The 118,840-nt window shown below is 42.8% G+C and overlaps 9 protein-coding genes across 9 annotated transcripts; 6 read left to right on the top strand and 3 right to left on the bottom strand.

Moving 5' to 3' along the window:
• Window positions 1-7,924: 7,924 nt before the first annotated feature.
• On the top strand, window positions 7,925-9,051 carry LOC131272071 (coiled-coil domain-containing protein 134-like). Its single transcript, XM_058273689.1, has 3 exons — window positions 7,925-8,212; window positions 8,362-8,483; window positions 8,549-9,051. Exons 1-3 carry the CDS (start codon window positions 8,053-8,055, stop codon window positions 8,975-8,977), a joined length of 711 nt encoding a protein of 236 aa, XP_058129672.1. The 5' UTR covers window positions 7,925-8,052; the 3' UTR covers window positions 8,978-9,051.
• LOC131272072 (nuclear cap-binding protein subunit 2) lies at window positions 9,001-9,767 on the bottom strand. The gene is made up of 2 exons (XM_058273690.1): window positions 9,611-9,767; window positions 9,001-9,514 (listed from the first exon to the last, which is right to left on the bottom strand). Exons 1-2 carry the CDS (start codon window positions 9,680-9,682, stop codon window positions 9,095-9,097), a joined length of 492 nt encoding a protein of 163 aa, XP_058129673.1. The 5' UTR covers window positions 9,683-9,767; the 3' UTR covers window positions 9,001-9,094.
• Window positions 9,768-10,069: 302 nt separating this feature from the next.
• Window positions 10,070-15,544, bottom strand: LOC131262307 (meckelin). Its single transcript, XM_058264284.1, has 8 exons — window positions 15,331-15,544; window positions 14,027-14,817; window positions 11,956-12,585; window positions 11,604-11,885; window positions 11,387-11,533; window positions 10,549-11,313; window positions 10,389-10,476; window positions 10,070-10,314 (listed from the first exon to the last, which is right to left on the bottom strand). The coding sequence occupies exons 1-8, from the start codon at window positions 15,542-15,544 to the stop codon at window positions 10,070-10,072; spliced, it is 3,162 nt and encodes a 1,053-aa protein (XP_058120267.1).
• Window positions 15,545-16,817: 1,273 nt separating this feature from the next.
• Window positions 16,818-19,541, top strand: LOC131271346 (BOS complex subunit ncln). The gene is made up of 4 exons (XM_058272748.1): window positions 16,818-17,175; window positions 17,324-17,511; window positions 17,686-18,492; window positions 18,566-19,541. The coding sequence occupies exons 1-4, from the start codon at window positions 17,007-17,009 to the stop codon at window positions 19,055-19,057; spliced, it is 1,656 nt and encodes a 551-aa protein (XP_058128731.1). The 5' UTR covers window positions 16,818-17,006; the 3' UTR covers window positions 19,058-19,541.
• A 587-nt stretch (window positions 19,542-20,128) lies between these two features.
• Window positions 20,129-24,590, top strand: LOC131271347 (uncharacterized). Its single transcript, XM_058272749.1, has 5 exons — window positions 20,129-20,243; window positions 20,312-23,660; window positions 23,748-24,146; window positions 24,242-24,332; window positions 24,415-24,590. Exons 1-5 carry the CDS (start codon window positions 20,224-20,226, stop codon window positions 24,492-24,494), a joined length of 3,939 nt encoding a protein of 1,312 aa, XP_058128732.1. The 5' UTR covers window positions 20,129-20,223; the 3' UTR covers window positions 24,495-24,590.
• Window positions 24,591-31,492: 6,902 nt separating this feature from the next.
• Window positions 31,493-39,682, top strand: LOC131272262 (uncharacterized). Its single transcript, XM_058273932.1, has 3 exons — window positions 31,493-31,579; window positions 37,305-37,674; window positions 37,759-39,682. Exons 1-3 carry the CDS (start codon window positions 31,504-31,506, stop codon window positions 38,123-38,125), a joined length of 813 nt encoding a protein of 270 aa, XP_058129915.1. The 5' UTR covers window positions 31,493-31,503; the 3' UTR covers window positions 38,126-39,682.
• Window positions 39,683-40,276: 594 nt separating this feature from the next.
• On the bottom strand, window positions 40,277-42,156 carry LOC131262298 (glucose dehydrogenase [FAD, quinone]-like). Its single transcript, XM_058264272.1, has 2 exons — window positions 41,853-42,156; window positions 40,277-41,796 (listed from the first exon to the last, which is right to left on the bottom strand). The coding sequence occupies exons 1-2, from the start codon at window positions 42,154-42,156 to the stop codon at window positions 40,277-40,279; spliced, it is 1,824 nt and encodes a 607-aa protein (XP_058120255.1).
• A 16,089-nt stretch (window positions 42,157-58,245) lies between these two features.
• On the top strand, window positions 58,246-67,926 carry LOC131262288 (glucose dehydrogenase [FAD, quinone]-like). The gene is made up of 5 exons (XM_058264261.1): window positions 58,246-58,290; window positions 60,956-61,271; window positions 66,253-67,152; window positions 67,219-67,655; window positions 67,720-67,926. Exons 1-5 carry the CDS (start codon window positions 58,246-58,248, stop codon window positions 67,924-67,926), a joined length of 1,905 nt encoding a protein of 634 aa, XP_058120244.1.
• A 2,051-nt stretch (window positions 67,927-69,977) lies between these two features.
• On the top strand, window positions 69,978-88,106 carry LOC131262279 (uncharacterized). The gene is made up of 3 exons (XM_058264249.1): window positions 69,978-70,651; window positions 73,226-73,670; window positions 87,771-88,106. Exons 1-3 carry the CDS (start codon window positions 69,978-69,980, stop codon window positions 88,104-88,106), a joined length of 1,455 nt encoding a protein of 484 aa, XP_058120232.1.
• Window positions 88,107-118,840: the final 30,734 nt, after the last annotated feature.

Here is a 118,840-nt window from a genome sequence, read left to right as displayed (position 1 = left end):
TTGTAGATACTCGTTATTTCACTTTCGTATTTACAAACAATTAGTAAATCATCTACATATACCACCAAATATGTTATTCCGGCCTTGTTTTCACGTATGAAAAGACATGGATCTGCTTCACTTGCAATAAACCCTAGTTTTTCAACTACATTACAAAGAGCTATATTCCAACATCTTGCCGACTGCTTCAGACCATAGATGCTTTTTCTTAGACGGCAAACTTTTCCTTCTTGACCAACTATTTCATAACCAGCTGGTTGACGCATATATATTTCCTCATCTATATTACCGTGTAGATACGCTGTAGCTACATCAAGATGTTTTGCGTACAATTTATCTCTTCCTGCAATTGCTAGCAGTGTACGCACCGTATTGTATCGCGTCACAGGGGCAAAAGTTTCATCATAGTCGGTACCGTGAACCTGGCTAAAACCCTGCGCTACTAACCGCGCTTTGAAACGAATTACTTCTCCTTTTTCATTTATTTTCCGCTTAAAAACCCAGCGACTTCCAATGACTTTCTTACCAACCGGTAGTTCCACCAAATCCCATGTGCCATTCTTTTTATGCGACTTCAGTTCGTCGTCCATAGCAGCCTTCCAAGAAACAGCATTCGATGAGTCCATCGCCGCACGCCATGATTTTGGTTCTTCTTCGACGATCACCTTCGCCATACCAAGCACGTACCCGTCCAAGTGACCCGGCAGCTTTCCCCTGTTGCGCCGAACTGGTATCACCGCTTCCTTTTCGTTGTCGTGTTCGTCCACTTGTTCTGGGAAGTCAGCAACGGTGTCGAGGAACATTGAGTCGTCGGAACTAGTGGATCGTACGGAAAGATCCACATTGTTCGACACTACACACTTCTCAGTGTTTCCCTTTTCGTTAACTTCGTCGAAAACTACTGCGACATTAGGCTCGACACACTCACTTGCACTGACCGATTGTTTGTTCCTTATTTCTTTTTCTAAGAACTTCACATCACGACTTATTGTAATTCGATCGTCTGCCAAGTCCACAAAACGGTAACCTTTTTGTTGTTCACAATATCCTACGAACGTTAGCTTTTTCGCTTTGCTAACGAACTTTTCCCGTTTTTGTTTTGGGATGTGTACCCATGCATCACAACCAAACACACGAAGATGATCCACCTGCGGTTTTCTGCCGAACCATTTTTCAAACGGAGTACTGTTAACAGCAGTTGAAGGCAATCTATTCTGCAAATAAGTAGCACACAGCACCGCTTCACCCCAGAATTTTGTGTCCAACTTGGCACCCAACAACATCACTGTCGCCATTTCCTGCAGGTAACGATTCTTTCTTTCTGCGACACCATTTTGTTGTGGCGTGTATGGAGTGGATGTTTGCATTAGAATGCCGTGCTTCCGATAAAAAGCTCTTAGTTTATCGTTCACATACTCCCCACCTCCATCCGACCGTATTATTTTCGGAATCTTGCCAAACTGGTTACGCATAAGAATAACGAAATCGATCAATTTATCCGGTACCTCGGCTTTAGACTTAACCAAATATACTTTTGTATATCGGCTAAAATCGTCTATCAGGGTAACAAAGTATCTGTTTCCACTTGGCGTTTTAACTGGCATTGGACCGCAGACATCACTATGCACCAAATCTAATATGCCTTTAGTTTGACGTTCTGACGCCTTTGGAAACTTAGTGCGTGAAAGCTTACCTTCCAAACACGTTTCGCAACTAAAGTTTTCGGGACACGAACGCACTTTCGCACCTTTCACTAAATTACTGTCAAACAGCAATTTCACAGCAGAATCTTCTCTGTGTCCGAAACGCTTATGCCACAAATGCCAGCAATTGTCCACATGCTGCCCCGTACGCACTACATAAGCCGAGAGTTGATGTTGCACATATATGTTCCCATTCAAAAAGCCTTGAATTACAACTCGGTCACTTTTAATGATGTTACAAAGGTTGTTCGTAAACCTTACGTCGTAACCCTCAGCACACAAACCGGACACTGACAATAGATTAGTGTTTAAATTAGGAACATATAAAATGTCTTTTAACACAATCTCACTAGCAATTCCTTTGTCATTTACGCCGCGAATCACGCCATGTCCAATTCCTGCTGATTTGATGATTTTTCCATCCGCCAAAGTTATGGCAACTGCATCATTCGCCCGATGCTTCACAACACTTTTAATTAGTTTTAGATCACTACACATATGCCTACTGGCACCGCTATCGATGATCCACCCATCGCACTTAGCCGATGAAAAATTGGCAAACGCTCTTTGCCCGACTTTATGTTTCTTCAATAAGAAACAGTTCTTTCGAACATGTCCTGGTTTCCGGCAGTGATAGCAAACCTTACCTTGTGGTTTGGACGATTCCGTATGAAGGGCTTTATCTTCCGATGCACTGCCATCTTCATTTTCCGTTCTTCTTCGGTACTCTTCGCGTAACTTGTTCATCGCGAAGTCCGAGGTCAATTCGACCTCCGGACGATTTTCTAACGCCACTATTAAATTACCGTACGAAGGCGGCAGGCTTGACAAGATCATCGCCATGAACACACGATCTTTAAGCCCTTCGTCCATCATTTGCAGACGCGTGTGTAATTTGATCATTTCACTTAGGTGATCCGGAAGATTCCCACCTTCACATAACCTCAATGTGCATAATTTCCGTAATACGCACAGCACCGACGGGAGTCCACTACTCTTATGAACCGAACAAAGAGTATCCCAAATCTGCTTTGCCGTGGTTTTATTTAAAATATAAACCACTTGGCTGTCCTCGACAGTCGAACTTATAACTGCACGAGCCTTCGCATCTCCGGCTATCCACTGTGCATTCGCCTCTTCCGGTTTGGCCTCAGAAATGTAAGACAATAAATTCTGGCGGATTAATTCCATCTCCAAGCGGAATTTCCAGATTTCGAAATTGTCATTTCCCAAACGAGGTAGCACTACTTGATAAGCCATTTTTCAACAGAAGCCTTTTTAGACTGGGCCCATAACCTGTTAATGTGAGAATACGAAATACAGTTTTGAGCTTTATTCCACGGTTTGCTACGACTACAAATAATACTTCACGCGCATCGGTTTATATACCGTTCTGGTCGTCACAACAGTGATGCCAGATCCTTAACTCTCCAAGCAGAGAAATGTCTACACAAGGTAGTTATAACTAAGGTGTGCTAAACGGTGCTTATTTCTAACACTCCTCCTCAACGTTTACACACATTACCAAAGATTCAAATTTTTACTAAATTTTGAATGTTTCACCGTTCCTAACGGCTTGGTAAAGATATCCGCAGTCATATCTTCAGTGGGACAATACCGCAGGGTCACTACATTCCTGTCTATCAAATCCTTTACATAATTTTGTTTTGTTTCAATATGTTTCGACCTTCTAGTAGTCTTTCCTGTTCCTGCAAAACTTATACATGATTGATTGTCTTCATGTATTATTGTCGGTCCACTTATATTTTCTCGCATATCTTCTAGGAGACGCCTTTGCCATACTATTTCCTGACATGCCTCAGTAAGTGCGCAATATTCAGCCTCCATAGATGATAGACTTATACAACTCTGACGTCTACTTGTCCATGAGATTACTCCTCCTGCGTAAAGGATCATAAACCCTGTAGTAGATTTCCTACTATTAACATCTCCTGCCCAATCTGCATCCGAAAATCCTTCAAGTGTTTGATGCGATTTGCCTCCGAGATGTAAAAGCCAATTCCTTGTACCTTTCAAGTACCTTACCACTCGCTTTGCCGCTACATAATCCTTTTCGGTTGGTTCGCTGAACTTTCTTCCGAGTATTCCAACACATGCCGCAATATCAGGTCTAGCGCAATTTGCAATGTACATCAGGCTGCCTACAATGCTCCTATACTGCGTACCTTCTTTCAAGGTCGCACTTGGTTCTTCATCTCGGAAATAACCTTCATCCATTGGTGTCTTCGCCACTTTAGCGTCTGTTAGTCCAAGTTTTACAATCAATCCATCGATATGATTTTGAGCGCCAAGACTAAAAATACCTTCACTATTTCGTGATACCTGAAGCCCTAGAAAGTTTTTAACTTCACCTAACATATTGATATCAAAATGGTCTTTCAATTTCTTGTAGATACTCGTTATTTCACTTTCGTATTTACAAACAATTAGTAAATCATCTACATATACCACCAAATATGTTATTCCGGCCTTGTTTTCACGTATGAAAAGACATGGATCTGCTTCACTTGCAATAAACCCTAGTTTTTCAACTACATTACAAAGAGCTATATTCCAACATCTTGCCGACTGCTTCAGACCATAGATGCTTTTTCTTAGACGGCAAACTTTTCCTTCTTGACCAACTATTTCATAACCAGCTGGTTGACGCATATATATTTCCTCATCTATATTACCGTGTAGATACGCTGTAGCTACATCAAGATGTTTTGCGTACAATTTATCTCTTCCTGCAATTGCTAGCAGTGTACGCACCGTATTGTATCGCGTCACAGGGGCAAAAGTTTCATCATAGTCGGTACCGTGAACCTGGCTAAAACCCTGCGCTACTAACCGCGCTTTGAAACGAATTACTTCTCCTTTTTCATTTATTTTCCGCTTAAAAACCCAGCGACTTCCAATGACTTTCTTACCAACCGGTAGTTCCACCAAATCCCATGTGCCATTCTTTTTATGCGACTTCAGTTCGTCGTCCATAGCAGCCTTCCAAGAAACAGCATTCGATGAGTCCATCGCCGCACGCCATGATTTTGGTTCTTCTTCGACGATCACCTTCGCCATACCAAGCACGTACCCGTCCAAGTGACCCGGCAGCTTTCCCCTGTTGCGCCGAACTGGTATCACCGCTTCCTTTTCGTTGTCGTGTTCGTCCACTTGTTCTGGGAAGTCAGCAACGGTGTCGAGGAACATTGAGTCGTCGGAACTAGTGGATCGTACGGAAAGATCCACATTGTTCGACACTACACACTTCTCAGTGTTTCCCTTTTCGTTAACTTCGTCGAAAACTACTGCGACATTAGGCTCGACACACTCACTTGCACTGACCGATTGTTTGTTCCTTATTTCTTTTTCTAAGAACTTCACATCACGACTTATTGTAATTCGATCGTCTGCCAAGTCCACAAAACGGTAACCTTTTTGTTGTTCACAATATCCTACGAACGTTAGCTTTTTCGCTTTGCTAACGAACTTTTCCCGTTTTTGTTTTGGGATGTGTACCCATGCATCACAACCAAACACACGAAGATGATCCACCTGCGGTTTTCTGCCGAACCATTTTTCAAACGGAGTACTGTTAACAGCAGTTGAAGGCAATCTATTCTGCAAATAAGTAGCACACAGCACCGCTTCACCCCAGAATTTTGTGTCCAACTTGGCACCCAACAACATCACTGTCGCCATTTCCTGCAGGTAACGATTCTTTCTTTCTGCGACACCATTTTGTTGTGGCGTGTATGGAGTGGATGTTTGCATTAGAATGCCGTGCTTCCGATAAAAAGCTCTTAGTTTATCGTTCACATACTCCCCACCTCCATCCGACCGTATTATTTTCGGAATCTTGCCAAACTGGTTACGCATAAGAATAACGAAATCGATCAATTTATCCGGTACCTCGGCTTTAGACTTAACCAAATATACTTTTGTATATCGGCTAAAATCGTCTATCAGGGTAACAAAGTATCTGTTTCCACTTGGCGTTTTAACTGGCATTGGACCGCAGACATCACTATGCACCAAATCTAATATGCCTTTAGTTTGACGTTCTGACGCCTTTGGAAACTTAGTGCGTGAAAGCTTACCTTCCAAACACGTTTCGCAACTAAAGTTTTCGGGACACGAACGCACTTTCGCACCTTTCACTAAATTACTGTCAAACAGCAATTTCACAGCAGAATCTTCTCTGTGTCCGAAACGCTTATGCCACAAATGCCAGCAATTGTCCACATGCTGCCCCGTACGCACTACATAAGCCGAGAGTTGATGTTGCACATATATGTTCCCATTCAAAAAGCCTTGAATTACAACTCGGTCACTTTTAATGATGTTACAAAGGTTGTTCGTAAACCTTACGTCGTAACCCTCAGCACACAAACCGGACACTGACAATAGATTAGTGTTTAAATTAGGAACATATAAAATGTCTTTTAACACAATCTCACTAGCAATTCCTTTGTCATTTACGCCGCGAATCACGCCATGTCCAATTCCTGCTGATTTGATGATTTTTCCATCCGCCAAAGTTATGGCAACTGCATCATTCGCCCGATGCTTCACAACACTTTTAATTAGTTTTAGATCACTACACATATGCCTACTGGCACCGCTATCGATGATCCACCCATCGCACTTAGCCGATGAAAAATTGGCAAACGCTCTTTGCCCGACTTTATGTTTCTTCAATAAGAAACAGTTCTTTCGAACATGTCCTGGTTTCCGGCAGTGATAGCAAACCTTACCTTGTGGTTTGGACGATTCCGTATGAAGGGCTTTATCTTCCGATGCACTGCCATCTTCATTTTCCGTTCTTCTTCGGTACTCTTCGCGTAACTTGTTCATCGCGAAGTCCGAGGTCAATTCGACCTCCGGACGATTTTCTAACGCCACTATTAAATTACCGTACGAAGGCGGCAGGCTTGACAAGATCATCGCCATGAACACACGATCTTTAAGCCCTTCGTCCATCATTTGCAGACGCGTGTGTAATTTGATCATTTCACTTAGGTGATCCGGAAGATTCCCACCTTCACATAACCTCAATGTGCATAATTTCCGTAATACGCACAGCACCGACGGGAGTCCACTACTCTTATGAACCGAACAAAGAGTATCCCAAATCTGCTTTGCCGTGGTTTTATTTAAAATATAAACCACTTGGCTGTCCTCGACAGTCGAACTTATAACTGCACGAGCCTTCGCATCTCCGGCTATCCACTGTGCATTCGCCTCTTCCGGTTTGGCCTCAGAAATGTAAGACAATAAATTCTGGCGGATTAATTCCATCTCCAAGCGGAATTTCCAGATTTCGAAATTGTCATTTCCCAAACGAGGTAGCACTACTTGATAAGCCATTTTTCAACAGAAGCCTTTTTAGACTGGGCCCATAACCTGTTAATGTGAGAATACGAAATACAGTTTTGAGCTTTATTCCACGGTTTGCTACGACTACAAATAATACTTCACGCGCATCGGTTTATATACCGTTCTGGTCGTCACAACAGTGATGCCAGATCCTTAACTCTCCAAGCAGAGAAATGTCTACACAAGGTAGTTATAACTAAGGTGTGCTAAACGGTGCTTATTTCTAACAACCCAGACTCTACAATTACAAGAAAAGGTTAACCTCGACGCCATACCTGCACTATCCCTAATATTGATCGTATATGAGGGCTATTTGGGACTATAATTTAGTCATCAATTAAATCGATTCCATTTCAAAATAGTGTGAAAAATCTGACCAGCATTTCATACGGTACCGTAAACTATGCGACTTCAGATATTACGATTGATTGCAGTAAATTAGTAACTACCCGCAGGAAGCTGTAGCAAATACAGTTTTTGAACCCAATTTAGTGTTCGCAGAATTTTTACTAATGCAGGAAGCTTGTTCTACGAATTAACGAGTTAACTTCAATATGCGTACAACAACAAATGTATATGCTTAATTGGTAGGTTGTATTACATAAATGTTTATTAATTTTTCTTTTGCAATTTTTGAATACACGTGTTTTCCGTTGGATTAAGGTATGTTCAATAAAGATGGCCGCCACTCAAGATTCCTACAATGCTCGAAGGTGGCCAGCGCTCAAGATGCAGAAATTTCAGGTCGTTTAAGTAAATATTTGACATAATGAATGTAAACAATTTTACAATTGACAAGCCGCTCAGAAAGGTCTGACCTGTGTCAAGCGGAAAATCTGATATTTTGAACAGTTTCACACCAAATCTTTTACCAGCTAGATGCTGCTGTTAGTTTGTCTCAATTCTGGAATCTTAAATTAATCAGTAAGTTACACTACAAGAAATTGTGGTTCTACTTGTCTTCCTAAAGATGGGTAGAATTCCATCGTCAGTACTATCAAGTGTGTTTATTTGGACCATAATCTTAACTTTTGCCGGTGAATCGAAAACATCATGTTTAGCCGACTCGGCAAAAGATGTTGAAAAAGTTCCCGAGCTGGATTTGACCAAAATGATCAACGAGAAAGTGTGTATCCTTTTCAATTGGTAAATCGAATCGTATAGACGGGTATCTGTCGATCATCAAAACGACACGTCAATGATCTCTTATCGAACAGATTGACCCTTTTTCTTATCACCCGGCAAACGACACGTTTTCCTTAATGCTCTACTTATCTAGATTCGAAAATATTTGTCCGCAAACGGGAGGAGCATAAATTGTTGGTAAACCACCTACAATCTATCGACGATTACGCGAAGCGGTATAAATTATTGAAGCTTGGTATCGACGAGGTACTGAGGGTAAGCATGTTTGTGATTGGCGTTTGGAGCCAGTTTTTTAAATGAATCATTCAACATGTTTCTAGTTAATCCGTGAGGAAGGAGCAAAACTACGTGGGAATAACATTACGGCTGAATCGGAGTTTCCCAAAATACAGGAGCTGATCAACGCATTGGCACAGTACCTGGAGAACACATGTCTTTTCGCGGAGTTGGTATTACACTTCCCAGACATGTCTTACCGTATTCTGAAGCCTGTTTCAGATTGGCGAGAACTGATGACCCAGGCACTAAATTACTCAAAATCATTTGACCACATCTTGGACGACAAGTCGGTCGAGTTGCTTGGGTTATTGAATCAGGAAATTAACGAAGACCAGCGGACCGACAGCTACGTGAATCCCTACCGAGAAGCAGCACAGTCTACCAGTGGGGAAAACGTAAAAGCGAAAAAGAAAAGCAAAACGAAAACGAAAAAAGGACCTTCAATAACGCCTCCGAAGACTGAACTATGACCATACACAAACACACACACCTGTTCGCGGTTGTTAAAAAGGACTTCATGTTCTTAAATATACTTATGGAAAATTTACAAAGTAGTTTCATTTATGTTAGAGTTAGCGCTGAACGCTTCAGTCCCGCATCGTCGGTGCACCGAGCTGTCCCATTTGCACCATCTTTCCGTAGCCTCCACGTCCCAGATCGTGATCCTGTCGATATTCGTCACGCACCTGGCCGCCGGTTTTGCCACGACCGTACTGTCGACCTTCCACGAACCCTGCATCCCAATCGACACGCACGATACGATCGTCTAACCGCGTACCGTTAATATAACGCATTGCGCTTTCCGCATCCATCCGCGCGTAATATTCTACGAAGCAGAAACCGCACGGAGTCTTCTTGAACTTGTCCAATCCCATGATGATGCGCCGGACGTCGCCACAACGTGAAAATAGTTCGTGTATCTGTTCCTCGGTCGTATAGAATGATAAATTGCCTATGTACAACGTTGAGGAAAGACGAAGCAGTTTTTCCTGCTCGTGACGAGAACCCTAAAAGAACATGGAAAGCGCATTTAGTCCAAGATCAATGTAAACACTACACACACAGCTTCTTTGACGCGGCAAAGCTTTCCCTATAGTTTTTACCTTGAAGTGTTGATCGCGATATTTACTAAGTGCAACGGATGGTGTATGCACGGATGAAATCTGGGAAGCCATCTCGTATGGTTTCAAACTGTTGCAAATGTTGCAAATTTCACGATGCCGAACACTCGACTGAATCTGTTCGTCAATGGCAGGCCAATTGCTATCAAAACAAACTTGAGACTGACAGTTAACAGGCATCACCAACCGCCACGACCTCTGTGAGTAAAAATAGCAACTAAAATGCTTCACAAGGTTTATATGAAAAGACAGGTCGATAAAATAAGGCGCGAAAAAGGAACCACGTGAACGATTTCAAAATTTTCTGATAGATCTTATTTACAGTAGATTGACACTAAAATGTAAAAACACAATAACACGATCACATAAATGGTTCAAAATCGAATTATTGCTGTATCACTCTTACTTTATTTCAAAAACCAAACGCGTCAGCTAACACAATCATATTAAAAATCGTTTATCAATAAGCGTCTTCTTGGCAAGATTATTTTTGAGTACGTAATTCATCACCACTTCGAAACACTTGAATACGATTCCGATGACGATGATTGCTGACAGATAGTTTCCAGACAACAGCACCACGCAACAGAACAACAACAGCTCAACCTGGAAGAATATACCCTCATTTCCGTAGAACAAAATTTGATCGAACGAGTGGCCGTTGTCGATATAGAAAACGCCTTTATCTGCCAAAAATAAAAGCACATTAGTTACACCATTTGGAGCAGGTCGAGGCAAATTTCCGTTCAGTTCAACTTACTCTCTGTCACATAGCTTTGAAATTCACAGTTCAATATGTTTTCCAAAATGCTCCTTTCTTGAATAATATAATCAACATCTTTTAGTGCCTGAAAAATAAAAATCAAGGTAGAAGATCATATTGCCAACATTAACCGATAGAATAATAAAACAAAACCTACGTGATCTACAAAAGCCGCAAAGAATCGATTTACGTTATAATATGTCAGTATGGTGCGCTCGAAGTTGTACTCCATACGACCTCCACCAGGACTGGTAAATACCTCGCTCGTGCTCATTTTAGCACTTCCAATCAACTGCGGCTGGTTCAGATGCTGGTGCGGCCCGAGCGACGAAGAGTTTCGCAGCGGCGTTATGAGTTTGTCGTAGAACATTCGCAGGTTTTTTGGCACCAAAATGGAGTACGTTTGCTGCTCGGATCCTGGCAGCAGCCCTCGATTTCCACAGAGATTTTCCTCCTCGCGCTTGAACTGCATAATCATCGAGCACATGTCCGTGTCGGAGAATCCGTGCGGCGAACGTCCGTGAATATAGTACCCGTACGACTCCATACTCAGTATGAACACGGATATATTCGCGATCGATGCAACGTCGATAAACTGCTGGATGGCGTTTTCGATGAACCGATCGTGTATGAGGAAACTATACAGCCGCTGCACCACGTACACCGTAGCATATATCAAAACACCTACGGCTACGAGAAGCACCTTGTCAGGCTTTCCCAGTGCTTCTTCGTTGCGGTACAGATGCAGCTGGAACGCATTGGAAGACCAGTTTTCGAACCCAAATATAACAAACACAAGCGCCAGCAGTACGATGTGGGCGAACATGGAAATTTTTCGCCTGGTCGCCAGTTCCTGCCACTCGTTGGCAATGAAGTAATTCCGCCAAGCCGAAACACTATCGTGAGAAGAAGTCGGTTTGGTCTGTAAATAAAAGCAGCATGAATAGTATATTGGGTCAACATCAGACGTGGTTTACCCGAGTAGATCAACTCACATTCGTACTGGATGCAATGGAAGGTGTATCCAATTGGTGGACTCTTTGACTCATGGTGCCTATATCGAATATTTTCGGTCGTTCCCAGTCGATGAAGAAAATGTCCACATTCGCCATGTAGAAAAAAACTCGTATGAGTTTTATCAACTAGAAGCAGGAAGATGATTTGGCATTAAAAAGTGTTATTCGTTTTGTAATTTTTTTATTTCTGTCCTACCTTCAGACTAAATCCGACGTAAATAAACACCTCCACTACATTCTGGACTTCCAACGGTAGCAACAGGTGAATGGTGCTTTGTGTTTTGTAAATGAAAAGCACATGAAGGACTATGATAGCCGTAACTACTAGGAAAGCCGTTCCCAGGTACGAGCCAAGGTAGATAAGAAAGTTCCAGAAAATTTCCATATCATAGTATTCCTTGCTTTGGCGTAATTTGTAGCAGTACGATTGAAAAACTGTCATAGAAAAGGCGAGTAGTATGAAGATTGGAAGTAGGATCTGGGAAAAAGAACGCAACGAATTTATTAAAAAAAAACGTCAGAAGGAAACATTTGGATGCTTTACTCACTTCGAGCAAAGAGGTGTAGCTGTAAGTCTTCGTAAAAGAAACGCTGAATTGAAACTCGACCGTACTTCCATAGAACGGAACCCGTGCGTTTGTTGTGTTGAGAAGTGCGTACTCCATTCGTACCAACGGTACCGAAATCTGGTTCGGATGCTTTCCATGATCCGGATGTAGCTTAAACTCGATGTCGATCTTCGTCACGTAGCGTAGAAAGAAGAACTGATTCTTCACATCGACCTCCCCGTACAGTGGCGGTTTGTGTAATTCGTTCAGCCCCGACAGGGTGTCCACCAGGAGAAACCTCTTAACCAGCTGCCACCGTTCCGGTTCATCACCATCGTTCTGAGCGAAGGCGTCCTTTATCAGCACCGGCACCGGGCGCATGAGTCGAACTTTCTGTTCGTAAAAATTCACATACAACGACAGAAACTCCACCTCCCGAAAGTCCTCCACGAGCCGGTCCACCGTTAGCCGACATTTGCGCCGATAGTTCTGGCCGAAGCGTATCCGCTGCTCCTGACTGACGTCGTACCGTTCGCAGAGGTTTACGTCGGCAAAGTGCATTTCGCGAAATTGTCGCAAATTACCGTACAAATCGTAGCTCACCAGGGTAAGGTTGAGGGTGTTGTTTATCTGGAACGATAATCGATTCGGGCGGAAGGGTTAGAAAAGTAGTGCGCTCCACTTTACCCGTACTGGACGACCCGCTTGTGTGCATGTGCAATGATTCGTGAGCTTTTACCGGCGACATTTGCATGTCGCGTGTTCAATGATATTAGGCTTTAGCTACTCCACTGGAATAGAGTGTACAAGTGCACTCGCAAATGAACTATCTTGAAAAAAAGTAAATGGCAAGCAAGTGAAAGCCCAACGCAAAGATTAGAGGACGGCGATAAGAAAACCCTAGAGCACTTAAAACCTTTAAGTACAATATGTTCATTTTCTGTACTTTTATTTTGTTAGGACATTTTTCTTTTTTACTTGCATTATCTTCAACCAACATGGCCGTACTAGAGGATGCTGAATTAAAGTTCAATTGATTTAACAATGTTTACTTGATTGATGGACGTATCCGGACCACGTCGAAAACAAAAATGAATCCATCGAATCGGAAGTTACCAAGGGAACTAACCTTGTTCAATAGTTTCCCTTTCTGCAAAACTAGATCCCAGCTCAACCGTGTTCTCTATTTTATACATTCAAGCCCAACCAACAATATAGGCTCGACGGGGTTGGTTTAATTTTCCCGATAAATGGTTTGGCGTGGTGCGGCTGTTGGGCGCCTCCTGCACCATGATTGCATTATGAATGGGGTATGTGATTTGCTCAAATATTCAGGAGGATCAGCTAGCATTGACCTTCAACTCGGTGAAAACATTTACCATGCGAGGCGGATTGATTACTGTCCACCAAGGACCTCGCGGAGCACACAGGGCATTAATTATTAGGCACCGCTTTTACTCTCTATCCACTCTACGGATGGGCTATGATAGGATCACACATCAACGCCCTGAAGACGGTATCAGGAATGAAAAATGATTTGTTAATGTTGACGATTCCTTCGCGCTTTCAGGTCGAAGTGGACAATTCTAATAAGTTCTCAATTTTGGGGATGTGGGTCAAAGCGTGTTACCGCACCAAACGAAGGTCCCTAACCTTTGTGTCATGTTTAGAATCTTCTTAACGTGCTACTAGGGAGCTCTCGACCTGGTTTTACACCCCAGATTGTACTGCCCGCCGCATGAGTTCAAATTTGACCCACAATTAAGCCATGTCAACGGTGGAAGGAAACATAAGAAAAACAGTTTTATCGTTAAAATTAATTGCAGCGCATACATTACCGTACCGCTTTCTGTCCTAGGCCAAATGAGTGGCTAGTTTCCTTTATTAATGAAGGTTTATATAGCACCAAAACAAATGAGGGGGATTCGCATATTTAACAGGCACGAGTTAACTGGCACATTTGGTGCAGAGAAGGAGGACTTGCCCTCAGCCCTTAGGAACTTTCCGTTTTCAACGCGAGGATGTAACATTTGGTGCCCTATTTTCGTCACCATTGACCCTACCAACATACCTGCTTCGCAACATCGTTGTCATAACTGTAGTCCAAATACTTTTCCAGCAGCTCGCCAACGTACTTTCCGCGACGATAGAACAATCCAGGCTGCACGACTTCGGGCCCCAGCTTGGACGCCGTACCACCGCCACCGCCCTCCCCGGCCAGATAGCTCTGGCTAGCGCTGACCACACTGGGGACACTGGCACCGCTACCGGCAGCCCCTAGCGCGGTCAGGTCGTACGTTTGGTACGTGTAGAAAATGGCACACGGCGAGTACCAGTCCAGGCTGTAGAAACTGAGGACGCACAGATTCGCCAACTGCTGGCAATGTCGCATGCTCCGGATCACATGACAAAACACTATTAAGAATTTGATATTTTTGTACACGTTGACGTTCTGCCGGTTCTGGTGCAGGAACCGATTCAAGCTGAACGCCGGAAAGTGCTGCACGTCGCGGAGCAGCGACTGGGGGAGGCAGAAGTTATGGGCAGCGCGCGATTCGCCCGGTCCCAGCGGGCGCACAACATCCGGCTCGATGTAGAGCGCGTTGGCCTTTAGGTCGCACTCGCAAACCGACCGCTCGGTGCCGGGTGGGAACGTCCGGCGCCGCTGGTACACCGTGCGGGACGACTTGGTCGTGTTGATGACGCCGATTTGGATGGTTTTGCAAAAGTTGACCGTGTCGATCCGCTCGCCCGCACCGAACTGGGCGAAGAATTCACTCACATTTTGACAAACCGGCCGCTGAAGGACACTGTCATGGTCGCGTGTGGCCACGGACTGATCGTTGCACGTGCAGGATAGCTCTGTAAAGACCGGAATGGTTTGTGACCTTTCTGCATCTTATTGGTTTGGTAAAATACTATGTTTTATGAGGTCAAAGGCAATTTAACAGTGTCTTAGTATATAAATATAATGATGAACAATGTTGAATAATATGTAACCAGACCAAAATGTGTGTAGAAGATAAAAATAAAAATTGTTAAACTGCAAAAACTACATACTTTTCTATTTATTATTCGTAATATACGCAACGTACACCTCATTTGCAACTAACAAAATACTTTGCGTCTCAAACCAGATCCATAAGTTCAAGATTTAAACGATGTCTCTGAATAAGTGACGTGCAAGTATCATTTCGATGAATATTGAATCATCATCTCCAAAACAGTTCCCATGGGGGCATGGGGCTCAAAATATTGACCATATAATTTTATTCTTATTTTTAAACACAACTGCAACAGTTCAAGCTTGTTTAATCGATAAGGCCAACGATCGAAAAGTTTTGAACTCGGAATGCAAATCTCTCTTATACTCACTGTCCTTTCCCGGTATCAGGTGCAATCCGTCGTCGCACACCACACACTTCATGGCAAATAAATCGAAGTACTCGTTGGTGCGACACCCGTCGGGCGTGGCGTACAGCTGCACGTCGTTCGAGTTGTAAAAGTCCGCCTTTGCTATGAAGAACAATTCACTACACGCGAGCACAAGCAATATAAATATTCTCCACCTAGACAACATCTGAGGCATCGGCCTTAGAATCGAATTGAAATTGCCTTGGCTAAGCTCCATCATGCATCGGCCACACTAGGGTCCTTTTTGAAAAATGTCCATCTTAGGCGAATAAATAATGGTGCTTTCACTTTCACTTGACTCCCGTGTGAGTCGTGTGCCCGGAAGGATTCGTATTGACTCGACAACTATCTGCAGCCGACTGCATTGCCTTACCGAGGGAAAACCTAAGGAAAGCTGGACTTGACCCATGTAAACAAGGGGGCACGTTTGTTTAGTTTCCGTTACTATGGTTACTAACTTGTGCAAATACAATCCAATCCTCCCCAATGCCATGTTGAATCAAACACCCGGCAGAAAGGGGCTGGTGCTCGTGTACATTTCAATTCAGACTTTGTTGTTGTACCGAATAATACTATTCCAAAAGTAACACCTGTAACACGTGTTCCATGATTGTCCCATAAGGAGATAAATAGACTCTTCTCAAAATAGCGTAATAAACAATAGTCAACCAAGTTAGTCTAGTGATCATATGAACTTACTACACTTTATTCTGCAAAAAGTTTGACTAAAAACTGCATCCTACATTTATAATTCGCATTCAGATTCAAAATAATTCAAATTATTTGTTTGTTTTGTATAAATTTTCCAGTCCAGTTGTTTCCCTATTGTACGTGGATATTCAGTCCTCTCGTACAGGGGAGGGTCCGGTCTCGGTTGGGATTCGAACTCACGCCGTCGAGGTGGTGAGCCTCGGTGCTCATGGGCCGATTTTCTAACCGGCCCTACCACTCGGCTGTCGCGGACCGCCCCGACAGATCCTTCACTAGCCCAATAAACAATCTCGATGTGGCATTATCAATAAATATCATTTCTCAATTTAAAACAGGCATTCTCAATAAACAAAATAAGAATAAATATTCGCTGAACTGTTGCTGAATTCACTGAACTATCAAGACAGATTAAAATCCGAACGAAAAGGGATTCGTCATTGTGTGAGATATCTTGACTATGGAAACTACTATGTTACACTAAACACAGAATTTGGACAGTCCGTAGAATTTGCCATGTTGCCATTAACACCACAATATAGAATAAATATTTATCGTCAAAAGCGATTGTCATAGCCCCATTTCAATATGGTTGCCACGAGGATGTTAGAAGCATCACCTTCTACATTGCATTCACCTTGTTTCGTGGCTTCTTGGGCCGTCTCGGCCATATGTCAACTGTCATTGTTGACATTTTCGTTCCCCGTCTCGTTCGATCCAATTTCTCGTCGGACGACGAATAAATTTTTCCCACGGAAAGTTTTCCGCTGTACTTTCATCACATAAAACGGTGCCATTCGGCATTCAATCGTATCCGCGATAGCAGGTGTCCGCTCGTGCCAACCATAACCAACGCGGGGGGTGATCATAAATCTGTGAATTTATTCCCTACACTACGAACCGGGGGTACAAAAGTTACGACACTGAGGATGTTTGAAGAAGCAGATAACTTTGCCGACTTGTTCCGCGGTGGGCTGCCGTACTATCTGCTGATAACGCTACCGATCCTGATCATATGCTCCTCCAATCCGGTTCTTGCGGCCAGCGAGTTTGGCGTACAGCGGATGTCACAGTACGACGTTCACGGGGTCCCCTACGGTAGGTATTTTGCCGTGCAGTTTAGGTTGAGGTTAGGGGAGTGTTCCGGCCTCTAGTACGGTCGCCGTCCCAACGACGTCGCTTAATTAACTTTTGATTAACGTGTGCATTAACATGGTTCGTTTTGTCTTTCCCTGCCTGGCGTTAGGTTGCCGTGCATCGGCGTTGAATTTGGAAGCCAAATCTCTGTACACCTGGCAAACGTCGCGACACTGTGTGCTGACCCGTTTGCAGGATATGACCATCGATCACTTTCGAGAAATTCGTGCCAAAGCAGGCGGTCTGGTAGTGCTCCTACCGGAAGATACAACCGCTCTTAGTTTGGAGGACAAACAGGTAAGTTGTGACCACGGGTTTACATTTGCCATCCACTGGGTCACTGTTCTCAATTCGTGTGAGATTCCATAATCGAATTAGTCATATGAAGTAACCCGGCGCAAGGGAACTAATAGGATTAAAATTGATCCAAGGTAGCTGCGTACTGATCGGGATTTTTTTTTCTCACAATAGCACATTCACCTACTTGAGCAGGCGATGATGATGCAGGATGTTCCGATACCGGTGTACTTTTCTAAGTTCAATCCGAAGCTGAATGTAATCATCGATGAAGTAACGCGTACCGCCGTACGCAGCCATAAGCAGAACGCACCGAAACGGGAATCCGCCCTGAGCGAAATGTTCGGTTCGATATCGGCCAACGGCTACCAGGTCGTCGTATCCGGTGCATCCCATGCCATCAACAAGCAATCGAAGATACCGATCATTCAAGGCGAACTGGCCCCGACCAAGCCGAGCAAAACGCTCGATGGTGAAGGCAAGCTGCCATTAATCATCGTGACCGCCCATCTCGACACGTTCGGGCTTACCAATACACGACAAAGTAACGCGGATGTGGCCGTCCTGCTGACGCTGGTGGAGCTCTTCAGCAAACTGCACGCCACCATCCCCAAATATCGGCTCATGTTTCTCGTTTCGGAATCCGGTGTGCTGCTCAACTTCCAAGGCATGAAGAAATGGCTCGACTCGAACCTGGACGAGAACGTGCAAATACAGCATGCTGAGTTCGTCATTTGTCTTGACACGATCGGCAAACTGCTGGCGAATGATAACATCTACATGCACGTTTCCAAGCCCCCGAAAGAGGGTACCTCGATGAACAGTTTCTACAAGACGCTACGAACGGTTGCCCAGCGCTATGGAAATGTGACCGTGGAAGGAGTGCACAAAAAGATCAACCTTGCAGACACTCTACTGGCCTGGGAACACGAGCGATTCAGCATGAAACGCATGCCGGCATTCACGATTTCCAACGTAAAGGTAAGTCACATGCCGTGGGTCGTATATCCTACGGTACGTCAATCTTCGTTTCGTTTTTCCATTTCTCGTGCAGAGCCACAAAGATCCGCTTCGGAACACAATCTTCGAAGACGATACGACCGAGGAGCAGCTGGAGGCGCTGGAACGTAACGTGAAGATCATCGCGGAAGCGCTGGCCAGCCACATCTACAACGTACCTGCTGACGATGGTTCCGCCGGGGAGATATTCACCGGGTCGATGGCCATCACCCGGGAACACATTTTGCCTTGGTTGCACATCCGTTCGACGCATCAGAACAACGATCTCAAATACGCTTTCGAAAAGTACCTCCGGAATGTGAAGTTAACCTACGAAAAACCGGACGCCCGCGAACCAGATTTTATGCTGTACGATGACCGCGACGCGCTACTCAACATCTACAACGTCAAGCCGGCTATCTTTGACCTTTTCCTGACGTTCATGATTTGCCTGTATCTGACGTCGATCTACTTTGCGATCTTCCACTTTCACAAGCTGTACGGTTTCGTGTGTCGCATGACGGTAGTGAAAACCAAAGTGAACTGAGCCGGACAGACAGTTATATCAATCATCTGTAGGTGCGGGTAGTTTAGCTTAAAGAATATGTTTTTATTTTCCTTGTGTTGCATTAGGCGTTCATGTTCGGAACCATCTTTGAGACTATAGCGGAAAGTTCTTCACACCAATGCAATACACACATCATTCATCGAGACGGATATCGGTTCCATTTTGTAGCGTTGTGCAAAACCTTTCCCAAATGTTACACGGTGCAACACCTAGTCCCCTTCTCCCCTAGCCAAGTTGTTGTGTGGTCCAGTTTTCTCATTTGGTTTTCCACATTTTCACAGTTAGCATTACTCTCTCATCTCCTTTGTTCTATTTATTAGCTCCGTTCGAACGTGTCTCGACGGCTTCTAAAGGAAATTCGCTTTTCTCTCAGCGTATCGACGAGTGCAAACGAACCGAACAAAACCAAATAAAACGAATTTGCCAATCGAAGCTGGGTCGACGACGATTTGTGCAAAGTAAACAGACATGTTTTCTCTGATTGATGGTGACCTTGTACAACAGCTTGTAAAGTTCATCTACGTCTTTCTCAATCCGTAATCCGGGCATAGGGTATAGCACTCAACCGAGTTAGCATATTTTACTATAACCGGTACTAATGTAGCCAGTATTTTTTATTTTGACCATATTGGGCACATCGACAATGGTTGAAAGCTTCCAGATCTTCTCTGATTTGTTATCTTTGCTGCTTCAAAGAGATGCATGAGTATCTAAGTCCAAGTTGATAATATAATTTTTATTCTCATTTAAATGTTCCAACACATTTTACTTTTAATTTCTCGCCTAACAGTTTTACTGCACATTTAAAATTATTACCAAGGTAGGTATACCATCATACAAGTAACCTTGGTGTTTTTTCAAAAATAACTGTCAAAATTGTCAATTGGATTGTGAAGCGCTGCATATAGAAAACACGACGCGCAAGAAATCGAGTGTTCATCGTCCGTTGGAAACAGGCTGCAAGCAAAACTATCTAACAAGTAAAAATAAGAATTCCAATAGTAGTTTAAACGCGTGTTATAGCGAATACGATCTATGTGAATACGTTTAATAGTCTGCAGTGGAACTTTTCTTCGCAGTATAGTGAAAATTTAGTCCAAGTGTTGTTGTTGCAGAACAAAACATCTCTCCCAAGCTAATGGAAAATGGCGTTCTCACAGCAAAAGTACCATACAACGAATGTTCATGCAATGTTTCCCTTTACCTTATTTGTGTTTTGTTTTTCTATTTAAGGTTCCCGGCCATAAGATTGTCTGACATTGACGATCTGATGCGCGAGAATGCGTTGGACTCTTCCGACGGTCAAATGTTGATTGATTATATCCGACGCAAGCAAGGTGCTGGCAGACCCCGCTTAAATCTCCTTCTCGATGGGGCAGAAAATCCAATCAACTTTAGGCTTGACCATCTTCAGCCACTGGCGGCTAGTCTATCGCCGAGCAAAACAAACGATGCTACAGATGCGCCAGCATTGGAAACAGCATCCGATACGGCATCTACCAACGCTTCACCCGGGATCGCTCTGGTTCAGCCACATTCAGTCAATAATAGAATTGCTTCATTTATCACTCCTTCGAAGAATGGGACCTCTTCTACGCCAACCGCCGGCAGCCGGGATTGCAATCCAAAATCTCCTCCCTCGCAAAGGGCTTCCCCAGTGCATCGTCTGCTGAGTCCAAGTAGGATTCCGGTGCAACGGGCCAGCTCCGGCACGAACCTCAGTCGGAAAACGCTGATCAAAGAGTGCCAGCGAGCTAATCAGATGAAGTGCGAAATTATTCGCCAAATTGTATCGAGCACGCCGAAGCCGGGCGAAAAGCAAGAGAGAAGTAACGACAACTTCATGAGCATCAGGGAAACCATATCACCCATCTTTGAGGAACGTGTAGCGCCCATGGTCGCTCGAGTCGACGCTGTTCAGGCGCAATTGAATGGCACCGTTCCGGCCACCCAGGATCAGCCGGATGCCATCGATCGAGACGCCCGCGAAAGCACACCACCACGGGGGGACGGAGCGATGGTAGTCATTCCGGAAACGCCAAGTCCGGTTCACAAGTCACCGATGCGAACGGCTTCTCCGTTTAGTGCGCTTAAGTTGCATCGGTCACCATCGATGCGGAAACTCACAGATCAACAGCAAAGAACCAGCATGGCGGCAAGTCAACAGCAACCGAAACGATCCATGGCCGTGGAAGCACTGCGTATAGACGAAAGCGTAGAATATACGCCGCAAAAGAGTATTCTGAAGAAACGCACCACCAAGATATCGGTTGAACCAATGGTTGTTTCGCCGTCTCCTCGGAATCGCGTTAGTTTTTCCGAGCAGCTAATAAGTGTACGCGAATTGTCTCCAGCTTATGTCCGTTCACCAAGGCATTCCGACGTGACATCGGATGAAAGCAGTGAGGAAGCAGAAGAAGAAAATTTCAAAGTGAAGCAGAGAAAGGATATGCATCGAACATCGCACGGACAATTAGTGTGTACCGTTTGGAGCCCCACTAAGCCTACCGTACAGTTGAGAAAATCATCGTTGAACAGTTCCGCCACTATGCCAACCGGGCAGACGAGAAAATCACAACTAACACGATCTGAGGCGTTCGACGAGCAGGTCGAGTCCTTGCCAGCAAATCGTACTAACGAAGAATCGGAACGCACAGGGCCGACCATAGAGGAACAAATGGAAGCAATGCATCAAGAGGATCGATCACCGTGCCGGCCGCAAAGTTTGACCAGACGTTCGCTTTCATTTGACGATATCATTCGGCGCGGTGCAGTACCACGGGGGGATGATCCACCGTCGAAAAATGGAGAGCAGAACGAGTTAGAAACGGACAGGTTGGAGCGAAACAGAGAACAACCGCTCCCGCAGCCCGTACCTTCTCCCGTTTCTAGTCCGAAGGACAAAAGAAAAAATAAGACAATTAGTGACGCCGTCAATATGGTAATGGAAGACTCGACTAGAAATGGTTCCAACGACGTTAGTAGCCAACAGGAGCAGGGGCAGGATGATGGGCGATTGGAAACGAACTTGGATGCAATAGCATCACCGGGACACCGTACCATCAGCAGCCCGATGGCCATCACAAACATTGACACACCACGCACCGTGTTGATGGACATTTACGACCCACCGTCCGCATTTTGTGATGACGACAACGACGACAGCGATGACGACAACGACGACTCGTCTCTCTCGAATAATACTCCGAATGAGGTGGAGGTTCCGACACAGGCCACGGAAGAGACTGATCCGCAGCGACAGAGTGACAAGCTAAGCAAATCAAGGAAACGTCGAAGTGTTTCACCTTGTCCGAAGGAATCAGAACCTGGTGTGCAATCGGCTTGCGAAATGCGGCAAAACGTGTTGAAAACGCATGAACGTATTGTGAGCGTTAGTTCTCCGCAAGATCACGTGTCGTTCAAATTGACCTCATTTGTCGATCGGTTGGTTAGCCAGGAGGAACCGGTATTACCCCAACAACGACCGGCCGACGGTGACGATCAAGCACGGCGTGAGACGATCGTGGTGCCCTCGAAACGACGTCGTGCTAAACCGAGTATTGATAACGATACGGAGAGCTACTTCCAAGCCGTTGAGCAGCCACAAAAGACGAAGGACGCAAAATCGAAACGGGGTAGCCAACGTCGGAAGCTGTTCCCACGAGAGAAATCCGGGTTGGTGGATGAATTGGACGAGAATATTCCCTCGCCCGAACCGCTACCGATGACTCAAGAGGACGAAGCGGTCCCTGAAACGCAGCCGGCAGTTGAGCCGAAGTGCGTTCCTGTCAGCCGTCCCATGACAAAGCAACTGGCTGTGATCATCGAACGCTTATCGATGGCAACCCTGAAACGGTTACAGGAGGGTCAAGGAGCCAAAAATAAAAACGATGCTATCGAAATGAGCGTGAATAAGGAGGAGAAAAGAGCCGGTACCAGCCAACCTAAATCTCCCGTCGAAGAAAAGCAAAATACGGAGCCATCGGAAAAGGACAGGGAAGTATCATCATCAACCGGGTCGGATGGAATCGATAGTGGTACGAGCGGCAAACGTCCACCAGTGCCACGGCAAGGGCGAGGGCGAGGGCGCCCAAAAAAGGATCCTAAAAATGTCGAACAAGGGCAGAAGTATTGGAAGGACATATCGAATGAGCTGCGCCAGCACGTCGAAAGCGATGGCATTCGGAAGAGCAACCGAAAACGGTGCCTGTCGAAGCAGGTACTGATGCGCAATCCACTTTTGAGTAGGAACGACGAACCAAAGTATGTCATGCCGACGTTTGATGAGTTACTGGTCCTGTACGGAGAGCAAGAGAAAAAAAGACAAAACTCGAAGAAAAACGTGAAGGATAAGAAAAAGGCCACCAAGAAGCCGATCTCGACCGAGACAAGAATTGATGACGATGGGTTCCGGATTCCTCCCGTGCCCATAACCGATGGCTCTACCCAGACGTCAGCTGGTAAAAAGCGTACGATCGCATGGTCCGAAAAGCAGCCGGAAGCTGCTACCGCAAACGGCAACGGTCACTGTCCGGCCAATGGTGAATCGCTCGATTCTGGACTCTCTTCTGCGGTGATGACGGTAAGGAAGGACAATCCCTCTAGCACAACACGAATGAGCATACCGTTGAGATAGTTACTATGTATTTTCTTCCCCGTTTTCTCCCAGAGCGATGATGTAACGGAAACGATACCTCCGCCAGTCAGGCAAAAGCCTAGTTCTAGTGCGACCGTCTCTTCAACAGCGGACGGTGACCCCGGAGGCCAAAAAGGGGGAGAATCCGCCGTAAGTGCGTCCGTTGGCTCCACCGAAGATATACTGACGGCCAAACGGCAAGCCATGGACTGGATGTACATGTTGATGGAAAACCAGCAGCAACAGCAAGCGAAACTGATGCCCATTGATATCCAGGGCTTCACGCACTGTTCGATCGACCATCTGTCGTTCCAGCGGCGGGGTGACATTGAGTACTCGTTTTACATCTATTCCAAGTACGACAACTTCGGATTCGTTCGGTTTCTACCCAATGCCAAAAAGAAGATGACGCGGCTGAACAATTTCCATCTGGTAGGCGTAGTCTTTGATTAACTTCTATTGTATGCTCCATTGGTTCCTATGTCGTCTGCTTTTTAACGTTGCGAATTGTATGCTTCTTGTTTCAGAAATTCCTTGTCCTAAATGGATCGTTAACGTTCGTCATCAATGAGCTTGAAGTGAAGGCAGTTGGAGGAGATTTTTTGTTACTTCCAATCGGTAGGTATTTTGACTGTGACATTATGTGCTTCACAGCGTCGAACTCAAACGGTTTCATGTGACAATCTTTTCATCAATACAGGCTGCTCGTATAAGGTTTTGAACGGTCCAGACGTGTCACTGATGTTTATGATTAAAACAATCGAAGGACTGCGCCAATGAGCCGACTTGTGATGATATGGATGTAATGTTTGTCTGTTTTGAAGCATGTTTTATAGTAAAAGGTTAGATATTATTAATAAATGTTTTAATTTGTAATCGGTTGCGATAGCTTCGTTTCGCGTGTAGTCTTTTGTTCTAGTAATTTTTACCGACAATATAAAAAAATGCGCAACATTTGCTCTCAAAAACGCTTTTCGGCTGCTAAGAGATACTAAATCGGTACGAAACGGAGAAAAACACCAATGAGAACCTTTTCCCTGGTGCCCTCCATTTGTTTGATTAACACACTCTCCTCTCCGTCGGTATTTCTTTTGGAGCTGTGGCACGTGTTGCCGTTGAATAATATAGGTCACCGAACGTTTCTCCCCCGCCTCAATCCGCAAGAAAAGTTTCAGCGATTACATAAACGTCCGTATGGACCGGTAGACACGTGTGACACGATGCTTTAGCTGCTATTCACCACACCGCGGTGTGACACACTTTTCCGACAGATGATCTTGGCGGCTACTTGCGGTGTTGTTCTTTTTTTTTGGTTTGTTACTACCGCACACTCACCCTTACCATGCGGCCCACGTGGTTGGGATTAAGAATATTAACCGAATAGAACGCTTGTTAAGACTTTCGCGAAATTGAATAGTAGTTTGTTCGAATTTTTATTTAATTTAGAATCGAAATCCAAGCCCAGGCAGTGCTGTGTGTAGAGTCAATTTTTTTTTTACAAACATTCAATTAAGCATTGTTAGTGTAAATTTTTGCCCTTGGAGATTTTGAGGCCGGAAGCAATTTTTTTTACTTTTTCCATTTATATTGATCCAGAATAGCAGTGGATAGCTATAAACTAGCTTGAAAGACTATGTCCCTTCGAATAGTGAAACAAACATCCCTCGGTTAACATGTTCAACTTCAAACTTTTTTAAACCATCTGCCGACTATACTGGATCGCCCTAGCAAACGTTAAATAGTGGGTTTTCTATTTTAAAATGAAGTACCTTCATAACTATACCATCAATAAAATGCAAGCATTTAATATATAAAAGCTCGAAGTTAGATATTTATTTGCATGATATTTTTTCATATTACGAACAGACATTTTGTAACAGAAGAGAACTAAATATAAGCAAAAGCTCTGATTAAATCGCTTTAGTTACACCGAAATGTAAAGAAGAGGAACAAGCAGAACCAAACATAATGAGTTATCCTTTATTTTAACTTTCCATAAATCCACCAAACTCCGGCATCAAAATTGGTCTGGCTTCCACATGAGTGCAGAGAAGCGAAAAGTTTAATCATTCCTTTATTTTCTCTCTGTTGACGACGCGAGACTGGGACATTCACCATCTACCCACGTTTCTCTGCGTGCTAACCGCGAGGCAAAAACGCGACCACCTGCCACTCAATGGCCATACACGTGTTAAACCATTGCGAAGTAACATTATGGAACAGGCATTTGCCCTACGGAATATCTACTGCCTCGAATCCATCACCGTTACCGCCCGGGTGGTTCGGTCCCAGCGCGCGCCAAAGTAAACTCCAGTCCCAAAACCGAAAATCCATCCATCCCCATGTTGGCCCCCGGCCCGGGCCGGAAGTTTCTACCTTCAGTTTGGTCCCACCGGGGAAAAGGGAGCAACCGTGTGAAGCCGTGTCCGCACGGCGCATGATTTGTCACGAGCCACTAAATCATTACCACGTGGTTGGTGTTCGCTTCCAGCTTGGACATGCCGGTAACATGGGACCCATCCGGCCGCCATGGACCATGCGAGTCTTTGACCCAGGGCTTAATGGAAGGGTGTGAGTTGTTTTTTTTTTGCTTGGCGTTGCGTTTCGAGTATCCCCGCTATTTGGAGTAGAGGGTGGCCACCACACGGAGGATCATTAGTGTCGGGTGTCCGAACGGGTAGCTGCTGAACCGACGGAAATACGACGCACAAACGTACCCGCCAGTCGCGTGTCAATAACGGTGCAGAAAGGATGCAGAAGATGAAGCCTGGGGGGGCAGTTGGGTTGGCATGCCTTCGCTTGACGCAGTCAGCACTCCTTAAAAAGTGTTTCCCGACGTGTGTCTGTGTGTGTCTGTCGATGGTCAAAACCTGCCGGTCCACGTGCGACCAATGTTCGAACCTTTTTTTTTCCCCCCATTCCAACTTTCCCGTCGTTCGCTTGAACCATTTGTTCGTTCCATTTTGTCTTACCGGTTGACGATTACCGAGTGTCTCACGTTACATGCCGCTTGGTGAATGCCCGGCTTGAGGAGAAGTTCCGAACGAGATGCTCAGCTCGGTGTCGGTTTTTTTACAACGCAGCTTAAGCCAACAACTCTGCATAAATATCCCACTGCCTAAAGGTGCTAAAAATTCACTGCTGGTCGTACGTATTTTGGTTTGTGGTCCACCAACACGTTCCGTGCCCGTTTTCGTATAATAAAATCTCCAACCAACAATGCGATGCAGTTTTGTTTAAATAATCATGGGCCATACACTATCCACGTTTTACAGTTTTAACGTGAGAGTTTAATGATTCATGCAACAGATAGACGTTAACCACCTTCTTCCCTATAACTATTCTAAATTTAGCCTCACGCAGAGACAAACGTTGCACATTTCCATTTTCCTGCTTCTATGCTGAACGGGTGCCCGCGGCGACCTTCGCTGGGAGTGTCCTGGAATGGCCGAGCGCAACGTGATCGAACGGAGAAAGAGAGATAAAAATAACTCAAAATGTTGCACATTAAAATTAAAGTTGCTCCATGAGGTAGCATGAGATGGGAAAAGAAGTATTTCATAAAGAGTTTAAACAACCAATAAGAACGGGGCGGATAAATGAATTTCGAATCGCGTGCACCGTCCTTCCTTAGAACAATTAACTAACACTCCAGCACATAATGAATTTTATAACGTTCTTTTTCTTTCACTGCTTGTAAAACCCAACTTTAAGCGTTTTGGTTGACTTCAACCTGCTTAACGATTCTAGCGATTTTTCGTTTTTCGTATCCATTGCTAGCCCTTGAATAAGTAAAAAGCTTTGAAGTAGAAGCCGAAGCGACCAGGCTCATCTTTGGCGTTTCCGAGAAAGCACGTGCAGCCAATATCTGCTAGGGGGAGCCATGGGACGGCGGACTTTTTCAAATTTTCATTCCCCAATGTAACAGTATTGGTTTAAAAAACAAAAAATCGTTCGTTCGTTTCAACGCTCTGAATTAATTGCAATTTGGTAAATACACAAAAAGTTATGAAGCAAAGAAAATTATTCGGTAGTTGACCTCTGAGCATTCAAAGTGGTATCAAGTATGACCACTACCGGTCATGAGATATAAAGACAATTCATTTATTAAAAGGGTGGATATTCAGCATAGCATTTGTAAGCTATATGACCCTACAAAACAGTATGTCTGAAATTGCTGAAACGGACATTCAATTAAAGTTTAAGCGCTTCCTTTAGCTCGCCAGGGGGGGATAATTTCTTTTTTAGGTAATTTTTCAAACTTCTTTTGGGAGTCTGAAGCCGACTCATCGAGGATAGACGTATACAAATCTTTGGAGCAAAAAGTAAACACATAATTAAAGTCGTTGTCAAATTTATTAAAACTCAAAGAAAGTTCATATAGAATTACGCGAAGAACTGTGAACCATTTTTGCCTTTTGTCGGGGGGTAGCTGATATGGGGTGATTAGCACAGGCCGCATAAGTCACGTGTACTTGCAGCCTTCCCCGTGACTCAGAACGCGATATGCTGCGACCGTAATGGTGGTGGTGTTGGGATCAAATGGACCCTTGTATTGTGTTTTTCCCAATGCAGTGGTCAACGGGATCATCTGACGAAGGGTCTTGTCTCTCCTTGTCGGCAGTGCAGCGTTTGCAAAACTTTTGCTCAGGTTCTTCTTTACGTTTGGTGTAACGATCGTCTTCGGTCTTAGCAACCAATAAAGGGCTCCCAATGGGATTTGAACCAACGCCGCGAAATAGATGCCTCAGCACTCGTAGGGCGTGTTCTAACTGGTAGTCTCAGGTCGCATGTTATGAAACCCGTTATATGAATGGCTATAGTAATGGAAATACAAATCTAAACATTCTTCAGAAAATTGATGCTTTTTGCTCGTTTTGTCATGCATTGTAAATAGAGAAGAAAACTCGCGCGTTTGAGAGCGGGAGAGAAAACCCATCGATTGCTTTTTCTATTGTTGATAGAAAGGCGGGGTAAAAGTGGGCGGGAACCAAGATTATACCCTTTCCTCCATGGAATTAAAAATACGAGATTTCTAAGAACGATGATGTTCGATAGGTACTAGAGCGCAAATTGAATGTTATTTAGAAAATAATCTTTTCTAGTCATACAATAATTAGTTTGTTCGGCTCATTTGATTCATTTTGTAAATGTTTGCAGTATACTGAACTAGTACAAGGAGATATTTTTATAGGTCTATTTTTATTGAAATTTAAGTTTCTTACAAGTTACTAAAATAGAAATGAAAATGTGTTCTAGTCGTAATCTTTTTTTTTTTGTTATCTTTAACTTAGTTCCTTGAATTTCTAGAGCTACTTCTCGTAGCAAGCATTTCAAAACTGGTGCACTCAAAAAAATACTATCATGCCACATTTTTTACCCTTTTCCAAGCATCAAGCGCGCATTTTTACCCCACCTTACCCTACAACGTAACGTTGTCCCGCGAAGGAGAGAAAATTCCGCGTGCGCTTTGTTCAGTCATCGAAGAGAAGCGGACCGCGTTGCACGCATTTTGTCGGGCGCTTGTTATTTCAATCCCTTCACTTCGGTTTCAGCGTTCAGGTCTTGAGTTAACGTTTCATGGATAGCAAAAAAAGAGGGTCTTGAACGCGTTCCTCTTATTTCGACCCGCGTTGTGAGTGAAGCAATCCCAGTGTATTTTCCAGTGTGCTTGCTGTGATGAAAATTTTCTGCCCGACTGTTGTGTACGGCAAAAGTAATTAGCGTTCTTGCAGCTGCCCAAGTTTGGCCTCTTGCATCGAAAAGTATCCGCGACTTTGCAGACATATCGTTTGCTAGCAGAAGAAGACGAAGTAGAAAAGTGCGCACGTCGCATCTGTGCTTCTCTCGCGCCCTCCCCATACTCTTCAGGGCAATCTGCGATTCGTTCCACCCGATTGTAAAGTGTGTTGTTTTTCCTCCCCAAACACGGATCTTGCCGACAAAAAAGGTGGTGTCCGGGAGTTCGAGCAGTCGCACGCGCGTCTCAAAGTGTGTACGAGAAGAAGAAAAAACAAAACTACAACCCTCTGCCCAAGAGTTTCTTTGTCAGTCCAGACGGAGACCGTGCGGCGGGTATATATTCGGCAACAGTGAAGTGTTTGCACGAGCGAGATAAAACAAAAACACATCGCGCGCCGAAGAAAGCAGCAAAAACACGCGAAACAGTGTGCTGCGGCCATCTTTGATGCCCGCGGGAAGTGTTGGCAGTTCCACGAAATAATTCGCGCAAGCATCCCGTGCCGAACCTCGGAAGGATTGTGTTGTTTGCGTTCTGTTGTGGTGGCTTCAATCAGCGATAAAAGGACGTCTGACCTGGTGTGTGTTTTGTCATAGCTATCATCGATTAGAGAGGAGCTTAAGTGGAGGACACTTGCACGGCAACAGGAGACGTAGGTTAACCACCCTTTCCTAGCACCGGAAGTGGCCACTTACGAAGACGGCAAACATACTTGCGTCTGGGAATCGCGAACTGTCAGGTGTACCCGGAGATTGGCGTGACAAGAGGGTAAGTGTCGTTGAACTGGATGGGTGCTAATGCTCCGCGTCCTACATCTGTTGTCGAAGAGGCTTCCTCTTCATAGTATTCAAAGTATTAAAGATTGTACTTATTTAATTCGTTCGTTTATTCGTATGTATGAAAAATATAAAGTTTTCGCGTAGATGTTTTTATTAGGGATTTCCTAATTACTGTTGAGATTTACAGCGTCCTATAATACGTGCTAATAATACAATTTTAAACCAAAATTTTCACTTACTCAAAATGTTCCATTCGAAAATTTCTTCATGCTGTTTAAAAAAAAAATTCCTATTGAAGATTGGATCCTTATAAAATGATGCAAAAACTTAACTTATTATCCACATTATTGAACTCTTAATGCTACCAAATTTGATTTGTAGCTGTAAGCGCATTCTGTTATATCCTGTCATGTTTGTTTGGTAGGTATTTAAAACAGGGAATGTAGGTTCCTTGGCATTATTTGACCTTTCTTTTTCTTAACTAAACCGTATTTTAATTAGAGAACACCACGCTCTTTCCTTGATTGTGAACACGTTTCAACTGTAACTTTACCCTCGCAAGGTCAATATAAATAATTGAGTTTTGATTTCGTCTCGCACACTGCCAACAATTGATGTTTTGATATTTTCGGCGGAACAAACGGCGGAACAAAAGGGTTTCCGACGTCCCCATCTTGCTTGTTATGTACAGTACAAGTGTACTACTACTAGACCTCGATAGTCAAAGGTGATTAAATCGTTCGATTTTTTAGTGCCATGCAATGGTGCCAGTTAAATCGTTCGCTGTTTTTCGCAGACGAGAAATTAAATCATCTTTGTGTTTGTGGGATAGTTTCCGTAGGACTATTTCGCAACCAGAACAGGCTGTGACCGACCTCATGATGTTTTTACTGCCTGCTGGATCGTAAGGTTACTTTATTTGTGTAATAAAATTGAAATCAATTTCCAATTTGACCATTTGCAATACGGATCAGACTGGTTGCCATGGTTTCGCTGCTGTGAACACGGACCAGCTACTTTTAAAACAATCTAACAATCTAACTCAATTATTTGATTTACATTTTAAAAATACAAGAAAATAATGAAAACCCCTCTTTCACAGGTTCGGCTAAAAAATCGACTACACGAGTCATCTTAAATCTGCAAAATCACAATGCCTACTTCAACAAAAGTGCATCCAGAACCCACGGCAATCGTTGGGGAAGATAAGCCGTTCAGCGGCGAACACTACCGGCCACAGACCGCATCACCGGCCCGAAGTGAATCCCCGATGGTGGCGAGTCCAGCTGCACAGCCCGGAGGCCACGTCACACCGGCGGGGGCAAACTTTTCCGTGATAAACTACGGTAAGTTCGGGGAAGCGTTCAGAGCGGAAGTAGTGACGGTTCCAGTTCGGTTCCTTCGATGTTCTCGTGGTCGGCGGTCACTGGGATGAGAACTACGACGGCCGATTTTATATGGCGATCAAACACCACTGCACCGTACCGGAAACAACCTACTCGCAAGTTAGGGTAGGTCGCGTGCAGGAAGGTGAGAGTTACCGGAAAGACCGGTTCGATGGATGATGTGTGAAATCGATCAGCCCGACTTGAAGCGGCGAAGGCGGTGGGAACAAGATTACTTAAACGAGGTCGAAACTAACTATGAAGCGTGAACACTACAGAAATTGAGATAGTCTCCGCGAAACAGCGTCATGTACTCACACGTTCCTGGAAGCGGTTCCCGGGTGAGGGAGGGCAAAGATGCTGGAGCTGACGGTCGCGCACCGCTGAATGTGTTTCGTAAGCCGCATCGATGTGGTCTCCGTTTCATGGCGCGTCCATCACGTGTAGGCGGCAAGTGTGTGGAAGTGCAATCAACGTGCCACCCTCTCGTGGTCGGGAGTGTTGTTTGTTGTTTCGGTATTTTTTTTTGCACACCCCACCGAAGCAAATCGCTGTCGTGCGGAGGTGGCCGCAGCAACATGTGAGGTTTGGTGGCGGGAACCCTTCCACCAGTTAGTAACCGGGAGGGTTTGCATTTCACCGCGGCTTGAGTGGATGAATTGTTGATCGACTGTCGTGGGGGGGTTGTTGAGGCGAGGAGAAATGAAAGTAAAAGCTTCCCTCCTCGGCCTGCTGCGCATCGTGCAATGTAACTAACGTCTAGCCATGACGATGTTGTCAACGGAGAAACTATTGCCTAAGTGTGAATTTAGTTTCCGTTGGACGCTGTATTGTTTTCTTTTAGTATACAATAAATTCCACTGATTCTTCGCTGGAGACATTAATGTGTCTGCGTCTCGAGTGGTTCGTAAATTGCACCCAACCATTACTGAACCGTACACTTCACAACTGAGCTTCATGTACATTCCGATTTTAAATGGATTTTTTTTCCCTCCGATAAGATACAAATCTGCAGTGGTTGCCCTTTCGAGAGCCATTTTTTTATGTTACCCTACTTTCCTATTCCTTGCGCTACAATCCACCCTTGTGTCCGTGCAGCGGGGCGAACCCCACTGTCAAGCTCCGACATCACTTGCCGGCACACGTGAGATGGCGTGGAATTTAAAGTGTTTGCAAGGATTTTGCGTGGTTGACGTTCGTCCGGTTGGCGACGATGACGAAGGGTGGTCTGTCCAGTCATTGATACGCTTCCGGATGGGGCCCATCACACATGGGACATGACACATATATTTTTATGTCGTATTCGTAGTTAACTGTCTCCAGTTTATGAATGCCAATTTTATTTTTAATTTTTTAATTTTTTTTTACTTTTTTACAAATTTTAAATTTGTGTCATTTCATTTTAAATTAAAAAGCGCTTTAAGTTTATGTGATTGAAATAACATGTGCACTTTTTGTCTGAGTGTTGATGCACTGAAAATAGAAAATGACATTTTTTAGATGAACTGACAGAAAAGAAACTCAAATAGTTGTTTCGAGATGGTAGGGGTCGGCAAAGTCCGGCCCGTAAGAAAATTTTAGTGTCTCATACAAAAAACCCATCTCAATTTTTATTGGATTTATCCCCGATGTCAGATTTGTTTTCTTGCCAAGAATAAAGATTAAAATTGTTCAACGAGGTGTTGCTATGATATGTTGGGAAACAAAATCAAAATCCAACAAAAACAAGTATGAACATATTTTAAAAAGTTTAATGCTAAAATTTCAAATATTTTATCTTTTACCACTTTTTATGTAACTTTACTATTTAGAAAGATGATATTCCATTAAAAAGGTTACTACTTTGAAAATATTCAGTCATCATTTAAGGTATCCGGCCCGCGGTTTCAGTTTCCTTTTAATCATCTGGCCCTTTTAGGGAAATGTATACGGACCCCTGTTCTAGACACAGCTGGTGTTTATTAGTTCTAACCTCATTGACTCAGAAAGACAGTATAGACTTCACGTCAACATTGTAACCCTTCAGTCGATCTTGGATTTAGTCGAAGTGCGACCATTTCGTTCGACATCCTGTTTTCAAGATTACAAGCAATTTCCTCCACCCGGCCAATACACCCCCATCCCCCTTCCGCACGGATCGCTAGCGGATTCACCGTGGAACGATGCAGACTGTAAACAAAGAAACACGTGACACGGGAGCGGCTCTCGAGCGCGGCCGCGTGAATAATGGGCCGGGCAAACCCCACCTGGAGGGGGCCACTGATGGCGAGGTTTGCAGAGGTGTGCAAATAATGTATGCTGCCGCTCCATTTGGGCCACGCCGGTCCCACAAACCGGGCGAGACGATGAGTTGTTGATCTTCGGAGCGAAACCCGATAGAGATCTCTTCTTTCTCCGATCGCGAACAGTTTTCCGATCGCGCAGCTTCCCGGGCGAATAATGGGAAGAATCGTGTCGAATGGTTTTCCATTGGACGTTGTCATCCCACGTGTTGTAGTTGTAGTCAAGGGCTCGGGTTGGCCTGCGTTGCGTCCATGTTACTCTCAGGCGCAATGACGCACCTCACGCGTGAATGCGGTCTAACGCCACGTGGCTTAGTTTTTTAAAGCTAGGTGTGTGGTATGAGTATGTCCAGTACATATGACTTTTATGTTTTTTTTTTCATGCTGACTCTTTTTAGCGTAAAATTCTTCATTCTTTGCCATTGCAACTATGTGTATATGTGGTGATTTATTTTTTAATCACGACTCCGACCTGCAAATCCTATTGGAAACGGTTCTAAATCGAATGGATATTTACTTACATTGAGGTTGTAAATAGAACATACATCATGTCGTTGTTTGATATAGTCATACTAAAATCGATTCGGTTTAAATTTAAATTTTAATTCATTTGTTGGCGTTTAAAAACGATCACGAAAACTGTCACAGAAAAAGTGCTGACAGGATACATTAGTATTTGGAACAAAACTTCAAATAAAATTGCACATATATTTTCCAACAGTTTGCATTCGTTGTACAACGCCAGTTGAATTAGTTAATCGAAAAATTAAAATTCCTTTACGACCCCGTCTACGTCGCTCTCTGAGTCGAACCGAAGCCAAACCCCATTATGTACTTGGCGTTGCTGGCGTTGCTGTGGCTGCGTGTGTGTGTTGTGTGCAAGCGATAGCGACCGGGACCGGTCACGGCGTCACATTTTACGGCTTCGGCCCGGTCCCGACAACGGTTGCATCCACGTGGCCCGGGCTCGATTGCGGCGGCGAGTGTGAAAACGTGCTGCAACGCGACCGAGACGAGACGCGGCCAGAAGACGTGCGCCAGACCACGGCCACACCATGACACACAATGTGCTTCCTGGCCGCGCGCTCTATGCTGCCGCACGTTGTGTGCCGGATGGGTTTTCAATGAGAGAGGCCATTTTAGATGACGGCTGGAAAAAAACGTGCGGCCGCCGGCCGGAGTGTTGTAAGCTGAGCGGTTTGCTGTTTGTAGCATCTCCGCGGGTTCGTTAGATTGGACGCGACGCTTTCGGCCGCCCTCGGTATCTGTTGTGTTGTACCGTTACGGTACGAAAGTGGCCCTTTGGACGCACACAGACACACGCACACAAACACCCACCCTTTGCTCTTCCCGGAAGCGGCCACATTCGGTAAAGATGGTGATAAATCGATGGGTTGTTCGTGAGAAAAGGCCGGTGGTAGGCAACGAATGGCTTCAGTCTTCTTCTCTGAAATGTTGACGATTTTAATGGTAACCCTTTCAAAGTATACGGGAGTTGATGGAGAAAAAAACACAGAGAAGAACAGGTCGGAGGGGGGGGGGGGGATGAGTTGTAGGAAGGGATGAAACTTTGTAGTGCGTGAATCAGAAAGGTGAATAAACCCATCACGATGGGGGTGAGTCTACGATGGTCCGATCGAAAGCTCCGTTGTCAGGTACGGATCATTACTAATTAGCGCCGGTGTTGTTGCACATACCTTCGGAGCACGTTGCATCGGCTTTCAAGCCGACAAACGGTAGTTGTCGACTGCAAATTGTGTAAAGATAGTTTCTAGGCTGGCAACAGTTCTATAAAAAAAGGAAGAAATTCATTGTTGGTCAGTTATTTTTAGTTATTAGCTTTTGGAAAGATTAATGTCGTTGTTTGTGAAAAATATTTGAATTCTGTTTTTGTCCGCGATCAACGAAAATATCATTATAATATTTTTATTTTTCTTCCAAATATAGTCAACAGTTTCAGCTCAAATTGACCTTATAAATTATACAAACTATGAGATGCACAATTTTTCTCATTAATGCTCCTTGAATAAATGTTAAAAGGTTCCAGAGCATCTTTTCCAGGTGTTCATTGCCTATTTTCATTCTTGCATATTTTCTTTCCTTGTTAATTTCTAACCTAAATGGATGTTGGTTTGATAGATTACTTAAGGATACACGAGCTTTATTTCATCCTTTTTTGATTTTTTTTAAATGAAAGTTACTGATAAATTTCATTAGTACTAAAAAGTAAATAGGTATAATACAAAGCTAAGCTTAAAATATAACTGCTGTTTATCATTAAAATTTAAATATTACGTAAATGTTTTTTTTATTGGCTTGTTTTATATATTCTTGTTGTGTATTCTGGCGGTACATTTTGCTCATAATGCACACAAATTAGCAAACTAACGTCAACGTGAGCTGGAGAGAAAGTGCATAATTTCCACTGCGGGCAGAACTGTTGCCAGGCAAACGTTGGCACTATGAGCCTGATGGTGGCGGACTAGGTTTAACCCATTACGAACGAATGCCCGGTACCCGCTTTCCCCGTTGGCACGATAGATTTGCCGGCGCAGTCTGTAGTCAACAGTTCTCCACTGAGAGGCGCTCCTCCTGCTCTCGAAGTCGGGTGGTAGGTGATTATCTTGTCCGCGAGTGGCTCAGAACGTGATCTTGCGATAATGTTTGTCGGGGGTTTGTTCCTGCGTGCGGTTTCTTGTTTCACTCGTGGCTCACTTTTGTTATTGTCCGCCGGTTTGGATACTCTCTCCAGAACGGTTGGCCACGAGGAGGTACTATTTTAAATTGGAAATTGACCGATCGACCGGTAAGGGTTTTTCTTTCGGTCACGGGCTTATCCCGACCGTAGGGGGTTTTTTTATCGGAATCTACACCACGGAATTTATTTTTCGGTGGGATTAATCGGCTCGAACATGTGGCATCGGTTTTGTAACGGTAACGGCTGGCAGACGACATGTGACTGGCGGGTTAAACATGTGATTTGGCAAATCACCATGGAAGCCCTGCTTATGTATCACCGAAAGCAGTTGTGGTGGTTTATTTATTTAAATACCCTTTTGCTGGTTAACGATGCGGTTCAACGTGCAAGGGTAAGGAAGACATTCTAGTGTTTTTCGTTTGAATGTTTAACTCTTCATTCACTCTTTGGAAATGTAATCTTCCGGCTGTTTTACAGTAAAACATTTGCATGTATATTTGTTGTCATTTAAAATAGCTTCAAAAGGAAAAAGGAACATAAATTTCTTTTTTATACAACGTGAATTTCGGGGGACAAAGATTTTTCAATATATTTCCACCTTGATATTGCTTGTTTAACTGTGGAATAGTTTGAGTACTATATTTTAAATTTAAATGGCAAGATTGACAAAAAAAACTAACGGATTTAAATTCTTTCTACTCCCCAGTTGGTAAAATGCAAAAGCAATCATCCTACAAATCATCCACACGGTGCCGGACACCGTACGAAAGGGCAGGTGTCCGCTCTGGAACAACGGGTCGACTGCTGGAGCCCCTGATGGACGACACGACGAACTCTTCGACTTCCTCGTCGACGGAGTTTGGTTGCAGCAGCAATAGCAGCAGTACCGGCATTAGCTGCGAAACGATCCCGGATGGTAGCGACCAACCGGAGGGTCTCGACACCGAAGACAGCAGTGCGTCTGGGCAGCGGCTACGGAGCCGCAGATCGATGAGCGTTTCGTCGAGCGGTTGCTCTAGCTCGATGGACGATCGGAACTGTGATTTTTCTCCTCTGGGAAGCATCATCAGCTGTCGGTGAGTTGCGCGAACTGCTGGCCCTTTGCGTCATTGCGGAGGGAATTACTCACGAGATTGACGGGTTCTTTTTTTCCATTGCAGCTGCAACTCCTACAGTATGTCCGACTTCGATGACGATGGGTTCCGCGAGGACAGTAGCGTTTCGTCGGCGGGATATGCAGTGTTCTCAACCGCCCGCTCGTATCAAGCGCACCATCCGCTGCACCACCACCATCAGAACGTTTCGCACCATCCGAACAACCACAAGGGTCTGTTCGATATTGCACTGAAGACGGTCAAACTTATCCGGCGCAATCAGGAGCTCCAGCTACGCCTTTCGCAGCTGCAGGAGGAAACAAATGCGTTCATCGAATCGGTGATGGCCAATCCGGAGAACGAGTCGTTACGCTCGCGCTTTTACGGCACGCAGATCAAGCGGATACCGACGCCGGTAACGGTGCAAAAGTAAGCACGATCCGCGGGGAAGTGTCGTGACGCACACGAACAAACACAAACTCCCAACCAAGCGCTTGGCCGGAAAGTCCCGGGGAAGGAGCTTCGATCGGAGCGGTGGTGATCCGTTTGAAACGCTACAATCGACTGCATCCACCCATTCTCAGTGCAACAGCTCGAGGACACTTGCACATCATCATCATCATCAACATACCCAGGCAAGATCGTGTGATCAATCGGCGATCCTTGAGTGCTTGTGTTGGTTCTAGTGAGACTTGCGTTCTAAGATAGATTAGATTGTAGATCAGATTTTTCCATCGGTCGCCATTCTGTAAGATGAGGTTAATTTTTAATTTAATTTATTACTAACAATCGGATTGATGGTTGCTTAATAATAAAACTTATAGCATGTAGTAAAGTAGTTTCGAGCGTTATAGCATTAAAACATATTGTTCTAGCATATTGCTTACGCAGTCGTATGATGAGGACGTTAACAAACAGTCGACATAACAATCTCTAAAGCATTATCCAAGAATCTAATTGACTTCAAATCAATGGAATAAACTACGTAACGGCTGTCGATCGGAACGCAGTTAGGTTATCATTAGATGGAACCGATTATCGATAGTGCGAAGGCACTGTTTCAATAAGCAATCAATATGTCGTTAGCTATGAAGGTAGAGGAAAGCTTTTGCTGACTTTTTATGAATCCATTTAGGGTCAAAATTTTCTGTGAATGTGAAGAATTGGAAGCGAAAGGTCGCAACTGTGTAGGATAAATTATTCTACGATTTATGATCTTGCTTTTCCTTCAGTTGTATTAAAACCAATCAAAAGGTGATATCCTCTCAGTCGATAATAGCGCGGATAAGATCTGTGAGATCGAGCAGAATAATTACGGAAAATTATACATTTCTATTGGGTATTTAGAAAAACCCTACATCACTTCTGTGACCCTACGTTAATTATGTGACAGGAATTCGGAAACAATTTTGCTTAACTTAAAAACTTTTTCAGTTTATTTTACTCTGTAAGATTTCTGTATAATTTTCTGTAAAGCATAAATTCAATTGAACAACTCGTTTTAATTGCGCACACGTCATTGCTGCCAAATACATCCTTATGTTTTTGTTAGAAAGACATTCGACCATATGACCAGTTATCCGACACGACAAATGCAACACGGATTAAAAGAATGTTTTCGGTGTGTTTTGGTGTTGATGATAGTAGACTTAGGAAGGTACTGTTGAATCAAAACATTAATTTAAAATCCTTCAAAAGGCCGTAAGATACATACGCTTCTCTGCTGCTTCAGTGTACGTTAGTGGGACGGAAAAATCTCAATCATATATATAAACATATATGTAGGCATTAAGGAAAACTTATAACAAAATACACGTTCTTTGCAAGGGCAACATCGGCATGGCGAGTTTGAATGAAATTCACAACTATAAAAGAACGGCTAGTTTAAGAACTAGCGAACTCCAAGTGGTATTTATATTTAACTAACGGTAGTGAGTCCGACGAAAAGTGATCATATAAAAGCAAAAATGAGTGAAACACTTTATTCATTCTTTACTGAGAAATGTGTGTTTCTTTGGGTGTTTGGAAAGAAATTTATTGAGCTAGAACAATGGGCAATCCTAAGCCGAATTGACTTGTATTAGGGAGGACAAATTTGAAACATTATCTAATATTAGACAAAGTAACTTAATTTAATGTTTGAGATAAAAGTGCTATGAAAAAAGACTACTTGCAAAATCGGGTATCGAACTTGCAACCGTTGGGTCGACGGGAACACCGTCTTACCATTGGATTGGATTGGCATCAGCTGTGACATTTGTAGGGTTCCGTAAAAGCTCTCGGCCGAAGCAATTAACCCTTGAGTGACATTGCTGACTTGTGTTGTTTTATAATTAGTTTTTTTTTCTTTCCTTTCATTATTGTTTCATATGCGAACTAACAAATAAACATATGTACATAAAAGTTTTATTTAAAGTAAAAAAAATGTACGCAGTGGCGAATGTAGACATTCTAAAATTTGCGTTAAAATTGTTGACAAAAAATCACCCCAGTTGTTTGTTTTTGAAATTCAAAATTCTAGATAAGTAAATCCTATCTTTCTGACTAGTTTTAGGTGCGCAATGGTTTCCCGTACGCCGATCCATCAACGAATCTGATTATGCCAATAGTCTTTCACCATGTCGGCGGCCTTTTCGCCGACCATTATCACAACCCCGTTCGTGTGCGCCGCAGGGATAGTTGGGAAGATGGAGGCATCGACCACCCGTAGGCCGCTGACGCCGTGCACCCGCAGTTCCGGATCGACCACGGCGTCCCGATCGCTGGCCGGGCCCATCTTGCACGTCCCCGATTGATGCTGAATGCTTGCTCCAACCTGCCGCAGACAGCACCGCCAGTATTCGTCCGACCGGAACGGAACATCCTCGCAGCCAAGGAACGGTGTGTCGAGAAGGCGCGCCCCGTACGAGGCGAAGCTCTTCGACTCGCCGATACGCACCGCCATCTTGATGCCCTCCACCATCGTGGCCAGATCGTACGGGTCGTCGTAGTAGTTGCCGGTCATGTGGGGCCACCGGTACGGATTGCGGCTCTTGAGCCACACCCGGCCACGACTCTTCGGGCGCATCAGGACGGGCGCGATCCCGAACGCGTGGTGTCCCCGGGCCGCCCCGAACGTCTCGTCGTAGAACCGGCGCGTCATGCCGAACGTGTGGCGTAGCGAACCCGATTCGTCGTTGTTGACCGCACCCGTCCCGAGCACCAGCTCCACGTCGGGATAGTCATCCGGGGCGAGCGAGTTGTTGGTCTTCACGAACGCGATCCCTTCGGCTCCGCCCGGTACTGTGAAGGGTCCTTGGCGTGCGAACAGGTAGCTGAGCAGTGGCCCCGGCCGACGCATGTCCCGCTCGCGGATGCTTACCGGCTGGTTGATGGTGAACACCAGTCCCGACAGCGTCGGATGGTCCTGCAGGTTGTAGCCTACGCGCAGGTCCTTCACCACCGGGATGCCCAGCTCCTGCAGGTGCTCCCGCGGTCCTACACCGGACAGCATCAGCAGCTGGGGAGAGGCGATCGCCCCGGCCGCCAGGATCACCTCCTTGCGTACCCGCACCGTGTGGACTCGCTTGTTCTTCGAGAACTCCACCCCGAACGCGGTCTTTGTGACCGGATCGATCAGGATGCGCGTGGCCCACGAGCGGGTCGAGATGTCCAGGTTGGGTCGACCAGCGACGGGTTTCAGGTACGCCCGGGCCGCACTGCACCGCTCCCCGTTCACCATGGTCGCCTGTGCCTTGTAGAACCCGAGCTGAACCGGATCGTTCGGATCGATGCGTCGGTAACCGAGCCGCTTGCCGGCGTCAAGGTACCGCGACAGCATCGGCGTCTCAAACGAACTCTCCTCGATGTGTAGCGGGCCCGAGGGATTCGAACCCTTGGCGTTTTCCGCCCGCTCGAAGTACCGCCTCACGTCCCGGTAGCCCCAGCCGTAGTTGCCAGCCTGCTCCCAATCGTCGTAGTCCCGCCGGTGACCCCGACCGTACAGCAGGAAGTTGATCAAGCTCGTCCCGCCCAGTCCGCGCCCCTTCGGCCAGTAACAGACGCCCTGGTCGAGCCCCTTGCACGCGTTCCGTGTCGGATCCGAACGGTAGCCCCAGCTGTAGCCTAGTCAGGGGAGGAGAGTTAGTGCGCTACTAGCTTACCCACTGAAGAGAACTCACCCGTGGCCGTCGTGAGTCCCGCCGTCAGCGGGACGTTCGAGACAAGATTCTCCTCCTTGCCCACCTCGAGCAGCAGCACGCTCCAGTCGGGCATCTCGCTCAACCGGTTGGCCATCACCGAACCACCGGAGCCGGCGCCGATGACCACGAAATCGTACTCCTCGCGGATACGCTCGACCTCCGGAATTGGGACGGACGCGTTGGGCCCGGTGCGCATCAGCAGGCTCAGCTCGTCGAACAGACTCTCGAAGAAGATCGATGGGGCGCGCTGACTGATCGCTTGCGGCGCTAGCAACGTCGCCATGAGGAGGGCAATCGGCCAGGGTTGCCATTTTCTTCTGCCTGTTCTCGTGCCCATCGTCGTCTTCTTCGGTGTCGTCGTCGTGAAGGTGGCCAGCTGCAGGCGAATCATAACCAACCGGACTTAGATAGAGATGGAAGGGAGCAATAGCACTCTCGAGATGTACATTAGGAAAAATAAAACGATGAATAAAAAAACCCGAATCGAAGCATCCGACATCCTTCCACCATCATGGCGAAGGTTGTGGGTTGAAAATGATTGATCTTTTTGTTTGGCTCGTAATTGTAGACTTCTGGCAGCACTCCACCAGACTCATGTCCAGTGGAGAAGATCGAATCGATTTGAGTCCTAACGTACGATGTTTATGCCTGATGGACAGTTTATTCGGCAGGTAGGAAATATCTACCTGCATCATTCGAAGTCATTCGATCGACGGCAATGGCCAGGAAGACATTTGCCAAACGACCGATCGGCAAAGGTTCGTTCAGATCCGCTTGTGTTTTTGAAAAAAGGCGTAGCAAATTATGAATCGTGCGCGATACCGTTTTTTCCATGCCATCGAAAAAGGTGCAACCGAAATTCGAGCGCTTCAAGATTGGTGTTTTTGCTTTTGCAACATCCAATAGAGAACGCAAAACAGTTCACGAGGTTCGCTGATCGTACACACCGTAGGTTTTGTTTGCTTGATTTTAATGCTTTTTTCCAACGAATGATGAATTCAAATCGCTTCAGGACAGAATTTTAATGAGCTGCTGACGTGCATCAGTTTTTGAGTTGCCGATTAAATCACGAATCAGTTTGCAAACTGACCTTTACGGACGGCACGAAATAAATCTATTTAAGACAGATTATTTGAGATGGTGTTGTGATTTACGGTAATTCGAATCGCAGCTGGGAAACCGACAGATTTGAAAATCATATTTTTTGTGAGAATTTTAACGAACTACGTTTGCCAAACATCGAAACCAAAGCGACACAATTCGAATGATCAATAATAACTGGTGGGATATGTTCAAATACCACAATACCGTTTTCACTAACCAAAATTATTATTAGCGAATTAAGGTAATTTAAATAGCGTCGATAGATTTAAAAATTATATTTACTGCTACGATTTCAACGGAAAATGCTTTCTGATAAACATAGAAACGAAGAGACACACATCGGAGATCAAAGAACCTCGAGCGGGATTTTCACAAATATATTACAAAACTGTGTCCATTGACGAAGATAATTTTGTGATCCTCCCCCAAATTTTACACTTGGCTTATCGTAATTAGAACAGCGTTTCACGTGCTATTGTAATCAACTAATTTCAAAATTCAATATCGTTTGAGAAATGTAACGGCCATCTTGTTCTGGGAAACAAAGAAACGAAAAGACACACTTCGAAAGCACGTAGAATATCGGACGGGATTTGTTCAAATATTAAAAGATCGTATTTGTCTACAAGAATCATTTTTGATTCTTCTACATTTCACCTTTTTCAAATTTCCACTGTATAAGGGTTCTATCTGTTATAGTTAATATTTTAATTTATGTTATCATTTTTTAACAGAAAAAAATCAAGTCTTCGAATCTTTAACCAATTTAATTAATACAATCGATGATTCTACTAAGTATTCAATAAAAACTTTGGCTTATCAACTTGTGAAATTATGAAGATCTTTGTTTTATTTTCACAGCACGATGCCAGTGTATACACCTGAACTTATCCATCGAACCCTCAGAGACTCGTTTAAGTTTGCACTGGTAGCAACATTAAAAGATCGTTGCACTTCATCGCCAATTTTCACATTCAAAATTCGAACTGTCAATTTATAATTTGAATCCTTCCAGACAATCTTTGTGCGACAGTCACTGACCTCAAGGTTAAACTTTTCAGCCAAAGCACCACACCAAACCTAATCCTGCGCCCAACAGCACATCGATTCACGAAGTGGTTTCTTTTGGACTTCAGACGGAGCTTCGCTTCGCAAGACCACCGTTTGACACGCGACTCGGAATGCAACTGAACGTCGAGTGCACGGTCGACGTTCGCGTCTATCGGCGGATTCGATCGGAGCATTTTGTGGCCACGATCGGAGGAAAACCGGGCGTCCAATATCATCCAATCTCGCACGGTCGGGCTGGTGGGGCGGCAATGTCGAGGTAGCACGGCAAGAAAAAGAAACAACAGGCGAATTAAGTCGCGAGGCTGCGTTAGAGACAGCAAACGTGCTTTTCAAGTGTCCGCGTGTGTTTGTGGACTCGTTGCTTTGACGCCGAACCTGTCTGACATTTGGCGGGAACTGCAAATCCACACGGACCAGATGGGGCCGGCGAGAGGTTTTTGGGCCGCGAACGGTGGAAAGCATTCTTCGTCTTGGGCAAGAGTGCGATGGCGGAGGAGAGGACGTGCAGATTGTGCGCATCCAATTCGTGCTGCAATCGGCGATGGCCGTTTACGCGCGGTTCATTCGCGTGGTCGGTGGATTCCGGTGGATTGACGGTGGAAAACATCCACCATGCAATCTCATCCGATGATTTTGAGAACCGTGCGACACTGCGATTGTGTCCGGCCGGGCCCCTGGCTATCTTCGGTTTCATCAACCTATCGTTCCATCTGCCTGGCTAGCCGTTTTGCACACAATTCCCAACCCTCTGTCCCTGCACGCCCCACCCGTCCACCTGGCCAACGACTCCAGCTCGGCGTCAGTGTCGGTACTTGAAGGTGAAGTTCATACACCGCTGTCACGCCAGAGTTGGCGCCATTGGCGTAAAAATAGTCAATCGTAGTAGGCGAGTGTTCACGCTTCGATCGGCCGTTCGGAGGGTTTGTTTGGGTTCACACTCGGCTTTCCGGTGGTGTGCGACGTCACCGTGGCGACTTCCGATTTCCAGCATGGCCAACCACTACCCTCTAAAGCGTGGGGTGTGTTCTTTGTGTCCGCAATTGCGTGCGCGATCGATAGACTTTAACCGTCGCTAATTCGGTGACCTACATCGACGCAAGTTCTCAGCCTTAAACCCCTCCCCAGACTTCTCGACCGGGCCGTAGAATGCGTGCGTTGCGAGGTGGAAAGGAAGGAAGGAAGGAAAGGGGCTCGCTGGTCGTGCCGAACACTCCCCGTTGGTGCACGTGTTTTAACCGCTTCTTTTAATGTTTCTCTATGCTCGCCTTCCCTTAAGCTTCCTTCCATGGAGCCCCACCGGACCGGAGAACCGGCGGATCGCGATCGGTGGATCCGGTTTTTCGACTTTCCGTTTCGGTCGAGTGTTGCTGGACTGTGTGTGTGTCGCTCGCGACGGTTCGCCACCATTGCGCCACACGGTAATAAGCTTTAACCCTTCTCGTAATCATGGCTATCGTTCTCCGGTGATGGTTCTTAATGGCAACATGTAGGGGAAAGTGTGGCAAGATGTCCGATGGAACAAAATGCCTTTGCACATTTTTTAATTGAATAAATCCTTTTATAGAATATTTTCATTGACGTGTCTTATACATTTTATGTGAATTTCAATATAAGATTTAATAGAGAAAAAAGGATAATCATGTAGGGTTTCCCTACGATAGTTGAAGTTGTAACAAGTATGTCATTTAACGATAACTGAAAAGAATTGAATTCATAATTTTTTCATTCTGATTGTGATGAGACAAACATAAGAACATTCTCATCCGGGTTCAATACGCACCGGCTTATATGGTGTAGATTGGGTTGTTGTAAATGTTAAGTAATATACTAAAGATATCCAAATGTATTAAGTATGTATTTTTAATCCGTTCGAAGTTCGTGCTTCCGAGTGTTGAAATTTTTAAAAAAACATTGAGTCTCGGTAAATAGCTCTAATTAAATAACGTTTCACGGCGTAACGCTAAATTGATAGAAAAAAATCGTTTTTATAACAATTTGTGAGTTTCAATATCTTTTTTGATTTTTGGTAGTAGAAGGAAGGTTAGAAAATCTATCTCTAATGTTTTGAATAATTATTAATAAGTATATTCAAGAAATAAAAGTTTTCCGCTTAAGGGGGGCTCAATGCCTCCTATTACCTTACGAGGTATCTTTAGCTCGTCTAGGACATTAAATACCTCAGGGTTATCAACCTTTGACGGATATTTTGGAAGAACTTTGCCTGTCTCTTTATGCTTAAAGATCGCAGCAAAAGTCAATAAACTCTGGCTTGTTGTTTACTAGCAAGTTTCTCATCAAGCTGGAATTCTTCTTGAAGCGGAATAAAGTTTCTATCAGCTTTTGGTTGGCGAGTAGAATTTTAATCCCCATCATTCTTCATTTGCATATTCGCTTGCTTTACTATCTTTCTTCCCTAGAAACACTTTCGTGGTTCGGTTCGGTGAACTTTTCGGTAAAATCTGGGTTTTGGGACGGTCCAATAACATGGCGAAATTGAGAACACATTCGGCATATTGAGCACGGTGTTAATGATACACTTTTTCTGATCTCTTTGGTCATCGATCGACACATGTGTGAAGCAATTTCTGGCCTATTCCCCGCGCCACCTGCCTCGGGATATTGGTGACAAAAAAAAACCCTGCCCGTTGGACATTTTCAACCGGGTCGTCCTTTCGGATTGAAGAGGCGCATCTGCGAACCGGTCCGACGGTGTGGGTCGAAAAACGCAACAATCCTCGCAGCGTCTTAGTTGGATGCGATTTCGATCCATGCGGTTTATTGGGACTAGCCTTGACACAATGCGGTCCGATACCAGCGACGGGGCATTGGGTCAATTTGGTTGGGTTTTGTTTTTGCCGATTCTCGTTTCGAGCCAGGCGAAATGGCGAAGTAAATTTATGATCGAATGTGAAATGTGTGCGTGTGTGTGTGGCGCTTATAAAATCTGTTTAGTATGCATAATTATTGGGACATAAGAGATGGCCGAGCCCGAAGCGCACCAATGGCAACGAACGAAAGTAAACCACTCAAGTTCCCTTTCGATCATTAAAAAACTTAAAAGCCCTCGGGAAATGAGACATGGATATGAGTTTCGACCTTGAAATCGCTTAAAACAGGCCCAATGCTATCAAACTACATTGGAATGTGAAAAGGACAGTGTTTGACACTTTTCGGTTAAAAAACTGTCAACCCACGACCACCAATGGAGGTCAGTTGATCGATCTTTGGAACCTTAAAGTGACACTAAGCGAGGAAAAATGAACGAGTTTGCCGTTAGTTTCCATTTCCCACTTCAGATTAGTTGGGCGTCTTAATCAGTTAAATTTTGAGAAAAAGTTTCTTTTTTCCCTCGACTGATTCTCCCCATCTTATACGCAAAACGGAAGCACAATGTGGACGCTTTCGAACCTTAGAAAACCTTTAACCACGCTCGATGGGTTGCAACATGCTGTAAATAGGTAAAAAGATATGCAAAGTTATGCTCACCGAGGGCTACGTGCGGAGGCTCACGACGGTTATCGCGAAGGCTTTTAATGCGAGATGTTTTTTGCATAAACACTAACACAAAATGACCATTGAGGTTCGGTATTTCCGTCCAGACGAAGAATGACCACGACATTATAAACTTTCCACTGAATATGCTTTTGCTTGATTCTAGCCATGTTGAACTTTAAAACTTATATTACTGGAATGAAATTCTTTGTGGTGTTTATAATGCTTTAACAAGTTTTACTTTGTGTTTAATCAATAAACATTTGTTGCATAAATATTTAACTTATAAAATAAAAAAAAAGATATGATAACTGTAAATATTGTTAAGCAGGACGATAAAAATATTTTCAGACTTTTAGTTTAATTTGACGTCGATTTTTCTATTGTTAATCATAACATTTATAACTAGTCTTAAAACTAATATGAAATCAGGTCACCATAAATATCTGATGCACAAAAAATACGTAATTTTTTTCACTTTTTTGCTGTTACTAATTGAGTTATTTTGTAAACATCTAGTGTTTACTTGATCACTATCGTAGATATTAAAATTTATCAATAATCATCAATATAGTATCCATTTGGTGCAATTTTTCAAGACTACTCGTTAGCCTTTCCAATGCACTTGTAGCCTACATTTGGTTGCAGTTCTTTCAACAGTTCCCTCCATCGATCACTGCATCCGCTTGTGACAGGGTGACAATGAATGTAAAATTACAGTTACGATGCAGATACGCACCCCAACTGAAAGGCCACCGAAGGCGACCAGGTTATCCTTGAGCATGCGAGCAGCAAACTGGTAGGAGCTATGGCTCGGTGCACACCATCAAGGGACCGTCACTATCATCAAGGGGGGGTAAGTGATGTAGGGCCACCTTCTAGGGACGCCTTGGCCTACGTGACGACCCGCGAAGCGCTCGGTTTCACGCCGAACCGATGCCGGTGAATGTGATCGTTTCGCCGTTTTGTTTTCCTTCTTGTCTCCCACAAGTGCCTGCTGTCAATGAACCCTTAAAAAACGGTTGCCCATTTGTAAGATGACTCGCGCTGTCAGGACAACTGTAAGTAAAAAGAGTAAATAAAAAAAAGGAACGAATCGAAGAAGACGGATCACTGCCAAGCCCTTCCGAGGAGAGGTTGTTGAGGAAAATGAAAGGCCGGTAAATGATGTTATCACAAAGGATTTGACCGAATCATCACCGTGTCGCCACTGTTGGTCGGCCGCGTCGGAATTATAGTGAAAATTATGTCATTTCCCGTGCAAAATAAACATTATTACGCATGTGTCCAATTTTTGCACAGTGCACAGTGACAAATTATCGGTAAGTGGGACACGGGCACGAAATGTCATTACATATTTATTTACATGTTTCCCTTTAACGGGAAGAATCAATCCGGAGGATGGCGCTCGGCCAACCGGGTTACGTAAGGTTTGCTTTACAATAGTGATTTATATTTTAATTTTATTTTTAGTAGCTAGACGCGAAGTAGCGGATAAATTGATTGGTCTATAACCCAATCCATGCTAAACATTTACGATCTACCGACAGAACAAGAAAAGTCAGGAGTAAATAAATGAAGTAATAAGCACACCGGTAAATTATCCTTCGATCAAAACCGTTTAAATTTACCACAAAAATCAGAGGCGTTACAAGTTTTTTTTTAAACGAAGACGAGGTAAGCGTCACCCCCCACACCCCTCCACCCAGCGCGGCTGCTTTTTGCCACCGAAGAAGCGCCGATTCGTGACGCATGGCCGTTAATTTGACCGCAGCGAGCAATCTGTCACAAAAATCAGCCCGATTGCATAATGTTTCTGCAACCGGTGGATCCCGCGCTGTGCGGGGGTGAGTCAAGCTTATTATTGACAAACCTTTTTTTTATTTATTTTTCTCTTCCACCTCTCCGTTCCCTTCCTGATCGTCGCGTCGAAGGCCTTGTGCCTGTATACTAATGATCGATGCTGATGGCTTCCCATGAATGGCGGTCGGCGGTTTAATTGCATTAGCTCGTGATCTACTTTTGACCGTTTTTTGATACGCCGATTACAATACGAACCAGCATGAGATAAAGGGAAGGGAGATGGAGGTGTTTGAGTTCAAAGGCCCCAGAAGGAGTTTACTTACTATGTTCAGCAAACCCGACGTAGTATAACTTTGTCGATAGATTTGCAGCAATTACGTTTGACATTGGAAATACATTTTGCTCTACTTATCGGCTAAAACACTCTGTTGGAGTATTGCAGATGAGTTTTTGTTGCCCTCTTTCCACTGTACAGCATTTTTGTAGTTGTTAATTTGATGATCGTTTTGATCTTGAGCGAACAAATGGCGTAAAATTGTTCATTTTTCGTTTCCATCTGCTCCAATTACTTAATTATCTCAACAACAAACACCCTATTACGGGCTTCAGTATTTTTCTCCGCCCATACCCCTCACTTAGCCGTCACCCAGTAGACAAAAATAATTTTCCGGCTCGTTTGGCAGCCCTTTGGCGGCTAGTCTGTTCGGGTGGGCTTGGCGAGCCACCCCGTTTGGGTCATATTAAAAAAAAAAAAACAGAAAAGAGGAACAATTGGACGTGATTCACCGACGGCTTGGATGGTGTAATCGATGGCGATATTGCAGAAAGATATCACAGCTGACCCTGCGTGTGTCCACGAGCAAGCCCGCTCGATAAAAACAACTATCGCGCCATCGAACACGGGGCCCACAACCTTGGCGGTCTAATTGAAGTGCCGCACTATAACAATTATTCACGAAACGCGCACGGAACACCCCAACAGCTTTATCTTTCTTTCTCTGTTCGACGCATCTTTTCTTGGTCACATGTCGAGGTCCTGATCGTGGGTCAAGCAAAAAGGATCACGTCGTTTGCTAGATACCCGAGAAGTTCCATTGACCAAACGTGTGATGATCTTTTCGCTTCTTTGGCGCGTGTATAATTTTTTTTTCAAAAATAGAAATCCATTAACCGGTTTGTTCAAGACTGGTTTCGTTATCAGTGAAGCGACACGCGCCCAGCGGGTCATCGTGAAGCTGCGATCACTGCTCTTCTCGCGTTGTAGCGTAGCCGGTGCTAGTCGATCGCTCGAGGCGCGATATCGCTGCGAACTGCGATGTAGCAGTCCGCGAAAAACCGCCAGCTCGGGCTGCACGTGCGTGCTTTACCTGTGCGTGGGAATCCGCGGGGCGTCAGTTATCGATAGCGACGCGGCGCGAACAGGACCCCTCGAGTGTCAGTCTTCGGAGAGCGCTGGTTGGGACTGGAAGCTGACAGTGACACCGTGGTGTCAAGTGTGTAGTGAAGTGAAACTGATCCTAGCAACCCGTTCGGTTAATTGTTAACGATTGTTGTGATCGTTTTAATGTAACTGAATTCTGAAGCCTTGCGTTCTTCATTGTTCAAGTGATTTGAATGCAGCGTGCTGCAGTCTTCCTTTGAAGATCATCGTGTCCTGTGCTAGGCTTGTCCTGAAATGATTGGCCATATATTCAGTGTCAGCTGATAAGTGACAGTGCAATAGTGCAACAGTGCCAGTTAAAACAACTTTAAGCTTGTTACTTTCATTTAACACATTATCTAGAAGTGCGTTTCACTACTCAACCAAATGGCGTTGGACGTCTTTAACCGTACGGTAGGTGTAGATTATTTTTGTGTTCAAAATTAATGACAACTGGAATAAAATATTTAAAAAATTCAAATCTTGTTGAACAGAACATTTAAGAAAAAATAACCCCTTACTCAAAACGTTAACGATCATGATGGACATGCCGTGCAACTGAAGGGTACACTTCAATGTGCAACATGCCGAACAGGGTGTACTTATTCCGCGTGGAACCTTAGTATTTTTTCCAAGTGTAAAGCACCTGACAACCAATGCCTCGCGATAGGGTTTTCAATGGTGAGCAAACTCCAGACGGCGGTAGACGGATTGCGACGATCCAAACATATTGATGTTGTAAAATTGATACATGGTGAATGTAAAACGTTTTGATTGTTTGGTAAAGGTTTGATTTGCGTTTGTGGTGCATTTCATGCGGTGCTCGGTGTTCATCATTCTGCACGCGGTTGCAGTAACACTTTGCAGTGCCCAGTGCACCGATTGCGGAAGATGTTAGTGTGTTCTTAGTTTATATTTTTAATTCCCACTCAATCAAAGTGGAGATAATGTGGGGGGAAAAAAAGGTAGTGTAAATTTGGATGGTCGTTGTGTTCCGCATTACACCGCACGTGATGATCGAATGCTGATCGCGTCATGGTGGCGGGAAAAAAAGGTTCTAGGTTCTTGGTTTCTCCCACCCAAAGTCCACACGAATGTGCTAATCGTGTGCTAATTCCTGCTGGTCTTCCCGATTGTGTAACAAACGCGGGAGTGTCCTCTTCCGGGCGCGTGTTCGAGCTTAAAAATAAAATGAACGAAAAATAACAGAAAATGCAATGATCAAAACTTTTGCTTTTACACACCGTAATGTTACTTTATGTGCCGCTTCCCAAAGGCACAACCGGTCAAAGAATGTGGCTCTTTGAGCAATGGTTTGTTTCCCTCGCGCACGTTGAGGGTGGATTTGTTTTAGCCGGATACCATTTTTCCATTACAATTCTTTCGGTGATTGCGAGGACAACGAACGACGACCGTATGCATATTTGGACGAACCACACCGCGTTGTCTATGCAAATTACATGCTCTCTCAAGACCGGCGACGTCTGTTTACCTTTCTTTTGTGGACTCATCCGTCGTCGTTCGCGAGGTTGCCCGGCTCGGCAATGCCAAAGTCGAACAAGTGCGTGGTTTGGATGGTCGTAATAAGGCTCCGGTTAGGTGAAACAACACGCCGCGGTTTCTCGGTGCAGTTTGACAGGTGGAGCCACGGGCCGCGACCTTGAACGTGATTGCAGGTTGAAAAGGTTCGAGTAAAGAAATTAACACACCCGCGTTTCTCGGTAGGAAATTTATGCTGTGACATCTTTTGATTGTGTGACACATTGTTCTCAAAGTCGTTTGAAAAAACAAAAAATATATATATGAGAAAAAAACCCTTACCACTAAATGGAAGCCTAAGCCTTCTGACGGTGGCACGCAAGTGTTTGATCACTTTACTTTGGGCGGTGGGTTCAAATACTCCACACTTTTCGCGGAGTATTTGAAGCGTGGCGCTCGAAAGAATCAACTGTGTTTGTGAAGAGGGTGGCGGGTAAACAATTCGGTGGTGGCGCGTGGTGAAACCCTTCTTCAGACGAGTGTTTACTTTGTAACAGTGAAAAACCGAGCGTGCCGTCGTGGGTCGACTGGTCCCCAGGTTAACATAACAAGTAGATCGGATCCATCACTCTTGACAGAATTGGATGCTTGTAATGTAACCTTGTTAATCGATCAAAAAAATGCTACGAAGTGGCAATCATGGTCTACGCGGACTTGAATCGAATATGACACGTCGTTTGACTGGAACTGGATTTCGTAATGCCGATCGATTAGGTTAGGGGTCTATAAAGTCCACTCGCCAGCTAATTTTATCCGATTCGTAAGAAAATGGTAGTACAATGAACAAAAACGAAAAATATTTTGTCTGATTTGTTGACGGTTTGACAATTGGTTTTTCCTAAAAACATGCGTTGAAACTAAAAAACGAGGTATTCAATGGGCATTCGTGGGACATTCTCATCTCCTTAAAATATACTTGTTCTTTTGATACTGATTGTTGTAAAATACAGTTTGGTAAAACTGGTCTAGAATGCAGTTGCAAAATAATAAAATTCATCAACAATTCGAGCAATACAATCTTCGACACCATTACAAACAAAATATGGAATAGAAATGATCATTTTAAATTACAGTTTTAAGTTGAAAAAGTACAAAACTCTACGAAAGTAAGTATCAAAATGAATTATTAAGTGCAACACTTTGTAATAGCCGGACCAATTGATAAACCGCTTAGAAGGGGTTCAATACCACTTTCAAACGATTAAATCGACCATCGTTAAAGGTGTCGGGCCCTCGTTTCGGGTTCTTTTTAAACGCCTGGATCCAGTAATTTTATACCGTCTCCTGGATTAGGTCATTTGGAATGAAACACGCAAAACCGAATAAAAATGAAATCGAACTGTACATCCAAATCGTTCAAGGACATTCCGGCGAAAAAATTTGCTCGTGAAATTCAGCGATCGGGTTTTATTGTCCATTACTTCTGTCCTTGCCCGTCAAACAATGATAATTTGTCCCGCTCTCAGGGTGGTTCCGGCACGAAACGGCCCGGAAATCATTGAAATCATCGAAACCATCGAGTGCTGGAAACAAACAGGTGAGGATGCGCCATTTTGCTCCGAAGGTAAACTTCCAAAGTGGACATGCGAAGCCGGCGAACTGGCCACAGTGTGAATGTGGTTGACAGAAGGAAGCGAAAGAGAGAAAACAAATTATACATCCTTCACACAATGTTTCAAGTCATTAGAAATGATCACTTTTTTCGTCTCGTAGGTAATGGTGGACTGGTTGTCTTACCGATCGAACGAAGCAAACAAGTGAAACCCACATGCCAGTGTTCATTTCCATATCGAAACTACGTCTGAAACTCATTGTTATTTTAATTCATTTCAAATGAGGATTCATTTGCATATAATAAGTTGGTTGACTGATTTGTACAGACATGTCGTAAGTCAAGAGTAAATCATTAATCCACTTTTTGCAATGTTTTTACATTGTCGTTATGACCAGCTTGTTAAATCAGTTGATGCAACACATGACACTCTCCGCTGGTTGATTTACTTCGGGACACATTCTCCCGTAAGCAACTGGTACCAGTTGTTTTTCCCCTTAAGAAGCCACCAAGGTCGATGCATCGAATGCACTTTCGTGGTCGAATACGGTGTGCTCTCCTCGCATAACCTTGAGCTTGTTTCGGCTCAAAATTCCGAAAGGCAACGATGCACTTTGGGTTTCTTTTTTTTCCCACGGGTGGGCTTTTACTTTCATCTTACAACTTTTTTCTCCCCGTCTGGCGAGTTCGCTTTTCTCCTACCATTTCTTCCCCGCAGCCTAGAACGTGTTCAGATGCCGCGCGCTGACACGGTGCTACTGCGAGGATTATAATTTGGACCAATATGGCGCAAGGGGATGCTGGGGTGCCGTGTCGCTCACCTTGAATCCGGCGGCGACCCGACCCCTGTTCCGTGGGCCGAACTGGTTTTGTAGTTTTCGAGCCAGCAGACCGATAAGGGTGCCGCTTCATTGTCTATAGCTTTGTCCCCTGCCCGGCGGTGCCCCATTTCCTTCTTCGTAGACGCTGGAAGCCTGCTTTAAGGTAATGTGAGGCAAAATGATTCTCTTATTAATTTCTGTCAGAACGTTCATGGAAAATACCCCAAATTTTTATATGTCGATTCTCTAACCTGTCTTCTACTGCAAAAAAAAAAAATGGTATTTTATTGATTATCTGTAACTCCATCTCACAGTACACTATGTTAAAACATTTAGTTTTGCTTCCAACTCTAAATTCAAAATTTGTGTTGATGAAATGAAAATAAATGCTTAACATTTATAACGGTGCATTCTGCCTCACATAAACCGGTTCATCCACAACCAGAATTATGCATCCAATTCTATTCAGTATTCGTTAAGTAACATATTAAGATAGTTGGTAAAAGAATATTTCATTTTACCACTTGTTGTAGCTTTAAGTATCGTAGAGAAATCTTACATAATTTCATTCGTTAATTGTTTTATCCTGTTTTCTCTGTCAGATCTTATTGTAGAGCCTTTCAAGTTCATATAGGATGTATAAGATACGCTAATGAACATATTCTATTGCTTAGCTTTTTGTTTAATAGCATTTTTCAGTTAAAAAATTGCGGTGCGTCTCACCCCACCGGGGCATCTTGCCACACTTTCCCTTACTTTTAGACTCGGAACAGGCTTCGGGTTTGCAAACGCAAAACGGAGGTCTATTTGTCTCGTGATGAATGAACGTGGCTGAGGTCTATTCCGCGTGGTCGCGTACCGTTTTATCTGTTAACCCAAACCCAAAAGACCGGCGCGATAGAAACGGAGGCGACAACCGTCGATGCGCCAATAAGATTTATGTTCCCAACGATCACCGTCAAATCTTGGGGCGCTTGGGAGGCAACCGATCCGCCTAGCAGGTCACAACTACCGTCGGTGACCTCAGCTGACATTGGAAGACGGTCGGACTAATGGTCGAGCGTGCTGGAGATTGATCATCCAATCATCCAGCTTTGACAGATTTTAATGTGTTTTCTCCAGTTCGTGTGTGTGGGACGAAACTCGGTTCGATTTTTGCACAAAGTCTCGAAATGCATGTCACAATCCTCGTCGACGAATTGATGCCATTGCCAATGGTTGCGTTTGAAGATGTTTTGCATAGAAACTGCATTAGAAACGAAGCGAACCCCATGCGGAATGCTTATGCAGGGGATGTTTTTCATCGAAAGAGGAAATATGTATGCATCCCCCGTCGTTACTTCGAGCACGAGCTGGGCGTTCTTGAAGCGACCTACTGTCGAGAAGTTTTTTCCCCTCCGACTCCGCCAAACCTACTAAACTACCTGCAGACCTCTGGCAACTTGTGGCGAACAGGTTTCTGTTTTTCCGTACCGTCATTCCATGACGGCGTGCGTGCAAGCGTGGTGCTTAGTGTACTGCAAACAGTGACAAATGGACATCGATTAGTTTAGTATGCATCATTTTCTGTTGTTGTTGTCGTTGTCGTTGCCGTTGTCACCGTCCAGTATGTTCGGTTGTTTGCTCTTGTCCGTGCCTGCGCCTCTGCCGGCTATACAAGAGTGAGCCAGAAAAATGGAAGAGGAGTTGTCCTACGAAGGTCGGTATCCGTGGGCTTCAGACTACGTGACAAAGCCAAGGCGAAGGTCTTTAGGGCCGTTTGGTCCATCAAGGGTTGATAATGACCAGCCGAAGATCGGAAGAATGCTTTTAAGCAATCGTGGCTCAGAATCGTTGGTCATTGGATAAAATATTGGGGCAGAGGATTGATCTTGAATGTAGCGACACTGGAAATTCACGAAGGGCATCACCGCCATTGGTTTAATCTGCTTCAGAAACCGGTTGCTATGGTTTTAAGATTGGTTCCATCGCAATGAAAGTAGGTCAAGGTACGCTTGTGGTTGGTTTATCAAGCTACAATATGGATTTTTAAATGTTATTATTGTAAAGGCATGATCATGTTTGAAGAAATTATATACTAATTGCTACAAACATTTATTAACATAAACTTAAACACAACAATGATTTTTGATTTTGACAACAGAGAAAGTATGTAGGTCATTATTTTCGCCATTTCCACTTCAACGCATTAGCTTATGTAACATAAGCTAGGATTGCTAGGACTCTAGCCCTGACTTTGTTTGGAAGACGATGTCCGAAGGCTCATAAAAATTCAATGCCACCAAAGATTATTCAATATGTTTTCTTTTTTCCATTTTCGCGACATACCTCAGTGACGTATTTGTTTCCCTCACTTAGTCCGGTGTCGTAATTCGCACCTAAACGTATGACTGACGATGTTCGAAGAGTCGACCCAGGGCAGCGTTGTCGACCATGAGTATGGACGGGTTCTGGGCTCAATGGGGTACGTTCACAATGATCTTGATTTCGTTAGGTTGACGTGACTAACCTAAGGCCGTGGTAGGAGTTTTAGGTTTCCTCGAAAGTCACTGAGGGCAAGTTATGCGGTACAGCTTCACGCGATTCCACTAGGATATGTTTTTGTTGCTGGATATTTGGCACACAATACGACATGATTTGGTAAACTTTAGTCGTTATGTAGAATTAAACTAAAGCAATAGAAGATGACCCATCAAGTCTTTGGAAATGTATTATGGTCTACATGTGTTGGGTGGGGCACTATCGGAGTATGACAACAGGTTCTTCCTGTCTACGATCAACTATCCAGATAGTGATGGATTTTTCCGCACATGGAACCGGAAACGCCAGACAAAAGGCCTCTGTAGCAGTAATCATAGAATGAATGCTACCCCAGGACCAGTTTCACGATCTGAAGCTGGTTTCTCACAACAATTCGGATCGTTTAACATTTGTGGCTGTTAAACACGAGGTTCCCTGAATTTTAAGAAGATGCGAAACATTATGAAGAAGGGAGCTTTTTTCATTGGAAAGTGAATCAAAGTCCTGCCAAATGGCATTTGATCGAACCGACGTTGTTCCCGAACAGGTTTTCGTGAATTCCATTGGGAAGAAGGGCGAGAATATTGCCTGACGTCAAACGGATTTGGGAATTCTTTGGTCTTTTAGTTGTCTGACGTCTTTGGGAATTGTACGCCAAATTGAAATGGTTTTTCCAATGAATTCAGAATGACGCAAAAGATTTGGTTGAGGATAAATGGAATAAATGACTTTGAAGGACTGGTTAGAATTAATTCTCTAAAACAAATTTAGAAAGTATTCCCCGCCGCCTTTCTTAAGATATGATCAATACAAAACTAATTTATAAAACGCTGGGACTACACGCATAAGCTAGGGCCGCGCTCGGGAAGCGAACAATTATTTCAAGCTAAATTAGTTCTAATCCCACTCCTCCGATATGGTTCGCTAACATCCGACTTAAAGCGAGGGAACGTATACCACGTTTGGGTCGGTTATTTGGTTTTGTAATCGACACCAACCGGCCACCGGATAGATTGGGACAATCTCGAAGCCCGTTGGATTTAGGTCGGCATGGGCGAGGATAGTAATGAATTCCGAGCGGAATTGGTTGCCAGCGTAAGGACGATTGATTTCAAGCCAGCGCCATAGTGCATCAAACGATACTCCATATCGATCCATTTCTCCGGCCCGACGTGTTGGCCGTTCTCCGTAGTGGTGGACAGAAATAATTGATCGCCTGGTAGCTGCATTTTCCTTTCGTCCGACTCGTGCCGATCGTGGCTCAGGAACTGCCTTGCGCGAGCAGTGTAATTTATGCGACGGTTTTGCATAGTTGTACGGCGAGAGAAATAATCTGCGAACGAGACGCTGGTGATGCTGGTTATGACGAAATGTGGTCGCACGGGAAAGGGGAGTTATCTTTTCTGGCCAGTGCAGAAACAGCGTTCAGAGATTGTAGGTTATTAGATTGTGACGTAAAGCTAGTTATTCTGAGCAGTTATCTAAGCGCTGGGGGTAATTTTGTTTTGTTTATTTTGAGAAAATACGGATAAACAAATTTCAACTCAACCTATATTTTAGTGATTAAACGAACCGTCAAAACACATTGAGCAGAATGCTATAGATATTAAATCAAAATATTTCTTATCTAGTTAATATTAAATACTTATTTGACGTAATAGTTTTAATTTTTCGGTGGCTAAATTTCTACGCTAAGTCCAAACAGTAAAAATAAACCCGGGTTGAAATAAAAAAAGGTGCATATTTAAATCAAACAGGTATCAGCTCGCGGTCCGCGCAGTGCAACGATCTATTCCTCATGCTCTACTTTTTGCTCGCGGCATATAAAAACTGACGCGACTCGCGGCAAAGCCCACCGAATCGTCACGTCATCCTACCCTCCATTCCGTTCCGCAACCGGCGGCTACTGTATGGCTGAAAAGCAGCTAGCGCCGACGGTTGACGGTCAAGGCCTGCTCTGTCAAACCGCGCGGTCGTTAATGATTCACTTCCCTTCGAAATGGAGTTCGGGTGCAGGCGGTCGCCGGGTGCTGATGCTGCCGGCGTAACGATTCCGTTGGTTCTACCAATTAGCGGCCGTTAGCAAATTTAACCACTAACGGATCAATTAGAAACCATCGAAGGTAGAGTGTGGGACGGTGTACAGATTGTTTCTTGTGGCTTTGTTTTATGGATTGATTTTTGAATGTTTTTTTTTGTATGTTTGTCATTTATATTTTTTTGTTTCTTTTATCTCATGCATTGTCCACGGTTACAATCTACGAACGTAAGCATAGCTCTGACAGCGTGGATTGGAATGCCAACCAAAACCAGCACGCATTGAGTCTAGTAAACGCGTGAAGGACGGGCATAACAAAAGATGATCGATATCGAAACAAAAACTAAGATCAATTTGCGGTAGCATAAGATTACAGTTTCACATCAGTTTAGCGACGTTTGATCGATGACAATTGTTTTTATTGTCTTCAGTAGAATAGAAAATGAAATAAAATAACAATAGAACCATTATTGAGAGTTTCAAACCATCTTAAATTTGTAAATAATCAATCTAAAAAAAATTACACATTGCTCAAAACAGAATCAATGAAATTATTTATTCTTGAAGATCAACATTTTTTTCAATTGCTCCTCCTATGGTAAAGTGTATGTAGGTTATCTCTTCATGTGGCATACGACCATATTAGTAAGTTCAAGGTGAATTGGTCCGTTAACCCAGTGGCGCCGCGTTCGTGTAACGGTCCGTTTGTAACGATCGACGACTCATGACGATATTGGAAGATTTCGATGAGATGCGGGATCGTGTGACTCAAATAACAGCGAGTTTTGCTTTCAAACGGGAAACATCTGCTAGACTTTGTGTGCTCCTATTAAGCAATTTTGCGAATAAATTTGATTGTCTAATTTGACACCGAAAACCGCAGAAATTTAGACCCATAAATAGGATGAAATTCGATCGCTTTAGAAAGGGATGTTGTTATATCATTCGTTTCTTCTCAGCGGAATGTATTTACCATGTTTAAATATGAGGTCAATGGTTTTTGACTGTTTGGGACAAATCATCGATTTATTTATTGGTGCCTAGGATACGATGCGACATTCCAGTGCCTTAGGGTTTTCCCCGGTGGGTTATTAATTTATTAGACTTTTCTGCTCTTCTCTCTAAGCCATTTATTTTCATGGTGGATTGGGCAAAAGGTCACGGCGCTCATTTGGTGGTGCATTCGTTTTTCCACCACATTTGTGACGGTATTTCTGGTGCGAGTGACGAAGGGTTAAGTGAAAAATTAAGTTGTAGGCACAACACGATTTTAAAACTTTCAAACGATAGTTGCCGCTGAAAGTATGTCGGAAGATACTTCCGATATGGTCAAGCGCAAGCTTAGGTCAACCTGCACATCTGTGCAACACATTTATTCGAGGTTTCGAGCTTGCCTTAGATTCGTACGATCAAGGAAATAAATTAATAATTGTGATGGCCAAAGTGGCGATTGCGTGTGTCAGTTTAATGTTGCCACTAATGTCTGTTGATGTCATTTGTGACAACATTTTATTTTATTTTACAACAATAACCAAATAAACATTTTCAATTCCATTATACAATCCAGTAGTCGTCACACTGTGACACACTTCGTGTTTGAAAAATATATTATTGAACATTATAAACAACATATTTTTAAATTCCATATTTGCTTTTCGTTTGTGTATGTTGGTTTGTATCGTTCACAATTAACTAATTTGAAAAATGTTTTCCTTCTTCTAGACTCTATATTTCATAGCTAGTTTTGTGCTGATCCTTTACTACTGTCCAAAGATCGAGGCCAGCGAGAGTACCTTTTTTCAAACGTTGTTCGATGAAACGAGTGCACTGTTTAATAATGCTTCGGATCGGATTCCGGACACTAATATCTTTCGGAAGGAGTACGACTTTATCGTCATCGGAGCCGGTTCCGGTGGGTCGGTGATGGCCAACCGCTTGACGGAACTTCGTGAATGGAACGTGTTGCTGCTCGAGGCCGGCAAGGAGGGTAACATGCTAACGGAGGTACCCTTAACGGCGGGGTTGACCACCATTACAGGTAGGAAATGGCCATGATACAACGTGAAGTAAAGATATTTTTAAATGAAAAAAATGTGTTGATACTAATTCTCTGTCTCTTATTGAGTTTTTATCCTTCTGAAAATACATAATACATTGGTCAATCATGTACATGTTGTAATGGTAGAATTATACCAGCCGTTATTCTTCTTCACACTTAGTTGCATTGCTCTATTTTGAAGCAAACTTTATTTCTGCACAGTGGATGAGTATATTTACTCCTTTGCTTTTTCTTACTATTCGTTCGGTAAAAATTATGTTTTAATTGAAAAATCTTAGTTATTGCTTTGAGTCAAAAGATTTAATTGAAAAGTGTGATATCAACTATCGCATTTGGCAGTTGCACAGTAGAACGCGCATGGGTTTAGGGCAGACCTAAAAAATTTTAAATTGACCTGAAGAAAACATTTAAAGATTATATTTAAATAATAAAAGAAAAGAAGTAGGTGAATTTATTCAATAAACACTGTTAACAAAAATTAGCAAAAAGTAGTCGAATCTATTCCCTGGTCATGTAGTTTTTCTCGTAACATGTACTTGAAGTTTTTGCGATTGGCGATTTGCGAATAGCGATTGGTGAATGGCCTAACTTCCCCCACTTGCGCAGAGGATGTCTAGCTTACACACGACTTTGTTTTTGCAATTGCTTGCAGGTTTGGATTAACACGTTCGAAGAACGGTTTGATCATACTCGTTTGCTTGCATTACGCAGATTTCTCTCTGATATCGATTGCTCGATCTCCTTTGTGTAGGAATGAATCCTAAGTGAGTTGTTAATGGTAACTCCCCCCATTCAACCATGGGAAATAGCAGACTACCCGAGGAAAGCGCTAACGATAGTCATATATATAGTTCGTGCAAGCCATTTTAGTTTTAGCGATGGATAAGCATCATTTGAAACTTCTAAAAATAGCATCCCTATTTCCTGGAACGCTTGGCACGACCCTTTCTTTCTTTTCTGCGGTATGAGCTTTGTCTCGCTTGTTCTCATATTCTATTCAGTGTGCGTCAGACTGACGTTCGCTGAACGCTCACTTGTACTGCTTCGACATTTGTAGAGTTCTGCAAAAGCGAATTCAAATACTTGGAACCGTTGAGTGGCTGTTTAACCTTCAGGTCTACGACCAAAAATACCTACGTTAACATACGACCGCCTACCCGGGTAGGCCATAGGTTTTGTATGGGGGTTTGCATTTTGCTGTGCTTTAAAGCTAATATCTTTTGTTCTAGATGCCGTAGTGAGTTGAAATTTTCAGTAATGATACTTAAGAATGTTTTCTAACACATCCCATTCAAATAATAATATTAAAAATTCGATAAGTAAGTAATTTTTTCATTCAAATATATTTTATCCCATAGATCTACAATCGCCAACTCTGTAAACCATACATTTTCAATAAGTTATTGTGTTTGTTTATACTTCTTAAGTTTCTGGTGAAGTAACTTCTTGGTGCCCTCAACATTTTTGCTTATAAATTGAATTTCAACGATGTAGAAATATTTTTCTATTAAATTTTACGTTTTGGAAATGTTCATGTTCCTCAGTAAATTCAGTGGCATATCTGGAGGAAATTCTTCATTATACATTGTTACAACTGATATTTAAGCCTTAACATTTTAAAACTTAGCTCATATACATTAATTCGATCGTTTTGTTTCAAACGATAACAGTTTCTTTTGTATTTAATTCAACCCGTTGCATCATGATTTTCTTGCAATTAATAAATTATTATTTTGTGTAGCAAATTATGAAAGTTCACCTAGAATGCTTTCGTTGCCGCTGTGTGGTCCAAAATGTAGCATAATTTGCATATTTGTACATCGTCTTCGAGTTTATCTTATTACTAATTGTTCGAGGAGTTCGAGGAGTAAAACAGTCTTTCATAGTGTGTCTTAGATAAATTTGCATTGTTTTCAATATAAATATAAAAAGAAAAACCCGAGGGGCACCTCCTTTCACCTACTGGTGGTTTGTCTTGGTACAGAAAAATATAAACTCTCGTACAAAACGTATGACTTACCCGGGTAGGCGGTTGTAGATTTAAGGGGTATAAATAGAAAAATGGTGTAAAAAAATACTTAGAATAAAAATAAAAAGTCGATTTTCGGCAGAATGATAGAGAACATGTTGCTTGAGGCATTCCAGGAATTTCGAGTCGATATAACTGTTCAATTCGAAGTAATTGCAAAATAAAAGGGCAAAACTTACCCAGGTAGGCGGTTGTAGATCTGAAGGTTAACCGTCACCCGTTCAATCAAAGTTACCTACGTTAACGATCAACCGGACTACCCGAGTAGACAACCCAAACCTGTGTAGCTTCAACAGTTTAAACAGGAGTTTACAGTTTCTGTTTTTCAGTATGCACATCTTTGAGCATTAAAACTGAATTACTTGAAATTTTCAGCAATTTATTCAAATTTTTTTCCAGAAATGTTATACAATTGTTAAATGTTCAAATGTGTATTTTTCATTCGGAAACACGAATCCTTTAGTTTAAGCAAATATGCCTTACGTTTAGGTCTTAAAATGTTAATCTTATACTAAATATAAGTAGACTACACATAATTTTGTTCAGAATATGTGCGCCACAAGCACGTTTATTAATCCGCTTCTATTCGACTATGCATATGATTCGAGGTACAACAAAAGCTAAGTAAAAGTGAGAGTTATGGAAAAAGTCAATCCTAAGAATAGATATAACCGAACAGCCATAGAAGAATAGCTAGGAACAGCATTTCCGAAGAAAAACGAACAAAATAAAAGACAAAACTCTGTTCCTAGTTGAAGCATGAAGATAGCATGAAGCGAGTGACTATTTATTCATTTTTACAATATTTTATGTAACTTTCCAAAACTTTTCAATTAGTTGAGTATCTAAGAGAAAAGAAATCAGTACTAAAATATAGAAAATGCAAACTTCTATGTAAAATGTATGTTCTACATAGATATGTAAATGGTTGTAGATGTAAAGGGTGAAATTTGTTTAAACTCCAATTAACATACTTAATGAATTTCTAAAACTATACAATATTTTGGAAAACACTCTCAAGTATCTTCTTCTTCTTCTTGGCGTAACAACCTCTTGTTCATGCCTGCCCTTTAAGGGCTTACGAGACTTGATTCCCTGTTGTACGTGGATAGTAAGTCCTCTCGTACAGGAGGGGGTACGGTCTCGGTTGGGATTCGAACCCACGCCGTCGAAGTGGTGAGCCCCGGCGTGGGCTGATTTTCTAACCGGCGCTACCGGTACGTTTTGTATGGGAGTTTGCATTTGCTGTGCTTCAAAGCTTTTATCAATTGTTGTAGATGGTATAGTAAGTTGAAATTTTCACTGATGTACTTGAGAATGTTTTCTTACACATCCCATTTAAATAATTATATTAAAAAAATCGTTAAGTAAGCATTTTTGTCATTCAAATATATTTTATCCCTTGGATCTGCAATGGACAACTCTGTAAGCCTTACATTTTCAATAAGTAATTGTGTTTGTTTATACTTGTTAAGTTTCTGGTGAAGTGACTTCTTAGTGCCTTCCAACATTTTTGCTTATAAATTGAAATTTCTAAGATTTAGAAATATTTTTCTACAAAATTTTTACGTTTTGGAAATGTTCATATTACTCAGTAAATTCAGTGTCATATCTGCAGGAAATTCTTCATCATACATTGTTACATCTTATATTTAAGCCTTAACATGTTAACGCTTAGCTCATTTACATAAATTCGATCGTTTTGTTTCACAAAGAACAGTTTCCTTTTTTTTGAATTGATAATCAATTTGTGTACCAAACGATGAAAGTTCACCAGTATGCTTCCGATGCCGCTGTGTGGTCCAAAATGTCGCATGATATGCATATTTGTAGATCGTCTTAGAATTTATATCATTACTAATTGTTCGAGGAGTTGTTGCAAAACAGTCTTTTATAGTGTGTCTTAGACAAATTAGGATTGTTTTCAACATAAATTTTGAACACAGCATTGAAGAAAAACCCGAGCTGCTTCTCTTTTCCTCTCCGCTACTGGTGGTATGCCTTGGTACAGAAAAAAAAAACTCCCGTACAAAACGTATGACTTACTCGGTTAGGCGGTTGTAGATTTAAGGGGTATAAATCGAAAACTGGTGAAAAACAAATTAGAATAAAAATAAAAAATCGGTTTTCGGCAAAAAGATAGCAAACATGTTGCTTGATGCATTGCAGGAATTTCGATACAACAGTTCAATTCGAAGTAATTGCAAAATAAAAGGGTCAAACTTACTCAGCTAGGTGGTTGTAGATCTGAGGGTTAAAGATTATATTTATCTAATGATAGAAAAGAGCCATACAAAAAAACTAGGTAAATTTATTCAATAAAAACTGTTCACAAAAATTAGCAAAAAGTAGTCGAATCTATTCCCTGGTCAAGGGATTTTTCTGTTAACAATCAGTACTTGAAAACATAACCCTTTTTATTTTATAATGATTGAATACGGCGATTGAAAACGACAAGTTTTAGCAATAGCTTGCAATGTTGTTCATGGTAACTTCCCCCATTCAACCATGGGAAATAGCAGACTACCCGAGAAAAGTGCTAACAGTAATCATATATATAGTTCGTGCAAGCCATTTTAGTTTTAGCGATGGATAAACGTCCATTGAAACTTCTAAAAATAGCATCCCTATTTCTTGGAACGCTTGGCACGACCCTTTCTTTCTTTTCTGCAGTACGCGCTCTCGCTTGTTCTCATATTCTATTCTGTGTGCGTCAGACGGTTAGTTCGTTCTCTTGTACTGCTCCGACATTAGTTCTGCAAAACTCTGCAAAAGCGAATTCAAATAATTGGAACCGTTGGGTGGCTGTTAAAAAAAATTGCCGCCGAAAATTTATTACAACGCACTCTTTTTTATTAAAATATTATAGTAAAATACGTACTTTAATTAAATAATAATATTTTTTTTAATACTTCCATATCATTTGTTCAGGTTACAACTGGGGTTACAAGGCGGATCCAATGGAGGGCGCCTGTCTCGGTCTGAAGGGTGGCGTTTGCAATTGGCCAAAGGGCCGTGGACTCGGTGGAACAAGTCTGATCAACTTTCTCATCTACACCCGTGGACATCGACGTGACTACGACGGATGGGAACAGGCGGGCAATCCGGGATGGGGTTATCGAGATGTGCTGGAGTACTTCAAAAAGTCGGAGCGAGTTAAAATTCCCTCTTTACGCTCGTCCCCGTACCGATCCACCGTCGGTCCGGTGGACGTGGAAGAGTCTTCGTTCGAAACGCCTCTGCTGAGGCGCTTCATTGACGCCGGTAAGGAACTCGGTTACCTCGAGACGGACTCGAACGGCGAGATTCAGCTCGGGTTCGGTAAGGCCCAGGCAACGATGCGCAACGGTAGAAGGTGCAGTGCGGCAAAGGCATACCTGGTACCTGCCGCACGACGTCCAAACCTGGACATCTCGATGAACTCTCGCGTTACGAAGATCTTGATCGATCCTCTGACGAAGCTTGCGTACGGTGTGGAGTTCATCAAGCACAAGCGGCGCTACGTGATCCGTGCGCGCAAGGAAGTGATCCTAGCGGCCGGTGCAATCGCTTCCCCGCAACTTCTGATGCTTTCGGGCGTGGGTCCGCGCGAACATCTGCAGCAAGTCGGAGTACCTGTCGTACAAGACCTACCAGTCGGGTATAATCTGCAGGATCACGTGAACCTGCCTGGGCTGGTGTTTCCCGTGAACCAGCCCGTTACCGTGCGGGAGCGTGACATGCGTTCACCAAAGTACATCTTCGATTACCTTCTATTCGGCCGTGGACCATTCACCGTTCCCGGAGGAGCTGAAGGTGTGGCGTTCGTGAAGACCAACATCAGCTACACACGTGAGTAAACTTTATCGAGGATTGAGGAGTAAACATTAATGTTCCATTCCAATGATTCTTACCCAGCATCGGACTACCCGGACATTGAGCTAGTGATGGGAACCGGTGCGTACAACAACGACGAGTCGGGTTCGCTGCGGGAAACCATCGGCATCACGGACGAGTTTTACCACCGGACGTATGGAACTATCCTTGGCAAGCATGCATTCGCCATCTCTCCGATCCTGATGCGCCCGAAGAGCCGCGGCCGGATTTACCTGAAGAGCGCCAACCCATTCCGTTGGCCGCGGATGGATGGGAACTTCTTCGGAAACTACGACGACTTGGCGGTACTTCGCGAGGGTGCGAAGCTGACGGTGACCCTGGTAGAGTCCCGTCACTTCCGATCGTTCGGGGCCAAACTACACACCACCCCATTTCTGGGATGCGAGGGCCATCGCTTCCGGAGTGACGAATACTGGGAGTGTGCCATTCGGCGAATCGGTAGCTCGTTGCAGCATCAGGTAAGGGTCGCACACCGTTGTGAGGTTTGAGTTCACTGACGTTCAACGTTCTTTCCATTTCCAGTGTGGTACTTGCAAGATGGGCCCCACAACCGACCCGGAAGCGGTGGTCAATCCGCAACTGCAAGTGTACGGCATTCGCGGACTGCGCGTTGTGGACGCATCGATCATTCCCACCATTCCAGCGTCGCATACCAATGCGGTCGTGTTCATGATTGGTGAGAAGGCTGCCGACATGGTGAAGGAATTCTGGGTCAACGAAATTCGCTGAACGTAAAAAGTTCAAGATTCTCCAATCCGCGAAGGAAAAGCAAAATGTAGTGCACGATCTTTCTCCTCTAGTCAACTAGCCTCCTTAAGTGAGATCACTCTCGACCTACATCGGGGATCACTGTTACATGATTTTGCGGAACCGCAAGTGCACTCTCCACGGCTCGAAGGTTCCGGGTCGCCTTTTTCCAGTCGCACCAGTATCCAGCAAATCCGCCAATGTAAATGCCGTGTAGAATTTAACGAAATAAAGAGACTGCCTTTATTGTAAACAAACGGTTAAAATCGTATGTTCGAACCGGTGGCGTTTGTTTGACTAACCGATTATCGGTTTTTCTTGAAGTAAAAGGGGGGAGCACCAAGGAAACGATGAAAGGTTCTGACAGGAAACAGAGGGATGTTTCGAGGTAAGATCTTTTGCAGAATACGGCGAGTGTGTGTGGGTGCATGTGAGTTCGGATTATGTCCGTAGTACAAATGGCCTTGCTGTTTTCTCAACGCACGCGGGATTATTGTAACGTCGGTGTATACACTCTGAGAAAAGGTGAAAGCAACCTCAAGGAAAGATTGCGAATTGCCGTGAGAGAATTGAGTGTGGTGTATAAATGGTATTCTAAAAAAAGCTGCTGCTGCTGTTGCAACTTCCGAACTCAGAAGAGAGATCGGCAGCTGCCGCATTTCACCTTCAGGCGCGCAAGGCTCTAAGCAGAGCTATTAAAAGTAGCAAGGAACAGCAATTTGAACAGCTGATTAGTGAGTTGAAGGACAATGTGTCCTAGAACCAGCGACTGAAATCCAGCGACTGTTGGCGAGTTGGTTTAAGAACAGCCAGATTGTCGATGACACTCAAAATGCAGGAGTCCCTCAGGGCTCGATCTTAGGCCCCAGCCTCTGGAATGCTATATACAATGGCGTGTTACCAAAGGGAGCGGAGGTGGTTAGCTTCGCCGGCGACCTGGTCTTGCTGGTCCCGGGCCGGACACCGCAAATGGCCTCTCAGCAAGCATCAGAGGCAGTGGCGGAAGTTTCCAGATGGATGGTTGGTCTCCAAATGTCGTTACCGGACTCTCGCGACTGGAGTAGTGCGGTCGTCCTCAATACCTCGGTGTGATCATCCACGACCATCTTTGATGGTTCCCACCTGTCAATTATTCGACGTCGAAAGCGCAGCGCGTGGCAAACGCTGTTCTACGTCAGACGCGCAACAATATCAGTACAAAGAGTGCGAAACGACTGACTTTTTGCGGACGTACAGAAGAGGCACGGAATCAAGGTGGCATGCTCATTTAGATCGGTGAGCTACGAAGCGTTGGTTGTCCTGCCCAGTACCCATCTGACTACTGGTAAAGGAGTCTACAGTTGTCACGTAAATATGGAGATGTAAACTTCCAGTTTGCTCAAATAATATTTGACCACGGTTTCTTTAGAGATTACCTGTGCCGCATACAGTTTACATCATCTTCGCACTGCTCGCGGTGCCCAGAAGTCCCGGAAATAGTAGAACATGCTGTGTTCATTTGCGCCAGGTTCTCGGACATCTGTCGTCGGCTGCTCGGGGAAGGCCAAAATTACGCAGTAACACCGGATAACCTCTTGTCTCACCTCCTACACGTCCAAAAGGAGTGGAGCACGATAGTCGAGGCCGCCATGAGGGCGACAAAGATACTGCAGCAGGAATGGAACGACGAACGGTTCATCCTGGCGGCCGTCATCTCCGTCAGACGGGTCTAATCGGAAAACAACAGGGCCCAATCAAGAGTGCGCGGTGGAGGGCTTCTCTGGACCGAGGCCGACTACGGTGTCGCCAGACACAGCGATTGGTATATGTAGTGTCTTAGAAATGTAAGTAATATGTAAGCGTAGTATAAGTGATCGATGTAAGTTAGACATAAGTATATGTGTAAGGATTATAATAAAAGGTCAGTCGTTGATCAGCATTCGAACAAGCAACAAGTCCGCATAATAGTTGGCGACGAGGAAAAAAGCGAAAAAAGTCAAGTCAAGTCAAGTCGAGTCAAAATGTCTTTGATTGGAAAGATTGAGCCCTTTGTAATGGGAGAAAGTATTAAGGAGTATTTGGAGAGGATGGATATCTTCTTCGATGTAAATGAAGTTGAGTCCGGGAAGAAAACAGTGATGCTGTTAACGCTGGGAGGAGCATCACTGTACAGTTTGATCTCAAAAATGGTGCTACCGGAGAAACCAAGTTCAGTGCCGTACGAAAAATTAGTGATCAAACTTAAAGAACAGTTGGAGCAGAAAGTGAACGTGGTAGCGGAGCGGTTCAACTTTAGGAACTGTATTCAAAAGAATCAATCAGTGGCGGAATATATAGTTGAATTAAAAGCGCTCGCACAAACATGTGAATTCAAGTGCTGTCTGGTGGAAGCGTTGCGTGATCAGCTGGTTGCGGGTGTTCGAGATGATGGCCTAAGAAAGCGGCTTCTGCGTGAGACTGGTCTCACGTTCGAAGGAGCAGAAAGCATCGCCAGAACGTGGGAAGCTGCGGACGAGCAGAACGAAGCGTTTACGAGGAAGGAGAAAGGAGGAGAAATGGCGGCGATTAGGAGTGCGCCAAAAAGAAGCGTCGTTTCAAAATTTCACTACTACCGTGGAAGTGGTGCACCTGTAAAACCAAGTAATGATAATAATTGTCACAGATGCGGAAGATCGCACAACCCACAGACATGTCCTGCGCGTACGTGGCAGTGTTTTACCTGCAAAAAGTACGGACATGTGTCGTCGTGTTGCAGGAGCAAAAATGTACATGGGCAGGATAGATCACTAACACACATAGCGCGGATCAATGTAATAAGTAGTCCAGAAGTGCGCGTGTTAAAAGTTAATGACACGGACATTGCGTTTGAAATTGATTGCGGCGCGTGTAATACAGTGATGCCGGAGAATTTATATCGAGAAAAATTTTCAAATCTACAATTAGAAAAAACAGATTTAAGATTGATTACGGCATCTGGACAAAGATTAACACCGTTAGGAAAAATAACTGTTAATGTTATCGCGAGTAATAGAACGGTCAAGTTAGAAATAACAATAATCCCGACAGAAAACAGAGGGAACCCTCTACTAGGCCGTGATGCGTTAGACATATTATTCCCTGATTGGAGAAAAAGTTTTAATTTAAACCAAATTGATGCGGATAAATGGCTAGTAGAAATGAAAGAAATGTTCCCAAATCTAACAGATGGGAATCATAAACAAATGATAGAAGGATTTGAAGCTAGTTTAGTATTAAAACCAAATTGTACTCCAATATTTCACAAAGCTTACTCAGTGCCGTTTGCTCTAGTACAAAAAGTAGAAAACAACCTAGAGAAGTTAGTACAAGACGGTATACTTGTTCCAACACGTACATCAGCGTGGGCGAGTCCTATAGTAGTAAGAGGAAAAAGTGATGGTTCGGTACGGATTTGTTTAGATGGAAAGGCAACTATAAATAAATATCTGACGGTAGAACATTATCCTTTACCGAAAATTGACGATATTTTAGCGAAAATTGCAAATTGGACAGTGTTTTGCAAAATAGATTTAACAGGAGCATATCTGCAAGTGAAGCTATCAGAACAATCGCAAAATATTTGTACCATAAATACCCATAAGGGGTTATACAAGTATACTAGAATGCCTTTTGGAGTACAATCAGCGCCTGCGATATTTCAAACGATTATCGATCAAATATTATTAAACACTCAAGGTATTGCGTATATGGATGACATATTGGTTGGCGGTGAAAACGAAAAACAATGTAAAGAAAAATTATGCGAAGTGTTGAAAAGCCTAGAAAAGCACAATGTGAAGATAAACGAGAAAAAGTCGGAATTTTTCAAACCGGAGATTGAGTACCTAGGGTATAAAATATCGAGGAACGGAATAACAACAAATGAGTCGAAAGTTAAAGCAATAATTAAAGCTCCAGTACCATCAGATGTGATGCAATTGCAAGCGTTCTTAGGAATGATAAATTATTATAGCAGGTTTTTGCCAAATTTAGCAACAATATTAAGTCCAATGTATGAATTGCTACGCAAAGACAAAAAATATGTATGGTCAAATGAATGTCAGGCGTCATTCGAAAAAACGAAATCAATGTTGGTAGATAACAACATTTTAGTACCATTTGATCCTAAAAAGCCTGTTATATTAGCAGTTGATGCTAGTCCTTACGGATTAGGAGCAATATTGTCGCATGAAATTGATGGAGTAGAGAAACCAATATATTTTGCCTCAGCAACTCTCTCACAAGCGCAGAAAAACTATGCGCAGGTTCACAAAGAAGCGTTAGCGGTCGTTTTTGGTGTAAAAAAATTTCATAAGTACATCTACGGAATCAAGTTTAAACTAGTGACCGATAATTCGGGAGTAAAAGAAATATTCAATCCGTCAAGAACAACGTCGTCGATTGCAGTAGCTAGATTGAGTCGATGGGCAATGATATTAGCCGAATATGAATACACAATAGAGCATAAACCAGGCAAAAGCATGAGTCATGTAGATGCATTAAGTAGACTGCCATTAGAGGAAGGTTTAGAAATAGAAGAAGATTGCGCACAAGTACATGCGATTTCGTCGTCCTCAATCATTGACATTGAGATGATTAGTCAATTCCAAAAGTCAGATGCAATATTGAAACAAGTATACCAACAAGTTAAACATGGTTGGGCGAAAAATGTCAAAGCGGAATTGAAAGATTATGCTAAAGTTAGTAATAGCTTAGCAATAGAAGATGGTGTGTTGTTTTTCAATGATCGAGTAGTAATTCCAGATAAGCTGAAAGATAAAATAGTCAGTCTTTTTCATGACAACCATGATGGGTTAGTAAGAATGAAAATGTCAGCAAGGAAATTAGTATGGTGGAAAAGTATGGATAAAAGTTTCGAGCAATGCATAAAGGCATGTCAAGTCTGTCAGTCGAGACAAATCGTACCTAAAGAAATAGTCACAACAAAATGGGTACAATGCTCAAGACCATTCCAAAGAATACACATAGATTTGTTTTACTTTGAAAATAGTACATTGTTAATTATAGTCGACAGTTTTTCAAAGTATATTGAGGTAAAAATTATGAAAAGTACTAAAGCAGAAAATGTCATAGAAGTGTTAGAAATATTTTTTGCATGTTTCGGATTACCAGAAGAAATTGTATCAGATAATGGTCCTCCATTTAGTTCAGATCAATTTACGAATTTTTTAAGAGAAAAAGGTATAAAAGTCAGTAAGTCCCCACCGTACCACCCACAGTCGAACGGGTTGGCCGAGAGGGCGGTTAGAACAATAAAGGATAGCCTGAAGAAGTATCTATTGGATACAAGGTACAAACCACTAAGTCTTCAGAGGAAACTGAATCAAATATTGTTCAAGTATAGGAATAGTCCATGTACGGTAACTAAAGTCACACCTTCAGAAAGAGTGTTTTGTTACGTACCACATACAGTAACAGCAAAAGTCAATCCTATAAAAGGAAATGAGAGACAAATGTCAACTATGGAAGAGTCAAGAAGTCAGTCTAAAATCGTAGGAAATCAAGTCGAATATGAAGAAGAAGAATCTGTATTTTACAGAAATCACTTTAAAGAGCACATGAGATGGATCCCGGCAATAGTAAAAAAGAAAATAAGCGGGTTAAGATATTTAATCAGTCTGAATGGAATAATACGGATGGTACATAAAAACCAATTGAGGAAAAACAAAAACCAGATGAGTTCAAAGGATGTCATAATACCATCAGAGGTAAATATTTCGTACAAAAGGAAAAGGAGTGAATCAAGTCCTCCACCGTTAAGACGATCGAAAAGGTTAGAAGGACAACCACGATTTAAGTATCCAAGATAGGAAGTAAACTCCGTTTAAGGGGGAGAATGTAGTGTCTTAGAAATGTAAGTAATATGTAAGCGTAGTATAAGTGATCGATGTAAGTTAGACATAAGTATATGTGTAAGGATTATAATAAAAGGTCAGTCGTTGATCAGCATTCGAACAAGCAACAAGTCCGCATAATAGTATATTGTACACCACCCCAACTAAAAATCTTGAATTATGCTTTGATTGAAAAGATTTAATTGAAAAGAGTGATATCAACTATCGCATTTGGCAGTTGCACAGTAGAACGCGCATGGGTTTAGGGTAGACCTAAAAAATTTTAAATCGACCTGAAGAAAACATTTAATGATTATATTAATAAAAGAAAAGAAGTAGGTGAATTTATTCAATAAACACTGTTAACAAAAATTAGCAAAAAGTAGTCGAATCTATTCCCTGGTCATGTAGTTTTTCTCGTAACATGTACTTGAAGTTTTTGCGATTGGCGATTTGCGAATAGCGATTGGTGAATGGCCTAACTTCCCCCACTTGCGCAGAGGATGTCTAGCTTACACACGACTTTGTTTTTGCAATTGCTTGCAGGTTTGGATTAACACGTTCGAAGAACGGTTTGATCATACTCGTTTACTTGCATTACGCAGATTTCTCTCGATATCGATTGCTCGATCTCCTCTGTATAGGAATGAATCCTAAGTGAGTTGTTAATGGTAACTCCCCCCATTCAACCATGGGAAATAGCAGACTACCCGAGGAAAGCGCTAACGATAGTAATATATATAGTTCGTGCATGCCATTTTAGTTTTAGCGATGGATAAGCATCCTTTGAAACTTCTAAAAATAGCATCCCTATTTCCTGGAACGCTTGGCACGACCCTTTCTTTCTTTTCTGCGATACGCGCTCTCGCTTGTTCTCATATTCTATTCAGTGTGCGTCTGACTGACGTTCGCTGAACGCTCACTTGTACTGCTTCGACATTTGTAGAGTTTTGCAAAGCTCTCCAAAAGCGAATTCAAATACTTGGAACCGTTGAGTGGCTGTTTAACCGTCACCCGTTCAACCAAAGTTAACGATCAACCGGACTACCCGAGTAGACAACCCAAACCTGTGTAGCTTCAACAGTTTAAACAGGAGTTTACAGTTTCTGTTTTTCAGTATGCACATCTTTGATCATTAAAACTGAATTACTTGAAATTTTCAGAAATTTATTCAAATTGTTTTTCAAAAATGTTGTAGAAATGTTAAATGTTCAAATAGGAATGTTTCATTCGGAAACACAAATCCTTTACTTTAAGCAAATATGCCTTAGGTCTTAAAATCTTAATCTTATACTAAATATAAGTAGACTACACATAATTTTGATCAAAAAATGTGCGCCACAAACACGTTTATTAATCCGCTTCTATTCGACTATGTATGTGATTCGAGGTACAACAAAAGCTAAGTAAAAGTGAGAGTTATGGAAAAAATCAATCCTAAGAATAGATATAACCGAACAGCCATAGAAGAATAACTAGGAACAGCATTTCCGAAGAAAAACAAATAAAATAAAAGACAAAAAGCATGAAGATAGCATGATGCGAGTGAATATTTATTCATTTTTACAATATTTTATGTAACTTTCCAAAAAAATTCAAGTAGTTGAGTATCTAAGAGAAAAGAAATTAGTACTAAAAAATAGGAAATGCAAACTTCTATGTAAATTGTATGTACTACATAGATAAATGGTTGTAGATGTAAAGGGTGAAATTTTTTTAAACTCCAATTAACATACTTAATGAATTTCTAAAACTATACAATATTTTGGAAAACAATCTCAAGTATCTTCACTGAAAATATCACATCGATCCGACATCTAAATAAAAATCCATAAGTAAGCATTTATGTCATTCAAATTTATTTTATCCCTTAGATCTGCAATGGCAAACTCTGTAAGCCTTACATTTTCAATAAGTAATTGTGTTTGTTATACTTGTTAAGTTTCTGGTTAAGTGACTTCTTGGTGCAGTTTTGCATTTGGCAGTTGCACAGTAGAACGCGCAATGGTTTAGGGCAGACCTAAAAACAGGCAGAACATTTTTGCTTATAAATTGAAATTTCTAAGATTTAGAAACATTTTTCTATAAATTTTTTACGTTTTGGAAATGTTCATGTTCCTCAGTAAATTCATGGAAATCCTTCATCATACATTGTTACATCTTATACTTAAACCTTAACATGTTAAAGCTTAGCTCATATACATAAATTCGATCGTTTTGTTTCACAAAGAACAGTTTCCTTTGTGTTTAATTCAACCCGTTGCATCACGATTTTCTGCAATTGATAAACTATTATTTTGTGTAGCAAACGATGAAAGTTCACCTAATATGCTTTCGATTTAGGATTGTTTTAATTATACATTTTGAACGCCGCATTGAAGAAAAAACTGAGGGGCACCTCCTTTCACCTACTGGTGGTTTGTCTTGGTACAGAAAAATTTAAACTCTCGCACAAAACATATGACTTAACCGGGCAGGCGGTTGTAAAAAAATAAAAATTCAGTTTTCGGCAAAAAGATAGCAAACATGTTGCTTGAGACATTCCAGGAATTTCGAGTCGTTTCAATCAACTGTAAATTTATTCAATGAAAACTGTTAACAAAAATTAGCAAAAAGTAGTCGAATCTATTCCCTGGTCATGTAGTTTTTCTCGTAATATTCATATTACTTGAAATTTTTGCGATTGGCGATTTGCGAATAGCGATTGGTGAATGGCCTAACTTCCCCCACTTGCGCAGAGGTTGTTTAGTTTACACACGACTTTGTTTTTGCAATTGCTTGCAGAGGTTTGGATTAACGTTCGAAGAACGGTTCATTCTCGTTTACTTGCATTACGCAGTTCTCTCGATTTCGAATTCTCGATCTCAGTTGTGGTAGGAGTGAATCCTAAGTGAGTTGTTAATGGTAACTCCCCCCATTCAACCATGGGAAATAGCAGACTACCCGAGGAAAGCGCTAACGGTAGTCATATATATAGTTCGTGCAAGCCATTTTAGTTTTAGCGATGGTTAAGCTTCCATTGAAACTTCTAAAAATAGCATCCCTATTTCCTGGAACGCTTTGCACGACCCTTTCTTTCTTTTCTGCGGTACGGATGTTCAGTTCACTCACTTGTACTGCTCCGACATTTGCAGAGTTCTGCAAAGCTCTGTAAAAGCTAATTCAAATAATTGGAATCGTTGGGTGGCTGTTTAACCTTCAGGTCTACGACCAAAAATACCTACGTTAACATACGCCCGCTTACCCGGGTAAGCCATACGTTTTGTATGGGAGTTTGCATTTTGTTGTGCTTCAAAGCTTATATCTCTTGTTCTAGATGCCGTAGTAAGTTGAAATTTTCTGTGATGATACTTAAGAATGTTTTCTAACACATCCCATTTAAATAATAATGTTAAAAATTCTATAAGTAAGTTTATTTTTCATTCAAATATATTTTATCGTTTACATCTGCAACCGCCCATTCTGTATGACATACATTTTCAAAAAGTAATTGATTTTTTTTCTACTTCTTAACTTACGGTAAAATGACTTCTTGGTGTTTTTCAACATTGTTGCTAATAAATTGAAATGTCAAAAATTTTGAAATATTTTTCTATCAAATTTTACGTTTTGTAAATATTCAGGTTCTTCAGTAAATTCAGTGGCATGTCTGGAGGAAATCCTTCATAATACATAGTTACATACTATATTTAAGTATTACCATTTTAAAGCTTAGCTCATATACATAAATACTTTCGCTTTGTTTTATAGTCTTTTATAATATGTCTTAGAAAAATGAGGATTGTTTTCAATATACATTTTGAACGCCGCTTAGATGAAAAAACCGAGGGACACCTCTTTTCACTTACTGGAGGTTTGTCTTGGTACAGCAAAATGTAAACTCGCGTACAAAACGTATAACTTACCCGAGTAGGCGGTTGATGATTTAAGGGGTATAAATCGAAAAATGGTGTAAAAAAGTACTTAGAATAAAAATAAAAATTCGGTTTTAGGCAGAAACATGTTGCTTGATGCATTTCAGGAATTTCGATTCGATACAACAGTTCAATTAGAGCCCCGGTGGCAAAAACATCATGCTTTCTCGTTCTGTATCAATTGTCAATTGTCAATTGGACAGAACGAGAGAGCGTGATGATTTTGCCACCAGGGAAGTTATTGCAAAACAAAAGGGAAAAACTTACCCTTTTCCGGTCCGGTTGTAGATCTGAGAGTTAATCTGAGCTGTTCAACCAAACTTACCTAAGTAAACGTTCAATCGGACTACCCGTGCTCATAGCTCATACATGTTGTATAAGAGATTCTGTTTTTCTGATTTTCAGACCAAATATATTTTTATTGAGATGTTGGATCGGTTTGAAATTTTGAAGGAAGGTACTTGAGTTCTAAATTCATATTGTATGTTTATTTGTTGTTCCAAAAAATATCACTCTTCACAGCTAAAACAACCTACCAGTTTAAAAAAAAATTAAATGAACATTTGTTTTTTTTATGCATTTCAGTTAGATCATTTTTGGTCCAGGATACTAAATTCCTAGCTAGAGTATATTTGAAAAAGGTATTTAGTCTGAAGTTCAGAAAAATTAAATCTCCTATACAAAATGTCGGTTTCTTCAGAGACTACCTGTATCGCATACAGTTTACATCATCTTCGCACTGCTCGCGGTGCCCAGAAGTCCCGGAAATAGTAGAACATGCTGTGTTCATTTGCGCCAGGTTCTCGGACATCCGTCGTCGGCTGCTCGGGGAAGGCCAAAATGATGCAGTAACACAGGACAACCACTTACGCACTTCTTACGCGGAAGAGGAGTGCGCCAAGAGAAGTGGAGCACGATAGTCGAGGCCGCCATGCGGGCGACAAAGATCCTGCAGCTGGAATGGAATGACGAACGGTTCATGCTGGCGGCCGTCGAGTCATCTCCATCATACGGGTCTGTTCAGAAAACAACAGACACTCCAATCTAAAGTGGCGTGGTGGGCTGGAAGCGGACACCGGTGGAGGGCTTCCCTGGACCGAGGCCGACTACGGTGTCACCAGACGCAGCGACTGGTATATTGTACACCACCCCAGCTAAAAATGTTGAATTATAGTCAAGACAACGCCAGCGTATACATTGTGGACAACGCCATCGCATACATTGTGGACATCGCCAGAGCATACATTGTGAGTCAACATTCGATCATCGAGACGCGGCCCCCGGACCACAACATTATGCTGAGTTGCAGCTTCCCATAGCAACGCGGACCGCCCGCATTATGCTGAGTTGCAGATTCCCGCAGCGACGCGGACCACCTAGAATCAGAAGACCGTGAACCAACGATCCAGATCGCGAACCGATCATCAGTTGGTATCCAGCATCCGAACACGATAGTTGGGTATTAACCCGCACATATGTTGTAGGAAATAAAGTTTAAGTTTTTTTAAAACTCAAACACCCGCAGCAGTGCGTTAACTGGCGCCCGAATAGGGACCGCGCTATGTGAAATTAAGTACAAGTGAAAGTGAAAGTAACCACGCTAGAGTGATAGTTACCACCGAATCCCAAACTTAAAAAGACTTTCCTGATCGCCGAGTGCAGCCGTGTAAAAAGGATCCCGAGTCACCTGTGCAGTTAGCAGCTCACACAGGACAAAAAGGAGCCATCCATTACACCGAGAAGGAAGTCATTCACAGCCGGTTTTCCAGAAACTAAACTACGCCCGCTAGAGGAGCAGTAAAACACAACGCCCGTCAGAGGAGCATCATAAATTATAAAACCATCGCCCGATACAGGATGCGTATGGTACTGTAAGTAACAAAAAAAAACAGTAAGTAAAAATTGTGAAACAAACACAAAATTGTGAAACAAAAATCAAGTGATTACAAAAACGCGATTAACAAATATTAAGTAAAATTACCTAGTGAAGTGAAAAACGTGTTAAAACAAACAAAAAATCCTGGAGGATCTTATAAATTCATTACAATCTTTTTCCTTCAAAATGTCGAGACCAGACCTTGACCAAATTATTAACCGCATTGCCGCACTCGAAGCGTGCAATGTCGCCCCCGCTCAGATCGATTATTCCGATCCACCGCTTTACTTTACAAAGCCAGATGGAACAAGTGTAAATCCCGAAAGTTTTGAAAAAATCCCTGATTTGGTAAAGGATCTACCAAATTTCACTGGGGATCCCAGCGAACTGAATAGCTGGTTGAGTGACGTAGACAGCTTGGTAAAACTGTACCAAACTAAAAGTACAGACACACTTGAACGCCAAAACAAATACCACATGATCTGCAAATTCATTCGCAGAAAAATCCGCGGTGAAGCGAACGATTCACTCGTTGCTTCAAACGTAGGCATAAATTGGAACCTGATCAAAAAAACATTGGTCACGTATTACGGTGAAAAGAGAGATTTGGAAACATTAGACTTCCAACTTATGAGCGTGCAGCAGAAGAACCGCTCATTGGAAGTATACTACGACGAAGTAAATAGATTGCTCTCGCTTATAGCAAATCAAATAAACACTGACGAAAGATTCACACACCCCGAAGCCTCAAGAGCTTTAATCGAAATGTACAACAAAAAAGCAATCGATGCTTTCATGAGAGGACTAGATGGAGACGTTTATAAATTCATTAGAAATTATGAACCGACATCCCTTGCAGGAGCGTACAGCTACTGCATTTCATTTCAAAATATTGAGTGTAGAAAAATGCTAACCAAACCAAGGCCATATATCCCACCAACGGCACCAAGGAATATGATTCCCTTACCGCCACCAACGCCCATAAGATATACAAATCCACCTCCGCCACCAAGGCCTTACCATCCCAAACCGTTCACGCGAAACAGAAATTTTAATAATTTCGCCCAAAAGAACAACCAACACTACCAACAAAAACCATTTAACAATTTTCAACGTCAACCGCCACCAGAGCCTATGGAAGTTGACCATTCCATCAGAACACAACAAGTGAACTATAGAAACCGCCCTACCTCAAACAATGTTCGACCCCCAAAACGTCCCAGGGTCAATAATATCCAAACACAGCCAGGACACTCAAATACGGTGAACCACATAACGGATGCCAATCCGCCACAACAATTCGAAAACGGTAACCCCGCGAACAACACAATAGATAACAACACATTACAATCGTTCGAGAGATACCTCCGAACCATTGAAAAACAAGAAGGATGCAACTTCAGTGACACTGTCGAAGTCGCAGAACTTAATTTTTTAGACTAAACTCGGCGTTGCCTTACTTTCTTTTTTATGGTAACGCCTCGGAGCCATTAAAAATGCTCATTGATACCGGTTCTAATAAGAACTATATCCACCCGAAACATGCTAAAATTTCCCATAAAATTGATAAACCATTTTATGTATCTTCTGTAGCAGGAGACATAAAAATCGAAGCTTATTCACAAGCCCGTTTATTCCAACCATTTTCAGATAAAATGTTAAAATTTTATCATCTTGAAAACTTGAAATCATTCGATGCCATAATAGGGCACGATTCACTGAAAGAAATCAAAGCAGTTATTGACACAGCCAATGATGAATTAATCATTGACGGTACAAATGTAATACCCCTACAACAATATGAACTACAGGAAGTAAATAAAATAAACATCCGCGATAGTCATCTCAACCAAAACGAAAAAATACAGCTACATAACCTATTACAGGAATATCAGGATCTTTTCCAACCACCTGATTCTAAATTACCTTTTACCTCACAAGTAAAAGCTACCATAAGGACAAAAAATGAATCGCCAATCTACAGTAAAACTTATCCTTATCCCCAAGCACTTAAAGGTGAAGTTAACAGGCAAATTGAAAAACTACTAAATGATGGAATTATTAGACCTTCAAAATCCCCATACAATGCACCAGTGTGGATTGTTCCAAAAAAACTGGACGCTGCCAATGAAAAAAAATATAGACTTGTCATAGACTACAGAAAATTAAATACTCAAACAATAAGTGATAAATATCCTATTCCGGATCCATCTACTGTTCTAGCCAATTTAGGCTCAAATAAATTTTTCACTACCCTTGATTTAGCATCAGGATTTCATCAAGTACCCATGTCGGAGAACGACATCGAGAAAACTGCATTTTCGATAAACAATGGAAAATATGAATTCGTACGCATGCCCTTTGGATTAAAAAATGCACCTTCCATATTCCAACGCGTCATGGACGACACTTTGAGAGAACATATAGGAAAAATATGTCACGTTTACATCGATGACATTATCATATTTAGTGAAACAGTTGAAGAACATCTGCAAAACTTGAAAATTGTCTTAGACACATTGCGAGCCGCAAATTTCAAAATACAGCCAGACAAATCCGAATTCTTAAAAACAGAAGTAGAATTCCTCGGATTCATTGTCTCAAGTGAAGGACTTAAGCCAAACATAAAAAAAGTTGAAGCCATAAAAAAATTCCCAGAACCACAGAACCTTAAAGAACTGAGAAGATTTTTAGGACTGTCAGGTTATTACCGCAGGTTTATTAAAAACTATGCACACTTAGCAAAACCCATCACAAAACTCCTAAGAGGGGAGGATGGCCATCGCCAAATTTCAAAAAACGAATCAAAAAATGTTCCAATTAAATTTGATCAAAATGCAAAGAACGCATTCCAAACCTTGAAAGACATAATATCTTCTAATGATGTTTTAGTTTTTCCAGATTTCCAGAAGCCATTTGAACTGACAACAGATGCATCAGATAAAGCACTAGGAGCTGTGCTTTCACAAAAATGCCACGACGGAGATAGACCAATAACCTTCATTTCCCGAACTCTTTCCCAAACTGAGGAAAATTATGCAACAAACGAAAAGGAGATGCTTGCCATCGTGTGGGCACTACATACACTGAGAAATTTCATATACGGAGCAAAAATTAATATCCATACTGATCATCAACCACTAACATTTGCTTTATCACCGCAGAACAACAACGCAAAGCTGAAAAGATGGAAATCATTCATAGAGGAACATGATTACCAGTTATGCTACAAACCAGGAAGATCGAACGTCGTAGCCGACGCCCTTTCCAGAATACAAATTAACTCACTAACACCAACCCAGCACTCAGCTGATGAAGACGATAATTCATATATCCCTTCAACAGAAGCACCTATTAATGTTTTCCGCAACCAACTAATATTTAAAATCGGAACTAATTCCTCTTCCGAACTAATAAGCCCTTTCCCGAAATTTAAAAGGCATATTTTCATCGAACCAAATTTTACTACTGATTTTATCAAAGATAAATTCAAAAAAGTTATTAATCCAAACGTAATTAATGGAATTCATACAGATGAACAAACAATGGGAATTATCCAAGAAGTTTATAAAAACCTTTACAATCCAAAAACAGTTAAAGCTAGATTTTCTCAAATACAAGTTGAAGATCTTTGCGACGTAGAAAAACAAATCGAAGAGATTAAAAATATCCATAATTTTGCACACAGAAACGCTAAGGAAAATTCATTGCAATTCATAAAAAAATTCTACTTCCCCGGAATGAGAAAAAGTATTCAAAATATTGTTAAAAATTGTGAGATATGCAAAACCGAAAAATACGATAGAAAACCACAAGTATTTATACCAGTAAAAACACCAATACCGACATATCCAGGAGAGTTAATTCATATTGATATATTTGCATACAACGCAAACTTTTTATTTATCACGTCAATCGATAAATTTTCAAAGTACGTTAAAATTCGACCGATAAAATCGAAATCAATCGCTGACATAAAGGAAGTATTACTACAACTTTTATATGACTGGGACTTGCCAGCCCAAATTGTTATAGACAACGAATGTACTTTTGTATCGAATGTAATCGAACAATCAATACTAAATCTAGGAGTCAAAATCTTCAAAACTCCAGTTAATCGTTCAGAAACGAATGGTCAAGTAGAGAGATGCCATTCGACTATCAGAGAAATAGCAAGATGTACGAAAAAACTCAATCCAGAAATGAGTATCATAACATTAGTGCAACAAGCCGTTTATAAATATAATCATACTATTCACTCATTTATAAAGGATACACCAAGAAATGTGTACGTAGGAGAACGATCAGATGATCCACAAGAAAGAGCAAGAATAAGAGAAGCTACAAATGAAAGAATACTCGAAATATTCAAAAAGAATGATGAAAAAATCAAAGATGAAAAATATAAAGACTATGAAGAAAGCGAATATGTATATGAAAGGAAGAAAACAAATAATAAACGCGAAAGTCGTTTCAACATAATAAAAGTAAAGGAGAATTATCCAACTTATATAATCGATTCAAATAATCGAAAAATTCATAAAATGAATCTAAGGAAATAAGGAAGAAATATTAATACACTCTTTGAAATTCTTTTAACTATCGTTACAGAGTGATTACAACCCTGTTGATCAAGCTTATTGTAGCAGATATAAGCATATATGATCTAAGTAATAATCCCTTAGCTATAATACCAATAAGTAAAGCTAAAATTCAAATCGGATATGTAAGGACGATACATCCAATCGATTTATCAAACATAGAAGAAGCAGTAGAAAAAACGTTAGAAGAAATTCCAAATGGAATCTATACGGCATCAATTGAAAGTTTGATTAATATAAAAGCTAGAACGCTACAGGAAACCTTTAGAAAGATTAGACCGTTTACAAACAGAGAAAAACGATGGGACACGATCGGAAAGGTTTGGAAATGGATCGCAGGAAATCCAGACGCCGACGACCTACATATTATTAACTCAACGATAAACTCCCTAATTGCTGAAAACAACAAACAAGTAGTTATCAACCAAGGTTTAAATGAACGACTCCAACAAATAACAGAAGTCGCCAACACGGTTATCAACATTGAAAATCAACGATACGAAACGCACCAGACAGAGATTCGTCAACTGATCCTGTTATCAAACATGAACATGCTACAAGAAAAATTAGAAGTAATTGAAGATGCCATCATACTCGCGAAACACGGGATTCCAAGCAGCAAGCTACTATCCCTAGATGATCTAAACTCCATAGCCCAATTCCTAGAGAGTAACAACATTACTTACCGTACTCCAGAGGAATTGCTAGGGCAATCAACTGCGCATGTTGCTGTAAACCAAACGCATATTATCTACATACTAAAGTTCCCCAAAGTAACCACACAAATGTACGAATACGAATACATTGACTCCATAATCCAGCACGAGAGACGGATTATCGTAAAACAAAATTTCATAATACGAAATCGAACGCATGTATTCGAAATTACGGAAAGATGCCAAGAGCAGGAAGATTTCTACATATGCCAACAAGTAAATCTGCAACAACCCACCAAATGCATAGAAAAACTCGTGAAACGAGAAGACGCTGAATGTCAATACGAAAAAATTTACTCGAAAGGATTGGTGAAACGCATTAATGACGCCAATATTCTCATTAATGATGCAATCGCAGAAATATCGTCAAATTGCAGTAATGCAAACCAAGTATTGAACGGGTCATACTTGATACAATTTGAAAATTGCAACATAATCATCAACGGAGAAATTTATTCAAACAACGAAGCCATCATTCCCGGTAAACCATACTACTCGACAGCGGGAATAAAAGTCAACATAAGCGAAATTGAAGACAGACCACCGATAGAATATCTAAACAATCTTACGTTGCAACATCGAGAAACGCTACAAAGTATAAATCTACAAAACAACTCCATCAAATGGAAAATTCATGCATTCGGAGGAACTTTCATGTTACTATTCATATGCGCAACCGTAATCTGCTTATTTTTCAATAGAAGGAGAATGGTAAAAGTAAACATAAACCAAGAACCGCAACGCGGAGAAACATTCGTAAGCAGACCAACATCATTCCACGCAGCAACAAGACTTTGAGGACAAAGTCATTTAAGAAGGGAGGAGTCAAGACAACGCCAGCGTATACATTGTGGACAACGCCATCGCATACATTGTGGACATCGCCAGAGCATACATTGTGAGTCAACATTCGATCATCGAGACGCGGCCCCCGGACCACAACATTATGCTGAGTTGCAGCTTCCCATAGCAACGCGGACCGCCCGCATTATGCTGAGTTGCAGATTCCCGCAGCGACGCGGACCACCTAGAATCAGAAGACCGTGAACCAACGATCCAGATCGCGAACCGATCATCAGTTGGTATCCAGCATCCGAACACGATAGTTGGGTATTAACCCGCACATATGTTGTAGGAAATAAAGTTTAAGTTTATTTAAAACTCAAACACCCGCAGCAGTGCGTTAACTTTATGCTTTGAGTGAAAAGAATTAATTGAAAAGTGTGATAACAACCATCACAATTGTAAAGTAGAACGCGTTGCAGTGATGGTTTTATTTATATAACAAAAGAAAAAAAAACTGTGAAAAAGTAGGTGAATCTATTCAATAAAAATTATGCAAAAAGTAGTCGTATAAATGAAACGAACTGTTCACATAAAGTAGGTTATACAAACTGTGCAAAAGTAGTTGAATAAAAAACAAAAGAACTGTATATAAAATGTAGGTAAATATATTCAATAAAAACTGTGCAAAAAGTAGTTGAAAAAAAAGAACTATTTACAAAAAGGTTGTGAATTTTAAATTTTGTAAAAAGTAGTCGAATCTATTCCCTGGTCATGTGGTTTGGCGAAGTTCTTCGCGATTCATTCATTCTGCAGCGATTTCGCTTCTAATTGCTGCAGAAGTGATTTTAGGAGGTTAATCCTAGTTTGTGGAGGTTAATCCGAGTTGTTGTGGAGGTTAATCCGAGGGCCCATCCCGAGGGAGGAGAGGAATCGTAGAACGGTTTTTTACGAACCAAGGTTGGAGGTTCCCGAACTCGATATCCTTTGAGTTGTTAATGGTAACTCCCCCCATTCAACCATGGGAAATAGCAGACTACCCGAGAATAGAGCTAACAATAGGCGGATATATAGTTCGTGCAAGCCATTTTAGTTTTAGCGATGGTTAAACTTCAATTGAAATTTCTAAAAATAGCATATGTCACGCTCAGCTCGCTCATCTGTGCTGCTCCGACATTTGTAGAGTTCTGCAAAGCTCTGCAAAAGAAAATTCAAATAATTTGAACCGTTGAGTGACGGTTAACCTGGCCTGTTCAACCAAACTTACCTAAGTAAACGTTCAACCGGACTATCCGGGTAGCTCATACATATTGTAAAAGAGATTCCGTTTTCCTGAATACCAGATCAAATATATTTTTAATGAGATGTTGGATTGATTTGAAATTTTGAAGGAAGGTACTTGAGTTCTAAATTCATTACGTATATTTATTTGTTGTTCCAAAAAATTTCACTCTTCACATCTACAACAACCTACCAAATAAAATCATAATTTTTCAATGTAGGTTTGGTTTTTTTGCATTTTGGTTAGATCATTTTTGGTCCTGGATGCAAAATTCCTAGGTATAGTAGCATTATTTGAAAATATTGGATATAATGAACAACCAACCAACACTCTACCTGACCACAATATTTTATGTAACTTTCCCGAAAATTTTAAATAATTATGTAAATAGGGCCAAAAACAAACTAATTAAAATACAAAACACCTAACCATCATTTATGAAGATTAGTCCAAATTGGTAGGTGGTTGTAGAGGTTAGAAGCGTTTAGATGGGTAAAAGTTTTTTGAATCACGAATAAATATAGAAAATGAATTTTTGAAATTAGGACTAATATACAATATTTTGGAAAACACACTTAAGTCTCTTTACTGAAAATTTCAAATCGATCTGGCATCTCAATAAAAAGGTATTTGGTCTGAAGTTCAGGAAAATGGAATCTCCTATACAAAATGTATGGACCACCCAGGTAGGCCGGTTGAACGAGCGCCAACCCATTCCGTTGCTCGTTGCAGAATCAGGTTAGGGTCGCACACCTTTGTGTGGTTTGAGTTCACTGACGTTCAACGTTCTTTCCATTTCCAGTGTGGTACCTGCAAGATGGGCCCCACAACCGACCCGGAAGCGGTGGTCAATCCGCAACTGCAAGTGTACGGCATTCGCGGACTGCGCGTTGTGGATGCATCGATCATTCCCACCATTCCGGCGTCGCATACCAATAAGGAAAGCAAATGTAGTGCACGATCTTTCTCCTCTAGTGAACTAGTCTTCTTAAGTGAGATCACTCTCGAACACATCGGGGATCACTGTTACATGATTTTGCGGAACCGCAAGTGCACTCTCCACGGTTCGAAGGTTCCGGGTCGCCTTTTTCCAGTCGCACCAGTATCCAGCAAATCCGCCAATGTAAATGCCGTGTAGAATTTAACGAAATAAAGAGACTGCCTTTATTGTAAACAAACGGTTAAAATCGTATGTTCGAACCGGTGGCGTTTGTTTGACTAACCGATTATCGGTTTTTCTTGAAGTAAAAGGGGGGAGCACCAAGGAAACGATGGGAGGTTCTGACCGGAATCAGAGGGATGTTTCGAGGTAAGATCTGTTGCAGAACACGGCGAGTGTGTGTGGGTGCGTGTGAGTTCGGATTATGTCCGTAGTACAAATGGCCTTGCTCAATGACACGCGGTTGCTGTTTTCTCAACGCACGCGGGATTATTGGAACGTCGGTGTATACACTCTGAGAAAAGGTGAAAGCAACCTCAAGCTAAGCAAAGAGAAATGAGCGGAGTGTGTAAATGTTATTCTAAAAAAAATCTAATACGATGCAGTAGTATCGGCGAGCGTCGGTCGACAGAATCTGTTACAGTCATCGTCGTCGTCCTCGTGGCGCATGCGGACTCTCGACCGAATGCCGCATGTTGTAAGGCGGATTGTAAGTAAGTGGTCCTCGGAAGTGTAAAGCTCGTTACGGGTTTGGCCAAGGTACAATAACATGTATTTTATTCTGAATGGGAAATTTTCCTTCTCAGGCTATGGTAATTCTTGAGCTTTAAGGGTTTGGTAGTGATCTTGTAAGTAAGGAGAGTCGTAATTTTATCACGAAACAAACCAGAAATGTAATAGTGTTTCCTCTCGGGTTGGATGAATGCAAAATTTGGTTTGAAAATGTTTTAAAAGCTGTTGTGAATTTTAAAGGACAGATTTTAAAATTATTTCTGCACAAGACGTACTACAATAATCTTTTGAAACATGTTTATACTTGGCATTTTGATGTGTTTTGATCGCAAAGTGTATTAATTGTGAACTTTAAAAAAGTAGTTTTTCAAAAAGAAATATTGGGAAAAACGTGACACCGCTAGGACATGTAATTTTTTCGAAGAAAAAACGTACACACGTTATTTTTTTAAAAGAAAAAATGAAAACAAATGAGTGATTAAATTGTTTCTGTACAAAACAGTATGTTTTTTTCGTGAAATGATTTAATCAAATAGTGGTACAAGGTTTCTAAGCGGATGATGCAAAAATAATGTAAAATACCATTCAGTTCCGCATTGGAGCATGATCACGAAGAATATTATTGGCGTTACTCATGTGCCATTCTGAGCCATCAAACCTTTAACGATCGTCTTTTGCGTGATTGACACGGCAAGCAGGAAATGGAACGTCTTTCAAAGTCCAAACACGAACGGAATGAACGCCAAGAAAATGCGAGCGTGCGATCGAAAAAAGATAAAAAAAAAATGATGAAAAACAAACCAACTTGTGCCACAAGCTGATTGTAAACATTTTTCGCGCCAGTTTCCCAGCTAGCGGTGTGTAGGTTTGTGTAGATGGATGATACTGAACGAATTTTACACCGATCGGTCCAAAAGGAGAACATGAGGGTGGGGTTTTGCACGCTGCATATAACAACCCAGTGGCTCACACGCACACACCATCGAGGGGTTGAATTTTCCACGAGCGCTGGGATGATCGTCGTGGCGGAAAACTGTCAAAACAAAACACAGTGCGGGCTGCGTTCGCGAACCATCCAAAACAGCTGTACCCGAGGACGAGGCGGATCCGCGCCGTCGGTGACGGATTGCTGACGAGTTTTCCCGAGCACCCGATCGCGCGAGTGTCCCTCGCGTTCGTGTGTTTCCGGTAGGAAAACTCGAACCCGGTATGGGGAGCACACGGAACGAATGGCTGCCAGCTGATGTCAGTTGCGTTTCGACACTGGATTTGTACGGTTTGTACGGGTGCCCGCTTGCGAGTCCGGTACTGGCAGTCGGGAAAATTAAGTCAACCGTTACCCGCCAACCCGTTGCAGCGTCGGTATCGGAAAAGCGGAAGTAACGGTGTGTTTGTGTGCGCTGTGTGGAGGAACGTTGGGGTCGTTCAATGGACTTTTCGGTAGAGCGAAGGTTCTTGAAACAAACAAGAAAGTAAGAGGAAGAAAACAAAACCATCGAGGAAAAGTCGTTACTTACCACAAGTGGCACGGGCACATCAGAAGTTTACCTCTAATTGTGTTAGCAAAGTGTGCGTGAGAATGGATAGAGTCAAAGTGTAGCTTTGTAGCCGGATGTAAGCTTTTTTTTGTTCTCCACCCTACCCCGCACCCATCCCCGCCCTCGTGTGCGCATTCGTTACTTAGTGGCTAACGAGAATTTTATCGTGCGGCGGTCCTGGTGGCCTCCGACGATAGCATCGATCGACAACGGTTCCGATGGTTGTCGGTGTGTCCCCGTTCCGTCAGGACGTGTGCCGGTGGCGACGGTGGTACAAGTGAGTGACAGCACTGGAATATGAATCTTTAATCAGCCACGAACGCGACGTTCTGTAACTCGCTCAGCCAGCTTTAAAACTGTGTGTGCGACTTCTGTGGATCGAATCCTTCGCTAACGGGTGAGTGAATTTTTGTTTTTGTTTTGTTTGTGGCATTGAGAACAGCAAACGATGTTTTTCTTAAAGAAATTTTAAAGCCAAAATACGTTTCACTCCCTTTGAAATACTGCCGAATCAGGGTAAAATCCTGAACCTGCCGTGCTTAGCCTATTTTTATGAAACTCCAGGAGCGTCTTTTATAATCCTTTTTGGTCTACGAAGTCCGCAATACAAACCAAGGGCAATTATTGATCAAACAATTTCGTTATGGCGATCGCTCCTTCACCTTAATTGCTCCCCTCAAACCAATTGCAAAAGAAAGTGAAAGACAAAATTCTGTGTAATTCGTGTATTAGAAAAAATAGGTTTGTAGGCGACACGCTATCAGTCTAAATGGGACATTGTTCGCAAATGGTTACCGACTAATAATGAGCGACTACTTGTGGTGTTGTACAGTTTCTGTGATAAAGAAAAGCCAATTGATATCGTGTTTTATTTGGTAAATTTTAGGGATTTCCATCGAACTAAAGTAAATACCGAATATGATAACAAAGAAACGAGCGAACCAAATACAATGTTGATTATGAATCGTGCGCGATACGGGCGATTCCTTGCGTGTCCTGTGGTCTTGAATACTAAAAGACCGAGCGCGTCATACCGGTTGGCTTGGTTCGTGGGCAAGGACACTCGGCAAAAGCATGAATGCGGCGGACGTTAAATTTCTTCTTTACGCGAGTGTGCGAGCAACAGCGCATTGTGGTGGAATAAAATCGACCATACCTGCCCCGGGTACCTTTCGTTTGTGCCGTCTTGCCAACGCTACCACTACCCTGTGTTTACCCCGTCGTACCCTAGGACTTGCACGGTATTTGCGTGCTGCTAGGACGTTTTAACCTCGATATCGATTTAAGCTCCCGGTGGGTAGGGCCCGCATTTTATCAGCATTTTGTTTACTGTAGTCTGGCTGCAGGGTCCGGCGACGGCGACGCCAGCGTTTTCGTTCCAGAGGGCCACGGGTGGCAAAGGTAAATTCGTACGAAGGTCTATCGACCACTGCTGGCTGGCCGAGACCGAGAATTCGAAGAAACCCGCAACCCGTGAATAATTCACGCGGTTTCGGCCGAAGGGAAATGGAGAAGGGGTTTCCACACCGATGGGCTTTGATAAAGCATTAATTAATGAAATTGGACAAGATAAAGTTCGCTTGATGAAGGTTTGCCAACCTCGACCGAAAGGGTTTCAAACAAAACCAACCTTTCGTAGAGTTCATGGAGGTAAATGTGTTGACGTTACTTTGTAATGAAGAAATAAAACCAACAGTTTTCGATGGACCTATATGCTTCTCAGTTAATATAATCTAGTTCTTAGTGTTTTATTTCGAATAATTCAAATGTGTTTTTTTAAATATATTAAATATCTTTCATACTCAACACCCTTACTATACTTTGACAAAAGTTCACAGCATGAAAATGGTCAACCTAATAGTCAAGCCGTGCTCGCAATTGTCCCATTCTCGTACACAGCCGAGTGCTGAAATATATTACACCATACTACCGGCACTCGGCGTGAGAAATGGTTTTCCTGTTTCGCTTATTGCTTCGAAGGCTCCCTCACCCCTTAGAACCATTCTGAAGATCGAATGGCAGAAAAAGGTTGGTGGCTTCTGCAAGATAAATAAGAACATATTGGCATTTTCCGCATCGATCCAATGTCGAATTTTTCCTACCGTATTCCGCATGGACGATAAAGAACCCAAAATGGGAGAAACCGTACCGAATTCATCGTATTTCTCAAACAGTGATATTTTTTGTTGAAACGGTGGGTCAATTGATGCCATCAATTTTTCTAAATGTTTAAACATATTGAAGAATATTTTCTTCTGTTTTAGATTGTTTAGATGAAGTGCGTGCATACAATAAAATTGAAATCCACTTAACTTTTTTTTGTTTCCACTGCAGCGGGACTGTTTATAAATAAAATGAAGTAAACGATTCGACCACATGACAAGAAGCTGTTGATGAAAAAGCCTCGATTTCTCAGTGCAGTAAAACAAAAGGTTCCGAATGACCCGTTTCGATGGAACGGGGTACGCTTGTTGGAAATTGCGTTCAAGGAGTATTTCTTTCCTTTATGCTATCGCATAAATTTTCCTCTCACAAACGGACCGGCATTTCTCTGCACCGAATCGAAGTATGTGGCGAAAAGGATCTTGGGTGGCATTTGTATGCTTCTTTACTTTTTTTCCGTCCACAAATCCACTCCGTCCCTGCGAACCGCTGTGTGGATTAGTTCCGGCCAGGGTCCGAAGTTAGCAAAAACGACCGAACAACTTTCATCATCATCCATTGCAAACGGAAACACATGTTTCAATCCATTTCCCCGTGCGGACAGAGGGAGGCAGTGGTAAGTGGGGAGGAGGACTTTCGCTTGTTCTGCCAATTTTTTTCCTTCTTGTTTCGAAGCCAACGGCAGACGGCTTGATCTAGACGCAATTGATCCAAAAGTTGCTCTACAACAAAAAAAGACAAAAGTGAACTGTGGCTCCATAAAAACCGGTCCACTATCGTATAAACCGGCCTGATGTAGTTTCTTATGATGTGGGATGATAAAGAACGGACTTGTGTAAGGCGAGAATGGTTTATAGATACCGAAAAAAAAACTGAACTGGAAGAAAGAAGTAAACATACACACAGCGAAAATTGGCAGAGAAAGTTCGGGTACTTCACCAAAGAATCGGCAGTTTCGAGCGCAAAAGGGGGTTCTGGTAATGGTCAAGCGAAGAAGTCGACCACTCGAAGTGGTCGAAAGGGAAACGATTGGCGTCGATGTTGGGCTAAAAATAACAACATTCTGCTTCCATCAAATCGACCGGCTTTCGGATCGGTTTGTCCAGGGGGAAGAGAACGACAGAGGGAGGTACGGAACGAATGGTATCTAACTTCGACCATAAGAGTAGGAGGGACGGACTATAAATATCGATTAAGTAATCACTATTATCAGTCGGAGTGGATGGTTAGTGAAAGGATGCGATCATTAATGCCAGTGGTTTTTGGACCAGGCTTTCACGTATGCGAACACTATGTAGCCAGAGAAGACTTTATGAAAAAGAGAAATTGATATAGTCAGTGGACGAGCCTTTGATTTACTTCCCAAAGGTCCACCGATTGTTGTTGAGTAGCTATCATATTTTTCAATGTTACACTGATTTTGAAAGGTGATGAGCAGACACAGCAATGGGTTTTGTTTGATATTTGAAAACCATGCATCATGTTCATCAACTTTTGTGAAGCACTGCCGGAGAATAACAAAAACCAAACGAATGTAAGGGAAAGTGAGGTGATATGTACTAAAAATTATCAAACAGATTAAACATTTCAAATTTAAATACCAAGATCTCTTATATCAAAAACAACTTGTATTTACAAATATTACAAAATTTTATTTTCTTTAAACTATACAATACCAGCATGCACTTATGACCAATTTAGATGATTTAAATTGTTTTATAATCGTCAAAAGTAACTTATAAAAGATGTATCTTTCTGATAAAATCATAATTTGGTATCGTAATCGTAATTTTTTCGTTGTTAACTAAGGCAGTACAAGATAAAAGTTTAAATGTTTAACGCATATTTCATATGAGTCACCATTGAATATGATTCACTTTCACAATTTATGAATTGGGCAGAATTTGCTTGGTTGAAACAACTCATTTACACACTTATATATTATACCATTCGATATTGTTGGGAAAACTTACAACATTTCATGTCCAAACTGTTTCGTCCCAAAATCTTGGACAAACCAAAATGAGATTTAAAAAAATCAGAAAGAATTCACAGAGTATGCAAATTTGTTATTACGTTTTACTACATTATTTCTGAAATTGCCAAATTTTGTTAATATTAAGCAGCTACCTTTAGCCTCTTTGGTGCACATTGGTCCACTTTCCTCTACCATAGTGCTTTGTTCGGAAAGCCCATCCATTTTACTTATTCCATGTGCGTACTGAGCTGTGTTGAATTTCATTTCACGATTGAACGGTAAAATGCTTCCATTCTTGTTGCCGCACCAGTTGATTCTTGGCCGCTGTTTAGACCCGCAGCCGGAGTCACAACCGGAAAGCGGAAGGCGGAACAATATGCAGATTGACAGATCATTTCCAGCAATGCCGTAATGCCAATCAGGCGCATTAACATATTTTCCACCAGCAGAAGAGGATGCTGGGTTCTTCCGTTTTCCGCTAGGATGACCAATCAAATATCGAATGGGAGGTGAAATGATAAGGCGTAGCATCACTCGTTAGCATGCAAGGCTTGAACGAGCCATTATACATTGTGCGAGGAATAAGTATTAAAGCCTTTAAAGGATGAGCTTAAAGCTAAAGGAACTTTACCAAAGCTAGTCGGGTAATAGGTCAAATATGGTAAATTAAAATCGCAAAATAAGACTCGCAAGCAAATAAACATTCTTTCTGAACAACTATCCTTAGATACTATAATATAAATTAAACAAATCGTACCCGATAAAACAAAGCCAATTTCAAGAAGGGATCACAACTTTTCACATTTCACCGTACAAAGAAAAGAACGAAAATGATAATTTCATCTCAAAACTTTATCAAGGCAAAGCAATAGGCTGAGGTGGTACCAATCGGAACGCAATGCACTGGGACCGTAATCAGGGTTATTGTACAATCAAGATGTTCCCAACTTTTCCCATAGGGCCGAGGGAAAACCGCTCGCTGTAATAAACAAAGCATACCCTAGCAGACGAACTAAAATCGCATAGCGACCCATCTCGAAAACTGATCCCAACCGGAAACGAATTTCCGAGAGTGCCTTATCAAAAGTTGCCGGATCTCGCACGGGCGCGTTCCTGCCGCATCTTTTTATATATTACAACACCTTTCTATATATATACATTCTCGCAGGAGGCTCTTGTCGGGCTCGCTGTATTTGCTGTTTCTATTTGGTTACCGAGGAGTGTTTCTCCAATTTTCTTTCGATGTCGATGGCCCCGTCGCAGACGAGCAAACAAACGAACGAACGCACGGTTTCGATGCCAAAGGCGCGCGTATCCATCCGCAAAATACAGTCTACTCCGCAAACAAACAGAGCCATCTATCTTTATCTCAACCAATTTGGCAATGTTTTTTGTTGTCTTCCCTAGCCATGTCGATGTGCCGGTGCGGAAGGTTTCTTGGCAACTTTGATCGTAATAATAATAATAATAATCAACCGGATGCCTTTGGATACAACCCGCCGACAAAGAAAACAAACGTGCCGCAAAACCGATTCGTGCACCTCGCGGCCAAGCGGAAAGTGTCTTTGAAGCAACAACCACTTGTATTATCGCTGCCATCTCAGCGACCATCATTAGTATCATCATCAGCATCATCACCGCCGTCGTCATCGGTCTGATCATCACTTCGTTCTGACTTGGTGACGATTGCAGCGTCTTAAAATCCGGGTTCCGTATGCTTCGGTCAATGGAATGGTTGAGATTTTGTTGGCAAAATGTTTTGCCCAACGGAGCCCTGGCAGCTCCCAGCCGCTCCGGCTCGGTTTGGCCAACCGCAGGTTCCATGATTCGTGCAAATATTTGCAGCCGGAAAAATGGGAATAGAAAGACAAACCGGAAAACACAGCCTGGTGCGCGGAGAGCACAGAGGGCGGGGAAGCATTCTCAAGACATCCGCGGCCCGGTCGTGGCCACGCGTTCGTCCTCGTTATCCTCATCGTGGCCCTCGGGGTTGAGGCGCTGGGGACGATGAAACTCGAATCGCTAAATAAATGGAAGAATGTCCTGCCATGGGCTGGGGTCGGTTGGGATGAAGTGAAATGGAGATGCCTTTTTTCTGTCTTTGTACCGTCGCATTACCTTCCTTTTTGTTTTTGGTTGTTTGCTCGCTGGTTCCTTCCATGGCATCCTTGGTGGGGACAAAGAATTTTTCCGTACCATGTCGCTGGGGAGGTGGTGAGATGGGAAACTAGAATGGGGGAACGAAGCATCAAGCGGATTCTTTTGTCTTTCGGTGCAATCTATTCATCGTGAATTGTTCTGTTCTCTTTCTCCTGAACTGCTGATCCCAAACGCTTCCGCCCGTCCCGTGGAAAAGCCCTCCCTGCCTCATACCCCGTCGCCATTTTCCCACACCGGATTTGGCGTTCCGTTCGCTAGAAGAAACGATAAAATGACGACGTTTCACCATAATGTAAAATAGCATAATTTATGACGTGCAGCCAGAACGGAACGCGGGGACCCGAATGGCCGAATGGTTTTTCCGGGGAGGTTTACTCGTGTTTTATTGCACGAACCATTTGACCATCCGTGGCCGCTTCCATTTCTACCACCCGATGCTACGATTGATGTACCATCAACGAAAACAATACGATGTACTCGTGACCGCGAACGATGCCGTACCACAGCCCTGGCGCTTCTCCGGATGGAAATAAATAGAAAATAAAATAAAACAAACCATTTGGTACATTTCTTATCAGCACAAAACGTTCGAGCTTTCGGTTCGCGGATGTATTATGCCGGTTTCTTTTTTTCCCCCGTGCGCGTACCAACGTTTGTTGGTTGAATATTTGATGACCAGTGTGTTCGGTTGTATTTGCAAATTCGCTTCACTGAGCTCTCTAGCCTTCCTTTTCTTTTTTTTTGTTGGTTGCACGTTCTCGTTTTGAATCCGACGATCAAAGTGTCCATGTAAACGGCGTCTCTTTAGGGCCGCTAACGGCAAAACCGTTGCAATGCAGTATCCACCTTAGGGGTTCAAAAACCAGGATGGTGGTGGTTGCATCGGAGTTAAGGACCCGTTGCAGTGGCAAGTCGGGTGTCTGCAGTAATAGCAACAGCTGCACGGAAGCAACCAACGAAAATTTAGTGGCTAGTTTGTTTTCTCTTACTTTTGGTTGTCCTCAATGTCTCTGGTGCAGTGTAAACCGGATTTTGGAAAATGCTGAGTCCAGAGCTTTCCGCGGTTCAGCTCTAGCTCCAGCAAAGCTAAACACAAGCTTCATTGCTTTTGTATTCGTTTTTGTACTAGTACTAACAGCGTGATGATGAAGAGGCTAAAGTAACAGACTTTTTATTAAGAATACAGTTTTGGTCACATATTGGGCATACCTTTGGTACACCTCGTTAAATTACACCAATTTCATAATGAAATTGTGGTTATAAATATTAAACATATGTCGGTTTTAATCTCTGATGGTTCTAATAAACTATAAGAGAAATTAAAAATCAAAGTTGTTTAAAAGAATTTTGTAACTGAAAAAAAGGAAATGCAGAAATAAAATACTTGATTTGTATGGCTTTGGTAATTCTTACATCACAGAAATATTTCTGTTTTATGCCTTGCAAATCCTTTAACTAAACTATACTTTCGATCCACAGTGAATAGGATCATTTTTTTCTATCCTGACAGAATAAGTAAATATTTTGGTTCAATATATAAAAAAAGTGTTTAGAATGTTTTTGTTTGAATTTTTTCTGAAAAATTATCGACCTTTATTATATTTGTCTAGAGAAAACTATCTCTAATAAGTTATTAATTTTAAATATTATTTTTTATTATTTTTATAGCAAGCATAGTTCGAACAAAAAGTAAAGTTACCTTTCTGATCGAAACCAGTTTAATAATGTTGGATAACCTTTCCAAATGTAAAATTTTACTGAAGTTGATGAGAAACAAAATCAACCATTTAATGACTTTTTCTCATTTCTAAGTAACCTTTCATTCTTCCATGATAGACCTTTACTATAATTGTAGGTCGCTGCAGGATAGCATTTACATGAGCTGTACCGTTTCCCTACAGCTTTTCAAACTGGCCTTTTCCTGGCTTGCATTCTACGCAACCCCGCCGGCTGGGACACGACCGTCACATTTCAACTTACAGTAAGTTCCACACCCGCAATGAAAATGGCTGCGGGACGTTTTTCGCCGGTCACCATTTCAACACCTTCACCAACGCCAAATCTCTTCACGCGGACGTTGAGTTTGGCTACTTCTTTTTGTTTTTTTTTTTATTTTATATGGAAAACGTGATTTAAAATGTTGGCATAAGTTTCTCGCAGCGTTTTCCACGGGGCAGTGTAGGCTTTGGAGTTAGAGATTTTAGTTTACTTTTTCTTGTTGTTTGGCCTTTCATGTCGCTCGGCAATTCGTGACTGGTTGACGGAAATGGGGAGGGGTGAAGCTTTTTGTGAAAAGGTTGATTTGAAATGGAAGTTTAAATGGCGCCGGCACCAGAACGGGCAACGTGGTCGCGGAAATGCCATTAAAAAATACGATTCAACATAAAAAAGAATGAGTAATCTCGTGGCGACGAGCAGCCTGTGCAGATAATCTGCGGGGTTGTAAAAATTTACATTTTCTAACAAAACGGGTGCGCGCGACACGACGAGGATGTGGTTTGGCTTTTCCGGGCTATGCTTTCGCGTTGCGTGGAAAAGTTTTCCCTCACGCAAACTGTCAGTTTGAAACTTTCTTACCGATCCGGTGGTGTTGGAAATGTCACAGACCACAAGCTTCAAGTTCGAAAAATGTTTGAAAAGGTGCATATCCTCAATCGTAACCGCCGGTATGAAAGTACTAGAGAGAAAAAGAACCTCATGAGAACCTTTTCGTGATTTTGGTGTAATTTATACAAAAAAAAAAAAACCCAGGTAAAAGTTTCCCAGCAGCTGAGATTGGCAGAGGATTCGCAGTAAGTTTCCCAAACGGATCGTTACAGCGTTACCTCCATGGACCGAAGGGTACCGAACAAGCAGATCCCTTTTTCCCTAAATAGGCAAATAATTTCTCAAAAGGGAAAACGAATGGAAAACGAAATCTTGCTGAGCACGTGTGGTAATAAAATGTACATAACGGTGAAATTATAATCTTGATTGCCGCTTGTCGAGTGCTGTAGCCGTTGTGAAAAGCGGGCGGCAGAGATTTTTCTTTTTTCTTGTATTTTTTTCAACTTTACAGCACAACAAAAAGGAAAAAAAAATCTGTGTATAGGTTCAATCACACCATTTACCTACTGTGGAAAAAACAGTTATAGCAAGAGAAGTGAGTCCGAAACAGTCGATTTTCCCACCGTATTTGGTGGTGCAGAATCCTGCTGCTTTTACGTCAGCGAAAGTAAGTTTGATTTTATCGTCCGTTTTGTGTACGTTTTTCTGGCCTCATCCGAAGGTAGGAAAAATACAACCAAAGTTCCGCGACAAGCAGCATCTGTAGGAAAAGCACGAGTTCTTGCAAACTTGCGCTACGGATTATAACGTTTTATTATTTCGCATTTTCAGCTACCACGCTTTCCCAGCAGTTGGTTTCATTCCACTCGCTCGCCCGTGTTCAATTGAGCGTAAAGTTTGTCGGACACTGCGTCTGTATGTGCGCGGTGGCGTGTGGTTTTCCACCCGAAACCCCAACTGCTGGGGTGGAAATCTGATCGGTTTTGTGCTTTCGGGCGTTGGAGGCGCGCAAGTATTAAACCATAAACGTACAGTTAAATTGTGCGGTTATAAACAACGCTTGTGTGCTAAGCTGGATTACTTCTAATTGCTTTACAAATAAGAATTGGGTCCTTGGCGGGGGGTTTATTCTTTGTTGTTTACGAGTTGAATTTGAAATTAATTCGATTGTGCGTTCAACCAAGAAATATTACTTTTTAAAATGAACCACGAGGCGATTGTACTTATTTCCTTGTCCAAAGGATGATTGTGTGATTATTTCCATGAACATTTCCTTGTTGTTTTCCAATGGACCGAGTACGAGGATGGTAAACACGTGGTAGTGTGGTTTGTATAGCTGTAAGAGTTAAAAAAACTTCTTTACATAGTTAGATGTTTCAATGCAAAGGCTTTACTGATGAGTTACATTTTGCTTTCATAAAATTACAATTCTATTTGCGTATCGTCAACTTCTCCATGGGAAAACTCACAGCAAATAACTTCCATCCTCACTTCACGACCCAAATCTGAAGTGAAGTAAAACATACATGATCTTGGATAATCTTTACACTGACGCATCAAGTACATGATGAAATTCTCCAGCCTGTACGTTACAGACAAACTCGGTGTTCACTTTGCGAAAACTACATTTCTATACAATCCCGTACGGTAGGTGGGCGAGCATGAAACATGTCCCAACCCTCCAAACAAGTACGCAAAGCAATGCCGGTTATGAAAACTTGTCGAACTTGTTGCCATGGCAGCGGGTCACAACTTTGCTGTAACTTTCCACTGCACACAAACACTTGTAATAAGGACAAAGTTTCCATCTAAGTGGAAATGTTGCCATAGGGAAACGTACTTTTATCGCACGCCGGTAGACCTTCCGCTTCGGCATTTGTTACGGGTGCACGGAGTAAGAATATTTGGCTCTCGAGCAGGGCTTCCCATTCGGCCAAGCCACGGCGGATAGCTAGTCTCGGAAGTAGGTTGGATTTTTTGTGTTGCTTACGACAGGCCCGCTTTATCTTGCTTCCTTCCGTGACGTGATGTCGGGGAAAACATTTCCTGTTGAAAAATTTCCAATATATTTTCAAGTTGCTTATATTCGTTGCTTGATGGAATCGAACAGTATGAACACTTAAGGGGCATTGTGCCTTAGTTTGGGTGCTCATGAAATGGCCTTTAAAATCTGGAGTTGATGTACCAAGCGAAACAGAATGATTTTGGGTAGGAAAGAGAATGAAACACTCTGAACAACAATCCTAAGATGACGCAAAGCTCAGTGGCTCTTTCTGCGATATCACTTATATACACAAATGTACATATATACATCTACGTGCTTGTGTGTTACTTTGCATCATAGGAAATTAAATTAGGATTCGTAACATTTGCTAGTTGTTTGAGGAGAAACCAAACAAAATATCGGATCAAATGGAAGTGCATCAAGACAAAGTGCAAACCCTGCAACTTTACCATCAGCAGAACTCAGATAAAAGTAAGTTCCTCAACAATGGAATCCCAACAGAGTCAAGATTCGATGCTCCACTCGGGGTCGACCCGTACGATGAGTGCTTTTGTGCCCAAAGTTCGGTAGGAAACCCTAGCGGGAAACCCAAGCGGGAAACCCAAGCGGTGAGTTTGTAATTAAATTTATCAAAACTTTAACCCTCCCTGAACCCGATGCAATGCCGGCATTAGTGCGTTTTCCCTCAGATCGATGCGACGAAACGACTCACTTACCCCTCCCGAGAAGACTTAAAATGCGTCAATGTGAAGGATTACCTGTGTGGGCCGCACGCGGGATGGAAAACGGGCGGATACGGGGTTGGTTCGGAAAACTTATTCACGCTTCGAAATGAGATTATAAAAATAAGGAGCCTATAAAAGACAGCACACGGGCGAACGCTTTCGATGGCTTATGCGGCACTACTGCGAATGAAGCGAGGAGTAGTAAAATTTAATTAAAAATACATGATAACAAAGTTTTAACGGTTGGGACCGGGGGAGATAGTTGTGTTTTATGATGATTTGAGTTAAAGCAAATCTTTAATACTTATTTAGTGCGAAGTACCACGTGCATGAAAAGAAAATTTTATGAGCGTTTCCGGAAAAGTGTATATTGATTACCTTACATAATCATGCCCAATATTCCTATAGATTATTCGTTATTGATAATACTTTACTACGGAGTGACCAAACAATGACGAAAATCGATAAGCGGAAAGCTCGATTTGTAAAACAGCAGTAATGATGTAGAATTATTTAACGCTCAAAGTGCTTAGGATGAAATTGGCGTAAAATTAATAGACATTTCACCAAATTTCATTTGCCAACAACTGAAGCTGACCGAAGTTATTGTTGGGACAACTCGTTATCTTTACTGTGGCGGAAATGATCTGTGTATGATTCCAGGCTTGAACAATGGATATTTCGCCCGAGCTCATCATTTATGCAACGTATCGCATCTGTTCATGACACAATTAGCCACTGCAGTTACGCAGCGCTTCACCCAGGGACCCCGTTAGCTTTCCCATTCAGGGTTCATCATCTTACTGGATCGTAATTCATCGTGTCTCGGTGTCTTGTAAGACATACAAGAAAACGGCTGTGACCAGCCTCGCTTACGAGCTGAGCAATCTCCGCCTGAATTATGGTTCGCTCGGACAGCTGGGATTAGTTCTTGCATAGGCCGGAGGATTAGACGCTGCATAGCTTTTCCTTACCACGTGGTGTAGCGGTAAATGAACGAGCCACAAGGACGATGATGGGTTTGGTTGAATTGTTACCGTCTCGCCATCTTCTCGTTGGGTTCAAATAGAAGCGAAGCAACGGGTCGCCAAGTGGACGGAAAGAAAACAACACAATACTTTTTGTTTTGTTTTTATTCTTCGGATCTATGGTCCCTTTCCGTTCCGTTGGACATTCTTACATACTGCACAGATGCCAGTCTCCGTCGGACTTTCCCCATGGGCCTGACAAGGTCAATCCCGGAGGCGATACTCCGTCGGCTGACGACAAACACAGAGTGCAGGCAACATTGGCATATGCTACGGGGGGTTTGTTATTTATTCAGCTTCGCTACCGAGTGCTGGTGGAAATGAACTCCTTCGGAATGCTTCCCAAAGGATCTGAGGATGAGGCTGGGAATGTAAGGGGATTCTTTGTCGGTGTCCACTCACATATACACACACCCCATACGGAAATCGATACGTGCGGGACCAAGAGTTGGGCCATCTAGTCAGAGAAGTAGCATAAGTAAAAGGATCAGCAACAGAGGGAACGGGGTGAACCGGGAGTAGCTACAACATTGCCACCGGCCTCATGGGGAAGGTTTAATGAAAATATGTTTATGTATGCCTCGTTTCACGACGGTCCGGTTGCACGACGAGAAAGCAAGCGGCCTCTCCCCCGGCGGGCAATTTGTAGACAACAACACCCGTCCCGGGTGGCAGCGGGGGAAAATGCCGGAGACGGTCGGTTTACCCCTGCGGCACGCGGAAAGACACAATGGCCATTCTGTTGTCCTAGTTTTGAGAAACCCAACCTTCCCAAGCCCCCTGAACGACATGCGACGCCCGAAGGCAACGCCGAACGAGGCGAGGACGGTGAAACGAGTAAATATCCTTATCAATTATGAATGGCGGAAGGTCTGCTGCGTACACTGCACCACGGCAGTGGCGTTTGTGTATGGGTTGGAACCGTTTTTGCTGTACCATTTGTTGCTGCTACGTGCTTGCCTCGTCGGTCCTTTGGTCGTTCTGTTCCGCTGCTTGTTGTTTTCCTTCCTATGCTCTGTTGTATTTCACGTGATGATCACGCTGTTAGCAATTATAAACTGTTTGCAATTTCTCTGCTTTTATGTTGTTTCGCACAGCTTCGGGGGCAAAAGCTTCTTTCTAATGAGAGTTACGCCTTCTAGCTTTGTTTTAGACGAAAAATGTATCTTCAATTTCAACTCATGCATTCGTATTAGCAATCGTGCTAAATGTAGCTGCGGGAAGGATTAGCCTTAATTAAGGCCGTCCGAAATCAAGAATGAGTTAAAGGGCTAGGAAAAATGTGCCAATGTGTCGATTCTATCATTCTCTTTTTCATGGGATCGCGCGAAAAAATCTTGATTCATAATTCATCAAATATTTATTTAATTTATATTATAAAGGACGTGGAAAAAGTAGTAGTTTATTGAAGTATGAAAATATTCCTCAATGTTTTTCATAACCCATGACAAAAACAGTTGATGTTTACTTGTTGAAGCTAATTTGATGGACTGGATCGTTCTTGTTATTGTAAAATAATAAGTTTTTAATAATGACTTTTATTAGTTGAGTCTTAATTAATTCAAATATAAAGAAATGTTTATGGCTCCAAGAGGATCAGCCTTTTGCCATTTTTGTTTGACAATTGAGAAAAACATCACATCGTAAAAGTTATTAGTTGTTTTAGCTACATGATGAGTATAGGAGAAATTATGGAATTAGGTTTCTAGCTCAATAGTTGGAAGATTAAACCAGCTCACTGTGTACCTTAGTGTATGAAAAAATAAATGAGCGATGGTTTTGCTACTGATACACATGTGCTGGTACACACCTTAATTATTATACGCCCTAAAGCACGTATAAAACCGACTTTCACCAGATTTGTACATCGTTTTGTGGACAACCAGGTGTTTTGTAATCCAAACTGGGCAATGGTTAGCTACGTGTTATAGGTCTGAGTGACACGTTTATAAACCGCATACTAGATAACGGATTTTACAATCAAAACAACAATCATGCGGTTTTGAGTTGACGCGACCACATGTTTGTGTTGGGGGTGTAGGGGTACGTGTGGTAATTGCAATTTTGTATGGTTTGATTGTTTTTTTCCCTATCAGTCGTCATTTAGATTCTGTGCTATAGAATTGTACGCGTTGCCTGCCAAACCTTTGTATGTTTATTCATTTTTTTCCAAGAAATTTGTTAACCAAGTGATAAAATAAACACTTTCAGTTGAGAAATGGTGTGGTGTTGTTCGCTAAAGAACTACCTGATGGGAATGAAAGCGAGTCCTCATGAGCATGATCATTAAAGCTTATCCAATCTTATAAAACCTTCCAACGACCCTATCTAGGCTAACGGCCATCATGTTGTTTAATGATTTACAAACTGATGGCAGAAGCATCCATTCGGGGCCGCAAGGTTTAGGCCGAATTACCGATCGCCACGTCTGCGTCGGTATCGCGTAAAGCGATCGAAGCTTTCCGAACACGCAGGAGATAGAATGTTTATGGCGTTAATGAAATTTCACTAAGCGAAAAAATTACCCAGTAATGTTCGTTGCTTAGCGCGTAATATTAAGGGCGCGGCGTAAATAGCATAGGTTTGCTGAGGGTGGTCTTTTTTTTGGTCCATATCAGATGCTTCCGTTCGTACTAATCTACCGCCGGTGCTCAGGACGGGTCTTCCGGTAAATTGAGTTTCTTTTTTCAAGTTTAGTAAGCGTTTTTCTATCTGGGTCGCCACTCTGCCTGCGCTCTGCGGATATTTAAAAAAGGCAGATTGCATAGACGTGTCTAACGGATCGTCGATTCTATCCACGAACTGTGTGCCGGAAAATTTGCAAAGAAATCTTAGAGTGCTTGCCGAGAAAATACGCTTTTTATCGTAACGGGCAGCACATTCTGTCCCGGGTCTAATGGTTCGTTAGGAAAAGTAAATGTTGCGAAAGTGTGCACACACCATGCGCCTCCATCGGCCCCCTAATGGAAATGGCCGGTCGGGTGGAGAATTTGTCGAGTGAATAAAGCACCATCGGGAGAAAATGGTCGTTGGCTGTTGTGCCGATGAAGTATACCGCAAAGTACGTTCATGGGAAAGCGAACAAACGAAAAGAAATCAACACGCTGCTCAAAGAACATGTTGAAACAGCTGATTGCGGGTGGGGCAGCGGGCGAGAGGTTTCCGATGGTGAGAGCGCCCGACGGGTGGGCAAAATGAAGACCTTGAACGTTCTTGGTATTTTTATTCCACTTTTTTCCCCCCGGTAAATGTATGTTGGCAACGATTTTAAGAAGAATTTCTCACAAATTCCACCGCCACTGTTTACATCATCCGAAATTGTTCCACTGTCCGCTTTTCCACCATCATGCCACGATCAACAATGGTCGGCCCTTTGGAGGAGGCGGCCATCTCAGGCGTTTCATCGTTCTGAGGCGGCTTTCGGGAGGAGAAGAGCTCGTGATTTCGGGTGCGCCGGAATATTATTGCCAGCATCCCGCGGAGCCGGTGACATGAAAAATCAATATTTGTATAATGCCTCCGTTGGGAAGGGAAGGTTTTCCAAGGGGGGTAAAAATTGGCCTCCATCGGTTGCCGAGCAGCATTACTGGGCGTCTAGCGTTCGTCTATTTTGCCGGCGATGTCGATGAGTTGAGCAGGCAGTGGGAAATTAGTATGGCATCGTGGAAGGCGCCCACGAAGAACTAATGCCATGCCGGGGCTTCCCACATCACTGCCATGCCGGGGCTTTGGGAAAACGAAAGATTTTTGACAGTGTAAGCTCGTATCTGCCGGTGTTGATTGGTTGGATGAGTTGATTCGTTTTTTCGTCACTCTCTTTACTAGACTGCCTGCTGTCTGGGAAAATCCCAAATCTCCATCGTAATCGCACCCATTGGCAGCCGTGTGACTTTTCCAAAAGATTTCCAAACGGCCCGGCCCGGAAAAGGTGTTTGTATGCTAATGGAATCGGCTTGTCGAAACACTCGCTGACAAATCCCTTCTAGCGGGACTAGCTCCTGTGGTTCGGCAGACCTTTTACAACGATGTTCCGAAGTGGCTGTGGTGGGGATTTTCCGGGCAACAGCGTTCCGGCCAGCCAGTGGACCATAGTTTTTTTTTTCGCAGGGATTCTGGCCTCTTAATTAAAGTGCAAAATAATACAGGGCTTGCGATGAAGACTTTCACTAACGAGTTGCGTCTACGACGATGGGTTTGTGTTATTTTTATTTTTGTAAGGATTTGTTTTTCTCGTTCGTGTCAAATGTAAGGAATACAACAAAAAAGTCTTCGCAGTGGCAAAAAGGAATTTCATCAAAAACCAAAGCAAGACTCTGTGCTTTGGGTATGTCCGGGCAAAACTGATTTACAGATGATTCAATTTAGGCAAATCTGCTCAGCCTCAGGATTAGCATTGGATTAATGGGGATTTTTGCTTTCTCCAGCCCTACCGTTGTCTGTTTCAACGCTTATGACATTTTCTAAAAAAACGAAACAATGGTGAAAAGGAAATAAAAAAAGGTTAGCGAGCGTGGTGATGACAGAGGGTTGCCTGAGGATATAGGATGTGCTGCCGGGCGTAGATTCTAACTGGTTTTTCGCAATATCGGTCCAAGAGAACGCTATAACCGTAGGCTGCTGCTCCTCGTTGACTGGTTCTAGACCACGAGCCCCTGTGCTTCCAACAAATTGGCTCAAGACATCCACCACCGGAAAGCCGAAGCTAAAACCAACACAAAAGACACCGAGCAGAAGACGGAGAAGGATTACCACCTTTCCACGCACAGCCGGCCAGATTGGTAACGCATTGTGGAAAATTTTGTTTCACTTCTGGCCGGGGGATAATCCTTTCCCAGTGACGCAAGGAACGAGCGAAGAAGCTGGCAAGCTAGCGACACTTTGCCGCAGGTGCCGAGAATAGAGCGTTCATGAAGTAGGGACGCTGGAAAATACAACAAAGTGCCGAGCAGCAGGGAAGCTACACAATTATAGTTCCGTTTCAAGTAGACGAAGAGAAGGAGAGTGAACCTTGCTCCCGATTCGGGGAAAAGTGCGCCAACGATGTAAGCGAGTTACGGTTGACGAAGCAGCAACCGGTGCCACCCTTTTCACCCAGGCATCCCCAGGCGAACCCAGGATGTTGGGAACACTGGTGGAAGATTTTCCCGCTCCGTTTCCCACACGGACAATCCAGTTGATTGTGTTTGCTTGGGTCAGCAGACTGAAAGCGAGTGATTATGCTCGTGGAACGGGGCCGAGATCAATAGCAACAATTGCTGATGCATCATTGATCCCCGATTGGTATTGTTCACTTTTCCGTTCCGGAAGCGAATGGGAAAGGGGACGTGATTTTGTGAAAATCATATTAGCCCAGTTGTCGTTGGGCTCCGTGACAAGAATACGAGGTTGGAAATGAAACTCCGCTTGGTCCATATGTTGTCCGAGCAACTGGAAGAAGTGTCTGCTACTAAAGTCCTAAGCACAACAGGTTTTCCTTGCCAACAATGCCAAAGGCAACCCAATATTGCTTTCCCAGTATCCTAGAACAATTTAATGCTTGAAGTAGTTGAGTGTCAACACCTCGGGGAGCATTATTTTCTGGTTCTTCTCGTTCTCTCAAGCTTTCGCCCCGGAACAGATCAGATTTGGGGAGGTTCGTTGACGGTTCTAAGTAGAAAGTCTTGTTCCTCGACGCGCCGTCGGGTCTTTGTTTTGGGACACAGTTTTTCCATAATGTTTTGGGGGGATTTTTAGATGGCGTGCTTTTTGGGATTACCATAGGAAGCTTCCTGCATGAATGGTTAAATTATAAAATTGGACAGACTTGGACAAACATTCCCTATTTGCATTTATCTAAAACCATCTCAATTTATATGATACTATCAGTAGTATCTCAAGGAAACTTTAAATGTATTCTTAAAGAAAGCTAGATGTCGTACCAATAGGAAAAGCTTGCAAGGTTCGACAAAGATATCTTGTACAGTTATTTTAATCTTAGATGCCATTGCAGCAGAAATGGACGACAATGTCGAAGAAAATTAAGTCTCCTCCTTAGCTTTTCGATGAGCCAATGAACGGCACCGTTCTCAATCTCGTCGGGATGCGAGATTCGTCTGATTCAACGAGTTTCTTCACGTGGCCAGAATAGATAAATAAAATTATGTAGCAAAAACGAGGAAATCAACAGGGATTTAGAAGTTCTAACCGGGCCCCGTTGTAAGTCGAAACGACGTGGATGTAAACCGTGGTAGCTACCGCTCCTTCCGTTCGATGACTTCAATCGATAAAACCCCGGTGAGTGTTCAGACGACGAGTGCCGTTCGGGTTACGGAACGGAAAAATCATATTCACCCGCTCGCCCTAACGAGCGAACGGGGGAGGAGGGACTGTAAAACAGGATTATTGGATACCCTGGTGCCCGATGTTCGGTCGGATTTCATCATTCAATCTCCGGCGCGAGCGCGACTCGAACCGGGTCCGGCCTGCAAGCGCTAACGATGAGATAACGTGATCTGATCGGAAGGACATGTTCTGGTATCACCATCATCCAAGCAAGGATACATTGAAAACCTGGAAGCGCAAACCTTGGTGTGGAGCGTGCTTGGAATCGGGGCTGTGATTGCGCCGTCGGCAGCGTCGCCGGGACTTTGTCACGCCGACAAACTGGTGACACTGGTGACAATCACATTCGTAATACGGTGATGCAGTATGCCACTCACGTATTTCGCGAACGACGAAAGATGGCGTCCGCTTCGCGAGGGTGGATGATGATGGAAGGCAGACGCAAGGTGCGTTTGATGGAAAGATGGGAAGAGCGAATGCCCGTGGAAATCCCACACTTCCTGACGAAATTGGTAGCTTCCTGCTTAGAAGCATGTTTCGGGGCGGATCGACCGCACCTTCCCCGAAGTTCATCGTCGGGCTTGTTACGAAATTTGCTAATGAAAAATTTATTCAAATTAAAATTCATAACTACCACGTGGATTTTGTGATTACGTTTTCAGCCGAATTAAGGCGAAAAGACAATACAAGCATACCGGTGGAACCGTGGCAAAGTCGAGATCGGAATGCATAAACGATGGTTAGGAGATCTCAGCATTCCTCGCCGGGAATCACGGACACGTCCTTGGTCCCATTCCCAAAGTCACCGAGAAAACGTCGTGGGTGCTTCGTTCATTTGCTTTCCGTGAAATTTGTCTTTGTCTCGGCGCCAACCAGGTTCGCCAGGACGACATTCTTTGCGCCCAGCTGGCTGGCGTCTGACGCAGATTTCGAGCAGAACGAAAAACGTGTCGCTTCCACTCCGAAATCCGTCAGGTGCAGGTGGCCGTTTGGGGGCGAGATTTATTGTTATTATTTCTCACTCGCTGGCTTAGATTTATCGGCTCGATGGATTCGAACCAACGCTCCCCGCTTGTCACCCGCGCCAACTTCGCGAAAGTTTAATGAGTTTCATCAATTTAACGTTTGAAAGCTTCGAAGCCAAATGGATGACTTGCTTTTCTTTACCTTCAATCAGGCTTGGAGCTAAATAAATTAAACTTCAAATACTTACACTTGCGACGTTCATGATGATGAATAGTTTACGATTGAAGAACGGAGTCATCCTACCAATTTCCAAAATGCTTGTAAAGAGTTTAAATTCTAAATAGAATCACAAAGTCACTCGTATATTTTTGTAAAAACGAGCCCAGGACGGAATTTAGAAACTTCATAAAACCAGGTTTAATATCACTACAGTTTACAGATAAGTAGTGAGTGGTTTTTACAATTTTGAAAAATATTTAAATCTAGTGATCAAACATACCTTCAACAACATCTGCAGTGCTTAAACTATACCTGAGAAAAGTTTCATCTTTGACGGTTCAATATTTTTTCCAGTTTTTAGTGTACATAGACATACAATAAATTAAAATATGTTAGATCTACATGTTTTGTTGCTTTTTCGTACATTAATATGATATTTCTCAGTATGTTGAGTATCCAGCAAAAAGGTAGTTTCTTATTTGCTCCAGAAATGGTTTTTTTTGTGCATGTCATGCCATTATTTAATATTTTGTGACAATATTTTTTTGTCACGTTGGAAAGCAGAGATCATTAGTCGGGCACAATATATCACTCAGGATAATCATGGCGATAACTTTACGCCAACATTATGTATTTGCCCGTAAGAAGAGCCCCTGATGCGCCATCGTAAAACGGCGGAAAATCACGATGCTTGGCAAGATGTTTTTCTTCCATTCTCCCCTTAAAAAGAAAAGCTCCTTCAACAACCTGAAGCACCTGGAGCGTTATAGCGTCCGTCGCTGCCAACAGCGTTGAGTTGGTCACCTTCGCACCTCGAAACGACGCTCGAACGACACGGCTAATAATAATCCCATCATAAGCCTTTCTGTGCCAATATGCTTTCCTGGTGTGTGTGTGTGTATTTGTGTTGTCACTCTTCTCGTCCTTGCATTGGCACGTGGACTAGTGAATCGTTCATGTGTACCGACACGTTGATCATGCTGCCCCGGTGTTGCTTTGTCACCGTCAAACCTCCCAGCCAAGATCTATGTTGGGCGTCATGTTCGCTCGGAATAGGAATAAATTCAGCACCCGGTTCGCTCCCCCCATTTCGGGCGCCGATAAGCCATCGGTTGCCATCCCGGTTGCCTTCGGGCGTCATTTCCTGTAGCCGATGGCAGTTGTGGCGTGAAGATGACAACATCATTATTTTCATATTATCATCCACACATATCGGTGCCTGCCGCTCCGTGGTGCCATCTTGAGGGATGCTTTCCGAGTGCGATTTATTTCCTTTCGCTTTGTTGTACGCTTGCCTTGGCGATAGGTAGACATTGCTAGGGTGAGCTGTGTTGGAGTACTAGCGCATGCATTGGGGTCGGCAGGTTGATGAAATGTATTTCAACCTTCCATAGACGCTTTCTTCATAACAGCAGGGTGAGAGTATGCTGCCGAAAGTTTCTCTCCTTCGCACCGAACATTAGCTTTTCCTTCGATATCCTTTACGTAATTGAAACATCTGATCCTATGACAAAGCAAGGATGGCTCCAGAAAGGAGGACGATGGATAGAAAAATTCAGCGATACCGTTCGACCGTATTCAAGGATCTCATGACTATCGAAAATAATTGTTCCCGAATGTTGACCCATGATGATGGTAACAAATGTTATTATTGCCGACCGAGGGCCCGGGCTAAGTGCCATTATTTTCCTCTTCCGTGCCCGAGCAAACACCACCATGTAATACATGTTTTAATGATTCTGTTTCCGATTCTTTCCAGTGCGCATGCTTTAGCGGTATCTCGATTTTCCATGGCTTTGAGGTAAGTGACTTATCGTGCTTTGATAAAGCTGTTTTTCGATCTGTAATTCAAAGATGTCAATTACCTCTTGAGTTTTCTCTTTACGGCTTGAAAAATTATCAATAATTTCAAGAAAGAAAGCTCATTCTTCCTGATTTAAATTTTAAAAAGGATGGTCTAGCGAAAAATAAAATGAATTCATTTTTTTTTTGAAAACTTAGTTAACTTAGAAACTGGTTTAAACTAAAATTACAAAACAAAACTATTGAAACTGGTTTAAACTAAAACTAAAGCAAGTATTTCTAATGTTTGGTCTCAACTATTACTAATGTAATATTTCGTACAATTATCACAGATGTCTGTTAAATTATAGAACTTTTGTCCCAAAAAAACCCCTAATAACTGTGACTAAGAGTTATTCTTTTGTAAAAAAATGTAACAGTTTGATTGTTTCTCAAATTCATTTGATAGCCCGCTTCTACAACTTTACTCAACTATTATAGGGCAAGAAGTGCAGTTTCTAGTTAATAAAATATGGTTATTGTACACAAGTAATTGGTTTGCCTCAACATAAACCTAGTACAAGTTGTCGCATGTCAAAATGTGTTTGTTTGTTCAAACCAACGAAATAATGAAACATTCACCGGTTTACACGAAACATCCATGATTGTGTTGTCCATTTTTCATAATGCAATTGCCTGCAACGGTAGAAACGTGTGCAGCGATACCCATATGGCCCGGTATGAAACTCCTGCGGAAATGTTTTCTTGTTTCCCTCCCCCTGTCTCACCGCTACCTTCACGCAAACATTGCCCCATTTTCAATCAAACATTTGCCATACTCCAGTTGCACGGTGGAGGAATTTCCACGCGACCGGCATGTTGTCGGTAGCATTGTTTGCATCGCTGGTTTTCCGCTCGATGGGACGGTCATCCAAAGTCAAATAATCACTCCATCTCGGCAGTGCACGAAGCGACTCGACTTGCACGTTGCAACCGCTGCCAGAAATGCAGCGAACCGGTGAATCGTTGTGCTGATTTCGTATTGTATTGTGGTGCACCAAGCCCGGCCGTTCGGAATCTCGGGGAAGACTCAACTCCCCCGGCACCATGGATGGCATTCCATCTTCAGCTTTGCCGGTTGACTTGAGCTGTGGCAGGCTTTTCCGATGCCGCCATCCGCACTCGATCCGCAACCCCGAAGGATCAACCCCTTTTGGATGGCCCCGGCACTCCCAAGCCGCGTGGAACGAAATGTAAAAGAATTTTATAAATTTGATCGTTATGCAAACTTGGCAACTGATGCCCGGGACACACTCGTCGTCGTCGTCGTCGTCGTCGTTTTCATCGCCCTGACCTTTAGAACCCCAGTAGGTCACTTCCGCTCGAGCGCTGACAATCGAGGGCCAAACGCCCCCACGTCACGTTCGTGGGTCCGGAAAGGTGCCGGATGTGCGGTACCGTGTTGTTGGCGGTTTTCAATTTCAATTTGACCGCAAGCGGTTTTGTGCCGCCCCTCGACGCCCGCGCCTTCGCTGGACGGTAACAAATGGAAACCGCACCGCAACATAACAATTCCTGGCACAAAACACATAATTCATTGTTCTCCCGAGGTTTTCCGGCGTCGTTGAAATGCTTGGTTTTGTGGCAAACGTGGAAAGTAAAAACGGGCGGGATGGTTGTTTTTTCTTCCCGTACGCCAAGCAACTGCACGAAGACGATGCTGCCGAAGAAAGATGGTTTGTTTAGCAGAACCGGTTTTTCTTCTGTCAGGTGTCGGAACGTTTTGCGAAGGAACCAAAGGCCGGAAAAGAGTCGGTGGAAGGAATGAGGCACCGCATGTGATGTTCTTTGTTCGTAAGGATCGAGTTCTTACTCCGAGTAGCTCGTCTACTTTACATATCCTTACGGATAAAGCGGTTGATTTGATAAAAAATTTTGCTGCAAACAAGCGTCTATTGTTACATTTGATGTACCTCGTTTCGTAGCTCAATTTGTTGCAGCCTAGTGCATAACATACGTTAGCAAATTGTTTTTGTTTAGGATTAGCAGGTTCAGTTTTCGTTGATTAAATATGAAGCGTTGGTTTATAAATTTAATGTTCAAAGGTAACTTAAAACTGGACAGTAATTTTGCATAAAAACAGTTAACAAAGGAAATTATTAACAAAACTGTTTGGTAAAGAGTTGAAGGAGATGAAAAATAAGTAAAGTAAGGAATATTTGCTTAGGTGCGATGAGTATGCAACTCTTTATCAGCTATATTACTTGTTTGTTGTTCGTGTGAAATTCCAAAACATCAAAAGGTTCAAAGGAATACAGTAATAATTGATTTGACGAATACAATTAAAAATTGTAAAAGAAGACAAAAAGTTTAAAAAACATAAAATGTTTTGTTATACCTAAATCTATTTGCATAATTCTATTGAAATGTTATTAAAAATCATTACAAGCTGCAAAGGAATTGCTGTTCGAAATTCATGATAGATTGTAAATTATTTCGTAATTCATCAAATCAAAATGCCTTGTTGGAATAATATTTCAATGTTAGCTTTAATAGCCGACAATCGCAATATCAAATTATCTCGTTTCGTTTAATCACGTATCGCTAGCGTAAATATTTGTGAAATTTGACTTCCAAGCCCACAATCGGTTTAATGATCTTTCGTTCGTTCCTTTTGTCCAGGGAAAACGGGACTGGCAGGTCGTTTACCCTTAAAACAATCCCATCGGAATCCGTGTGTCGAGCGGGAATGGGGAAACTATGCACACTAGACGCCTCGACGCTGTTTGAGGGAGCAACTAATTATGTCTCCCAAGGGAGGCCGCCCGCTTGTAGATAACATTTCACCAATGTTTGTGTATTTATGTGAAAGTGTATGCTTCGTCCGTGTGTGTCCAAGAAAAGCTACCGACGCTCCGTTTCACTCCGTTGTCCCCGGCGACACATTAGAAGCGGTTGCTTTCCCTGCGGTCAATGTCTCCGCTTTTTGGGTGTGGTTTGTCCTAAATGACACCTCGACACTTTCCACACATCCGAAGGAGGAAATGACACCCCCCGCTGCGGCGGAAGAGGAAATAATTTACATGCCTACACTAACAGACCGTAAAGTGACCGGAGTTGTTCCGGACTGTTGGCTTTGTGGTAAGTTCATCGGGGGACGGACTGTTTATGCTTTGCTGAAGCTTATCGTTAAACATTTCCGATGGTTGAGGATTGCTTTTCCAGCTGATTGGTAGGACATGATCGATCTGAGAAGGTATGCTTCCAGATATGAAGGACGGAATGATGAGTACAGTAATCTTGCTAACGTCGTCTCAAGGACAAACACTTGGAAAATGAATGAGAATCGATTGATTTTGATCAAACTTCGAGCAGGAAAAGTATCCTTTTGGCTGATCCTCTGCCGCTGTTGTCGGCCAGTCTTCACGTTTCACATATCCATCCCCGTACGTGTGCTGGATCAGCAATCGGGAACGATCCATCATCATCTTTTCGCACCGAGCGGGTGGGGGGAGGCAATAAATCACAGCACAAATAGCTTTTGCTAGTCTCATAAATCTGCAGCTTAGCGACTTGAAATTGCCTATCAAGGAGCGGCCCGAAAGCGTCCACTCGAAAGGCCTTTCGGAAGTTTACCAGCCCGATCTTGATAAGACATTAGTTTCCTCTCGCAAGTAACCGAAACAAATGTACCGTTTCCGGGCTCGGTCGAAGCGCCGGGCGAAGGAAATTCACCATGACCAAATTGACACTTGAAGAGGGACGGCTTTGTTAACCCCGAAGAACCCTCACAGATCGATCTCCGTGGTCGAACGCCGATTCGGAACCACTTTTCGACAGGGCGTTTCCAGTTGGGTTGGGTGGGAGCCCCGGAGCCACAATGATTGTGACCGGAGACACACCTCGGGAAATTGGGTGCATAAATTTTCAATGCCCATTCCAATCAGCTCAGGAAGGTCCCGTCATGGTGACTTCGGGATGAAGGTTAATCGAAACAAATGTATGTTCCGGTGCGGTTAGATCGGACGGTATCGATTGGTTCGCTGGAGCACGCACTCAGACACTTGGAAATCAAATTAAATCGCGAACCCATGACGAAGATGCATGCGTGAAAGTTTACCCAGATCCTTGTACAACCAGCCGAAGCCATTCGGAAGTCGATGGTAAATTGTTGCCGCCATCCCCAAGGGTATTCTCGGGCGGAACTGGTCGGATGTTACCAAAATCATCAAACTCAGATTGGGCCGCTTAAGCTTTCCAACCACGTACCACGGGAGCCAAGTGAAACTATGGGAAAACGTGTAAAACAACAAGAATAACGATTTGGGACGATTCTTCTCTCGTTTCTCAACACTTCTTGGTCCGATTCTTGGACGGCTTTCGGCGAGCGATTAGGATAAGTTGATTGGATTTATTTGTAGAAGTTTTCTGATTGAGTAGTTCATCGAATTAGCGAAGCGCTCCGAGCTCCGTAGATTTCAATCAATCGACGCGTTATCGTTTGCTCTTTGATTGCTTCTAAAGAAAACTCTTCAAGGCAGGAAGAATATTCGAACCTTCATCTCAATTTTTAACACTCGACTATAGTTTTAGCAAATCTCGCAGCTCATTTTCGTTCCATCAGCTCTTCCAAGGAACAGTTCAAACCCACTTGCAGCTCCAACCAGCTGGAGAAGGTGGTTTCATTAAATATTTATTGAAATACTTGAGAAAATATCCTTCCCCAGCCACCTCGCCAGTTCTTCGCCCGTCCATAAAGGAGAAAATTTCACGTTCACCCAAGTTGGTGAATGGTGTGCGATCGTTTGTGTGTGTGTATTTGTTTCGACCTTCTGTAAGTCTTTTTGTATGTGAAGCTATCACGGAAACCACCGCTTAATCGTCGATATAAATCGCAATCGTAAAAACCCGCACGAATTCCCGCAGAATTGTCTCACCGATGTTTCGAGCAGCGCTCAGAATGGTCAGGAGAACCCACCACCAAACGTGAGAGGAGAAGGGCCAACATTGCGTCCGGTGGTGACGCTAAGTGCTACTTGATGGACTGCTAAGAGTCAACATTTTGGTTTCTCCGGAAAAGGGATACATGAAAGCGCCTAGCCCCAGCGTAAATGCTCGGTGAAGGATGGATGGTACGTTGTGGCCAGGCAAAGCGCCTCCGGCACGGAAAGTGTTGCAAAACACTACAGCCCATCGAAAGATGGATAACCAGATGCGTTGATTGATGAGCCACGGTAGTGTAACAACAGGCCGGGATGAATGATTTTTGATGAGCGTTTCGAGTCGAGAAAGTTCCAAGAACCGCCAATCCACTAGACGTGGCAGGTGGGAAAAAGTTTAAGATTTTCGAGAGTGATTAAACGCGTAAAGTTTTCCACCTAGCACCATGCGTCCAATGGAAAAATATTTCTCCGGTTGATAGAAAATTGAATAGAGTCCAAACTGAAGATGGGCCGTTTAAGATTGGGCACTGTAATTAACTTCATCGTAAATTAAATTGTACGCTGTAGTGGAAAACTTTCGGCGTCTGACGCCCGATGGGAAAACTTCTGGGTCAACGTGTCCCGCAGGGCATCGATTTATCAAAACCCCGTTCGCCCACCCGGCTGTCGAGCTGAGCGTCGATAGGGAAAACCGAAAAAGGGTCACCTATGAATGTTTCGCCGTTAAACAGAAGCAATCTGGGGCGAACATTCTTCAACAGGCGCAGGACACAGGTTTTGATTAGGGTTTTATAGTGGGTTGTAGATAAAAGTTTTGCCCAGTGAGACCGTTCCGCAACGGTGTAAGCCTGGGAGCGCACATGCGTGCCATTGCGGGGAAGCAACAAATTTGCTGCCATTCGGGAAGATCCCGATAGTGGCGCCGATCCTTTGACTTCGCGCTTTGGGACATCCAGCCTTACGACACACATCGGGTGTGACATTTTCCTTCGGTCCTGCCGTGCACGAAACCGGTTTTGCATGCTTTCGGTTCCCAATCTTGACGCTGGCCGGTGCCAACCGATCGATTGATGGTGTCATTCATCGCCTTATCGGGGGGTGGTGTCAACATGCGGCAGATAGTGCTACAAAATGGTGGGTTGCCTTTTCATCGCCTGAAAATCCAAGTCAACTCACTTGAGGGCCGTTCGGTTCACGTGAAAGCGACGAAAATGGCAGCACACGATACGATTCGGAAATGAATTCCCCGGTGGAAAAGGTTTTCCTTTTGGCAATGGTCAGCATATCCTAGGGACCCGTTAGTGGAGGATATACCTACAAAAGTGTGCACTGAAAATGACTCGGTAACGTTTTCGTTCGCTCGAACTCGGTCGAAGCGAAGGAAGTGGAAGTGTAGAGGGCGTTTTCACTGGTGTGTGGATGGAAAAAAGGAGCAACAAAAAAAAAACACCGACCGGACCTTGTTGAATTGCAGATTTTATTCATTACAGTGATTTCGACATTTACATACACAACATGTTTCTCTTGCAAGTGGAAAAAAGCTACGGTCACGGGCGGAAAATTACATTTTCATGTCGCTACCAGGATCGGATAGCTGCAATACAATTAAGAAAGTAATACACTTTAATTTGGGTAAAGGACGTAAAGAAATATACAACAAAACTTTTTTAGTTCCGAAACGATTTGAAACGAATCTGTTCCTTTTCAGGTTTTACAGCTTTTCATGCTTTGTGTCATTATTAATTATTTTCTTTGCAAACATTTGAACATGATCAATCCATCTGCCACCTACACACCTTGTGCCACGTGTAGATCGTAAACTTCA

The sequence above is a fragment of the Anopheles coustani genome, chromosome 3 (genome assembly GCF_943734705.1).
Source record: "Anopheles coustani chromosome 3, idAnoCousDA_361_x.2, whole genome shotgun sequence".
Taxonomy (NCBI): domain Eukaryota; kingdom Metazoa; phylum Arthropoda; class Insecta; order Diptera; family Culicidae; genus Anopheles; species Anopheles coustani.
This window is presented reverse-complemented; position numbering and strand designations above follow the sequence as displayed.

Bases quoted from the DNA above. Each gene is read 5' to 3' on its own strand.
- LOC131262279 (XM_058264249.1), top strand. From the start codon at position 69,978: ATGGGAGAAAGTATTAAGGAGTATTTGGAGAGGATGGATATCTTCTTC. The intron at 70,652-73,225 runs GTACGGACATGT...AATAAAGGATAG, and splicing joins CAGTGTTTTACCTGCAAAAA to CCTGAAGAAGTATCTATTGG. The intron at 73,671-87,770 runs GTAAATATTTCG...TTCCATTTCCAG, and splicing joins ATGTCATAATACCATCAGAG to TGTGGTACCTGCAAGATGGG.
- LOC131262288 (XM_058264261.1), top strand. From the start codon at position 58,246: ATGGGCGAGGATAGTAATGAATTCCGAGCGGAATTGGTTGCCAGC. The intron at 58,291-60,955 runs GTAAGGACGATT...TCCTTCTTCTAG, and splicing joins GAGCGGAATTGGTTGCCAGC to ACTCTATATTTCATAGCTAG. The intron at 67,153-67,218 runs GTGAGTAAACTT...ATTCTTACCCAG, and splicing joins GACCAACATCAGCTACACAC to CATCGGACTACCCGGACATT.
- LOC131262307 (XM_058264284.1), bottom strand. From the start codon at position 15,544: ATGCCTCAGATGTTGTCTAGGTGGAGAATATTTATATTGCTTGTGCTC. The intron at 12,586-14,026 runs GTATGTTGGTAG...TTATCGTTCCAG, and splicing joins ACAACGATGTTGCGAAGCAG to ATAAACAACACCCTCAACCT. The intron at 10,477-10,548 runs GTAGGTTTTGTT...TTTATTTTTCAG, and splicing joins TTGCGGCTTTTGTAGATCAC to GCACTAAAAGATGTTGATTA.
- LOC131262298 (XM_058264272.1), bottom strand. From the start codon at position 42,156: ATGGCGACGTTGCTAGCGCCGCAAGCGATCAGTCAGCGCGCCCCATCG. The intron at 41,797-41,852 runs GTGAGTTCTCTT...TCCCCTGACTAG, and splicing joins GGGACTCACGACGGCCACGG to GCTACAGCTGGGGCTACCGT.
- LOC131271346 (XM_058272748.1), top strand. From the start codon at position 17,007: ATGTTTGAAGAAGCAGATAACTTTGCCGACTTGTTCCGCGGTGGGCTG. The intron at 17,176-17,323 runs GTAGGTATTTTG...GCCTGGCGTTAG, and splicing joins CGTTCACGGGGTCCCCTACG to GTTGCCGTGCATCGGCGTTG. The intron at 17,512-17,685 runs GTAAGTTGTGAC...TTCTCACAATAG, and splicing joins TTAGTTTGGAGGACAAACAG to CACATTCACCTACTTGAGCA.
- LOC131272071 (XM_058273689.1), top strand. From the start codon at position 8,053: ATGGGTAGAATTCCATCGTCAGTACTATCAAGTGTGTTTATTTGGACC. The intron at 8,213-8,361 runs GTATCCTTTTCA...CTACTTATCTAG, and splicing joins AATGATCAACGAGAAAGTGT to ATTCGAAAATATTTGTCCGC. The intron at 8,484-8,548 runs GTAAGCATGTTT...ACATGTTTCTAG, and splicing joins GTATCGACGAGGTACTGAGG to TTAATCCGTGAGGAAGGAGC.
- LOC131272072 (XM_058273690.1), bottom strand. From the start codon at position 9,682: ATGGCTTCCCAGATTTCATCCGTGCATACACCATCCGTTGCACTTAGT. The intron at 9,515-9,610 runs GTAAAAACTATA...ATGTTCTTTTAG, and splicing joins ATCGCGATCAACACTTCAAG to GGTTCTCGTCACGAGCAGGA.
- LOC131271347 (XM_058272749.1), top strand. From the start codon at position 20,224: ATGGCGTTCTCACAGCAAAA. The intron at 23,661-23,747 runs GTAAGGAAGGAC...GTTTTCTCCCAG, and splicing joins TCTCTTCTGCGGTGATGACG to AGCGATGATGTAACGGAAAC. The intron at 24,333-24,414 runs GTAGGTATTTTG...TCATCAATACAG, and splicing joins TTTTTTGTTACTTCCAATCG to GCTGCTCGTATAAGGTTTTG.
- LOC131272262 (XM_058273932.1), top strand. From the start codon at position 31,504: ATGGTGGCGAGTCCAGCTGCACAGCCCGGAGGCCACGTCACACCGGCG. The intron at 31,580-37,304 runs GTAAGTTCGGGG...TCTACTCCCCAG, and splicing joins CTTTTCCGTGATAAACTACG to TTGGTAAAATGCAAAAGCAA. The intron at 37,675-37,758 runs GTGAGTTGCGCG...TTTCCATTGCAG, and splicing joins GGAAGCATCATCAGCTGTCG to CTGCAACTCCTACAGTATGT.